The following is a 144179-nucleotide window of genomic DNA, read 5'->3' on the forward strand; positions in this document are numbered from 1 at the left end:
AAAGCATAAGAAAACCATTTAAAATACAAGAATGTGAACTAAGTAGGGAGCATATAGAATATAAGAATGATTTTTTTTGGCTTGGTAATTTTCTATCAAATTTATAGCATTTTAAAGTGATATTTAAGTTCTAAGAGCTGATATAACATAGATTTAAATTGACAGCAATTACCTGAAATGTGTTTGTGCCCAAACAACAAAGATTTTCTAAATGTAAGAGGAAAATAGAAATAGGCACATTAGTATATTCTTGAATATTTCATATTTAGTTGAATATCTTTAATCTTTGTTCAAACAGTACAGAGTAAACCAAGTCACTAATAATGTCAATTTATTTTGCCAGATAACAAACACACTTAAGGACAGAGGAAAATAAATAAAAGCCAGAGAAGATGCATTATTCTTGTCATGTCAGTAAAACAATCCTATGTTCATATCATGTCAATAAAACAATACTAGTTGTTAAGTTGTATCTCTTTAAGTAATGATGCTGATCTAATCCATGACTTGTGTATGACTGTATTAATACTGTTAGGCTTTGCAAAGGAATAGTTACTAATCAAACTATCTAATTGGAATTATAGAAATAAATATCAAATTGGATAAATATTAGCTACTTTATTTGGTCATCTTTAAATTTTGTCCTAGATTGAAAACTTGGTTAAAAACAAACAGAAAGGGGCACCTGAGTGGCTCAGTTGGTTAAGCGTCTGACTTTGGCTCAGGTCATGATGTCGTGGTTTGTGTGTTCCAGCCCTGCATCAGGCTCTGAGCTGTCGGAGCCTGCTTTGGATTCTGTGTCTCCCTCTCTCTCTGCCCCTCTCCCACTCTCATGCTCTCTCTCTATCTCTTTTTCTCACTCAAAAATAAACATACATTAAAAAATTATCAAAACCCTAGAAAAACAGTAATAGTATATAATATTCTAATAGCAAATCTCACATATCATTCTGTATGCTTCAGTTCTATAGTAATTTTGAAGAATGATCAGTGTAAGGCATAAGATACAAAATGCACGTATTTTCATAGTATAAAGTAGATTTAAATTGATGATAATGATCATTACAAATGGTTGAAAATCAGAAACACAGAATTTTCAAAAGGAAGAAAAAAAGGAAGGAAGGCAGTAGGAAGGAATGGGGAAGGATTGGAGGGAAGGAAGAGAGAAAAAAACAAAAGAGAAGAAGGAAGAAAGTAAAAGGAGGTAGAGAAAACATAAAGGAAGAAAAGAAAAAGAAGGATAGAAAGGAAAAGAGATGGAAAGAAAAATGCCTTCACTGCTTGAACACAGATTAAAAATTTTAAGAGCTGGGATGAAATCTTGCCATTTGCAACAATGTAGATAGAACTAGAGTCTATCATGCTGAGTGAAATCAGAGAAAGATAAATATATGTTTTCACTCATAGGTGGAATTTAAGAAACAAAACAGATGAACATAGGGGAAGGGTAGGAAGTATAAGATTAAAAACAGAGAGGCAAACCTTAAGAGACTGAAAAACAGAGAATAAACTGAGGGTTGCTGGAGGGGTGTTCGGTGGGGGGATGGACTAAATGGGGGATGGGCATTAAGGAGGACAGTTTTGGGGTGAGCATTGAGTGTTACATGTAAGTGATGAATCAGTAAATTCTCCTGAAATCATTATTACACTCTATGTTAACTAGCTTGGATTTAAATAAAATTAAAAAAAAATATTTGGGTGTATATCAGGCTTTATGTCTATAGTGTGAGGTGGGAGCTTAATTTTATTCAATGGATTATCTAGTTAATACAGGCATATTTGTAAAAGAGCTTTACATTTCCACATTGAATTGTTTTGGGGTCTTTGTCAAAAGTCAATTAACTTGATAAGTGTCATTCTATTTCTGAACCCTCTGTTGTATTCTATTGATTATATTTTTCAACCTAAACCAAGAACACATTCTCTATCAAGAGAATCAATGTTAATATTAGAATAAAGTATAAAATTAGGTAGTAAGATCTTTGAATTTGTCTGCAAGATTGTTTTGCTATCGTTTGTATTTCCATATCAGTTTTAGAACCAGCATGTCATTTTCCAAATATATTTGAAAAAAAAACAACATTGGTTATTTTGTGGGATTTTCTTGATTCTGAAGATAAATATGTGGATAATGCACTTTTCAAACAATGTCAATTCTACCAATCCAAGAAAATTACATATCTCTTTGTTTATTCATATCTTCTTTCCGTCAGCAATATTTCATACTTTTAAATATAGATTTCTTATGTCTTTTAAATGCATTTCTAATTTCTCATCCTATTGTAAATGATATCCCTATTGTAGTTTTCCAATTGTTCATTGCTAGCTTAGATATAAATGCATCTTAATTTTTGTATTGAACTTGGTGCAACCAATTTACAAATGTACTTATTGGTGTTCATTTTTTTTCTCTGATAATTTTTTTTTTGGGATTTTCAACACAAAAACCTGGGTGGCTCAGTTGGTTGAATGTCCAGCATTGGCTCAGGTCATAATCTCATGCTTTGTGAGTCAAGCCTCCCCTGCATTGGGATTGCTGCTGTCAGCTCAGAGCCTGCTTCAGATCTCCTGTTCCCCTCTCTCTGTCCCTCCCCTGCTTGCACTCTTACTCTCAAAAATAAAACACTTAAAAAAACATTTCATAAAGCTCTGTATCTTTACATTAAACTGTATCTTACATAGGATGTATGGTTGGGTCTTACTTGTTCACCCAATTTGACAATCTCTGCCTTATAAAAGGCATGTTTAGCCTATATTATTTATTTGATGACTTACTTTCTCTCATCTGTTTGTATACATCTGTTTGTATATCTTCTTTTCTTTCCATCCTGTTTAAGTTAAATGAGAATTTTTAAGTATGACATGTTATCTTTTTTACCTGTTTCTCTTTGTTTCATTTCTACTTATTGCTTTTGTATTACTTTAAGCATTCCTAATTTATCACAGTATACTTTGAATTAATATCACTTCACATATAATAAAAGGAATATAGCAGTATGGTCATTTTACCACCCTTTATCGTTCTTGTGATTTTCTTCAAATATTTTATTTCTGATGTATATAAACAAGAATATTATTTTTGTTTTATGTAGTTGTGCTATCATAACTGATTGAATTGTCAAATCACTCAAGCTAAGTAAAGAACTATGCCAGTACCAAGCTTTACTAATAATTTCAAGGATAGTCAATCCTTGACTTATACCACAGTTCAGAGACTGTCTTACACGGCCCAGTGCATTCTTCCTCCTCATGTTGGACATGTGTTCAAATCATGTGTCAGGTTCTAAAGTGCAGTTTCAGCAAGGACAGTTAATTGATGCGATTTTCAGTCATAACTCAGAGGCTTGTATATTTTATGCAATGTTCCCTAGAAATACATTCCTCTATTTCTCCCTTCCTTTTTTTCTTCCTTCTTTCTTTACTCCTTCCTTCCCACCCCCATATTTTCTTTCTTAACAAAAGTAATCCTTACCTAGGGACATCTTCCTAAGGTCATCTGATAAGTAAGGAGTCTCCTAACAAATATCTTTAGTCTAACATGTCAAGCAATGACAAGATTATATTAAGTCACCTGATTTCTGTCATTTGCTGCTGGATGCACCCCCCCCCAATTAAAGTGAAAAAATGAAAAAAAAATGAATAAGTAGATTGCAGACCAGATGCTTTAACTTATTCCCCAAGAGTCATTTGTCTTCTATAGAAATTAAGAGAAACAATACCTTGTATTTGCATACATATTTACCATTAATTGCATTCTCTAAAGAGCTGAGTTTTTAATTTGTAATATTTATCTTTGACCTGCAGTACATCCTTATGCATTTTTCTTAGAAAGTATTTGTCATTCACGGAACCACAAATCTTTTATTTTTCTGAAAATGTTTTCACTGTCCTTCATTTTGAAAGGAAGATTTTGCTGGACATAGACTCCTAAATTGACGTGTTTGTTTATTGTTTCTTTTTTTTTAATGTTTATTTATTTTTGAGACAGAGAGAGACAGAGAATGAATGGGGGAGGGTCAGAGAGAGAGGGAGACACAGAATCCGAAGCAGGCTCTGGGCTCTGAGCTGTCGGCACAGAGCCCGACGCAGGGCTCGAACTCACGGACGGACCATGAGATCATGACCTGAGCTGAAGTCAGATGCTCAGCTGACTGAGCCACCCAGGCGCCCCTTGTTTATTGTTTCTATCAGTACATTATTGATGTCTGTCCATCATCTTCTGCGTCTTATCTGTTTCATTAAGAAGAGAGCTGTCATTAGTATTTTTCTCTATAGTGGTCACCTGGGTTGCTCAGCCAGTTAAGCATCACTCTTTGGCTCAGGTCATGATCTCATGGTTCAGGAGACTGAGCTACCTGTTGCACTTTGTCAGGCTCTGTTTAAGGTTCTGTTTCTCCTTTTTTCTCTCTGTTTGACACTTCTTCACTCGTGCTCTCTCTCAAAATAAATAAACTTAAAAAATATTGTCTCCCTATAGGTTATATCTGATGTTTCCCCCCCTAGGATCACATTAAAGATTTATCTTTGTTATTGTTTATCAGAAATTTCTCTTTGATGTAGTACTGAAGCATGGGTTCTCTCTCACTGTCTAGCTATTTCTTGATCTTGCTCTCACTCATGAAAATCTTATTTATCTTTTTTTTTCCAGCTTGGGGATTGTTGATATTTTTCAGTCTGTAAGTTAAGAGTTTTTTTATCATATTTGAAAACTATTGGCCATAATCCTCTATGTATTTTTCTTCATTCTCATTCTCTTTTCCATCTGCTTCCACAATAACATGTATTTCAGAACATATGGTATTTATCTCAGAGTCACTTAGGCTGTATTTATATTTTTCTCCAAAGTATTTATGTCTGCTTCACTTTAAATAATTTCTACTGACCTATGTTTCAGTTCACTTTTTCTTTGTAACTTTATAATATTCAATCTGCTGTTAATGTTTAGTGCTAATTACTGCTGTAAATATATTCTATGGAGTCTGATATGTAGTATTTTTATGGTCATTATGTTTCTGAGAATCTGATATAACTTCTTTAACTCAAGAGTGGTTTCATTGAAGAGTTTTTAATTTCCAGGTGGAAGGGCTTTTCTGCCTTTTCTTTTTATTAGTAATTTCCAGTTTATTTGTAAATGTTTTGTTATGGAAATGTTTTTCACTCTTTTCTTTGTTATGGAAGAATTTTTTATTTAAATACCAGTTAGTTAACATACAGTGCAGTATTAGTTTCAGTGTAGAATTTAGTGATTCATCACTTATAAACAATATCCAGTGCTCATTTCAATCCCCTCCTTAATCCCCATCACCTATTTAACCCACCCCCGTCCCTACTTCCCCTTTAGTAACCATCAGTTTGTTCTCTATAGTTAAGACTCTGTTTCTTGGTTTTTCTCTCCTTTTCCCACCCCCCTCCCCCAACATGTCCATTTGTTTTGTTTCTTAAATTCCACATATGAGTGAAATCATATGGCATTTGTCTTTCTCTGTTATGGAAATTCTTGATGTTTTATTTGTTGCCTAAAATACAATCAATTGTTGTAAGTGTGCCTGGGCACTTGAGAAGAATGAGTGATCTCTATAATCAGCGTATAGAGTTGTGATGATATCAATAAGATTTATTATATATATTTTCTACCTTTTTTATTACCTTTTATTCTCCATCTGATCTGTCTTGGAGTTAGAGTGTTGTATTAAAATGTTCTATTGTTAATGTGGTTCTGTGTCTACTTACACATCCTATAGATTTTTCTCACAAAAGTAGTGGGTTATTGGGTGTGTGAATATTCATAAATGTTATAGATTCATTTTGACTTGTGGCTTTTAGTATTGAAAAGTGTTCTTTGTCACATTTCTTGTTTGTGGACTGGTCTTCTGTTTTGTCTGAAATGAGCATTACTCGCTGCTCTGTGTTCCTGTTTTCATGTAATATTTTTGTTCTTCCTTTTATTTTTAGTCATTCCAAATTACTCAATGTGTTTTAAATATGTCTCTTACATACATCATATAGAGGATACTTGCTTTCTAAGACAAATTGAAAACAATTTCTTTTAATGGATGTGTAAGTGAATTTAATATGTTGATTTGATTCATATGTTTGATCTCAGGTCTGCTATAATATTTTATAATTATACGTATTTTAGTTTTTGCTCTGCTTTATTTTCTATGAGATATGCATTATTTCACATAAGTATATGAAGATATGAGTACATATATGAATATCTATCTGTCTATATACAGTTAAATTTTTAGATTATCTCAGACCCCTGTTTTCTTATTTAACATTTTACTATCTAGCTTATCAGTTTTTATCAGTGTCTTTTGACACCCCTTTTTTCCAATATAATGAACTTTATTTTCTATGGTCTACTCCTCTGTCTTTTTTTTTTTTTTTTTTTTTTTTTTTTTTTTTTACTTGAGAGAGAGCAAGGGAGAGGCAGAGGGAGGGAGAGAGAATGAGAATCTTAAACAGGCTCCATGGTCAGCATGGTGGAGCCCAATGCAGGGCTCTATCCCACGACCCTGGGATCATGACCTGATCCGCAATCAAGAGTCAGACACAACCAACTGAGCCACTCAGGCTCCCCTGTCCTTATTTTTTTAGTTATATTATTTCTAACTTTGTTACTACACATAACATTTGTGCATTAGTCTTCCTTTCTCTTTTCCACCCTTCTTTTAGTATTACATGCACATTTGATGGTATTTTTAAAAGCTCACCCTCAGTTCATTTGCTAAGGTCTTCTCAGCTGTTACTTTGGTAGATAAAGCTCTCCCTCTAGCAGATTACTCAAGAAATGCTTATGGGTATGGATGTACCTCTTTCTGTCTCTCTTTCTCTTTTTACTTGTAGTCTATTTTTTTAGAGGAAAATGGATAGTCTTATAAACATGTTCATAGTTGGATTTCAAAGATTTCACCCCAATGGTGGAGTTCAACAAGTCCTCCTGTCTTTTGTATTTCCTGTAAATTGAGAGTTGATAGAGAGTTGGTCAGATTCATATTCTCTTTGAAATATTGGCCTCTGCTTTATGTTCACTGGCCAACCACTAGTGATGCCATACTTGAACATGGACCTTCTGGAGTAGTTTTATGGCAATTTGTATTTAAAAAATATAATTATTCATTGAGTAATGCATGAATTAATAAATATGACATGTCTGTGATATTATGAGTATTATTGAGTATTGTGCTCTAGGCTCTGTTCTTCTATTTAATTTAGTATGAACTTGGGGACAGAGACATTAAATAGGTGACCTTAGGTGGTGTGACTGATAGAAAAGAACTCAGAGTGTAAACCCAGATGGCTTTGTGCTTAAGACCAAATATTGAATCACGAGGCTCTACTGCTTTTCACATTTCACAGGCATTGATACGTTATTCATATCACACTTTGTAGGCTTCATATTCTATCAACTGTTTACCCAATTTACAGTATATAAAATATAGAACAATAGAGAAAATGTATGCATCAGATAAGAAGGATTTTTTTTTTATTTTCTAAAGCTAAGATATTAGCACCTGCCTCCCTCCAAAATGAGAGCCATGTCCCCCAACTTAACACCAAGTGCATGAAGAAAATGCCACAATGTATACCTTCTGGAAGGGTACTAGGGTTAGTGGATGAGGGTGAGGATACAAGTTGGACTTTAGGTAGGGGATCACAAATTTGAAGCCAAGTCTTAAGAGAAAAACATATTTAATTTATACCTTTGTAGGTCAAGAAATTGCCTATCCTTGAATCAAGGTAGAAATACGGATGTTATGCAAGAATAAATAAGGAAAGGTTTCTTTGAGGTCTAGAAATTAGTAATATATAAATGAGAATGTAGGTTTCAATAATATGACTGGAGAATGAGGCAGGATCCATTTTCCTTTTACAAAGCTCTGTTGATTGAAAGACCTGGATATACATAAAGTCAGAGGAGAAAGTTACCCAGGGATTCTCACAGAGAAACTCATGAGAAATGGCAGACCCAAAAGCAGTTTGCATGCAACAGACATTTCTATGTTTACACATGGTCAGTTCAGATCATTGTGAATCTACTACCCATTTAGTGGCTACAGAAGAGGTGATTTCTTTTGATACCTAGAAAAGTGGCATGTTATGAAAACTGGCTCATGTCAGTCTGATATTAATTTTATAAGATCAAATAAATGTTTTTAGAGATTTGTAATAAGTGACATTAATTCCTATGAGCACCCTACCCATTGATGAAGGCTGTCTTATTTAGTCTTTACAAGGAAGTGATCCAGAGTCTTCTAGGATACAGGATTGAGAGGTTCTACTTATTAGATCACAGGAGTTCAATGTTGGGCTTTGAGTTATATATTTAACACACCAAGTGAATGTATGAGAATTCTTTTTTGTTTGTTTGTTTTCATTACAACCCCCAAAATGAAAACCAAAACCAAACATCCTTCCTGAATTCAGCCAGTGTTTAAAAATATCCTGAAAGTGATTTGGGTTCCTATTTTGGATAAGTCATTTAAAAAGAAAAAAAAAATGGCCAGGCAAGGTTGAGTTTTCATCTTGGAAAGGAGGCAATTTTCTTTGATGCTTTTAGGTATTTCTTTTCTGAAACTAATATGCATATTAAAGTGAGAAGAGGAAAGGAAATGTGTCCTTGTTCCTGATAAAATTTGAAGTAAATTGGTGGGCCTTCTAAAAATTTATTGTCCATATCTACCAAGAGTTCTGTTGAGTCACACTAAAAAAGTCGACAACCATAGAATAAAAGAACTGTATTCTGGGGTATTACTGCTGCTTATTTTTTTCTGTCTCTTGAAGAAGCCATGATAAGAAATTCTTTCTATTCTTCCCTTGTGGAACAAATTATTATCTTTTCACAGCAAATAAGTGGAAATTGAACTGAGGATCCGGGGGATCTAACAAAATTCTCAGTCTTGTGGCATAGAAGAAGTGGTTTCAAATTTAATCTATACAGCTCTAAAAATACAAGATCTTGAGATTTTATGATCACATGACAAAAGAATAATAAATAATGACCAGTTACTGAAAGGGATAAAGAATGGATAAAACATGAAAATACCAAAACAAATGTTAGTTAACTTAAACTATAATGCTGCTGTCTCTGGCATAGTCAAAAATGCAACAAAAATTTTAAAACCACTAAAAATGGAAAAACGTTTCAGAAATATTTTTTAGCAGTAAATTGTTCTGTTTTTTTTACTACCATTTCATTCCATTACTGTTCAATCATTCAACTTTGTGATTTGAATCTTATATACTGCTTATTCAAACAAGGTCTTGAAGTTCCTCAATTTTGAATTTCAGTTAAATTATACTTAATTATGATTGCATTTTGGCTGCTAAGAAGACAGCAGATACACATGTGACACACAAACAGGTTCCAATTATGAAATTCATGTATTTCTTGGCTAGTGAGAGAGTTTTTATCTGTAGGTGCTGTTGTTGAAATTAAATCCAGTTTTAGGCCTTCCTCAGTGCTTCTGTTATAAGTGTTCATACGTGTTCTCTCCTGTTTAAGTCTACAGTGTCCAGCTCTATTATTGATATAAAAATGCTACAATTCATGGATATTGATCACAGTTCTTTTAATTTTATATTTTTATTTTTGAGCTACTTTCAAATTTCATTCACCTTTTATTGGTTAGATATTCTTAAAGCTTAACAGGCTTTTCTCCTTGTAGATTTACACATGTGAAGTCTTGATGGGCTTCATGCCTAGAACATAGGAGCCTGCCAGTAAATACTGGCTTACATTTTATCTGAAGTCTGTGATGAACGAAAAGTCTTGCAACCAATTTGGTGTTGGATTTCATCCTGTATATTTGTTTTTGTTAGATCAGGTCTTCTGGCTCTCCAAAGTGTCTAATTTTGTGTCATTAAAGGAATTGTTTGATATAGTAATGTGTACCTACCATTAGCATGGTAGAAATAATCTAATTTACTCTTTTTGTATTAAAGTAAAAATGCAACTGCCACTTAACATGCATATCACATTCTGAAAATTGCTTTCTCTATCTATATACCATATTATCTCATTTCAGCTTCAAAGAATGCTGTGAAGCAAGAAGGGTAGCTATTGTTAACCATTTTTTACCTCATTTTATTGTAAGAATATTGAAACTCAGAGATGTAAATTGATTTGTTCAAGGTCAGTCAGCCAAGAAGCAGCAGAGATAAAACTCCAGCTCAAGAGTTTTAGCCTCTGGCCTAGTGCTCTTTTTACTACAACATGCATCCTCCTGGATCACCAGCACTATGATCTTAAAAAAAAAAAAACCTGGTCTCTGTTACATCCACCTTCTGCCCATCTTACTCTGGCTTATATTTCTACAATTGAGAAATATGAAGAATTAAAAAATATGATGATTGATACCAGCATAAGTTCATAGACTGGGATTTTGGCATTTCTGAATAAATCAAAGCTCTTTGTCAGGAGATAAGAAAATCATTTAAGGCAAAAAAAAAAAAAAAAGAAAAGAAACAAACAAACAAACAAACAAACCCAAACCTATTTGCTTCAAGCTTCTCAGGGAAAAGAGAACAAACAAATTAAACACACAGTATCATAATGCAAATTACCCTTTGATAACAATCCACATGCTTTTTATGAACACTTACTCTTTGCCATGTAATTTGGAAGGTAGGCCTGGAAGTAACATTAGAGGTCAAATAAATTAATTAAAAATTATACATGGTGAGGCAATTTCTAAATTCTAATTAATACTAACTATGACTGTTTAAAATATATTAATGACAGCATTACCTGGAAATAACTGCAGATAAACTAGAAAACTGTATGAGAGATTGAGAGAGAGAGAGAGATTGAGAGAGAGCGAGAGAGAGCGAGAGAAGAGGCTTAAATTAAGAAATCAAGGGAAAGTTATACTTGCAACTGGCACCAGTTGGATCACTGGAATGATCCTTTAAGATTGCTCATTCTAATGTTCTCAATGAAGAATGTACTCATATGAATGTACTCATAATGAAGCCAAAGACCACAGAAGGAAAGGACAACAAAGAGAAATTGAAGACATGCCATGGGCAGAAATAGGACTGGAATTCAAATCTTCTGATTTCTGTTCCTTTTCTTTTTCTGTGCTGCCCCTAGATGCCATTCCTTCAGAGAATCCTCCAAAATCATTAGAACAAATAATACTGCCAACCTATGGCATTCAATGGGTGAATTAATTGATTAATTAACTCAGAAATAATTTATTGTGGAAATGAATGAAGAGTACATAAATGAGAAGCAAAAGCTATTTATTCAGAGCTTACTATAGCAAAGAAGTCAGTCACCATCTCACATTTTAGCAGAGACTCAAAATTAGAGGAAGGAGAAAGCTTTGTAGTGGAAAAAAAGGAAGATTTTAGGTATGGATGGAGATTATTAACATGGGGAAGCCAAAGGCAGGCTATTTAGAAGTAGGGCATTCTATGTGATTAGTTAGGAGTGTACATTTGCCTTTCTCCAGTTGGTTCTAAATTAGAAATGGGACAAATATTAGGAAAGCTGTCAGTTATTAATCAAGTCCCGGACATTTGGGGCTGATTGATGTACTTATGGGTTATTGTTTGGCTTCATGAACTGGTTGCTGCAGATAGTAGGTTGGCATCCTGGGCTGATTCCTGCAGTTTATGCACAAAGTTCTGTTTTTTATGTTAAGTGTTTTTATATTAAGTCTTTTAGTCCTCCCTTTTTATCTCTTTCTTGGAAGAGTTTGGCCACTATAGGGAGAGCTGGAGATATATCTTTACATCTTAGAGGTTACTCAGTCATCTTTATAGTCAACTGTATTAGAAGATCTTCTTGACCCTTTTCTAGCTATCACAACATCATGATGATCATCTAATGAGAGAGTAACTATGTGGTAACATTTGAGACATTGGATAGAATTCCACAGACCAGTATTATGACTCTATGACAGAAAGAAGAGCAATGAATAGTCTCTGTAAGGTTCTTCAAATGCCATTCGCCCAACCCAGATCAAAAGAACAAATCTCATAGGCTGTGAGGATTAGCTTTGTAAAGCCAAGTAGCTTTTCCTTAAGCCTTTCTCATCTTGCCTGTCTAATTGATCCACGTACAACAGAAGTATTAGCAAAGGCACAGACACCACCTTGAATAGTCAACAAGAAACATAGAGGAATGTGATGGTTCATTACTACTTGTGCCTGTGAGTTGAGATTGATCTATATTCCATTCATGTCAGAATTGGTGTCATTAGTATCTACTGCCAGAGTTAGTGATAGGTATTTTAAACTTTTTCTGTTTGTATGATTCTTCCCAATGCAAATACTGCTCTGATTGTTTGCATAAACAATGTCAGTAATTCCTCTTGGTAGTGTCTGTGAATAACGAAGAGTAGCCTCATTTTGCAGCTCATGTATAAATTTGACTTTCCAGTGTTTGTGATTTATAGAATTAGAATTAAGATCTTTTCTATGAACAAGTCACAGAATATTGTTATTAAAATATATGACATGGGGCACCTAGGTGGCTCAGTCAGTTAAGTGTCTGACTCTTGATTTCAGCTCAGGTCATGATCTCACAGTTCATTGGATCATGCCCTGTATTGGACTTTGCACTGACAATGTGGAGCCTGCTTAGAATTCTTTCTCTCTGCCTCTCCTCCACTGGTGCTCTGTTGTCCCTCTCTTTCTCTTTTTCTCTCTCTCAGAATAAATAAATAAATATTAAAGAAAAACACATATGACATGTTAGTCTGAGGTAAACATGACCAGACATCTGGGCACAAAATAAGTTATATCCAGTAGGGGTTGATGGAGAGCCAGGAAAAAAAAAAAAAAAAAAAAAAAAAGTTGTTGACAACACAGGATAAGACCCTTGGTTAGCTGGGTTACGTAGTTGGTTCCCTATCAGACTCTTCCAGGCAGTATTTGGCCCATCCTGCTGTGAAGGTTGTTGAATTCAAATTTAGAATTATCTAGAGTCTGATTAATAGATTGTAAAAATTGGTTCTTTTCCTAGGAGAGAGAGACAATTCTTTGTCATAAGTTGATTTACTTGAGATCAATCATCCATGTAGGTAAAAATGGAAATACCATCAATTATGACTCACTGTGATCTCATTTGATGAAACTGAAATTGTCCAGTTTTCTATCATATGGATCTGGTGAAAAATGTCATATCCAAAAGTTGGTAAGATTGAGAACTGTAGGTACTTTTGGAATAATTTAATGATGGTATTAGAATAAGTATGTTCTGACCTAATGGTTACTGTAAGAAGGGAATAAAAAATAAAAAGAGCAATTGTGGATGAACAACAACAAGGCATCTGTAGAGAATGAGAAGAATGATTGTAAGCAAACATATTTTAATTTTTAAAAATAATTTAATGTTTGAGAGAGAGAGCGAGAGAGAGAAAGCGAGAGAGACAGCCTGAGCAGGGGAAGGGGCAGAGACAGAGGGAGACCCAGAATCTGAAGCAGGCTCCAGGCTCTGAGCTGTCAGCACAGAGCCCAACATGGGGATCGAACCCATAAACTGTGAGATTCTGAGCCAAAGTCAGACACTTAACTGACTGAGATACCCAGGCACCCCCATATTTTAATTTTTTTTAAAAAAGGAAATAAAGGGGCACTTGGGTGGCTCAGTGGTTAAGCATCCAACTTCAGTTCAGGTCATGATCTCATGGTCCTTGGGTTTGAGCCCTGCATCAGACTCTGTGCTAACAACTCAGGGCCAGGAGCCTACTTTGGATTCTGTGTCTCCCTCTCTCTCAGCCCTTCCCCTGTTTGCACACTCTCTCTCTCTCTCTCTCTCTCTCTCTCTCTCTCTCTCTCCCCTCTGTCTTTCTCTCAAAATAAATAAACATTAAAAAAATTAAAAAGGGAAATAGGTAGGGATGTTGGTCTGATGTCATGGATGGAAGCCATCTACTGTTCATTATCATCTGCTTTTTCCAAAGGTCTTGGGTCAGCTGTATGCTTTTGGAGATCATATGTTTCTGGAGAATTTCTGAGAATCTTCAGTTTGGGGTTCCCTAGTGGGGTGGCTTTTTGATTGTGTGGAATTCTGAATTTCTTCTTTGTTGTGAAATAAGAATACAAGGATTGAGTCTCTGAAGTTTCTCTGCAGTGTTAGTTATTAACAATACCTGATATTTATCCCTTCCAATGAATTTCAGAACAGTTTATTTTTTATCTGATGTCTTTTCCAATAGACAAAATCTTTTGATGGAAGATCATGAAGAGACTGTTATGAGGATATTTGGGAAGGTGGTCTTAACTTCTTAGTGATAGGAATGGATATAGAACATGAATCCCTTGCAATATTTTGCTATGTCTGCATAAAGTAAGTCAAGGTCTAAGATCAGAGGTGATATCCCAAGATACAGAGGCCTTCCTGTTACCAATTCATAGTGGAAGCAGGACTTTCCTGTATTTACAAAGGAGTGGACTATATGGCCATAAGAGCTAGCCTGGAGTACCTTTGGCCAAAGGAGCTCAAGGGTTTCTGAAACTTTTGCTAATTTTAATTAAGATGCTATTGGTCTTTACATTATTTCCAGAAGATTATGAATGTAAGGCCAATGCAGTTTATGACTAAGGGGTAATGCCTTACAAAGTCCCTTTATAATGGTTCCCATAAAGTGTGAGCCTCAATACTTGATATCAAAGTTGGGATGCCCCAGGTTGCAAACAAAAATTAAGCAGCTAAAAGTGATTGCAGGAACTGTAGCCCTTTCTCAAGGAAGTTGTCTCACCTCATCCTGAAAATATATATGTTAACTAAACCATATTCAAATCCAATGTGGAGTAGATGTTGGATAGATAAATGTTTTAGATAAATGTTGTTTTAAGAGGAAACTAATCTCCAATACAGGCCTTTCATGTATTAAAAAGAAGACAGTGATAATATAATGTGAATAGTAGAGAACTATTCCAATGACCACTATTTGTTGTGGCAAATTGGCAGCCGCTGATAATTATGAGAGTATCTTACTGCGGTTATGGGACAAGATCTAAGTTTACAATAAGTCATATTATAGTATATTATATATGTTGTTGTATTTCTAACTTGTATGCTTCCTTTTCTCCCCCTCTCCCTTCTCCCCCCCTCCCGCCCCTCCCGCCCCTCCCGCCTCTCCCGCCTGAATCCTGTTCATCCATCCCTTCTTATGGACTAGATTCACCCTTGGGTTGAGATATAACATAAAGGCTAGTACCATAACATATTTTAATTCTGCAAGAGTACACAGTTCTGTTTGAAAGAAAACTTAAAGCACACTGAAATATTTCCTAGCTCCATAAAGAGTAGGTAAAATACCTCACCTGAGAGTGCTTCCCACTAGGTTCCTAGTGAAGGAATATCTTTACTAATCTTTGAGAAAGATGAGGAGTTAAAGTAAATACACCCATGATATGCCCAACATATTGTCCAGCAATTGCGTTTCTCCATAAAAAAATTGAAATTGATCAGACAGACTAAAAAGAAAAATAAGTTGCAAACCAAACCAAAATGAAAGAACCCATTATGAAACTAATCTGAAATAAGAGAAACCTCTCCCTGATTGTGTTGGTTATAGCTGTATGTACAAGTAGTCTAACATTTAGATATTTGAGAATATGATAATGTTTTTCCATCAGAATATTCCACATAAAAACAAAATTTAAAATTAATGTTAAAAATACATGGTCTTACTAGTTATTACAATAAGTTAGAATATTCCTCAATAACTGCATTTATGGATCCATACGGAGCCATAAATCTCATCCAGTCTTCAACAATGATTACAATTTGGTGCCACTGGATGCAAAGGGAAGTTGACCCAGTACTGAGGTGTACACTGTACCATATTTTCTTTTTTTAAATTTTTTAAATATTTTATTTATTTTTGAGAGAGAGAGAGAGCAAGAGAGACAGTGCAAGCGGGGGATAGGCAGAGAGAGGGAGACACAGAATTGGAAGCAGGCTTCAGGCTCTGAGCTGTCAGCACAGAGCCCAACACAGGGCTCGAACTCAGGCACCACAAGGTCATGACCTGAGCTAAAGTCCAAAGCTTAACGGATTGAGCCACCTAGGTGCCCCTGTACCACATTTTCATAAACAACAGCCAAAAACCATCTCTACTATGAAATCTTTCTTAACTTCCCTCCTCTGTTACTAATGCTGAGTTTATGCTGCTTTTGTGAATGTTTATTTAGTATGTTTATATTTATTTATTTATTTCATTATCTGCTAAAAATTCCATTGTCTGTAGGTGAGTACAATTTTATTTATTTCTGAACCTAATATTGCTACTATATTTGAGATATGTTAAGCAATCAGAATCCAATGAGGGGGTTTTCCTACCACAATTACAATCTTCAATCACAGTTTCATGTTATAGTTTCATACAGTGAAACACTTCCATTAGTTCATTTGATATTCAGAGCTGTTGCATGAGGTAGATCAAAGTTCATTTGTCCTATTTAATATGTTAGAAGACAGAACCAAGAGTTAAGTTGCCTCCTCAAGTTATCATTACAAATAAGTGGGTTTCTAAGCCAAGATAAATATGTGATTCCTAATACAGTGGGCTCTTTCTACCACTTTACTGTGCATAAAATGGGCAGCACAAAATTAAGACTATTGTTTATCTTACTGTCTTAGACAGTAAATAATGCTGAACTATGAGTTCAGCATTGAGTCTACTAAGAGTAAATACTAACCTAAGTCTTTTTTCCTTATGAGTTTATGGTGTTTGTGATATTATCACAGATGTTTGCCCCCTATAATTATATAATCCTTAATAATGCACTTGAATGTACTATTACCATGAACCATATGCATCTCTGAGGGAGGAGGCCATCTAATCTCCACATCATCTCATCGAACGAGTAGAGGTAGAAAACTAAGAATATGCCTTCCTGCAACAGGGCCCTCAGAGAGAAGAGTATGCATTTGTCACCAAGCTAATTGAGGGTACCACATCTTAGGACCTGACATTTTTGTTTCATATTCTGCCATGGAATAAAAACTTAACATTTTTTTTCAGTGTTTTTTTTTAGGATCCAAAATATGTTTTGTCATATATTTTCTCTGCTTAAAATTCTCTGGTCTTTATCTTCCCAGCATATAGCATCCTCTTATTATCTTGTCCTAATTTTCCCACCTGGTTTCATACCTCAAATTTCTTCCACCCACAAGTTCCAATATTCATTGGGGATAGTCCATTTACTCTCCTTATGACTTTCCAATCCCACTCATCTCCAGTATATTCATTCATCTTTTCCTTTGTGTAGATGATCTATTTCATATGGAATTTCTCCTTTCCCAATTCTCTGAACAGTAAGCTGCTACAGTTTTGCTCAGTGGTCACTTGGGATACTTCACAATCCCCCCAGATAGCTAAAATTTCCTCTTAGTATTCCCTGAATCCTACCTCAGTAAGACTAAAACCTTGGGGGACAAATTTATGTCTTTTGCCTTTTTCTCTCAAGGAACTTAAATATGGCCTGAAATTAGAAAACATGAATATATATTTCTTCATTAATCAGTTCAATGCCCCAGTTCCCAATAGACAGCAATGGAGCCACTTAAAGTGAAAGGGCTGTCATGCATGGCTGACATACTGTGTGGCACAAAGTTTAGGACATGGGCTTTAGGGCCACATTCCCTAAGTTTAAATTCTGGCTCCACTGCAACCTGATGTGTTTTGAGTTAATTATCTCTTCATGCCTCAGTTTCCTCACTTATAAATTATATACTAGCAATACCAGTTGGTTAGGGTAATTGTAAAAATAAAATTAATTAATACATCACAAAAGTTGAACATGTATTTGGTATTGTGGCCGATTTTTTTTAACGAATGAATGCATAAAAATATAAATGAGAATACTCTTCTATTTTTCTGGAAAATATCTCACCCCTGTCAAATCATTCTGCTTGGGAAACCCCTCACTCATTCATCAAGGCTCAAATCAAATATGCTCTGGTATTTCAAAGCATTATCTATTTTCTTTGATGTTCAGTGCTGTGGCTGCTAAGCAGATTTGGCTATTTAAATTTAAATTAATCAAAATTAAACTTAAGTAACACTCTAGTTCTTCAGCCATGCTAGCCACATTTCAAGTAGCTCATAGCCACATGACGATAGTGGCTATCACACTGTATAGGACTAATTATAGGACATTTCCATCATTACAGAAAGCTATATTCAACAGTGTTTTATCTAAGACAGACTAGAAAATTGTTTCAGTAATTTAATAAGACTCTGCAATATCATATATTATTTTCATTGTATATATATACAAATTGCATGTATATTTATAGACATAAATGTGTTTAGAGAATATATACATATCCTTTACATATACATAAACATGTTTTACATATATATATTATATATATAATATGTATATATTACACATATCTATGTAACTGATATACCTATATCTGTATTCTTTATAGTAGGTTTTATATTCTTCATGGTAAGCAAAGTATCTTGTTAATTTTGTATAAAGTATCTTATTAGTTTTATCTCAATATCCAGTAGGGTTTATCATGCATACAGAAAACATCTCAAAATAATTGTGAAGTAACTAAATGAGTTGGGTCAATGAATAATCAATATTTTAAACTAAAATAACAAGGTTTTCTTTGGATTCCTAATAATATATACATAAGCCAATGAATAAAAAAAATGCATAATATGATAGGAGCAGTTGATACCATGACATGACATTGGAGTGTTACTTTATTGACATATCCTGAAGAGTATATAAAAAGTTTTAAACTTTTTCTCGGGTATTATCTCAGTGGCATACTAAATACTGTATTGGATCTTAATGATTTACATACAGCTGAGTAGAACTCATCTCATAGAACAATCTCTTCCTATATGATTCGTTTCTTGCCACTATAATTCCTTTTAAAGCTTGTGACTGTATGTTCCATATTCATAGACCCTGAGAGAGTCTAAGGTAGTCTTAATGTTTGGATAGTGGCATCTCGATACTTGATCTACCCTGAAGTAGCTAATCAGTCAGTGAAATGCTGGCTCACAAGGGAGAACCAGAAAGGGATTAATTTTTGCAGACAGACCTAGTATGTATGGCAGGATACAATTATAGGGGGAAGTGTCAATGAACATTTGAGAGCCTTTATTAAGCATGTAACTTTCCTCTCTGCATAGAAACAAAGGCATTCTACCTAAGCCAGTCATTTGATAGCCTCTCACAGCCTATGTCTCCAAAGACCCAAGCTATTTGCAGGACAGTATTTCCCCCCTTTTAAAAAAATGGCTCAATTTCAAAGAGATAAAAGCAGTAATTCACTTAGCAAGTTATAAGTACACATCAACTACTAATAATTATTTAAGGAGGAATTATCTTGGAAAAAGTAAACACAGTTGAAAAATATGATATCTTTGAACATCACTTAGAATAGAAGCACATTGAAAAGGATGGGTCTGCTAAACACATCTCTTCAGTGTATGGTTACATATGTTCAGATAATATGCTATACTCCAGTTTCCAAAATCTAAATTTCTAAAACAGAACACTTTAGTGTGTGTGTGTGTGTGTGTGTGTGTGTGTGTGTGTTAGGTTTCAAACATCATTTGTAATTGTGGATGTATAGAAATTACATTCAAGTGTAACTGGTAAACCCAAAAGCATATTTGTATTTCATGCACTGAGGTATGTTCAAATCATACTCTAAATGGTACTAATATTAATCTTTTTCAATTTCCTTAACCTCTCTATCTCCTCTTTGTTGAAAATATATCTATCAAAATCCTTCACCAGGAATTGGGGGGGAGGGCGGGTGCAGTCAGGGAGTGCTGTTAAAAATTTTATGTTCCAGGAGCTCCTGGGTGGCTCGGTCAGTTGAGCGTCCAACACTCGATTCCGGCTTAGGTGTTGATCCCAAGGTCGTGAGATCAGGTCCCACATAGGACTCCATGCTGAGTGTGCAGCCTGCTTGAGATTCTCTCTCTCTCTCTCTCTCTCTCTCTCTGTCTCCCTCCCTCCCTCCATCCCTCCCTCTGCCCCTCTCCCCGACTCATGTACTCTTTCTCTAACTCAAATAAAATAAATAAATAAATTAAATTATGTTCTAATTATAATCCCTTCAAAGAATATTGAACGAATAGAATTCTGTTTTAGAGTAATCTAGATATTATTTAATCATTTATTTTAGAGGTCGAAAATCATCAATGCAGCATTTATCAGACTCAGACTTGAGAATCAGAATAAAATGGAAAATCTCTGTTTACAAAATAAATACGTGCATTCGCTGTGGGTCAAAGCTTCTTTCTTTTGAGCATACAGATGGTGTATCAGTATAAGCCAATTAGCAAGTGGGAAGTGATTCATATTGAACTTCCTCCTTTTATCATATGATGGTCTGAAATGAATCTTTCCTTTAACTCATCCATGTATAAATGCCCCTTTTCCATAGACCAACATTATTCAAGTACCTCAAGCTGTAATATGGACTGTTTTGGTATCTACCAGGCAGCCTTTTTTTTTTTTTTTTTTCTGGTAGGTCCTTACTACCTGGACTTAGTTCCTATCTTCTTATGTCAAATAATAGTAACATGTATGTATCTGGCAAACAATCATATTGGGGCCTGTTCTTTGATTTTACTTTGTATTGACATGATTCAATGCATCTCAGTGCATTAATTTATTATTCAAATTTCTCTGAGAATACAATTAATACCAACAGGTAAAAGCAAGGCAATGACTCATGCAGATTTTAAGAGGCTTCAAATATAAAAATAAAATGAATAAATCTCCAGATTAGAGAAGTAAGATAATAAATATTTTAGGGCAAAGAAAAAGAGCTTGTGAAAGAGTGTACTAGTTAAACTATATAACTCTTAATTATCATAATCTACCTACACTTTCTAGAACTTAGTTTTGTTCTGAAGTCACTTCTGATTAATGGAGTGTTAACCTAGAAATCTTATTTCTGTCTGGTTTCTGGTTACCTTAGAGATTATTTTTCTCTCTTGCCATTACCGTAGAGACTGAGATAGGCAGCAGCTCTTCTAACAACATGCCATGTGAGGTAGCATTTCATATGCTTGGGTTCTAGGGAACAGGGGACTAGATGAAGCTCTTCTCTTTCATTCCTTATCCCATTTTCAAACTTGGCAAAACCCAAACCAGACTCTAGGGACACAGGGAGACAAATACCTTTGGACTGGTCTCTTTCCAAATTTTTGGGAAGGTCTGTTGGGAGGGAAGCTAAACATAATTTGACTTTGGGATCTGTTAGTTCCTACTCCTTAAGCACCACAGGCTTTACCAATTATGAAGGGGAAAACCCCTCCACAAAACATATACTTAGGCAAAAAATAAATGGATGAAACCTTTTTTCCCCTCCCTATACTTCAACTGTCCCTTATAAATTTGTATCTATTACTGTTTTTGAGACTCTAATTGGTATATTTGCATATTGACAGTTTAACTCAGTATTACAGTTTCCTTGTAACAGAAGGTTACTTGTTCTATTTTCATTGATCTAATTAGAAAATTTACATATTGACAAACCTTAGAAGACTCCACCTGGAACGTTTCCTTTGCATTTATTTGAATATCATTCTAAACCTCCAGGCTTGTCCTTTTGATGGGATTTTGGGATGATGGTGGGGTGGTCTGGAGCCCACTGCCAAGAAAGAATTCTTGAAGATGTCTTTGGTGTAAAATTTAGGTGATTTTATTAAAGCACCGGGACAGTCTTGTTGGCAGAAATTGCTGCACTAGGGTTTTGATAGGAAACTCATTATATACCCTCAGGTTGGGAAGGGGTTAGGGGTAAATTCTCTAAGGTATTTTGGAAGCAAGTTTTCCAGGACCATGAGAGGCTAGGTATTATGTTAGGAAAACAAGCCATTTATGACTATTTAGTAAAACCTCAGTCATGGGACCTTTTAGATGTATATCAGAGGGCCATAAGCTTGGAGTATGACTGCCAGCATATATCTTGGGGGAGTTCAGATAAAGGAAGTTTCCAAAGAAATGTTTATATGTTAAAGTAGACTTACAGGATCCTGGAGGGTGTGGATAATGTTAAGCCAAGATTCCCTCTTGCCCCTAGCAAAGTGTGTTCAAGGAGGCAGCTGAGCTCCTAGAGAAAGGTTACCCTGCCTGTTTCAAGGACTTGTCAATGGGCTGTAGGCAGTAAGGGGATTTAATTTTTCATTTTCTTTAGTTTCCCACATCACCATGGCAAGCACTTAAAGCCCCGTACCTCTTGATGAGGGTGATATTAGGGCTCCAGGAAACAGAGTCTATAGGTTTCTGGAGATTAGGCTATAGATAAGATTGCCTTTTTCTTGCAGTTTACTAAATTATCTGTAAACCGAAGGAGACTCCTCTCCTGCATGAGTATGATCTCTGTCAGTCAACCATTTGCTTCCTTTCCTTTCCCCTTGTTCTTGGTAGCCAGGTGTGTCTGAGGAATATCACATATATCCCACCTGGGAGGGGGTGCTGTTAGCCTGTACTTTGCCCTCAGCTTGACCCACATTCCCTCCTTCCTTTTGCATATGAGCTAGTTTTGGAATAGTTAGCAGTCCCTGGCACTCTCTGGAGGTGTTTCAAGTCCTCTGTTTTCAGGGATTCGGTACTTGATTTATCTCTCTTTGTGAGTAGTCTGTCATGTATAATATAGTGCTGATGTTTGGTTTGTTTAATGAACTGGTGCACAATTGATGCTGCTTTCACAAACCACTTAAACAAAGAAAATGATACCCTCTGTGTGCGGGAGGCCCATTTGAAACAATATGTTTTTAGGGCGCAGTTTTATGGAAAATTGCATGAAACATAAGAATACTAAGTAAAAACGAGTAAGATATTTTCATTAAATTTTCACCTTTAAGTTTTATCCTTAAAGTTCCAGCTGTACAAAATCTAGAAAGCAACTTACATTTATATTAGTATTTCTTTTGTATGAGCCAAAATATAGTTAGGACAGAAGCTTACAAGATGTTTTCTTTAAAAAACAGATAGGGGCTCCTGGGTGGCTCAGTCGGTTAAGCGTCTGACTTTGGCTCATGTCATGATCTCGCGGTTTGTGAGTTTGAGCCCCATGTTGGGCTCTGTGCTGACAGCTCGGAATCTGCTTTGGATTCTGTCTCCCTCTCCCTCTGCCCCTCCCCTGCTCACACTCTGACTCTTTCTGTCTTTCAATAATAAATAAATGTTAAAAAAAAACAGATAAAATATTTTGTTATGTGTTAGTGCTCCTGAGCTAAGAAAGTTTGACAATCTTGTATATGAAGAATTTTCTTTATAATGGGGTTTTGGAGTGATGGGGATTCAGAGCTGATGGCCAAGAGAGAATTCATGAGAAGTCTTTGGTGCAAAAAAAGGTAGTTTTGTTATTATTATTATTATTATTATTATATTGGTAATCTGAATTTTATTTTTTTATTTTTTAATATGAAATTTATTGTCAAATTGGCTTCCATACAACACCCAATGCTCATCCCAACAGGTACCCACCTCAATGCCCATCACCCACTTTCCCCTCCCTCCCACCCCCCATCAACCCTCAGTTTGTTCTCAGTTTCTAAGAGTCTCTTTGGCTCCCTCCCTCTCTAACCTTTCTTTTTTTTTTCTCCCCCTCCCCCATGGTCTTCTGGTAAGTTTCTCAGGATCCACATAAGAGTGAAAATATATGGTATCTGTCTTTCTCTGTATGACTTATTTCACTTAGCATAACACTCTCCAGTTCCATCCCCGTTGCTACAAAAGGCCATATTTCATTATTTCTCATTGCCATATAGTATTCCATTGTGTATATAAACTACAATTTCTTTATCCATTCATCAGTTGATGGACACTTAGGCTCTTCCTATAATTTGGCTATTGTTGAAAGTGCTGCTATAAACATTGGGGTACAAGTGCCCCTATGCATCAGCAATCCTGTATCCCTTGGGTAAATTCCTAGCAGTGCTATCGCTGGGTCATAGGGTAGATCTATTTTTAATTTTTTGAGGAACCTCCACACTGTTTTCTAGAGTGGCTGCACCAGTTTGCATTCCCACCAACAGTGCAAGAGGGTTCCCATTTCTCCACATCCTCTCCAGCATCTACAGTCTCCTGATTTGTTCATTTTAGTCACTCTGACTGGCGTGAGGTGATATCTAGTGTGGTTTTGATTTGTATTTCCCTGATGAGGAGTGACGTTGAACATCTTTTCACATGCCTGTTGGCCATCTGAGTGTCTTCTTTAGAAAAGCGTCCATTCATGTTTTCTGCCCATTTCTTCACTGGATTTTTTTTTCAGGTGTGGAGTTTGGTGATTTCTTTATAGATTTTGGAGAGTAGCCCTTTGTCTGATATGTCATTTGCAAATATCTTTTCCCATTCCATTGGTTGCCTTTTAGTTTTGTTGATTGTTTCCTTTACAGTGCAGAAGCTTTTTATCTTCATGAGGTCCCAATAGTTCATTTTTGCTTTTAATTCCCTTGCCTTTGGAGATGTGTCAAGTAAAAAATTGCTGTGGCTGAGGTCAGAGAAGTTTTTTCCTGCTTTTTCCTCTAGGGTTTTGATGGTTTCCTGTCTCATATTCAGGTCCTTTATCCATTTTGAGTTTATTTTTGTGAATGGTGTAAGAAAGTGGTCTAGTTTAATTCTTCTGCATGTTGCTGTCCAGTTCTCTTAACCATTTGTTAAAGAGACTGTCTTTTTTCCATTGGATATTCTTTCCTGCTTTGTCAAAGATTAGTTGGCCATACTTTTGTGGGTCTAGTTCTGGGGTTTCTATTCTATTCCATTGGTCTGTGTGTCTGCTTTTGTGCCAATACCATGCTGTCTTGATGATGACAGCTTTGTAGTAGAGGCTAAAGTCTGGGATTGTGATGCCTCCTGCTCTGGTCTTCTTCTTCAATATTACTTTGGCTATTTGGGGCATTTGACAAAATTCAGCATCCTTTCTTAATAAAAAACCTCGAGAAAGTTGGGACAGAAGGAACATACTTAAACATCATAAAAGCCATTTATGAAAAGCACACAGCTAATATCATCCTCAATGGGGAAAAACTGAGAGCTTTCCCCCTGAGATTAGGAACACGACAAGGATGTCCACTCTCACCGCTATTGTATAACATAGTGTTGGAAGTTCTAGCATCAGCAATCAGACAACAAAAGGAGATCAAAGGCATCAAAATTAGCAAAGATGAAGTCAAGCTTTCACTTTTTGCAGATGACATGATGATATACATGGACAACCCAATAGAGTTCACCAAACGTCTGCTAGAACTGATACATGAATTCATCAAAGTCACAGGATACAAAATTAATGTACAGAAATCAGTTGCATTCTTATACACTAATAATGAAGCAACAGAAAGACAAATAAAGAAACTGATCCCATTCACAATTGCACAAAGAATCATAAAATACCTAGGAATAAACCTAACCAAAAATGTAAAAGATCTGTATGCTGAAAACTATAGAAAGCTTATGAAGGAAATAGAAGAAGATACAAAGAAATGGAAAAACATTCTGTGCTCATGGATTGGAAGAATAAATATTGTTAAAATATCAATACTACCCAAAGCAATCTACACATTCAATTCAATCCCAATCAAAATTGCACCAGCATCCTTCTCGAAGCTAGAACAAGCAATCCTAAAATTTGTATGGAACCACAGAAGACCCCGAATAGCCAAAGGTAGTTTTATTAAAGCAGGTTGGCATGACCCATGGGCAGAAAGCTGCATTGGGGTTGTGAAGAGTGATGGGTTAGACACTATTTTTGTTGGGGGAGGTAAAGGTACAATGAAGGCCTCCAGAAGGACTTTCATATGCTAAAGTGGACTCCCAAGATACCAGAGGCCTAGCTGTTGTGAAGGAAGGTTGTTTTTCCCGCTAGCAAAACGTTAACATTCAGACAGTAAGGAGTTCCTGGAGAATGGTTACACTCTGTCTGCCTTAAGTATTTGTCAATGAGCTGCAGGTTATGAGGAAATTTAACTTTACTTGCCATTTCCTTTTTGCCTTTGTTCCCTATGGGATGTTGGGACTCCAGGAAACTGAGTCTATGGTTTTCTGGAGATTAGGCTGTTGATAAGATCTCTTTTTCTTGTAATTTACTGATATTTGTAAACGGATGGAGACTCATGTCCTGCATAACTGTGATCTGTATCAATTAATCATTTGTTTTCTTTCCTTTCCTTTGTTCTTGGGCAGCCAGGAGTATCCAAGGAATATTACACATATCCCACCTGAGGGGGAGGGAGTGTGTCTGCAGGGCATCAGCTTGCCTTATTATTATATAACAAACAGAATAAGTGACCAGATGCATATTTGAAGTTTCAAAAGAGCTAGATGAATAACCAACAGAAAGAAAACAGGAAGAAAGAAAGGAAGAAAGAAAAACAAAGAAAGGAAGGATGGAAAGAAAAAAAAGCAATAATAAGGAATTCCTTCTTAGATCATGGCCATGATTTTACAAGTATGTAAGTCAGTCTCCAACACGGGATGGAATTATCAATCTCCATTGACTAGGAAGGAGTCCACCACTTCCTCCTTCTATCAAATTGATTGATAAAGTTAAGGATATTTTAATAGGCCATGATCACAGTAGCTTGGCCTTTTTGCAAGTACAGCAAAGGAATTAAAGGGAGACCATAGTGGATAATGTATTTAGACCTGCTGCCTTTCATGTGGACCACCCAGGTAGTGAGAAGGAGGTTCTAATTTACCTCACAGAAAGGGCTGCTTTCCATACTTGCCCTTGTTCTCTTATTTGCTAGAGGTTTTTGTTTTTTGCCTTTGCTCTCTCATCTTTACTAAATATATCTGGGAGGGATCTCTTCTCATTTAGGAGGAATTTTTTTCTTGTTTTTTTGTTTGTTTGTTTGTTTGTTTGTTTGTTTGTTTTTTCCTTTTCCCCTTCTCTGTCAGTCTTGAATATCGAACCACAGCAAGAGGGAAGCACAGAGAAAGAAGACCTAAGGTCTTTCCTATTTGCTAGTCCCACACATTTTGGAAAGCTTACTTGCTTTAGAATTTGAAAGCCCTTCTTAGTTTAGGATTTCAGTTTGATTCAGTAATTGAACATGTATTAATGTCAAACATTTCATCCAGAATATAACAGAATTATTAGCGGAAGCTAGAAAACTGGATTGGATTTTTTCTACATCTTGCTTATCCGAATCCCTTATTTCAAAATCTTTGCAACTCCATAAATCAAAATGTTCCACTGAACTTTCAGGCCCACATTATTAAATTTAGAGAAATAGTTTACCTAATAGTTAACAATTTCAATATAAGCCTTTGTTCTTCCATGATGGACAACATTAGAAAATCATTTTTATAAAGAGGTAACTCAATTATTTGTTAATTTATCTCACACCTGTCTCCTATTTTAATATCATTTTAGTGGTTCAGAGATCAGATACAAGAGGTGTTCCATATTTTGCCCAAAGACAAAATAATACTTCAGTATGTAAATGGCATATTGGTCATCTGCAATATGTGCTTATTTAGGAAGATATAGTTAACATGATCTCATTTTGACTAGAGACATATAAACATGGCCTGATATCATCTTTGTAAAATTTTAAATTTTTTGCTAGTTCATATCTTTGTGTATGCCTTTTCAATAATATTTTGAAGCTATTTTTCAAACCATGCTGTGATTGATAACTTTCTTGTTGAATAGCAGTTCATTTAGGAGGTGATTTTTTTTTCTTATTTCAAGCATTCTGCTTTTATAGAAGGAACCACTCCCAAAGCTTTAAATGTAACTGAATCATAAAGTGAGAAAGCAAATGCCCCCACTCAATATGCAGGGTTTTGTTTGTTTTTTAGTTTGTTTCAAAGGGTTGATATTTAATTTTTGTAATGTTTATATATATATATATATATATATATATATATATATTTTTTTTTTTTTTTGAGAGAGAGAGAGAGAAAGAGAGAGAGAGAGACAGAGCACAGGGGAGGAGCAGAGCAGAAGAGGAAGACACAGAATCTGAATCAGGCTCCACGTTCCTAGCTGTCAGCACAGAGGCCTACATGGGGGCTCAAACTCACATACTGTGAGATTATGACCTGGGCCAAAGTCAGATGCTTAACTGACTGAGCTAACCAGGTGCCCCAAGGAATTTTTGTATGTTAAAGTAGACTTGTAGGATCCTGGGGTGTCAGGATAATGTTAAGCCAAGAATCCCTTTTGCCCCTAGCAAAATGTCATCATCCAGGGAACTGAGCTCCTAGAGGGAGGTCACTCTGCCTGTTTCAAAGACTTGTCAAGGGGCTGTAGGCAGTAAGGGAATTTAATTTTTAACTTGCCTTTGTTTTCCACATCACCATGACAAGCACTTAAACCCCTTTCCTTTGTTCTTGGGTAGCCAGGAGTATCAGAGAAATATCATACATATCCCATTGGCGTTGGGGTGGTGGGGATGGAGTGTGCTGTTAGCCTGTACTTTTGCCCTCAGCTTGCCCCACTCTCCCTCATCATTAATTATATATATGTACATGTAAGAAAGAATAAATAATCTAGATAATTTATTTTACCTACAATAAGATATTTCAAAAGTATTGGTGTCACCTAACCACCTCTGCAGGTTCATTCCACTGACGCATTTCAGAGCAAGGGATTTTCACCATTACTCTAATTCTCCTTTACAAATCATTTATCACTTATGCAAAAACAGTTAAAGTACTCAGGTAGTTGAGAAAATGAAGAGTAATCCTAGCTCAATTCCAGAAATCCCTTCTCTTATCTTCCCTCTATTTGATGAAACCTTTAAGAAGAATTTATTGAATCTCAGTGCATGCAAACTGTCTTTTTTCTTTCAACTAAGCAACACATAATGCCACAGAAGCATGGACCCAAAAAAGTATTTCTGAGTGGATATATGAATCAGACTCTTTCATGAAGTTGAAAGGATCTAGGTTCTAAATTATGAATGCTGGCTTTGTTGAAAGAAAAAGTATATGTTTAGACAGATGATAAAAATACAAAAGCATACTCCACAGGGATTTATTAGAACTATTTAGTTTCTAAACTTGACATCTTTGTGAATGTGGATGATATGTTCTCTTCCTCTCAACAAAAGTCCTCTTTCCATGCACTGACAAAAGCTGAATGACTGACTATTCTCTGGCAATTTAGACGCCACCTATTGAGAGCTGGAGAAATGTATTACTTTGGATATGTGACATCCTACTTTGCAGGATTCTGAAAATCATCCTTTACCCTCTCCTATCAAAACCAATAAAAACTCCCCACCAGTACCATTGCCACAGCTAACACCATCACAGCACCGTAAACATGGCAACAGGCTATTCTCAGACTATATGCTAAGCTAGTGACTTTGAGCATAACAGCGACTAATTTATTTCAATCAATATGCACTAAATTGGATCCACATATATAATATATAGGAAATTCCTCTCCATTTCCAATACCTTGCTAAGATTTTCCATACCTAGGGTATACTATTCTACCAAGAAACTGGATAGTGAAAAATTAGAAAAACAATCTATAGGATTATGATGGCTTCACTTGAAGGAAAAGAAGTATGACTCAGGAGAAAATTGAAAATACTTTGGTTTGCAATGTATAGTATTGAGTAAAAAAGAAGAGATCCACTTGTGTGAGAACTGAAACTTAGATTCCTTCCTGTCCCTAAGTTTAAGAATTCTGTGACTGGGTATATTTTCTGTTCCTATGTTAAATAATATAGAGAAACAGCAAAAAGAACTTAGATACTTCATCCAAGGAATACTTGCTAATGGAAGATAAGACTGCAAACCAAATAAATTGACTAATTATCAATAATAATAGCTGTTCTTCAAGGCTTTCCATAAGACACTCCCCTCACTGTGCCCCAAAACTCTAAATTCATATGTAATAAAATTTGCCCAATCTCAACCAATTCCCCACCACACAAGACCTACCTTAAACCCATCTGACTCAGTGCCTAAAAATACTATGAACTTCCCTGACTTTCTTCTTCTGAGATCTGTTCAGGTTATGTAAATGCCTAATAAACTTATATTTGCTTGACCAAATGGGCTTTTCTGATAATCTTTTGGTGAATTGATACTTGATAAATCTAATCCTAATTGAGAACCATATCCTCAGTCATCTCATTCATTCATGAAGGTCTTTGAAACAGAGATCTACCACAAACTTCCCTTCTATTAAAAATTGCAGATTTTATGGGTCTGCAGTGGTAGAAGGTTGACTTATCTTAGGGGTCTAAATAGGAAAAGCAAAACTTCAACAAACTATTACCCGACAGTCTTAGATTTATCTTGGTCTAGGTCCATGCTCAAATTGGGCCAGACTCCTCTGACTTAAATACTTTTGTACTTTTTGTACTAATTTTGTACTAAAATTATGATTCATATGCTTACATTTAATGTCATAATAGAAGAATAATTTAGTATTAGTCATTTGGGGAAATTTTGATATGCACATAATTATTCATTTATGAAGATCATTATAATGAAAAAGGAGTAACATTAAAAAAAAACTTCAAATATCTAACCGTCTATATTTATTGGAATAAAGATGCTTCCAAAATAATTTAGATTCAAAATTTATTCTTCAATAAATCCCTTACACAAAGCATATAAGTAATTTTATTTTTATTTTTATTTTTTTATGATTTTTTAAGTTTATTTATTTTTCGGAGACATAGAGACAAAGTGCAAGTGGAGGAGAGGCAGAGAAAGAGGAAGACAGAGAATCTGAGGCAGGTTCCAGGCTCTGAGTTGTCAGCATAGAGCCTGATGTGGGGCTTGAACCCACAAAATGTGAGATCATGACCTGAGCCGAAATTGGAAGCTCAACCAACTGAGCCTCCCAAGCGCCACTATTTATTTATTTTTAAATGTTTACTTATTTTAAGAGAGAGACAGACAGACAGACAGACCAGGGGAGGGACAGAGAGAGAGGGAGAGAGAGAGAATTCCAATCAGGCTCTGCACTACAACCATGAGATCATGACCTGAGTTGAAATCAAGAGTCAGACGCTCAACTGACTGGGCCACCATGGTGCCCCACAAAGAAACCATTTTAGAATCTAAACCTGTTTCTCTTTTAGATTCTCTAAAACCACAATTTCAGTTTCGTTGACTTTATTTCATGATTCCTCTGCTCCTGTCCTGTTTCCTCCATTGCCTTCTTTTAGCCTCCTTTTCTTGACTTCTGGCTAGTAAGAAACCCCAGTTCTCTACTGCCTCTTAGTGAATAACCCTGTTCTGAAGGGAATAAGGTATTTGAGTTTGATTTTTAACCATAGTTTTGATATAAATTGAGAGCCATTGTTAAAAAGGTTCTAGTGGCTACACAATTTAGACAGAAATTTACAAAGAAGTTTACAATATCTCTAGCAGCACATAATCTAGTAGTCGTAATCAGTGTTATTTGTTTCACATGTTGGAAGGACAGTCATTGGAAATGATTTGATGAAAAAACAAACAAACATAAAATACTTAAGAAATCATGAAGGTGTAGAAACCAAAAGAGCTTCAAAAAATGATAGATGTTAGACCAAGAATTTTAGAGTCTTTCTTTTTTTTTAATTTTTTAATGTTTATTTATTTTTGAGAGATGGAGAAAAACAGAATATAAGCAGGGGAGGGGCAGAGAAAGAGGGAGACACAGATTCCAAAGTAGGCTCCAGGCTCTGAGCTGTCATTGCAGAGCCTGACATGGAACTCAGACCCAGGAACCATGAGATGATGACCTGGGTTGAAGTCGGATGCTTAATCAACTCAGCCACCCAGGTGCCCCAGAGCCTATTTCTAAAGTATTTGTAATTTATTATGAAAATGATTAGAATATAATCCAGTAGTGAGAAAAAAGAAAGTCTGGATTAATTGAAAAAAAAATCATTGATAGACTCCTTAACGCCTTAAGATAGCCTTCAGGAGTGGCAGCTATGATTATAGTTATGTCCCTCACATTTTGTGATTATCTTTAAGCTATAAATAAGTGAATTAATATGCAAAATGAAAAGAAAAATATGAGACATATCTCCATTATCGCGTCACTCATTTGAACATTTCAAAGAGCAATAGAACAAAAATCAACTAAGTCTCAGCATAAACTGATAACCTTAAAGCTGAAAACAGCTAGATATTCTATTATTCAATTATTCTGGGTTCAATTATTAACTCCAGGAAGGGAACATTTTCATAAAGGAACGTGTAAAATTATCAGTGGGTTAATTTCCTGGTACTGCCTTTATGAATTACCACAAACCGGGTAGCTTAAAGCAATGCACATTTTTCTTTCTTTTTTTTTTTTTTTTCCTCACAATTCTGGAGACTACGAGAATTGACTGACACAAGTCAGTGTCAGCAAGGTTAGTTCCTTTTGGGAACATGGTGAGAGATTTTTTTCTATGCCTCTCGCTCAGATTCTCGTATTTTCTGGCAATCCTTGGAGTTCCTTGGCTCGTGGCCATGTCTGTCTCCATCTCCACAAGATCTCTTCCTCTGTATGTCTTCTACCTCTGCTTTCTATTGTATTTTCAGAATCATATTTTTTATTTATTTTTTAACATTTACTCATTGTTGAGAGACAAAGCGTGAGCAGGGGAAGGGCAGAAGGGAGGGAAACACAGAATCTGAAGCAGACTCCAGGCTCTGAGCTGTCAGCACAGAGGTGGATGTGGGGTTCAAACTCATGAACTATTAGATCATGACCTGAGCTGAAGTCGGACGCTTAACTGACTGAGCCACCTAGGTGGCCCTGCAGTATCCTATTTTTATATGAGGTCACATTTTAGGCTCTGGAGACACATGAAATTTTGGTAGATATTATTCAACCCACTATAAGCTGAAAGAACATTATAAACCCAATCGTTCAGCATGTACGTGGTAAGCTCTTTGACATAGTCTAAGCAAAATATATATATACATACATATATATATACGTATGTATATATATATTTAAATCAGTCGCCTCAGGCAAGGGCAACAAAGCCAAAATAAACAAGTGGAATTGCATCAAGTAAAAAAAATGCACCATGTGAGAAGCTATCAAAAACAGAAATAGGCAACCTACTGAATAGGAGAGGCATATATTCAATAAAATGTTAATATTCCAAATATATAAAGCAGTTACACAACTTAGTATCAAAAAACCAACCCACTTAAAAATGGGTAAACGACTTGAAAAGAACTTTTTTGAAAGAAGATATACAATGGCCAACAGGCACAAGAAAAGATGCTCAACATTGTTAATCATTAGGGAAATACAACTGTAAACCACAATGAAATCTTACCTCATACCTGTTAGAATGGCTGTTATCAAAAAGACAGGAAATAGCAACTGTTCGCCAGGATGTGGAGAAAGGGAAATCCTCATACACTGTTGGTGGAAATGTAACTTGGTATAGTCACTATGGAAAACAGTAGGTAGTTCCTCAAAAAGCTAACATAGAACTACCATATGATCCATTAACTCCATTTCTAGGCTTTTATCTGAGGAAAACAAAATCACCAATTTGAGGAGATAGATGAACAATTATTTACAATAGCCAAAATATGGAAGCAATCTAAGTGTTCATCAATAGATGAATGGGTAGAGAAAGGTGGTATATATGTGCAATGAAATATTACTCAACCATAAGAAATAATGAAATCTTGCCACTTACAACAACATGGATAGACTTAAAGGATACAGTGCTAAGTAAATTAAGTCAGGCAGAGAAAGGCAGATAACTGTTTTCAGTTCTATGTGGAATCTAAAAAATAAAACAACAAAACAAGTAAAACAATATAGAAACAGACTCATAGATACCACAAATTGTTAGCTACCAGAAAGGGTAGGTAGGGGTTGTAAGATGGGCAAAATAGGTGAAGAAGATTAGTAGGTACAGACTTCCAGTTATAAAATAAATAAGCCACAGGGACATAATATATAGAATAGGGGATAAAATCAGTAATATTGTAATAACTTTGTATGGTGACAGATGGTAACTAGACTTCTTGTGGGGATTATTTAATAATATTGAATAAAACTAACAAATCACTATGATGTACGTCTGAAAGTAATAGGATATTCTATGCCAATTATACTTAAATGAAAAAAAAGTAGATGCTCAATAAATGTTAAATAACAAAAGAAAAATAAACCCCTTAATAATGAACTAGAAAACTTTATCTGAATTCTCAGAACAAGGTAAATAGGACAGTAGAGAAAGGTTACAGATTTATAAAGTGAAGTTGTCTGGGTGTGTTTAGCCCTACTTATGAAAAGCATCATGGAAGATTGAGGAACCATGAAAGGATAAATAAGATTTAGATACACTGTAGACAGAAGCAGGGCTTTAAGAGTAATTTAGGAAACAAAATTTCCAATGTTTTTTTTGTTTTGTTTTGTGTGTGTGTGTGTGTTTGTGCCTGTGTGTGTGTGTGTGAAATTGTTGCTGTGTAAATTGCTGGAATAATTAGTTTCTCTTCTCACTGAAACATTTGTGGCACACATCTCTTCAGTATCTGGTAAGTGGAATCTTTTGTTCACATGGGCAAGATACATCAATGCCAGGATGAATTTTATTACTTTAGTTAAAAGGAAAAAGCAAAACAAAACTAACCTGGATTAAGTATTCTATATTTGGATCATTGATGTCCTTTTTTTTGACACTTTTTTCAGATGTTTATTTATTTTGGGGGCGCCTGGGTGGATCAGTCAGTTGAGCGTCGGACTTCCGCCCAGGTCATGATCTTGCGGTTTGTGAGTTCAAGCCCCGCGTCAGGCTCTCTGCTTGGAACCTGGAGCCTGTTTCTGATTCTGTGTCTCCCTATCTCTCTGTTCATCCCCTGTTCACACTCTGTCTCTCTCTCTCTCAAAAATAAACATTTAAAAAAACTTAAAAAAAGATGTTTATTTATTTTTGAGAGGGAGTACACACATGTGTGTGAGTGGGGGAGGAGGAGAGAGAGACAGAGAGTGAGAGAGAGAGAGACAGAGAGAATCCCACATAGGCCCCGTGCTGTTGGTGCAGAGCCTGATGCAGGGCTCAATCCTATGAACCAGGAGATCATGACCTGAGCTAAAACCAAGAATCAGACGCCCAACCTACTGAGCCACCCAGGCACCTCTGGATCACTGATGTCATTATGTAATCAGTAGATCACTTGATTAGCCATGATGTTCTTTATTTTCTTTTTAAAAGTATTAGAACTGCAGGTATACATTTGACAGAAGCAAAAAAAAAAAAATCTGTAGTAATGAAAATTGATTTATTTTCTTTAAAATCTGTATCTTGGAGAGCAGTAAGAAAATTTATTTAACCAGTTGAAAGTGTTAACAATAATAAACAACATGTACTTGTGTGTGTGTGTGTGTGTGTGTGCGTGTGTGTATTTGTGTGTGTGTGTGTGTGTGTATTCTATATACTTTAATAGTCATCCGTGTTAATAAAATAGATTACTATATACAAAATAGAAGATCAGCTAAGCAACTTTCAAATGCTTCTTTACCAAGAGATAGTATTATTCTGGTTAAAGACTTAGACTCTATAGAGTTTTGCCACTAAGTAGTTCATGGAGTTTAGCCAAGTTACTTAAATATTTGGGGTCTTAACATCTTGATCTCTCAAACTGGGAGAATGATTATACTTACTTCATTGGGTTGTTTTTGATACTTAAATAGCCTAATGTGTACAAAACATTTTGCATAATGAATAGTGCATAAAACCTTAATATTTCATTTTATTACCATTATTACAATTACCTATTCAATGGAAGAAACTATTTTAGGCATTTTCAATGACATGAATAATGGATTTCTGCTCCCAAGTAATTGAAACGTCACACTGAAAGAATATTGACTTGAGCAAATTTTTTTTTTTTTTTTTTTTTTTTTTTTTTTAAATTTTTTTTTTTTTTTCAACGTTTATTTATTTTTGGGACAGAGAGAGACAGAGCATGAACGGAGGAGGGGCAGAGAGAGAGGGAGACACAGAATCGGAAACAGGCTCCAGGCTCCGAGCCATCAGCCCAGAGCCTGACGCGGGGCTCGAACTCACAGACCGTGAGATCGTGACCTGGCTGAAGTCGGACGCTTAACCGACTGCGCCACCCAGGCGCCCCTTGAGCAAATTTTTTAAAAGATAGCAACGCCTGGGTGGCTCAGTCAAGTGTTCGACTTCGGCTCAGGTCATGATCTTGCGGTTCTTGAGTTCAAGCCCTCATCGGGCTCTGTGCTGACAGTTCAGATCCTGGAGGCTTCTTCGGATTCTGTGTCTCCCTCTCTCTCTGCTCCTCACCTGCTCATACTCTGTCTCTCTCTCCCTCAAAAATAAATGAATGTTAAATTTTTTTTAATTTAAAATATAGTAAAAACCAGTTGTTGATTTTTAGAATATCATTAACACCATTATCATTACCTCTACTACAATCACCATTGCCATTAATTGTCCTTGTTATAATCTTTATTATCATGGTAACAGTGGCATTGACTGAATCTTTACATTGTACCAAGCATTCTTCTTTTTTATTTATTTATTTATTTATTTATTTATTTATTTATTTCCAGAGAGAGAGCACATGTGCACATGCATGGGCAAGCAGGGAAGGGGCAGAGGGAAAGGGAGGGAGAGAATTTCAAACAGGCTCCTTGCTCAGCACACACCTTGATGCAGAGGTCAATCTCAAAACCTTGAGATCATGACCTGAGCTGAAATCAAGATTGGATAATTAACTAACTGAGCCACCTGCACCCCTGTACCAGGCATTCTTCTAAAGGTTTAACGTATGTAAATTCATTTATCTTTTCACAAGTCAATATTGATGATTAAGGACCTTCAAATAATAAAAGGAGAAGTGAGGATTTGAACTCAGAAATTTTGTTTTCAGATCCAATGCTCTTAAAACTGTATGTACATATATAAAGTGTGTGTGTGTATAACATTAATTATATCTTAAAGTTAACTTATATATGTATATATAAAATCTACATATTAAAAAAGATTGTTATACTGGTAAAATGATGTCACATATATGGGAAACAATATATTTAGTATATAAAGCAATTTTGTAAATTAATAAAAATTTACAGCTCAAGATAAAATGAGTAAAGGGTCTGAAGATAAAATTGCCAAGAGATAAATACAAACCATTAATAAGATTAAAAGTTCAGTATCATTAAAAAAAATAGAAGTCTTTTTTGCCTAAGTATTGGCATCACAAAAAATTGTTTATTTCCTTTATATTTTCTCTCTATTTTTTTTGTAAACTAAGAGAATAATAAAAATATTCTGTTTTACTAAAATATACACAGATTCAAAGTTGCAAGCTGTGGTCTGCACACTAAGTTTAGTGATTGGATACTGACTGTGTAAGCTTTTATATTTTATCATAATGGAAATAGGGAGTTAAAGGATAAGGGGCCGATGAATATTTCAAGAAGTCTAATTTCAAAATGGCATGCTAGAATGATAGGAAGGCTGATTTCAAGAGAGAAAAGATCTTATTGTAATGGCTGTGATATTTGTTATTGAGGGTTTGCAGCCATTAAAATGACAATGGAAACTTGGATGGAGCAATGAGAGCAGGTAAGATTTCTGAAGAATGTTGGGCAAAGTTTAGTGATTCGTTCTAGTACCAAGGACAATGACTCAAATATGGTAGTGGTAGTGTAGTGTAGTGTAGTGTAGTGTAGTGATAGTGTAAGGCATTCGGTGAAATTTCTCACACTGCTAAGGAGGTCTTTGGGTGAAGTGTCTCTCATAAAGTACTGTGACCAGTCTCTGTCATTGGAATATCAAAGTCCAATTTCACAATACTTGAAGAATGAGAATTCCATTAACCAACTGACATTATTGTTGTACCGGGCTAATGACAATTTGTTAATCTGAAATTGTAAATAGAACTTCTGAGAGCATTTAACTCTCTTAACATCATAATCTCTTAGTGCTGAGAAATCTGAAAGGAAAAATGCAATGTAATTAAAACTTGCCAGGTGAACACAGAATCTAAGCAAGGGGGGTTAATTATATGATTTGAATGTTTATTGACATGAAGCTAAGATTGAGTGACAAATCTACCTTTACAGTTATCTTTATACTTACGCCAATAGATCTTTGTGGCAGAAAGAAAACATTCTTTGGGGGGCAGGGGAGGAGAACTTTTAGAATAGCAATGCTAATATGTCTCTGTAAGTACTCTTATTCTCTACTTCCATGGTTGTGGATGCCACTGACATCACTTTGGCTGATGGACACAACTTTATATTTCATAATATATTAAAAAATGTTAACAGTTAAGACCATCTGGCCTGTGGATTACTTGGATATTTAATATGATTTTCCATTTCTTGGCTGTGATTCACTATGAGTTGATTTAGTTTCCCTCTCAGGGGACAGTAATGGAGGCTGGCTTATTGACTTATTTGGAGATTAAATGAGTTTATAGATTTAAAATGCTTAGAACATTGCCTGGCAAGTGGTAAGCACTATGTAAATGTTTACTATTCTGTATTATTATTGTCATTTTATTTTATTTTTCTTAAATCTCCAGGGATGTATCATTGTAGAACAGTCGTGCTGATACAGATCCCAGGCTGTTCTCCTCCCTTGCTGACAAGGAGACCAATTCCACCATTCAGAGAAAGCACAGATCTTACAGTCAGATTGATGTTTGGCTTCCAGCTGTGCTGTCTACTAAATGTGAGTACCTGGAGAAAGTATTTAACTTCTCTGAATCTCATTTTGTTTACCTGAAAATGCCGTCGGACTATCTGTTCATGTTGTTTTACAGATTGAACGCACGTATAATAGCTACTTGCCCATTTCTGGATACAGTAGTTACTTATGTTTGTTTGTTTTGTTTGTTTTTAACTTCAGTGTTATTTATTAAGTGTGAGGCTGTCACAATAATTAAAGTGCTTACACATTTACAATACTGATTATGAATTGTGTATGTTTCCAAGGTTCTAATGAGCAGATCCACGATTAGTGGAGAGCGATACCCATAATCGATATTTAAGCCATTACTCTTTTCTGTAATGACGGCATAATATACTAGACATGCTAGTGATTTTTCACATGCTAGTAAAATTCCATATGTAGAGAATTTTCCTACTTTATCAGCAAAAACAACAAATGGATGCCTTAGCCCAGCTGGCCAAAACAGATTTTGTCTTTTTGAGTTGGGACCCAGAGAGACCTAAAAAGTTAATAGCAGAGCCTCTATGTCATTGTAGGCCCAGGAGCTATTGACAATATGATGGGCTTTTTGAAATCAGAAAAAAGAACAGAAAAAAAAAATGACAGGCACAGTAAAAAAAAAAGAGAAATAAGCTTTGATGAATTTCAGTTAGACTTTTTCCTCCCCCTCAGGTTTGTGAAACACTACTACATCCTAAAATAAATCATCCATATCTGAAATCACCTTGAGTGAGCTTTTGATCCATTTGTTTCATTTATTTACAAAAAAATTGTTTCTGATGAAGGTAACTTATTCTACAACATCATATTTCAATAGTTGCACATATATGGAAAGTCAGTGGTGTTGTAGGTAAAGGAAATGGCTTGAGATAAAACACTGAGATATGAAACGTTTACTACTCTGTTCAATATTATTAGAGCAAACAGTGCAAAGCAGGAAGCCATGGGAACTAATGGGAGGTAAGGAATAGCTCATAGATGGTCTTATTACTCTGCTAAGTTTGATTTTTTTTTTTAGATAGATTATTCTGGTAACACTAGAGACACTAGTGAAGAGATTGACAAATATAAAGGGGAACAGGGTAGGTCAAGGTATAAAATAAGCTCAAATAAGAACAGTGATTTACATATTCCAGGAAATAAATATATATATTCTGTTTTATACATGATGAAAGCCTATGATAGTTGTGGTGGCAGACTAAATTTGCGTAGCTAGTCTGTGGCCAAGACTGACTTTGAATCCAAAATCCTCACACATTAAGACTTGTTTTTAATAAAACGTTTTCCTCATTTCCCACGTGGTGTCCCAGGGGCCCTTTCAGCAGCTGAAAAGGACACCGAGTGAGTGGGGACTTTTTAATTTTTCAGCACTTCTGTAGAGCCTCTTCAAAGTCCCACTTTTATCTGATTTTTTACATACTGGATTTCCACTTAAAATTCCAGTTGGGAAGAAAAGAATTAGGGACAGGATGGATTCTACTGCTGTTAAAGGAATAAATGTATAAATATACTCCAAATAAATGGAGGTGTTTTTTTTTTAAATCACACTTTTGAATGTCTCACTAGACACTGTGATCTTTAACCTCCTGCCTAAATTGAATGCCTTAAAGTGGACATTACTGAGAAGTGATCTTTGAGATACTGGATACCTTAAAAGGGAGGTAGGTTGGCTTCCAGAGGGAGGGAACTAATACAGAAGGAAGATACCAGCACCCAATTTTTCATCATATTGAATCTCAACAATAATTAAAGTCTGCTCCTAAAATATCAAGGTTCTGAATGAAAAATATACCTGATGTGCCTGCCTTTGGTTGTTTTAAGTAAACTGGCTATTTCAGCCACTCGTTGGGTATGATGTCATAAGGCTTTTGTGGACAAATTATTTGCTTTGGAAAACCAAGGAAAATTTATCTCTAGTAGAAAAACCCCAGCAAGAAGGGTAAAAAGAGAAACTAGCACATCCTATTTGCAATTATGTTGCATCATATTTAGGGAAACACCACCCGATAGAAATGCTACGTGAGCCACACAGATCGTTCTGATAACAACATTTAAAAAGGCAAAAATAAACAGGCCATTTTATTATAATATAAGATAATAAAACAAGATATTTAAACATGTTTTAAGTTTAAAACAAGGTATTCAAAATATTATTCTAATATACAATTAAATAACAATTATGAATGACATTTTACATATCATAAATACTAAACTAGACATTAAATTTTATGATCCGTATTTGACTCCATGAAATTTATCATTGCAAACATAGATTCACTTCTCAAGGTCACAGGAGCCACTTGAAATGTTAGAATGTTTGTAACTATTTCTTGAGTGAAAATGATCAAGGAATGGGGAGTTCTAGCTAATTAAATATTTTGATACCAAAGGACATCTATAATTTTCATGCTTAAAAATATTTTACATTTTCTGAGCTCATTTTTATGCCTTGATCTAGCCAAAATATTAGGAATTTCGAGGTCACAATTTCACTCAAATATTTTCTTGGTAATAAAGATTGTAGCTGGAAATGCAGGAGATATAAAAGATTCAAAAGAATGAAACTTGAAACTAGAAAATGATGCAGATATTTTTATCTGCATCATTTACTCTTCTTAACTGGTTTATCTTTTCCCCTTTTCTCCAAAAACAGATAATGGCTGAATCGTTCTACCCAATGGAGGTGTATGATATTTTGAGGATTCTATTTTAAGAGACTTGCTCCAGACTTTGCTCTAAATCCATATAGTCATCCAGTTTCTTTTTCTATTAAGTTTGGTTTTTAGAGCAATTTCAGGTTTTTAGAAAAATGAGAAAAGTATAGATATCATATATATCATATATATATATATATATATATATATATACATATATATATATCATGTATCTCCCCTGTGACCACACATATATAACCTCCCCCATCCTCCACCAGAGTGGTACATTTGCCACAACTGATGAACCGACACTGATCCTACACTGATATACATCATAATCACCTCCAGTCCCAGTTTACATTATGGTTTACTGTTAGTATTGTATTTTCTGATGGTTTAGACAAATGTTTAATAGGATGCATCCATTATTATGGTATCAAACAGAGTACTTTTACTGCCCTAAAATCCCTTGTGCTCTAATTATTCATTCTTCCTCTTCCTCAACCCCTGGCAACCACTGCTATTTTATTGTCTCCATAGTTTTACTTTTTCCAGAATGTCACATAGTTGGAACCATGTAGTATGTAGCTTTTTTAGATTGGTTTTGATCACTTAATAATGTGCATTTATGGTGCTTCCATCTCTTTTCAAGACTTGATTACTCATTTCTTTTTAGCAATGAATAATATTCCTTTGTCTGGATACATTACACTTTATTTGCATGTTCACTTTCTGCAGGACATCTTAGCTTCTTCCAAGTTTTAGCAGTTACAAATAAAGCCACTATAAATATCCGTGTGCAGGTTTCTGTATGGACATAAATTTTCCATTCCTTTGAGTAAATACAAAGAAGAATATTTGTTTGATCATATAAGAGTATCTTTAATTTTGTAAGAAAATGCCAAACCATCTTCCAAAGTGGCTCTACCATTCTACATTCCCACTAGTAATAAATAAGGATTTCTGTTGCTCTACATCCTTGCTAACATTTGATGTATTCAGTGTTCTGGATTTTAGCTATTCTGTTAAGTATGTAGTAATATCTCATTGCTGTTTTAATTTGCATTTGCTTGATGACATTTGATGTGGAACATCTTTTCATATCCTTATTTTCCATCTGTTTATCTTCTTTGGGTTGCACCTATAAGGTCTTTGGCCCTTTTTTTACCCAGGTTGTAGTCCTCTAATTTTTAATGTACTATTATCTAGCACTTTCCATGATGGGTATTATTTCACAGACAAAAAAGCTAAACAGAAGTTAAACATGAGTTCAATTTGGTAGATGGGAGTTATTGTACTATTCCATCTACTTCTGTGTATTACTGAAATTCTCCACAGGTTGCTTCTCTGGGCAAAAAGTCATTAACAAAGCTGATACTTGAGCCCATTCTGTCTGATCTCCTCTTTACACTACAAACTTCTTTGTACTGTTAACAAATGTAAAAAGTAAGCCACACTTTCCTTTCCAGAATTTGCGATTCTTTAGGTTGTCCCTTCAGTTATGTAAGTTCTTGCACAGCATGTATTTTTCCCTCTGTGTGCAATGACAGCAGTTAACTTTGTTTATAGGTAAAATAATATATGCAAAATCAATATTTAATAAGAATAGCTAACATTTAGACCTTTCTTACTATATGCCAAGCATCGTTTAAATGTTTATCTGGAATAACTTATGCAATATTTGCAGAAACCTACAAGTAAGGTAACATTATCTTCACTGTGCAGATGAGGTGCAGAAAGAATAAAACCCTGTCCAGCTTCATATTGCAGGCTAGCATTTCATGGATCCAGGGTTCAACAAGGACAATTTAATGTAGGTTTTGCACTCTATCTGAAGCATTATGGAGCACTGACTTGCCACATGAGCTCTGTGATAGCAAAACCATTCTCTAGGTTATCTGAAGGCCTAACTGGAGAGAAACATGGAACCTGTTCAAAATGAACAATTCAAAGACCAATGCAATTAAATAGAATATTCTTGAAACAATAATGAATAAGGGTTGATGATTATAAGCTGAAAAAGATTTTAAAGGAAAGCTTGTTATAAAGTTCAGGCTGGAGCTGAGCCTGAAGTATGAATGACATTTGATTATAGGAAGGGACAGAGATGAGATTCCAAAGAAAAGTGAAAATTAATAAAAGTGTAGAAATATGTGCTTTTTATGGGAAGTAGGGGAGAACAGCTGACTAGAACAGAGGTTCAACTTGGGAAAATAGTCATTTTAAATCAAAAGTCTGGTTTTCCACAGAGTCTGGTCTTCCTATGGGTAGAGGGGCAGAATCCACCGTGGTTTCCTTACATTTTGTTTCTACCTTAGAACACTGAAACTCAGCTTTCAGCAAACAGCAATTGCCTTTGAGCATTTGTATGTTCTCACGCTCTTGAACAACTGCTTTCTGATCTCACAAGATGTTTGCTATCTTCTTCATTTCTCAAGACAGTTGCACTCTGTCAAACTTTACTGTGGTTATTTCACCCCTGAAGTAACACACAACAACAACAAATTCTGTTGCTGATCAGTATAAGCAAATAGCTCCTAGAAACACCTGGAATCTGTGAATGAAACACTTTTTAGCTTAAAGCCTGGACCACACCTAGACTTTCTTTATATAAGGCTTGCTTTTGGCCATTGTATTGAAGAACATAAATACTAAGGAACCTGCTATTTACTAGAGAAGATACTCATTCAGACCTAACTAATGCAGTGTATATTCTGTGGTTTAAAATTGTAGAAAAAGGAAAGATACAGAATGTTGTGAGTGTTCAGAGCAAGACTGGTCTGTTTGGTATAAATTAAGATGGGAGTTATGTTTATAAAGGTAAGTTGCAAAAAATTTGGAGCTAATTACTTATAAGGGTTAGTTAGGCAGCAAGTCGTTCCCTAGGAATTTAAACATGATCCAGGTTGCATTTTAGTAAATTTTACTTGTGCCAGTGGAAAATAATAATAATGATAATAATTGAATGGTGAGGAAGAAACATTAAGTAATTGGGATAGTTTATCCCAATAATGATCGAAATTTATCATGTCTTTGCATATAAAATTATCTGTGTGATGCTGCATAGACTTGAAAGTTGAGCACAGGGGAACTGGTTCGTTTAAGTACTCAAAGTCAATGGTTCAAGTTCAGGCTTAACAAGTTTAATTTTTGCAATAGTAATTTTGTCATGCTTTTGTGTAAGAGAAACGTTGGAGTAATTATCTCAATTATCACGTTTATTTTGTCTCTGGAGTTTACCATATGTCATGATATAGGTATTTGACTGGCAGGTGGTGGACCAGACTGCCATAATTTCAAGGGATCATATAATACTTCAAAATCTACAAGGTTTATGATTATTGCTATCCAGTACATTGAGCTGTCCTTTAATTTGGGGAAGACATATGCCCTATGACATAATTTATTTTTCTCAAGTCAGTCTGATGAACAAAATGATATGTATTTGCAAAGCTGTTTCAGATTTAAGAAACATTCCATATACTTGGGCCAGTGATCTGACACAACTTTTTGGTGAGCAGTATTAATGAGTTTCATCGTGTAACATTGAGTGATGCCATTCTGGCATACTTTCATTATAAGTACAATCAAAAACAAGGAAAAACACTTACTGTAATATTTTTAATATGTTAACATATTTCCCTTTACATAAGTTTACCATTGTAAAGACATCTATGACAAGCCTGTATCAACAGATTATCTGACTTTAGTGAGTAAATATATCTTACTGTGAAGAAGGAATTCACACATATGGAACAATGAAGACACTAAATCCTATTTTGGAATCAAGATTTAGGCAGAGCATGAGTTTCAGCAAGCACTTTTCAGATGGTTTGGGTTATCAAGGTAGACTATATAGAAGGAGTGATCTTGAGAAAATTCTCAGAAGTTGAAAACGTGGTAGGGAAAGGAAAGGAAGAGCCAAATGAGGTCAAGGAGTAAGGATGGATAAGAAAGCATGCAACGGAAACTAAGTTGTCAGCACCAGGTGCCCTACAACCTCAAGTCTTCAATGTAGATATTATGATTTTGAGCTTTGTTGGATTAAGTAAACTGTCAAAAGTTATATGGCTCGTCAATGATTAAGGCAGGAACTGAGGTAGGACCACAAAGCTCTTTTTACTACTCATTACACTAAGGTGCAAAGAGGAAAGTTAGTTCGGGTGAGTATGAATACAGTGTACTTTCAAGCTCACATAGCACTATGTCTCAAAGTTATTTATATAAACCAACTTATTATTGATGGTTGCAGTAGGAATTCAGTAAACTTGTGCCCGCTTTATAACAAAATACATAAATACAGAGATAGATGATAGATTGAGATATGAATTTAGTATGATAAAAATAACAATCATTGCATATATCAACTTTATAAATATGTACACAGAGAAAACAATAAAGGACATAACTAAAACCACTGTGCCATAAAATTTTAGCCTAAGAAAAGCAAGTAGCGAGACAATAACTATATACTGGTGAAAGAATTTTATGAAGAAGAAAAGTTCTTTATGATCAGAAGTTATAATCATAAGATTATGAAACTAACAAGAGCAAGAAACAAACAAGAAAACAAATGCCTCCTTGTAGTAAGATGGCTCTAATATATTGTTATATAAAATGACTGAACTTGATTTTCAGATTCTTAGAGGACCTTTTCTAGGGATTCTATACACTAAGGCCAATTCATTTGACTATTTTTTAATTAAATTTTTTTAATGTTTATTTTATTTTTGAGAGATAGAGCACAAGTTAGGGAGGGAGGGAGGGAGGGAGGGAGGGAGAGAGAGAGAGAGAATCCAAAGCAGGCTCCAGGCTCTGAGCTATCAGCACAGTGTCTGATATAGGGTTGAACTCACAAACCATGAGATCATGACCTGAGCCAAAGTCAGACACTTAACCAACAGAGCCACTCAGGCACTCCTCTTTGACTAACTCTTAAAGGGCATTCATTATTATCCTAGGAGGTGACTTTGAATATTGAAAATATTCAGAGGAGATGAACTGGATATAGATAAAACAACATGATTAATATTTTATTTCTCAAGAATTAACAAATTTGTGAAGAGTAAAGAACAAGGATCAAAGCAAGTATTATCAGTCTTGTACATAAAACACATGATTAATAATTTTAAGTAGCAAAGTTAAATAAAGGATATTTATACTCACAAATAACTAAAGTACCATTAGCTCAAGTAATTCATATACATATTTCCTGGTGCAGTCTTGTTGGTGGTGATGGTGCCAGTTTCAATGGTAAATATGAGATCCTAAGGCATGGTTCAGTGGTAAACATGAGATGCTAAGGCATGAGATCCTAAGACATTTCTTTTTCTCTTGAAGGGAGATGTAAGGGAATCAAGCCACATGCTAGAGTGGTGGTAGGTTAAGAGTTGTTAGAGAAAAATTTGCTCAAAGAGAAATTACCATCCTAGCAATAGCTGAAAGATTTTGAAGAACACATATATCCAATGTTAAAATTTTAAAGTAGATTTTAAATGCAGCCCAATTTCAGTCAAACACTACACACTACTCACTCCTTGCTGAGTTGGTGCTTTTGAGGTGCTTTTGGATCAATGGTCCAAACTTGGTCTGGGTGCTGGAAGTAAAACTCAAATGTGAATGGCAGGTCAGCAAAAAGAGTTAAATGAAAATCAGGGAATGCAAGTCTCTGGGGTTTTCTGGAAAGCCACTAGCTATGGAAAGAGGGTTAAAGAAAATTATATGCAAATCTTAAAGCCAGTTTTTAAGCTATTATATACTTATATTTGAATTGAGAAAAACATAAATATACACACACATCTGTCTATATATCTATCTTGAGTAATTCAAGAAGAAGCTTATTCCAGATATTGTAAAAAAAGAGTAATGGCCCTTTTCTTAAATTATTCAGGCAAATATGATTATAATCAACATTTGCATTTGCTCTAAGGAACTAGCATCAGTTACATGAACTTTTCATGTGTACTGTTCAACTTAATCTTCATTCTCACCTTATGAGTGAGACTTTACCATCTCTCTGTTTCTTTTGAAGAAGGGAAGCTCAGAATGGCCAAGTGTCATGAGTAATATATATGGTAAATTTGGGAGTCAAAGTTAGATCCTCATATTAAAATCTGCGTTTTTTTTGCACCCATATCACTGCCTCTCCTGATGTTCGGCTTGACTTCCCTTCGCTTTATGCTATGTTAAACAAGCTCTGATCAACCTTACAGAAAATTACATAGTAACCACACTGTCATCCACTTCCAGGTCTCTGTTATTTCCTGGTTGCAGTCCATCTGTCATCTGGCTACCTAGGAATCCCTGAACAATACTCTAACTCAAGCTTACCTTTTCCCAAAATCAGTGTGCTTGATTTTCCTATCCAGGCATTTTGTTTCTGAAAGTAAACCTGCTCACACTGAGAGCTTACTGTCTACTTGTTGAATTTTGAATTAACCTCCAATAAGTTATCTTCTGCATTAATGGGGGGGGTAATAAACTAAGTAAGTGGTGATGAAGTCATTCCAAAACCTACCTCCCATATAATATGTATTTTTTATATATAATTGACATTGTCCTTCAGATGTGTTTGTTTGTTTGTTTGTTTAACCTAAGGGACTGATACATCTAACAAGTGTAGTTTTCCTTCAAGTCCTAAAAAAACTATACACATAGAGAAATCCAACAAATGACAGTGTCTCTTTACCTAGGGCACCTCTGGATGGCCAACAAGTACATCTTCCTTGAATTATTAAAGCAAATGAATCTAAAACAAAAAAAAAACAATGCATTCAAACTGCAATGACAGGTATATTAAGTGTGACCTTTAGATGATCCACTCTTTTCCATTTTAATTTTTATTTATTTATTTTTATTTTTTTAATGTTTATTTATTTTTGAGACAGAGAGAGACAGAGCATGAACGGGGGAGGGTCAGAGAGGGGGAGAAACAGAATCTGAAACAGGCTCCAGGCTCTGAGCTATCAGCACAGAGCCCGACGTGGGGCTCGAACTCACGGACCACGAGATCATGACCTGAGCCGAGGTCGGCCGCTTAACCGACTGAGCCACACAGGCGCCCCCTCTTTTCCATTTCAAATGAAAAAAAAAAAAACATTAGGTGACTTTCCAAATTTACTTGGAAAATTTACATATATTATTAATATCACAGGTAATAGAGTAAATATAAGGTAGATTTTCATAAAACCCCAAGGACATGACATGTTTTGAAATTAGCTTTTAGTATATATGATGTTCTAATATTTGGAAGATAGTAAAATAGAGCCTAGTTAAATGTGTAGCAACAAGCCACATGTCTGTTTTATGCAGAAATCATCATAACCCAGTTTTTCTCAGTAGAAGTCCAAATTAGTAAAGAATTCTAGAACATTTTATATATGTGACCTTTAGTAAACATGTTTCATGAAATTTGATTTCCACAAATTAATTTGAAAGGGCTTATTTGGAACATGTTGTTGAAGCGGGAAAAATAACTTGCCAGGCTACAGAAAAAGACTAGAGGGCAATGAATAAATCAATCACCATGATAAAATGTCAAAGAATATGAGGCGGAATCAGTACTGCTGGGTTTGCTATGAAGTCAGGTGTTATTTAACATCTTCATTAAAGCCTTAGAAAAGAGAACTGATTGACACTGGGAATTGGAGTTGGTTCTTCTGCACAAAACTATTTAGATAACACAAATGCTAGTGTTGAATTATGGTGCACCCATTTATTTTCAAGGAATATTGGCACACCTGTTTCATCTGACATTATCCAAAAGTAGCTGGGTTTAAATTCAGGTTATCACAATTTCCATTATGATATTGTAGGGGAAGCACAATTTTACCTCTTCCCTCTTTGCAGTTTTCATTTGGGTCTGAGAATTAAACTGACATAAGACAGATAAACAGAAAATATACACATTCCTATACGATGTTCATGACACAGGAGCCCTCATAAAGAAAGGAGGACCCCAGGAATGGTGAAACCTATAGGCTTTTTCATTAGATTGAAGAGAGACAGGCAATTATGGAAAAATAACTGAACTATGTGGGGGCATTAACAGAAAATAAGAATCATTTCACAAAGGTCTGTTTGTACAGAATTCTCTCGGTCTTAACTGCTCATACTTGATGATAAGAATGTTACTTTCCTTCTGCTATAGGAAGGATGTTTTTCACATAGGAATTTCATCTGCTTTTAAGAAAAAGAAGGAAGGTCAGAGTGTTTTTCTTGCATTTGCTGTTTTTTAAGTGCCTTTAACTCGAAACAGTTAGTATTCTAGAGTGGCAGATGTGGGAATGGCATGTTCTACTACCCTTTAATATCAAAATTACCATCTGTTTGAACTTCCCAAAGTTATCGAAAATGATTCTATGTCAGGTGTCCACCATATGCCAAATATATCTTATTTGATGGTGGAAAAGAGAACAGTGCTGTGCCTGCCTATTTGTCTCATTCAAATTTCCATATACACTCCATATATTTGCCATGCATATAACCTACCCTGATCCAAACCCAAGGATAGCAAAATGGTGACATTTAACAAAATAATTGGAAACAGATATCCTCGTGTATTTTAAAACAATAGAACCTACAGAAACAAAGGATGAATTCAGCTAAATAATTCCGTATGATAGATGTATATTTAATGTCTACCAAATACCAAATACCTGCCCCAGTATCCGGCACCAAGAATGGGAAGAAATATGACTATTATTGCCTTAGGTGAAAATGACTTCAGACCAATAAGAAAAGAAAAATGCTGAGAAAATCGAAGGGGCTACAATTGCTCTCTGGACATTTTTGCTTACTCCTTCAAATTAATCACTCCTTAGGTTCCATAGGATCCTTTTGGAAAAAATGGACCGGCTTGCCAGACTGTTCTTTCTGTTCTTTAAAAAGGCATTTTCCTTAAGTGCTGCTTTAGACCTGTTTACTATTCTCAGGAATTTGCACTCCAGCCAGGAAGGGAACTAACTTTCAAATGAAAATGAACTAAATTATCTAATTGGGGTTTGGCCAAACTCCTCAGTTTTTGGTCTCAATTAAGCTCAAAGAAAAAAATATATACATAAACTTACAACAAGTCCAAAGTACTACATAGGTATGCATATTGCTCAGAACATCAACCATCAAGTTAAGTAGCTGATCTTTAAGGGAAGAGATGTTAAATGGAAGTGACTTGTTCTTCATTCTGTAGGGCACTCAGCTCTTCACCATCATTTAAAGAAAAAAAAAAAGACAATTATGAGTCAGACTAAGATTTTGGTATAGTTTCTACATCTATATAATTATGTTTGCACATCTAATTGCCGAATGCATCCTTTGTGATCAAATCAAACACAGTTATTCAAAAAGAAGTGTTGCCTTTGAAACAAACAATATTTTCATAAAATTAAAATAGCTATTTTTTAAAGTGTATTTTGAGAATGGGTGGGAGAGAGAGAAAAAGAGAGAGAGAAATAGAGAGAGAATCCCAAGTAGGCTCCATGTTGTCAGTGCAGAGCCCCACGTGGGGCTCCATCTCACTCACAGTTCATGAGATCATGACCTGAGCTGAAATTAATAGTCAGATGCTTAGCCAACTGAGCTACCCAGGCACTCCAATTTTTTTCTCATTATATGAATGATACATGTTAATCATAATAAAAGTTCAAAACAATGCAGAAAATTAAGGAAGAAAGTAAAACTTCACTGGAAATTTCAGTGATCGAGGTAAACGTGGGTATCATTTATCCGCTACTCATTCTTTAATGTGTATGCATATGCACCAGTACATAGTCAAATGTATAACTTCACATGAATAAGGTCACATTACTCATGATCTTTTTATTTCAAGCACTACAATATTTATTAGTTTTTATTTATTAATTCTTACATCTCTCTTCCTTCTGTCCTATCTCTTGAACTTCCACATTCACAACTTCCACATACTCAGAAATAAAACATAATTTTCCATGACAATCTTGTTAGTATTATTCATAACATGTTATAATGCTATTTTTTGGCTCAAACATGATTCTAGAAATCTCTTTCAGTTAACTGCTAAAGTTCTAACTCACTAGTTTTAATGATTATGTGGTAATTCATGGTTGGCTCTAGCACAATTTATTGTTTCCCTTGTTGATGTTTAACATTCAGGTTTTTAGAGTTCTCCCCCTTCGACAATGCTACGGTCTACATGCTTATTACATTCTTTTTTTTTCCTATGGAATTCCCCAAAGTAAAAACTATTCTAATAGTTATGCCCATAATGTAATACAGAGTTTTAAAAATATACTTAATGTGAATTTTACTAGCACTGAATGAAAATATAGTTTTTTCCTCTCTAGTCTCCAGAAACAATGAACCTATTACTGCTTTTATTATTATTTTTGGCCAATAAGATAATGGGTAGTGGCATCTGACTTTTAATTCAGTTTGCATTTCCCTAGCTTCTAGACAATTTGCACAGCTTTTAGTGGTTATTTTTCTCTTTACGTAGTGACTGCCTGTTTATATCTTTTCTGCCTATTTTTCTATTGTGCTTTTTTGGTCTTTTTTTTCCTAATGAATTTCCCAATCTCTTTATTAAACTTACAATCATTCACTAATTATTGGCCATATACATTGCCAATATTTAATTGCAATCTATTATTTATATTTTATTTTCAGAATAGATTAAGTTATATTAAAATTTAAATGTTTATAGTCACATATTATTAGCTTTTTTAAGCATTGCTGTTCTCTGATAGAAATAGGAGTCCTAGCCACAAATTAATCCTCCATATTAATCGAGAAGTTAAGGAGAAATTAATAATATTGAAAAAGCATTAGCTGGCTTATATGCATATAATTTAGTATAAAAGAACTACAAAGTCTGGACAGAATTTCACAAAAGATTATACAGAAAAGTTGAAGAGGAAAAAATTAAAAAAAAAACTTTGATGTACTTTGCAATTGCCTTAATGTTTAGCTTGGAATTTTTTATTAGATCTTTTATATTCTTAAGGAAATCTTCAAATAGGGAAGATAAGTAGGCAGCAGCTCCACTTCTCACCATTTTACCCTAAGAGTTTTGAACTTCTTTTCTGAAAAACTGATTGTTTGATACAATAAATTATCCATCCTTCTCTATCATTCATTCACCCCTAAACCATTGCTTATATGAACATGACTGTATTAAGTAATACGATAACTGCTATTCATTGGTCTCATTTCCTGCTGTGCAACATAAGAAGATAGATACTTTAACAAATATCATCACAGTAAGTTTAAAGGAGCAACTATTATTTGTGAAACAATTATTCCAAATTAAAAAATAATAATTTTCAGTTGATCATAATGAGACATGGTTGTTTGAAAGTTTTTCTGTAATAAGCAAACGTGTGATTTTAATGTAGTCATAGTCACAAATTACCCTCTTAAACATAGACAAGGGATTTGCACATTTAAGGAATTATGAATTATTGAAAAGTGCTCAGGGCTAAATTGGCTAAGAGTGCATGTTAATTGAGCAATCAGGGTCTTCGTACACAAAATAGCTCACAGCCAAAAGTGAATGGTTTTCAAAAGTGAAATTGAAGAGAGTCAGTTGAATTGCAGACCATTGTACATCTTCTGCCAACACATTCTTTTCATGACTAAGAACATTATGTTGGGAAATGAATGAGTTGCTTCAGGACAATATTAGAAACTGTTTCAACATTAAGACTGTAGGTCACAAGATGAACACGATGGGTTTCTTTTTCTGTGATTAAAATTGATCATAAAGTAATTCATCTTATAGGGTTTAAAGCTATTGCAAAAAGTTTTAGTGATTTTGGTCATGAAAGATCATGACTATAAGTCGTATTTCAAATTAACTGTAGCCTATATAATTTAGAATCTTTAGCACTATGAATACTTACAGGCGTAGAAGAAGTACCTAATTAACAATGCAGTGATTTAATATTTTAAATACTCTCTTTAATAGCAGTTTAAATGTGATATACATTCTTGTTGGGGTAGATTGCCAGGAAATAGTGAGGTGGGACTATAACAATGAGATATATTTAGAAAGACATAGAGAAAGCTGAAATGAAGCAGTCATTAGGATAACTTTGTTCCTGAATAGTCTAGGTACCAGGCCAAGCTTGGTCAGTATTATCTATGAGGGCACTAAAAAGTGCACGTGTGCATGTGTATGTGTGTGTATGAGAGACGAAGAGAGAAAATGAGAGAGAGAGATCAACGAGGCTAAAACGGGGGCATTTGGCTATCACTAGGCTAATCCATCACCATAGTGTCAAAGTAATACTGGGTCAGGAGGGAAAACGAATTAATTGAGGTAAGAAGGTTGGAAGCCAGGAAACTAGATCAACCAGTGGGTCAAATTAGGGGAATTAAAGAGAAGATTTATGAAACAAGCCAAAGATGGTGTGAGTGATAGACATGAAAATTGGCAAAATAATTATTCCAATGCCATCCATCATTGGGAATCACTTTTGTGAGTCACAGTTTCTAAAAGTGACTTCATGACCCTAGGACTACTTGACCTATATAATTACACAAACCTTTTTACGGATAGGCACTTTATAAGGCTTATGAATGGCAAGCCCACTGCTTTGCCACAGTTGTCTCCCTTTGACACCTAAGTCTGCATTGTTAAATTTTTACATTAAAATGGGAAGCCCTGATGTCTTCATTAAATCTGAGATGAATCGTTATGTGTACATCTTGAAGCTATAAATAAATAATATAAATTTGGCCATTATTTTTTAAATTTAATTTATGTAATAAAAACCAACTTTGTAATGAAAGTTGCCTTTTACTAGGAACCCTTCATGTTTTAGGAATTTTATATGCTTTTCTGTCTTCTCATAGAAAAACAAATTAAAAGGGGAGAGAACTAAAGTTTTAGTAGGTGGAATCACTTATCTAGAGTCATATTTGAAAATGGCTGTTCCAGGATTCATTCCCAGGTCTGTGTGTCTCCAAAGCATAGACTCTTGATTACTTATTTTGTCCTGTGATATCACATGATCAGCTGAGGTGTACATTAAAAGTACAGATTCAGAAAAGGTTGGTATAAATCCTCAGAGAAAAATTCAGAGCAAGCAACTAGGGATATGAGAAATGATTCCCAAACTTCTGATTTTTTTTTTTTTTTTTTTTTTTGGTGAAGAACAAAATATCCCAATAAAGAAGATCATCAAATAATGCCCTTTGTTGGGGCTGTGTCAGAGAGTAGCCCCAGGCAGAATTGCCTTCATTATTGTTTTCTTCTTTATTACTGTCTTTGTGTGGCCTTTAAAGCTAATAGACTAACCTTGTATTCAGATATATTATTCCAAGCAGAAAATGAGGGTATCTAATTTATCCCAGTTTACCTGGGACTGTCTCCTTTTGCCTGAGACTTTCTGTTTTAACAGTGAGATTCCCATGTTCCTGGAACACCCTAAGAAACCAGAATGATTGGCTACCCTATTTGAGGTATAATATAAGGAGAGATAGTGTGGGGATAAATCAACTTCCAAATGAAAACATCTTAAGAACATTGAAGTTCACATGGTTCAAACTGTGGTAGTTTACAAATAAGATGTAATAACTTTGATTCAGCTTATTTTACAATGAAGTAAACAAATAGACGCATTGGATACAGAACATTTCATTTCTGGATTACCAAAAATCTACAGTTCTCAATCTCTTGTTGATATTAAGAAGCAAAATTCTCAGAACATAAACTTATACTTGGAAGATAGTTTTGTTCCAAAGTAACTGAAATTTCAAGTTTTTCCCCACTTTAGTATTTCTATAACTTCTTTAAAATACAAATATTTCTAAAACATAATAGTATGAGTCCAGTGTTTTAGTGTGTGTGTGTGTGTGTGTGTGTGTGTGTGTGTGTGTGCGCGCGCGCGCGCTCGCATAGCTATTGGATTGCTTTCTCCATGGCAAAACAAAACAAAACACAATAGTGTTTTTAGAATTCAGGGAGTATATAGAGAAAAGGGGGAGAAGAAAGAGAAACATGATCAAAATGGTCATTGCAAATCTTTGATAAAATTTGAAGGAATGTTTCAGGAGAAAATTATGCCTCATTATTAGACATGAACACATTCATAAATCTTGAATTTTTTTCAGAATTTAAAGGTCTAGAGAAGCAGGAAGAAGTCTTTGGGGGCTAATTTAAAGTCATGAGGATAAGATGAGAGCCCATTGTCTGAAAGTCTCTGTTTTATCCTGTTTTAACATTTTCCCTTTGTATTTTTCAGATCAGAGCAACATTAAATGATTTACTGTTTCTGTCAAAACCCCTCTAATCCGAGTAAGCAGTTACAGAGGGTAGAGCTGAGATGCAGGCTGCAGTTAACTGTGGTACTTGTCTAGTAAGCAGAGACACCAGTTGATATTTAGTAAATACCCCCCTGTAGGGTTTGTGTATCTTTTTAATAGGCAAGAGATTTGTAATATTCTTTTGAGATTTTTATTTCTCTCAAGCCATTCAGTTTCTGAGAGTGGTAATCTTTGGGTGATTTTCTTTAGTTCTACATAATTTTATTATCAGTAGTTTGAGATATTTGGTTACTTCTTTTAAAATATATCTCTTTATGTGCATATTATTAACAAATAATTGCTGTATATGTCTTAAACAAAAAGGAAACTCAGGAAAACAGAAGGTAAAATAACTTTATTTCTTACACCAAGGAAAATGACCCCCCCCCCCATCAAATACAATTGCTTATTTAGCTGAGTGGCCTGCTTTCTTCATTTAACAATATATTATGAACTTTTTCTGGGGTTAATTACATATATACATACACACACATATACACATATTCATATATGTGGGAGAGTGAAGGAACTGGATACATATAATATGAACATGTGGTAGCAATAAAGCACCATCTTGCGGCTTATGGTCTTGAATTTGAAGTGAGACCAATCAAGTTGTTTTGTTTTTGTTTTTTCTTCCTCTGCACATGTATCTATCTTGGTACAAGAATGGAGTAAAAACCTCCTGGATTTAATAAAAAATGTGGTTTGGGCAAGAAAGTTGAATTTGTTGCGAGGGGAAAAATGTTCAAGGTACAGGTAATGGAGTTATTAATATGAATTATAATGGATTTTGAGCTAATAAAAGATGAAATTGAGGACATCAAGGACATGAGGGACTATAAAAATCATTCAGATGGAGTCATGGGTTGTTGATATCAGGATCCTAAAGGTAGAAGGTAAAAATAAGAGTGACACTAGTGACAGAATAGAAAGTATAAAATTAAGGTGACAAATCAATGTTTAGTATTGATAATGCCAAGTGCAGGGCTATATCTGAAGCAGCGTGGATGATATGATTATTGAAGATGAGTTCAAGGATCAGAGAAGTGTAAGCATAGGAAGGATCATCTATGTGTGAATTAGTGTTTTGGGAAAGAGAAAGGAGGAAACAAGAATGACCTGAAAACAGAAGTCTTTAAATTTCCTAATTGGGACAGTAGAAAAAAAAACAAAAAAAGACAATGTAAGACTCAATTTCTAGGATAGATTATAGAATGGGTCAGAACAATCAGAGGGAGCAAGGCAAAAATAAATCTTTTCAAAAAAAATTGGACCTAAAATAAGAGAAAAGGCACCAAAGGTCAAAGCAAGGCAAGGATGAAGTCTATTTGAAGAGTGAGTCCCTTAATCTGCAATATGGACCTCTTTAAAATCAGTCTAGCCGTTTAAGGGCATGAACTGTGGAGGCAGACTTTCTGGGTCAGAACACCATTTTCCACATGCACAACCAAGGGCAAAGTTATTTAATTTTTGACTATCAGTTCAGTTCCCTTGTTTATAAAATGTGAATCATAAAAGTATCTACTTCATAGGCTAATTTATTAAGGAGATTTAATTAGTTAATTTGTAAAATCCCTAGTCAAGAACATGGCATATATGTGCTGCATAAATATTGCTAAATAAGTTAAGTAAATAAATAATTAACACGTTTATTGCTGGCCAAGAGCAGAAACTATTTCAGAGCTTAGGCTTATTTTGAAGTTCACAGCACTCTAAATATGAGCTTTCACACAGGCTTAAGTCTTGTGTTTAAGTTGTATTTTATATGTTTTTTGTAACGTTTATTTTTGAGAGACAGAGACAGAGCGCTAGCAGGGGAGAGGTAGAGGGGGAGACACAGAATTGGAAGCAGGTTCCAGGCTCTGAGCTGTCAGCACAGAGCCTAAAGCAGGGCTTGAACGCAGGAGCTGTGAGATCATGACCTGAGCTGAAGTTGGCACCTTAACTGACTGAACCACCCAGGAGCCCCTTTAAGTTGTATTTTACTATCACCAGAACGAGTTCATTGGTTTAAACAACTTTTGATAAAAAAGAAGAGTTTGTAGATATTTAATGTTACTCCAAAATCATTTATGTGATTATGAGCTCCTTCTGGCTTTCAGGCAGCAGTGAAGTGAAATAAGGATATAAAATATTTAATAAAGAGACTCCTTAGAAGAACTCAAGAGGCTAAAAAAAATCAGGGAAAAAGAATTCTTGCTTTGAGCTTAGGGGAGTTGAGGTGGTAAAAGGCAACTCCGTTTACCTATACTCATACTTTTACCTTCATTTAAAACTCTAGACAAGTCATGAATTTGGAGTCTGTGGGGCTGTGCATTAAGTGAAAAGATAAATAGATGTTGTGTCCATGCATAAAGAACTTGGATTATTTGAATAAGAAGGGAGTAATGTAATGTTAATTGTATTAAGAAAGGCAAAATTTAAAGCTGAAACTATTAATTATTAGATGAAGGCATGCTGTGTAAGTGGACAGTAAATGAATAGACTGCAAAATTTTCAATAAGGGAGGAAGAGTAAGTGTCCATTTTAGCACAGGAATTTGTCTGATTACAAGCCTAACCAACCATATCAGAGTAACACCCATGCTTGGAATGAAAGATAACTATGTCAAATTGAACTCTACACAAAAGTCACCGAGAGGGCCTCAAGTACTGCCTTCAAATAGTCTGCATTTCTTGAATTTATATTCTCATTATTGTTGCAAACCTCTTTCTGACCTCATTATTCAGCTCCCAGGCTTGCTATCTGATTCAATGCATATTTATATTCCTTGGTTCAAACTAACTTTATGTCCAAAGTTTAAATTTGTCTTGGAGAAAATATTGCCCCAACCCAGAGGCTGTAACATTTTCTTTCTATACTTTAGGCGTAGGCAGGGAGGTGTCATTTTTGCTATGGTTCACATTTTCTACCCCTTGATATTCAAAGGATTTTGATAAGCTTGACCTGTGCTGCACTATGACCCAGGCTGGAAAGAAATATGTTAATAGGACAGACTGATGCAGAGGAGAAATCAGATGGAGTCCTAATAGTAAAATGAGTAAAAATGGAGTCAGTTCTGAGAAATCATTCCTTTACTTCACACCATTTCCCAAAACCATTTACATGTGGCCTATAGACCTAGAGGTAAAAGAATTACCAATTTTAGAAGGAAAAAAAAAGGGAGGATGTTTCATGATCTTGGGAATTGGCACATAATAGGACACAAATTCAGTAGCCATAAAGGAACAGATGGATAAATCAGAGTTAATTCATTCTTGTACTCATTAAAATTATATCTTTAAGGGAGAGAAAAGGAAAACAATATAATAGAAGATACTTACAATACATATTTCTGTAAAGACTCATATACATAATATGAGTTCTACTCTTCTTACTCAGTAAAACAAAGATTAAACAAAATATGGGTGAAAACATTAAAAATTACCTCAGGATATCTAACTAAAATAAAATGAAAAAGAGAGACAGTTCTAAGTGTCAGCAAGGATACGGATTTTAAAGCAACTAGAACTTTCCTCTGCTGAGGGAGTATAAATTGATACATGCACTTTGGAAAATCATTGAGTAGTATCTGTCCAAGCCGACTATCCTGCCTACTCTAGTTCTAGGCATGATCCTTACCAAAACACATATATGTGTTTACCAGAAAAACCCTCTGTATTACTTATAACTATCAGAGTACCCATCAACAACAAAATGGATAGATATATGGTGGTACAGTCACAAAGAAATACTGCACAAAAACAAAAATGAATAAATTTTATCAAGAAACAACACCATAATTACATTTCACAAAAGCTGAGCAAAGAAGACAGAAACAAAAGAGTTGATGTATCATGATATAATTTATAGCATGTTCAAAGGCAAGCAAAAGTAATTTCAATGAATCAGAGTAGTAGTTTCCTTTGGTGAGAGAGACTGGAGGCTTCTGGGAAGCTGATAGTATTCCTTTGATCTCTAATCTGGGGGTTGATGACATGGGCCATTCACTTAAAGGAAATTAACTGAGATTTACACTTATGATTTATGCACTTTTCTGTGTGTATACTGTATTTTAGTGAAAAAAATCACTCTGTAGAGTATAAATCATGAGTTATAATTACTCAAAAGAATGTTTTTAAATCCTGGCCTTCATCTTAACATAGTTGTGTAGATAGTTAGGTAAACTTCCCATATATTACCTTCTTCATCTCTAGCAAGAGGTTAGCGATTTGTGTGTGGAGGAGTGGTGGTGGTGGTGGTGAGGAAAGTGCAATTACTTCCTGTGACATATATTTAATTCTCAAGCATAATTTTGAACATATAGAATATCTCACTTATTTCATTCTGAGTTCTGTTTCAACAGCTCAGTGGCTTTTTCTTTAATTATTATTTTAAAAATTTCAGCAAAGCTCTACGTGTACTTTTAATAAATAAGTCTTAAGATTTTTATTATTTTTAATTTTTAAAGATTTTTTATTAAATGATTTTTAAATTACAGAAAAGATGCAAGAATAAGAATAGTACAAAGAACACTGATATCCTTTACCCAGTTTCATGTATTCTTAACATTTTGCCCCATTTGCTCTACCATTTCTCTTTTATTCTTCAACTCTCTCATTCAGTCTTTCTGATTCCCTGCATGGTGTGTGTGTGTGTGTGTGTGTGTGTGTGTGTGTGTGTGTGTGTTTGCATGTGTTTACTTAACCTTTTGAGAGTCACTTGCATCTATCACGATCCTTTACCAATAAACACCTTCATGGACATTTCTTATAAGTAAGAATATTCTCTTATGTTAACACAGTGCAGTTATCCCTCAGTAAACTTAAGATTGATGCAATACTTTTATCCAGTTTATCATTCTAATTTATTTTTTTAATTAAAAGTTTCTTTATAATGTTTCTTAATCCTTAGTACAGGAGCCAGTCAAAGGTGAAATACTGAATTAATTGTCCCTCTCTTTAGGCTTTTTCAGTGTAGACAACTAACACTGAAAACTAACGCTATTTTTTGTCTTTATGACATTGACAGTTTTTGCAGGATATAGTAGTTTATTATTATTATTATTATTACTACTACTACTACTACTATTTGAATGCTCCTCATTTTAGTTTTATTTGATGTTTCCTCACAATTACATTTAAGTTGTGAATTCCCAGCTATAATAGCACCTCAGTGACAGTGTATCTTTCTTGGGGTATTTCTTTTAAGAGCACATGAGGAATATCTGTCCCTCACTGGAGATGTTAATTTTGATCACCTGGAAAAATTGTTGCATGCTTCTCGACTGTATAGTTATTATTATTTTTATGACAAATGGTCTGTGAAGAAACACTGAAAGATGTCTCTTTATTTGAAACAGCAAAGAGGCTAAGAAACTCTATTGCTTTGCCACATTAAATGATGCACATTCTTAAATTCTTAGCATAGTCTTGAACTCTGGATCTGAAGACAGATCTCAGGGCCTCTCACTTCACTGGTAAAGCTCTTGGACATTGAGAAAAAAGTACAGACATCTGTATGATTTAAGCTTGAACAATGCTTGGGTGGGTGGGATCAAGATGTGTGCATTTGGCTTATAAATTACAAATGTATTTTAATGTGAGCATATAAGCAGTTTGTGTTATGTTACAACAGAGCAAATTAGAATGAATAATTCTGCAGTGAGGATACCTGGTCAAGAATTAATAACCATTTACAAGATATTTGATTAACAGGCAAAACATTCTGTCCATATATGAAACTCCATATCTGTATTATCTTTCCAACTCAACCTGAAGCTTTGTCAAAAAAAGCTTTGTTTTTCCATTGTCTAACAAATGTTTAATAGTGGATTGGAAGAAGACTAATTGAGTTGGTTAAAGATGATGTTAGAAGCTACACTATTGTCTAATTGAACATATCATAGTATATTAGAAATAAAAGTGGTATACATGTATTAGGCCTCTGATATCTAGTTATAGCTCTTTATTGAAAATAGACCAAAATACACATTAATGCTAAAATCTTTCTATAAATCCTATTAGTTTGGGGAGAGATTCTCTCATCCAGAAATGTTTAATTGGACCTTGCCCAAATATAATGAATCCATTTAGCTTATTAATTTTGACTTAAGATATGTTGATTCAACAAATCTATGCAAATACAGCTTTCAAAAAATCAATTAATGGTTAAAATAGCCAAGTTGGGATATATTAAGGGGGTGTGTTAATAAATGTTTCCTGTTGAGCCATATTTAAATATTTAAAATTCAACATAACTGATGCTACTTCTAAAATGTATGCAAGCATTCAGAAATGAAACCAACTTTTGCTAAACTCACATCTTTGCTCATCAGTCCCCCCTCTTCCTCCCCCCGTTTCCTTTTTCATCCTTCTTTCTTTCCTTCCTTCCTCATATAGGTCATTAAATAGATCATATAGGATGTTGGTATACAGACTTTGCTCTGCTAATCACTTGTATAAATTGAAAGAACCATTTTGTGGGGCCATGAATGCAACAAAATTCATTGACATAAAAATGTCCTTGCAGTTGCTGGAAGATGAAAATAGAGGACAAGGCCATTGACTAGAAACAGCCTGGGGGCACCTGGGTGACTCAGTTGGTTAAATGTCTTGCTCTTGATTTTGGCTCAGGTCATGACTTAATAGCTGTGAAATTGAGCCCAGCTTTGGGCTCTGGGCTAAGCAGAGGCTTGATTGAGATATTCTCTCTCTCTCTCTTTCTCTCTCTCTTTCTCCCTCCCACTCCATCCCTCCCCTGCTTGTGATTCCTTGCTCTTTCAAAGGAAGGAAGGAAGGAAGAAACAGCCTGTTTTAAAACAGTTATCAAAGTTGTCTTGTGGGCAATCAAATGACACATACTCAAATACATCCTAGGGGGTTGTTCAATCCATGGTTTTATATTATTATAGTCATGTCAGTTGCCTAGAATGCTTCAGAAGAGACCAAAAACAAAGCCTGTTACATGGAAAGAGAAGTGCAGGACCTCTCTTTTGTGGATTTAAAGTAGATTCACAAGATACTGAATATTAGAGGAACTGCTGTCACCATTCAAACAAATCTTATTTTTCAGATGCAGAAACCAAGACTTAGTGGGTGACATTAAAATGCTGTGGTAGGATGGTGAATGAAATATAATATAGCTGAGAAGAATTCTGTATAACCACTATCAATAAATCAAAAGTAAAAGTCATTTCAGAGGGATTCTCCCAATTATTCTGTATGGGGTTTTCCACTAGAAAGCACCTTTATGCCTGTATTTTGTCCAAGGTGTAGACACACTGAGAGGCACATATTACCTGAATACACTTAATATGGAAGGAAATTTTTAAGTAATAGTTACAGCTTGTATGGAAGACAGAGGGTTTATTTACACATTCTGTTTTTTTTTTAATTAAAACACCCTGTCTATTCCATGAGATAACAACTCCACATTCTCCCCCCACCCCAAGTTCTATTGAGAAATAATTGACATACATCATTAAATAAGTTTAAAGTGTATAGTGTGATGGTGTGATTTATATATATTGTGAAATGATTACTGCAATAGGGTCAGCAAACATCTATCTTCTCATAAAGATATAATAATAAAAGAATAAAGAAAACAAAAACTCCTTGTTATCAGGGCACATTCTTTAAGACTCATTTCTAGTCCTGGAAACTTATTTCATATCTTGGCTATTGTAAATAAGTCTGAAATAAACATACAGGTGCATATATCTCTTCAAATTAATGTTTTTGCTTTCTTTGTTAAATACCCATTAGTGGGATTATTGGATTGTATGATATTTCTATTTTTAATTTTTTGAAGAACCTCCATACTGTTTTCCACAGTGGCTGTACTAATTTACATTCCCACCAAAGTGCAAGAGAGTTCCCTTTTCTCTACATCTTTGTGTCAAAAATGTTTGAAATCTTAGCTAGGGTAACATAGTGAGAGGCAGTACTTGAGTTATGACCCAGTCATATTAATTTCCAAACCTAGATTTTTCTCCCCCAAGTCAACCATCCATGTGTAACTTACCAGAAAATGATAGCTAATGGATTTATGAAATTGAAATAAGGGTCAAATCTGTTGTGTATTCTTTCTTCTCTGTGTTACACCTCTAATGTTTGAGAGGATCAGCATATCCAAATGACATTAGTATCAAAAATAGTTAACACTATTTCTCCATTAATACCTTTTTCCCTTTGTTTGATTTGTGTATACATACATACATTTATACATACATACATACATACATACATACATAATATGACCACTTTTGTAATAGATCTTTAACTTTGAGAGTTCATCCAACACAAAACAGAAGTTGAAAAGATTGAAGAGCTGCTACTTCCAGTAATTTACTATAATAGTGTAGAGCATATTGCTGTAGTTAGTCTGGGCTGATAAGAGAAATTTGAAATAAAAATATTATTTTCTGATGGGAGCAGAATGTTTTAAAGAGAAAAAAACCTGAATCTTATTTTTTTAGATTTTTTTAATGTTTATTTATTTTTAAAAGAGAGAGAAACAGAGTGTGAGCAGGGGCGGGGCAGAGAGAGAGGGAAACATAGAACCTGAAGCAGGCACCAGGCTCTGAGCTGTCAGCACAGAGCCAGATGCAGGGTTTGCACTCATGAACTGCAAGATCGTGACCTGAGCCAAAGTCAGATGCTTAACCAACTGAGTGGCCCAGGAACCCCATAAAAATCCTGTATTGTAAAACCTTTTTTTTTATCTTACATGTCTAATCTCATAACTATAATTCTAGGAGTGCTTTTATTATTTTATCTTACAAAAAGAAAATATTCATGTTGGGTAATATAATTTTAGTTTTTAAAGCTGGAAGTAAATGCCTATGGATCTCAAGTTATTAAGGAGATATAACATTGATCAATTTTCTAAATTCAAATTTGATCTTAGGGAGCTTTATTGCTGATGCAGATATTGACATTTTATCAATGACTTTGACATTTTAATGTTGGTGTCACAAAATAACTTAGAGGATGCATTCCAAATCTCCTAGAAAATTTCCCTATAGCAATAAAACCTAAAGAATTATTATTTTTAATGGTGAATTAAACTCACATGAGTTTAAGTTAAAAAAATAAATATTGCCAAAATGTCTTAGAAAAACATTTCTACAGCCGTCTCAGACTTTAAAATCAGAAGTAGCACATATGAAGATGTAATTCTACGTAACTATTAGAAACAAACAGTCTAAATTAATTACCTCATATGATTGATTTACAGAAGTCAGTTCAAATTACTCTCTATTCTCATCCTAAATGTTATTCCATGCTTCCAATTTCATTTCGCCCCAACCATATTTACCATAAGGTTGCCAGAAATCAACTATATTTTACTCTTATTTGTATGTGGCTCCTCCAAAAACCCAATGTAACATTTGGGAGCCGAGTGATTTACCACACAAGTAGGGGCAGTGAACCAGCAACCTGAAAACAGAGCAGACTTCCACTGTCATCCGTTCCTATCTGGATGCATGATATGTAACATAGTTTTTCACTATTTTCCATCTGCTATTGCAGTAATTCCTACTGCTTTCTTTGTGACTTATTTTGAATTAAATGTGAACACCATAAAAAGAGAGGCTTGTCTATGAAGCAAGAAGAGTCAGTCTGGAAAATATGATGCCAAAGCTCAATCATTTGGACAAATTTGTTTAGTATTGCTTTATTTATTTCATTAATTTTTTAAAAAAATGTTTTTAGTATTTAGAATAGTGGGTTCCCAAGTATGCCAATGTCTCAATCCCTGGAATCTGTGAATGTTACCTTATATTAAGAAGGACTTTGCAGATGTGTTTAAGTGGAAGATCTTGGGGCGCCTGGGTGGCGCAGTCGGTTAAGCATCCGACTTCAGCCAGGTCACGATCTCGCGGTCTGGGAGTTCGAGCCCCGCGTCAGGCTCTGGGCTGATGGCTCAGAGCCTGGAGCCTGTTTCCGATTCTGTGTCTCCCTCTCTCTCTGCCCCTCCCCCATTCATGCTCTGTCTCTCTCTGTCCCAAAAATAAATAAACGTTGAAAAAAAAAATTAAGTGGAAGATCTTGAGATAGGGGAGATAATCCTCTACTAGCCTAGTGGGTCCAGTGTAATCATAAGTGTCTATATAAAATGGATGCAGGAAAAGTTGGAGTCAGAGAAGAAGGCAACGTGATGACGGAGGCAGAGTTGGAGTGATTCAGCCACAGTGCAAGGAATGAGGGTAGTCTCTAGAAACTAGAGAAGTCAAGAAACAAATTTCTCCTGGAATATCCAGAAGGAATCAGTATTGAAAACACCTTGATTTTATCCCCATAATGAAACACATTTCAGACTTCGACCTCTGGAAATATAAGAGATTAAATAGGTGTGTTTTTTAAAGGAATATTTTTTAAAACCATTTTAGGTATGCAGCAAAATTGAAAAAAAAATTACAGGTATTTTGCAAATACACCCTACCCACCACACATGCATAATCTTCCCCATTATCAACATTACCCACAAGAAGGTACATTTGTAACAGTAATGAACCTACATTGACATGTCATTATCACACACAGTTCATAGTTACATTAAGGTTCATTCTTGATTTTATACATTCTATGGTTTTGTATAAATGTAAGTCCATTGAACATTACAGTATCATGTTTTTCTTTGCCCTAAGAATCCTCTGTACTTCTTCTATTCATGCTGTCTCCTATTCATCTCACCAAACCTTGGTAACCATTGAATTTTTCACTGTTTTTATAGTTTTGCCTTTTACAGAATATCATATACTGGAAATCATACCATATATAGCCTTTTCATAGTGGCTTTTTTCACTTGGTAATATGCATTTAAGGTTCCTTCATGTCTTTTCATGGCTTGATAGCTTATTTACTTTTAATGCTGAATAATATTCTACTGTCTGATATATCACACTTTATCCATTCCCCTACTGAAGGACATCTGGATTTCTTCTAAGTTTTGGCAGTTAAAAATAAAGCTACTATACACATCTTCATCTGGATTTTGTGTTGACATACATTTTCAACTCTTTTGGGTAAAAACCAAAGAGCACAACTGGTAGATAGTATGGTAAGAGTTATGTTCAGTTTTTTTAAGCAAAAAACCTCTGAAGTGTCTTCCAAAGTGGCTGTACCATTTTGCTTTCCAACCAGCAGAATGAGATTTCCTGTTGCTTTGCATCCTTGTCAGCATTTAGTATTGTCAGCTTTCCAGATTTGACCATCCTGATAAGGGCGTAGTAGTATCTAATTGTTGCTATAATTTTTTTAACGTTTATTCATTTTTGAGAGACAGACCATGAGCAGGGAAGGGGCAGAAAAAGAGGGAGACACAGACTCCAAAGCAGGCTCCAGGCTCTGAGCTGTCAGCACAGAGCCAGATGCGGGGCCAGAACTCATGAATATTGAGATCATTACCGAGCCAGCAAAGTTGGACACTTAACCAATTGGGCCACCCAGGCGCCCCTCTAATTGTTGCTTTAATTTGCATTTTCCTGATGACTTTTGATGTCGAGTCTATTTTTGCATGTTTTTTAACATTTGCATATTTTCTTTGGTGAGGTGGCTGTTATGGTCTTTGGCCCAGTTTTAAATCGGGATGTTTGTTTTCTTATTGTTGAGATTTAAGAGCGTGTTTTTCAAAATATATACTTTGGATAACAGTTCTTTATCGGATGTGTGTTTTACAGATATTTTTTCCCAGTGTGTGGCTTGTTTTCACATTCTCTCAACATTGTCTTTCCCAGAGCAAAGTTTTTCATTTTAACAAAGTACAACTTATCAATTATGCCTTTCATGATTTATTCTTTTGGTGTTGTATATAAAAAAAAGTTACATCATATCTAAGGTCATCTACATTTTCTTCTGTTTTATCTTCTAGGAGTTTTATAGTTTTACATTTTACATTTAGATTTTCTGAAAGGTATGAGATCTGTGTCTAGGTTTTTCTTCTTCTCCATCTTCTTCCCCTTTCCCTCCTCCTTATCCTCCTCCTTCTCCTCCCCCTTCTCTTCTTCCTCCTCCTGCTTCCCCTCTCTCCATGACCCCCTCTCCCTTCTTCTCCTTCTACTCCTCCTCCCCCTCCCCCTCCTCCCTCTCCTCCTCCTCTTCCTCCTCCCCCTTCAGTTAAATCAGTGTAGTTTTAAGCTACCAATTTTGTGGTAATTTGTTACACCAGTAAAAGAAAACTTAAAGCATCAGCAGTAGAACTCTTTTGGGTTTGAACCTGAATTTTGAGCCTGTTTGTACATTGGTTGAATCCGGTGTTCCATTAGCCATTCTCAGTGATATCTTCAGATTATCCTGGCTTTTAAGCCTCTTTCCTCCTTCATAACTCTACCCCCCACGTTTATCTAATAGTATACTTTTTTATGTTACAACCTAGCTCAGGCATAAATAGATTGGACTTCCATAAACTGAAAGGTAAAATAGGGACCAAATTTCAGAGCTTCTCTCCTGCTAAGGTGAATAACAATTTACTGTCATCAAAATAGCTTGTACTTTCTCAACCCACACACACACACACACACACACACACACACACACACACACACACCAACTCGTACAGTAACGCTTCAGAGATCTTTGATGAAAAGTTTTCTGATTTTTCCATTTTTCAAAAATGACTTGGTTTCAGAGATATAAACTATTGAGGACCATAAACATAATTACCAGATAGCTTCATCTCCCAAACTCATCCAAATAACAATTCTACTTGCCCACCCTCTGTCACGCCCCCCCCATACACAATGGATTCAGGATTCATGGTTCTAAATGTGAGACATGTACCCTGAAAACTTGTTGCTGCTAAGACTCAAGTGAAATATTTATTGCAACATAATTATGGTCTTTTTCTAATAGTAAACAGAAAAAAAATCAATATAATATTGAAATGTGGAGAAAATTGAAAAATCATTGGAAATAGACTAAAACATATTTAATAGGACTAATGTTGGGGAATTGTCCAGCCCAGAGTTTCCTAAATATATATCTGTGTACCAGCTATATTAGAATAACATGGAAATTGTATATGTAAATTCCCAGAATCACACATACTTTTATGTAAGCTGTTAGAATATATCAGTGTTAAATTTGTGTTGGGATAACTAGAAAGCTCAGAGATGTTTGGAAAATTTAATCCTCTTGATCATAACTTACACTATGAGATAATGTTCATGAAACTTTTCTATAAATACCCTTTATTTCTACTTGGTGTAACAATGACTAGATAAAAATAAGCTCCAAGTTTAAAATCTACACTTAAAGGAAAAGTTGTCATTCACCTCAGTTTATGGATATATATTTTTATAAGTGGACTTTTAATGAATTGTCTATTGAAACAATCATGGAAAATATTTTCTTCCAGAACTTCTAGTAGTTTTGATTATCTTAGATAAATATAATTAATAAGAAGTTAGAGATTATATATACATGATTAATAGGAATATATTCCACATCAATTTTGAAGGTCAGCATGTAAAATCCATTCCCTCTCTATGATTCCATTGATATTATCCCCCTTCCTCTAGACTAGCTTGAGAAACACTGAGGTATATTTGTTTCTCTTAAGGTCATGCATGCCCCTAGCTTTCTTGAGATCCCCACTCTTTGTCCTAGCTTCTTCTGTCCCACCCCCAAAACTTAGCAAATATTTCTCCCTAGGTCTACTCCTAAATCATAATGTATTGACTCTTAGAAGCAAAGATGGAAATTATTAGGCAGAATTAGCATCTTTCTTTTCTTGATTTTTGTTTTCAGTCAGGTCTCAGAGCCTTTTCTCCCAATCAGTCCTTTATCTAAAGCATGTAAAATTATTACATTCAAAGACATTGAGATTTATCTCTTATGTTCCTTCATATAGCAAGATGACACAATTAAAACTATTTGATAACCATGTGAAGAGCTGATATTCATATCATGTTTTTTTTCCTCACAAAATATTCATCTAAACATTTGTCCTTGTTAGTTCTTCATGGAGATCATTTACTGTAACTCCCCAAGATTATAGATAAGAGAAATGGCCTGCCAAAAGTCATGGTTTTTTACAAGTAGGGCCATAATTAAGCCATATACCTCTCAACTCTGGTCAATGCTGTTTTCCTTCCTTTTGCTCCCAGATGGCAATTGCACCTCTCTCCTTACACCATGCCTTAATTCCTTTCCTTTGTATTCAAGGAGATAAATTTCAGCTCTTACTCAGAAAAAAAAATGTGTTCTCTGATTTATATTTTGAATAGTAGTCTTCAGCTTATCAGTGAGAAATCAGAGTTTTAACTCTTGCCTATGTGTCCATCAGTTGTAACTTTTTTACAAAGGGAAGAGAGAATGTGCTAAGAAAATGTTGCTTCGGTTCTCCAGCAATGCTGTCTTCCTTCTCTTCTTTGGCTTTCTCTTTTCTGCTTAGAATGATCGTTCGTGTGGAATTCTGTCCTGAAGTCGCCTCCGGATGTTTCAATATAATGGAATGCATATTATAGTACACCTTTAATAGTTTAGAGGAAATAATACTTCTCAGCAATATTGGTTCTTCATGCGAGGCTGAATATTTGTTCCTGGGAAAATATATCCTGTGATGTTAACACAGCTTTTGGAAGTTCACGTTGCCAGGTGATCCCTTACTGGCCTTTAGTCAAAGCTGTTTTTAATGAAATATCCTTTGTCTTAACTAAGCAGACTTGTGAGACAAGTTGTTAAAAAGTGATTTCTCAAGAATATTTTAAAAGCTTGCATTTTGTTGACTGCTTTTTATCAAGTGGAAACACACAAACTGTTTTCATTTCCAGTGCCAAATTTCTCCTCACCTCCCCAGATTATTGAGAAAATGTTTTCATAAATATTTCTATATGTTTTTCTTTTCTCTCCTATTTTTATCATTCAAAGGCTAAATCATAGAGGTTTCTCTCCAGAGATTTGGAGAAAGTGGCTGACCTTGGACAATGACTAAGGGAATTATATCTTCATATGAGCCAAGCTCTTTTCACTCACATCAGAAATATGTTGAGGAGTTTAGTTTCTGTCAGTCTTTTTTGGGAGCCAGAGAAGACTGACCTAGCTTGAACACAATAACAAGAGGAAGAAAGAAAATGTTCTGTGCTCTTCATCCTCGAATCTGTATGTGCTATATCCAATTAAAAATCAGTATTAGAGAGAAAGAACACCATGCAAAAGCATTGAAGATGTAAACCTCATTGCCTTCACTTCCTATTAGATTCAAATACATACCAAAAGCATCATGCAGAGAGCGTCATCCTAGGAGAGACCACCTCCACCCTATCAGACTTAGGTCAGGCAGCCATACTCTGTGAGCATCACAATTGCGTGTCAAAATTTCATAGTGCTTGCCAAAATCTTAGACAATTAGTGGGACCAGAGATAGGGATTTTTGTTTCCAGAGATCTGGATTTTTAACCATTGTCCACAAGAGGTTCTATTGCAGGAGCCCTGTCTTGCAAAACTCTTCTAAGGAATAAACATTCTGAAGCCTGCAGGGTTCTACACAGTTAAATTTAGATTTATAAAGTTGCCTGTATGAGTTTGGATAATAATATCTAATTTTTATATGCATAGCACTTATTATATGATAGGTGCTGTTATAAGTACATTATATCTTCAATCATGTAATTATAAAAGTGTCATGGGGTTGGGACACCTGGGTGACTCAGTTGGTTAAGCATCTGACTCTTGATTTTGGCTCAGGTCATGATCTCACAGTTTGTGAGACTGAGCCCCACATCGGGCTCCTCCTGACAGTGTCGAGCCTGCTTGGGAGTCTCTGTCTCCCTCTCTTTCTGCCCCTCACCTGCTTGTGCTCTCTCTATCAAAATAAATAAATAAGCTTAATTTTTAAAAAAGGTCATGGGGTTAGTACTATTATTACTATTTCTATAAAAGAGAAAACGTTTCTAAGATATTAAGAATTTAAGTAATTTATTTGAAGTCACATGGTTAGTTCCAGCTGAAATTTGATCGTAGGCAAGATAGCTCTAGAGATGATTCTCTGATTACATTATACTGCCACTTACATGCCAGTCACTGAAACTGGTTATATGAGCCTTGACTGTAATCAGCCTGGATACGTTGGCCCATATGCACTATTTTTTTTTAATCTTTCAACATGTCTTCATAAATATCCTTCATATCCTTGCCACTTTTAACTTTATGTGCCCTGTGATTCAGTATTTCATAGAGACATTGAGGACTCAGAGAACTCCACCTAAGCTGGGATGTGACACCTGAAGTTACATCCGCCTCTGGAAATGATCAGGGTGTTTTCCCAGTTTATAAGGGGTGTCAGTGTTGTGGGAGGTTTATTTAAGATGCATCATCTGTGAGGGACCCTGAAAATAAAAGTTGGTCATATTTTCTGGGCAAGCTGTCAGTTGGAAAGGACACACAGAAAGAATCTATCTAGGATGGAAATCTCATAAAACATTTGAGATTAAAACATAAGTAAAAAAAAAGTTAAACAAAGGTAAATATATGATAGCTGTTGAAATAAACTAAGTGATTTTTTTTTCATGCCCTTAAAAAGTAAAGTTAGAAAAGAAAAGGTCTAGTGCATGCCAACATCAGTCAAAGGGTATGGCAGAAAACCAAAGCAGTCACTTTCCCAATATTACTGCCTTCATATTTATGATAGCACAAGCCATTTATCATCGATTTCAGTGCTGTTCAAGACACTGGATCACATTTATTAAAAAATTTACTATCATATCGTCTCTAGTAAATCTATGGTTCTTAAATAGAGAATATTCCCAAGAAGGGATAGAAATATGTGAGTGATGAGTTACTTTATATCATGGTTGTTTATCAAATCTTAATAAAATTGAGAGAAAGTCACACTGCAAAGAGCATATGGTCTCATCATTTGAGGAATTACATGAGTAAATAATGACATTTCCATGATCATCAATAAATCAGTGACTATGCAATTAAATTAAATATATTTAAACTCTTAGAGGGGCACCTAGGTGGCTCAGTCAGTTAAGTATCTGACTCTTGGTTTTGGCCCAGGTCAATATGCATAGAACTATTGTTAAATAAAATGTCTTTCCTTTGTAATCCTGTATATCTTATTATGTATGTGGAAAAATACTATTCTGAGAAGAGACCCTTAGGCTTCCCTATACTGCTGGATAGTCTATGATACAAGAACTGTGGGGCAGAGACTGTGGCTCCCATTGCTTTGCATCAGTAGTAGCACTGGACCCAGGGGCTGTTAAATTTCAAATTAACATACTTTAATTATGTACAGGAATAGATTTATCTATATTATGTTTTAAGGCAAATAACCTTGCTGAAATTTTGAGTTTATTTACAAATAAATCTTTGTGATCTGACCAAGGCTACTTTATACTTTAATAGATTTCTATTTATTCTTTTCTATTTATTCTGTTTCCAAGTACAATTTAAGCAAAATAATTTCACATTCATTCTTTCAACGTTTATTTATTTTTGGGACAGAGAGAGACAGAGCATGAAAGGGGGAGGGGCAGAGAGAGAGGGAGACACAGAATCGGAAACAGGCTCCAGGCTCTGAGCCATCAGCCCAGAGCCTGACGCGGGGCTCGAACTCACGGACCGCGAGATCGTGACCTGGCTGAAGTCGGACGTTTAACCGACTGCGCCACCCAGGCGCCCCAAATAATTTCACATTCAAAGAGAGGTCACATTCATGGTAAAAAGAAAAAAAATGCTCATAAGGCTGAAGTTCTGGCTTTAGGATCTGTCTCCTTGAACAAAACAGTTAACTCTTTTAAGTCCATTTTTTCTTATAATGGACACAGGAATGCATTTATTTATTCCAACAACAAATATTTATTAATAATTTCTTATTATACAACATGAGCTAGGCTAATGGAACATAATAACGCTTTACCTTTCATGAGGTTTTCATGAGCATCAAATGACAATGTATATGAAAGTACCTTATAAAATTTAATGGGCTACAAATATAAGACACATTTCTAATACCCTGTAAGATTTTAAATTGCTTTCTGAAATAGAGAAGACAAAATTATATTCAGCAGGGCTTTAATATTCAGGGAATTTATTGAATTATAATTCTTGGAAATTGCTTTATATTGTAACTTTCTTTAAAATGTATTATCCATTTTATCAGAATACCAGAATCTGCAACACAATATATAATCGAAAAATTCTTTATTAAAGGTTTTTATAGTGTGTGTGTATGTGTGTATATCTTGGGAAAGGGTTTTCTGGCTATGTCAGCATTTTCAATTCAACTTTTATTTTGAAGCTTGTTGTTTTTGTGTCTAAATATATATGCTTTATTATACTATTGTTATTATTAATATGTCCTTTTGTATCCTTCAATTCAAAATGCTTGCCATTTGTGTAGTTACCTTGTTCCTGGTAATCGTAATTAACCTGTCTGTGGCCTTGCAGCTATTTCTATAGAATATGTTCATGAAACAGATTCTGCTTTATATTATCTATATTTTCTCCTTTCTATCTAATATGAAGATAGAGTGGATTTATATACAGGTTAAGCAACAAACAGGAATTTAAGAGATTTATATAAGGGCACTTAATCTTTTTAGGGAAAAATTCAAAATACTTAATGGAATACTAAATGAGCATTTATTGAGCACTCATTTTATATCCAGAATTGTTTTGAGTGTTGTTGGAATAACAAAATATGAAGAACTTTATTAGATTTAAAAAATACTTAGTAGATTAAAAAGTGGATGGGTCGCCTGGGTGGCTCAGTTGGTTAAGCGTCAGACTTCGGCTCAGGTCATGATCTCACGGTCCGTGAGTTCAAGCCCCGCGTCGGGCTCTGTGCTGACAGCTCAGAGCCTGGAGCCTGTTTCGGATTCTGTGTCCCCCTCTCTCTCTGACCCTCCCCCATTCATGCTGTCTCTCCCTGTCTCAAAAATAAATAAACATTAAAAAAAAATTTAAAAAAAAGTGGAAAACGACATTATGGTTTTACTATCAAGTGTTGATGGGATGACTGATGTAAACTCTCTCCATTGTTCATGCACAGCTGGAGCTGAATTGATCCTTAATGATGTTAGGGATGGATAAGTAGTCTGATGGGTTATATATGTGTTTGGATGTTTTTGTTTGTTTTTTTTGTTTTGTTTTGTTTTTTGTTTTTGTTTTTTTTTTACAAATATTAGCTGCATTTTCTTAGGAGACAGTTTTCATTCCTTGTCCCATTGGCTCAAGGTATAGCCATTAGAATTGCTCTGAATAATCAACTGTGAGAAAAAGCTAAGTGAATTAGGAACAGCTTTTAGAGCTAGTGCATGGGCAATAATTATTTCTTTTGGTCATAGTGGGAGCAAGGCAGTCAATGGGAGCTACTTCATTAGTCTGGATTTTGGATGGCAGAATATGTGGAGTGGAGCCAGAGCTCACCCATGTTGGTCATGTAATATGGGCAAAAAATAAATTTGCTTTGTAAGCCTCTGAGTTTGAGGTCATGTGTAGCTGCAGCATAACCTAGCCTCTTCTAAATGATATTAGTAAGTGAACCTTTTGGGGGCTTTTTTCAATCTCATTTTTTTTAGTACTTCCCCATAGGTGGTACTCACTTACTGTTGGGCAGATTTTAAAATGCAATGATTTTAGGTGAACCAAATACCAAATGTTATAAATACAAATTAAGAAAATGGTGTTGGTTCTTAACTTGCTCATTATCTTACTGCAACCAGACATACCTTTAGTTATAATACATGTGATAAGTGGAATAACAGAGGCATGTGCAAAATATGTAAGTAACTAAAATGGGGATACATAATTCAGACTGGGAAGGTAGGGGGGGGGAAGCCTACTCCTCTGCCCACCCATTTACCAGCACCCCTCTCCACTTCATCACTTCTTTAGGAAAGAACCACTGACAATTTAATTGGTGTGTTAATTTTTATTGATTATATGATAGATTATCATAAGCTTTGTGGCTAGAAATCAAACATATTATAGTAAAGTTCTTTATATTAAAAGTATAACACAGGTCTCAGTGACTAAAATTACATGTGTTGCTAGGGCCATACACCTTTATGCAGGTTCCAGAGGATAATTTTATTTCTTGTCTTTTCCAGCATCTTAAGACTACCACATTCCTTAGATATGGACCCCTTCCTCCATCTTCAAAGCCCATAGGCCAGGTCAAGTCCCTTGCACACTCTATCATGTTACCTTCTCTTTTGCTCTTTCACTTTCTTTTCACTTTCAATAACCCTTGTTATTACATTTGGTTCACCCCAGGTAATTGAGGATAATCTCCCTATTTTAATATCAGCTTATTAGCAAACTTTATGTAAAATTAATTTCCCTTTGCTATATGGGGTAACATATTTACAGGTTTCTAGGGTTAGGACCTGGCCATCTTGGAAAGGAGGGCTATTGTTTTGCCCACCATAATAATTGACAGTCCTATTAGATTCATTGGCCCTGATAAGCTAAGGTTTTATGCCTTAAAATACAAATACACCCTGTCTGATTACTGACTCAGGAGACACACCTCCCTCTAGGGACAACCTGCTCATCTTCCAGACTCCGCTCTATTGCGAGTGTCCATGAAAGACGGTTCATGTCTACCCTTGGAGCCATTGCTTATTTTTCTCTGTAGGCATACAGGTCCAAGCAAGTCTCATGATTTAGAACATGGGAGATACATGAGAACCACAATTCAGGACTAAAACCTAACTTAACATTCTTCTATTATACTTTTATCAGAAGGCCTTGATTCAGATGTGAAATGTAGGCTTAGTTAGGAGTGATAATGTATGCCTCATTATTCTATTTTTCTCAAAACTCCATTTGTTAGGAATTCTGGGTAATGGAACCTTGACAGTAAAGTTAGATTAGAAAGAACAGGAGTCTGTATGTGCTATTTGTCCCTCTCTAGGATGGATCTATCATTTTCTGTTCACCCTAAGATGATACTTGGAAGATAATTGATTTGAGTGCTATGGCTAGCTTTGTGGGAACCCATTTCCAAATTCTTAGTCAGGGTCCAAAATGGATGCCATGGCAGAAACTCAGTGGTTTTATAACCTCAAGTAGAACTAAGTTTGCAGATGGAGCCTCATATAAACTAGTTATAGGCAATGCATTTAGTGTGTACATATGATTGTAATGTGAGTATGCAATCCTGATACATTATATAGATAGTCAAATGTTGGCTGTCCCAAACTTTACAAAATTACTTATTGGTAAGACAAATTTGAGATCAGTGCTTATGCTGCCTTAGAGAGAAGGTCATTTTGCTAAGATCTTTGTATTGGCTCAGAAGGAGAGGGAAAAGTCAGGATATTTACTGAGATTTTAATACTAGTTTAAAGTAATTATTTGGTTATAAATGGGAAAAATCATGATATAATAGTTAAGAATTTGTAAATAGAGTAAGGTGAGGATTTTGAGATCATAAGTTTCTACTGTCTGTCATAAACTATAGTTTGATTTTTTTTTGAAGATTTGATGAGTATTTTAGGAAGTTCCTGGAAGGAGCAATAAAAATGTTTGTAGTTCTTACTTCCTGAGCAAGAAAGAGTGTCCTGGGATAGTAAAGGAATATTGATGAATACAGTGGAATAGGAAATTTATATTAAATAGTAAAGGGAATTTAATGATGAAGTACTACCTTTATGGAAATAGAATTTTTCAATTTACTTGGAATAGTTTTAACCTGAAATGTGAGCAAGTCTGTTCCCCATAATAAAATCAAGTTCAGAAAACAATGTAAAGATCTCTAGAAATCACAGCTTATTTAGCTTTTGGATACCAAAATTAAGAGCTGCATTGAAGCATCTATCAGGGAAATGTTGATGTCCTATGGAAGGATGTTCATAAGGCACTGAGGATCCAGTTGAAGGTAAGAGTCCATTAAGGAGTACAGGGATTTCAGACTTCAATGAATGTTGAATTGGACACCCTGGGATTATGTGCCTAGATGACCCTTTCTTCTAGAAATCACAAGTTGCATCTCCTAACTTATAACAAGTTTGAACACATCATTCTTTTAATTCTTTAATTATAACTTATCATGTCATGCCATTTTAGGCATATCACACAGGTTTTTTTTTTAATTTTTTTTTCAACGTTTATTTATTTTTGGGACAGAGAGAGACAGAGCATGAATGGGGGAGGGGGCAGAGAGAGAGGGAGACACAGAATCGGAAACAGGCTCCAGGCTATCAGCCCAGAGCCTGACGCGGGGCTCGAACTCACGGACCGCGAGATCGTGACCTGGCTGAAGTCGGACGCTTAACCGACTGCGCCACCCAGGCGCCCCTACACAGGTTTTTAATGCAAGCATAAGAAAATGTTTTGGTTGGGTTCCTTCAATATATCAAGGCATAAGAAATGTCCTTGGACTCTCTGGATCTCTGAAGACATAGCTCATATAGCTAGTGTCTGATGATTAAACTTTTCCTACATGTACATGTTCCAGAACAACTGGATCAATAGATCCAAGCAAGCTCCATCCTCTCCCCTAGCTGCTGTACCAATTGTTTGTCCACATGGTGACAAAACAAAGTATTTTTCCCTCCTTCCTCATAACCCACATGAGACTGTCGTAAGAAAAGATATAGTATAATGTAAACCAGTATCCCTTGGCCATGTTAAATGATTCAGGAATAGGAGCATGACACAAATTTTTCCATTTAAAACTTTTCCTTGAGAATTTTAGATTTGGAGTCAAGAAAATCAGGCTAAATGTTATCTGTTTCCTGAAGCATGAAGATTTACATGATAGTACTTTTAAAGCCTTTGAAAGCAACACACACACACACACACACACACACACACACACACACACAAACAAAATGTATCTTGAAGTTAGGAGGGAAGTTGAAGAAATAAATACCAGCAAAAGGATACAGCACTGCTATATGCCTAGAGCAGTGGTTCTCAAATTTTTTAAAACAGATTTCTGGGCCCCACCACTAGATTGTCTTATTTATTAGATCTGTGACAGGGCTGGAGATTTGCATTTGTAACAAGGTCTCATAAGATAGAGATGCAGTTGGTTAAGACATTACACTGATCTAAAACCCCTGGTCTAGAGTAAAGGGAAAGACACAGGTGTCACATGGAAAAAGATGTCTTAGGAATAGAGCAAAAAATGTATTTGTTAACAATAATCCACATTAGTGCAGTTCCCTTCTTAGATACAGGTGCTTTAATAGCTTCATGGTATGTAATAGCCAGAAGAGTGATTTGGGGATAAGGAGATCTCAAGGTGGAAGGCTAGTGTGATTCTTAAAAGACGGTAGAGTTTTTTTTTTTTTTTTCAACGTTTTTATTTATTTTTGGGACAGAGAGAGACAGAGCATGAACAGGGGAGGGGCAGAGAGAGAGGGAGACACAGAATCGGAAACAGGCTCCAGGCTCCGAGCCATCAGCCCAGAGCCTGACGCGGGGCTCGAACTCCCGGACCGCGAGATCGTGACCTGGCTGAAGTCGGACGCTTAACCGACTGCGCCACCCAGGCGCCCCAAAAGACGGTAGAGTTTTAAATGAGTTCAAAATGCAGTCATTTTTCAACCTGAGTAGTGGGAGTTCTGTATATCCAGCCGCCACTAATTAAACCCCTTAGTAAACTGCCAAATCTGTACGTGGCTTGTCACCTTGATTTAAAAGGAAATGTCAATATACTGAATATGGCAAAAGAGACTTGGTTGCTAAGGTTCCCTAATAGCAGTGTGTTTGACAGTTACAGAATAGCTCAACTGCCAGTTTCTAATAATAAAGCTCTGTGTCTCTGAGAATTTGAAGCCAGGCTAACCATGATGTGTATATAACATGTTATGTTTTTGGAAAAGAAATGATGTAATTTAGTACATGTTTAAAAGAAATTATAATCTTCATGTCTTTTCCAAGCTAGAAATAAAAAAAAATCAATATTAAGGGTATTGATGAGACATACAATAATTTTCATAAAAACAACTGGCCCTTATGGTTCAGATACTTAGAATCAAATCCCAGGAATGTCTCCTTTTATTATTTAATTCATTTAAATGCTGGAATTTGAGTTGTTCCATTTGAATCGGTGGGAATAATTGCACAGTGCTGAGGAAAAGCTACATGCCTACACAAATGAATTAAAGTTCTAAGGGTTTGCAGTTTACAGAATAGAAGACACTAAATTTCCTTTAAAGGCTCATTGAAAACAAACAAACAAACAAACAAACAAACAAACAAACTCATTGAAGGTATAGTTAACATTCCATGGTCCCATGCAAAATCTGATGTATCTGAAAACTAGAATAAATTATTCTTTTATATTATATCAATCTTTATTATTGCATTTAGGGCCTTTATTCCCTGGATATTTACTGAAAATAGCATGTATAATTTGGAGACAAGACATAAACACATTAATCTAGACAGTATCAGTTTCTACTTTAAATTTCAAACAGATAAATTGGGAGACTGATAAATCAATCAATTAGACCATTCTAAATGGACCACTGACATATTTTGGCAGTCTATACTATCTTCATGCAATTGTTTAATTATTAACTGATTCTCCACTTTGAACTTAACATGTTATTATGGGATTTGGAATGATTTTCAGCCGCTTGGGGACACTTTTTATGAAACAAAATTAGGAGATAGATTCAAATAATTAACAAGACAAAAGTATTACAAATAAGCTGGAAACATGAAAAAGTATATAGCTTCAGTATCTGTAATAATTTGAAGAATTCAAATTATAACAAAATAACTTCTTTCATTTATCCAACAAATAATCATTTGGGGATATACTTTATGGGAAAAAGCTGTATGGATTTTACTTTACAGTTCAATGAGATGATACATTTTTAACATTCATGTACCTGCATCCTAATTAAGATATGGAACATTCAGAACTCTGAATTTTTTAACTATGAATTATCTTTAATAGTATTTTTGAAATAAGGAAAAGGTTTTTTGTTTACCTGCTTGTTTACCATTTCACTGTTCTGAATTACTTATATAGATCCAGATTTCCATAGCATATTTTTTTTTTCCTCTGAAGGAATGCTTTTACTATTCCTGGAGTGCAGAAGTGATCAATTATTCCAGGTATTGTATTTCAGAGATGGTATTTATTTCCCCTTTACTTTGGAAAGATATTTTCACCAGGCATAAAATTCTAGGTTGACCGTTTTATCTTTCTAACACTTCAAAGATATTGTTCCACTATCTTCTCACTTACATTTCTTTTGAGCAAAAGTTTTTTGTTATTATCTTTGTTCCCCTGGATCTACTGTATCTTTCTGATGTCTTTTAAGATTGTCTCTTTATCATGGGTTGTGAGTCACTTGAATATGACATTTCTTAATGTAGTTGTCTTCATAGTTCTTGTGCTTGGGGTTTGGTTTTATGAACTTATTTGATCTTTGAGTTGATATTTTTCACCAAATTAAAAAAAATTGGCCATTATTTCTTAAAGACCCCTCTTCTTCCTACCCTTCTCCTTTGGGGTCCCTAATTACATGTATATTAAGCTACTTGAAGTTGTCCCATAGTTCACTAATATACTGGTAATTTATTCCAGCTTTTGTTTTTACTCTGTGTGTTTCATTTTGAATAGTTTATTTTGATATAAATACAGCCTCAGTAATCTGTATTCTGCAGTATCTTTTCTGCTGTTAATTGCTTGCAGGATATTTTTAATCTCGGACTTTTTCCTTTTCATTTCTATATGTTCAATATGGGTCCTTTTTATTTTTTTTATTTATCCTCTTAACATGGTCATGCTTTCCTCTATATTCTGGAATATATGTAATATAGTTACAATAACTTTATTAATTCTAACATCTATGTTATTTCTGGACCTGCATTTTCTTGTTGCTTTTCTTTTTATTATGAGTCATATTTTTCTGTTCTTTTGTACACCTGGAATTTGTTTATTAGGTGCCAGATATTGTGATTTTTTTCTTGTTTTGTGCTAGATATTTGTATAATCCTGTAAATATTTCTGAGAGAACAGAGCAGGCTAATTTGTTCAATCTACCCAATCTAAGGCTAATTTGTCCACACTACTGAGGCAAAATCTTTTCTGAGCATTTTACCTGAATATTTAGTCTATTTTGAATGTTCAGTATATTATAAGGTTTTTGCATTTTGGCAGGTAGGGATACCAACTATTTGTAGTGCTGTTTGAGGTCTAAGAATTGTTTTGCTTTGTCTTTTTTGATGTGTCTTTCCCCAGACTTGGGTAGTTTCTTCACATTAAGGCATTGATCTGTGCTCAGCTCCAGACTTGAGGGGAACCCTGTGAAGTTCATCAGAAGACTTCTCTTAGTGACTCACTTCTTTCCATGCAGCTGAATCCTCTCCTGTGTTCTGCCTGAAAATTATACCTGGCCTCTTGAATTATTAATTCTATCTCCTCAAAACAGGCCCTGGAAAGGGTTACTCACTCATACACTATAGCTTAGAAACTCCTGTCAAATAAGAAATTGGGCTAATTTTAGGCTTACCTTCTTTGTTCCTTTTCTCTCCAGGTCAGCCCTCTGGTGTTAGTTGTCATCCAATGTCTGGAAACTGCTGTTTCATATATTTTGTCTGGTTCAGCAGTTGTTTGTGGCAGGTGCACAAATTCAGTCAATTTTACTTCATCTTGGTCAGAAGCTTATGTTCCAAAAGATCAATGTAGAAAATAAAGAAACGAACAGATAATTTAACTTAGAAATTCATAATATTTTCTATATCATTGATGGAAAACTTAAGCAAAAACTACATTATTAAACCCTTTTACATGTGTTTTCTTTGTAGTTGAGATCAAATTGTACAATTTTATCTGTGCTCTATTTCAGTAATATGGGCAGGGTCCATAAAGAAACTGAATTGTCAATAATCTCTGGATGATGAATTTTTATTATACTGATGTTGAAACACTAATGATAAGTTTTTAAAAATACACAGATATACACCTATCACTTTCCATTTTTTAAAAAAACAATGTTTATTAACTTATTTTGAGAGAGAGAGAGAAAGAGAGAGAGAGAGAGAGAGAGACAGAGAGAGACAGAGAGAGAAGAGAGACAGAGAGAGACAGGGAGAGAGAGGAAAGAGAGAATCCCAAGCACAGAGCCCAACATGGAGCTTGATTTCACGAACCGTGAAATCATGACCTGATCATGACCTGAGCCAAAATCAAGAGTTGGGCACTTAACTGACTCTGAGCACCCTATATCACGTTTTATCTTAATGTGCCTTAAATTTTTTTAATGTTTATTTTGAAAGAGAAAGAGAGACAGAGATGAGCAGTGGAGGCAAAGAGAGAGAAGGAGACACAGAATCAGAAGTAGGCTCCAGGCTCCAAGCTGTCAGCACAGAGGCTGACACAGGGCTTGAACCCACAAGCAATGAGATCATTATCTGAGCCAACGTTGGACGCTCAACTGACTGAGCCAGCCAGGCACCCCATGCTTTTTAAAATATAGCAAAAGGAGTGGACAGTAGAGTGCTATTAGATAGTTTATGTTCAGTGAGGAAATGAACTCCAATGTAAAATAAAAGGATTTAGTTTCACTGGACCTAAAACACTGATCTTATTTAGGAATATATTCCAAGAAGAGTATTAAATGGAGAGGTCTATTTAAATAGAATGCATCTTCGAAAATTCAGTGTTTCTGAAATTATTTTACTTTGTAAAGTATCTACTTTCATCCATATCAAAAAGAATTTGTTTCAAAACTTCAAAGAAGCTAGATGGAGGACATTCCTGACCCTGTGGTTGATAAAAGAATAACACACATAATATATGCATATTAATGTGGAACTTGATTCTATGCAGATTTCAAAGTTTTAAAAAGTACATACATGAATCCTTTCTGAGAGACTAAGACGAAATGATTCACTTGATGTTTAATTAGAAAAAGTAGTACAGTATATCTCCCCCATCTGTATTTTGGTATCACCATTTTAAATTTATAAAATTAGTTAGTTTTGAGTCTATTCAAACCTATTTTATTTTTTTAAAGGGATATATTTTGAATACTGACAGTGTGAAAATCACTAACCTGGAATAGCTTTGCTTCAAAACTAAGCTAGTTTTTTAGTCATACCAGCCTGAGGTTAAAAAATGGGGTCTGAATAATTTTATTTTTGACAATTTACTGCTATTCTCTTTCTTTCTATATCACTACCCCCTTTCTTCTTCCTATGCATGACTATTTCTCAGAGAGCTCTGGATCAGCTCATGTGTACCATGTACATAGTCCCCTCTGCTTTTAGAGAACATCTACTATTTTCTCCTTTTCTTGTCCTGCTAATAGTAATTCTATTACTGAGCTCTCTGAAGCCTGTGAAAACTTTGTAAAGCTATTGACAAAACCAATGACTTCTAGAAAAAGTCATCAGTCCTATCCTGCACTAATGCTTACTTAAGCAAATATTTTCTCTTACCTCTTCTCTATCCCCAATGGTTTGACCCTGTTTGAACTTAGAGACCTCTGAACTCCCAACATTCTGTAACAATAACCCAAAAAAAGGAAATATCTTTGAACAATACTGTCTTCCAAAATTATTTAACACTCATTTTAACTGGCAATCCTTTGCTCCAAATATCTTGCAGAAGTTTTAACTTTTATTCAGTGTCCTATTATCAAAGACCTAGGCTTAATTAAACATAAAAATTAATTTCATACTTTAGGACCATTCTTTAAATCTCAGAGGATTGTAACTTTTTTTATATACCTTACTGTATTCTTTCTAAAGTTTAGACTATAACAATAATTTTCTCTATTAATCATACATAATTTTTATACAGCTTACCAATAATATAAAGGACAATACTAGTTAGGAAATTTTAAAAAATCAAATCAGTTAGTTTGTCTACCTATTGTTATTGTTTTAAATGATACAGTTAATCACAGTGCATTACTAGGATGATATCCCAATCAAATTTATTTTCTGTTCTTCAGAACAGCTACGTTTCCTTAGCTTTCCTTATAGTTCTGGTATTTGATTTAGTATATTTTGCTTCCTAATACATTATATTTATTTGGACTGTGGGGTAATAAAGAAAACAGACTAGTAATAAAATTAATTATACCACAACATCAACAGTCTAATCCATGATTTACTTCTAGATGCATGTTTCAAAAACCATCTAAACCAGCTAATGAAGTGGAAGGAAGAAAGGAAAGGGGAGGGAAGGGGAGGAAAAGAGGAAAGAAAGAAAGGGAAAGAAGGAGGAAAGGAAGGAGGGAAGAAGAAGGGAGGGAGAAAGAATCTGGACTGGAAAGCATTCAAGAGCTGGTAATTCCTTCTGACCTCTAATATTTCTTTTCATATCGACTTCAGTATGCTTTCTTACCCAAACAGTTTTCTAAGGCTTCTCTGTCCACATAAAATAACTATCCCAAAACTTCTGAACTTTAAATGTCACTCAGTTTCACCAACAGAAAGATCATTATTTTTGAATCCCAATTTATAATTCTTGTAGCAAATCTGGATCCTGTGCCCATCCCTGGTCCAAGCAACTAGACAGAGATGAAGAAATAGTAGAAATTTAGTTTGTAAACTGAGTTAACAGGCAACAATAAAGAAGAGGAAAGAAATTTTCAGAGAAAAGGGTTGTGATAACCTGGACAGGACTGCCAAAATGTATCTATGGCACAGGAATTTCAATTAGGGTCAGACTGGTCAACTTGAAAAACTTATACAAAACATCCATGAAGAATACTAAGAAGGAAAACTATATCAGCCCAAAGTATCACACTAGATCCTATTTATTGGATATAGTCTTGCTACACACCAATGTGGATCCTCTCTTTAACCCTTTTCCTTGACACTCTGATTCTTGTTTGCTTTAATCTTTTTTATTTGCTTATATCCTCATATACTCTTTTATACAGATTCTCCTTGTCATTCTATATTAATCTAAAGGTACTAATTTCCGATTAAAGTTTCCATAAGTCACAACCCATATTGCACTTGGTTGATTATATATTGTCATATTATTTTTCCCTCTTTTGTAACAGTTCTGTTTCTGTAATTTCCTTGAGAGAAGAGATTCTATTTTATACATTATCTTTATTCCCTAAAAGTGTTGAGATATACTGGAAACTCCTTATAAAATTATTTTGTCCCTAATCCAGACATTTTTCAATGTATATTTATTAAGCCACTCTACATGTAAGAATATGTAATACAATTCATGAAAAGCAGGTATAAGCTGTCAGAAGTGTTTTTTTTCCCTGATGTTATTATTACTCCTCCTACTTTAGACATCTAAATGCATAAGGGCATTACAACATAATTTAAAGTAAAAATCACTTTTCCAAAGTCAATTTCATTAAAAGTTATGCTTAAACAATTAGATTGAAGTCATAATTTGCAAAGAGAGAAGGGTGAATTTCAAATTCTGCCTTGAAATTATTCCTTTCATCCACAAAGTCAGATATCATACTTTGAATTAGGCATGATTTTTTTTCTCTTTGCACCAAGTTCAAATATAAAGTCATTCCTAATTTTAGTTAAAAATTTATACATACATTTACTACAAGAATTTTTAAAAGATGAATTCAATTCCAGGCGAATAAATGAAATTAGAGATTGAAAATGAAACCTTACAGTTCAAACTTTTAAATTAGGGGAGAAAATATGTTAACATTTACTGAGGCTTGGTCTATGTAAAGAAATGCAATATGGGTGCTCAGTGGGTTAAGCGTCCGACTTCGGCTCAGTTCATGATCTCATGGCCCATGAGTTCGAGCCCTGTGTCAGGCTCTGTGCTGTCACCTCAGAGCCTGGAGCCTGGTTTGGATTCTTTCTCTCTTTCTCTCTGCCCCTCCCCCACTCATGCTCTGTCTCTGTCTCTCAAAAATCAATAAACGTTAAAAAAAATGCAATAGACATATTTGTATTGTAAAACAGAAGCAAAGGTTGGTTGTCTGATTCCCTCAGAATTCTGACCTTATTCCTGATTTCTGCTACTGTCAAGGAATCAGTGGTGTTTTTGTGAGTTTCAGTTATAGAGCCAGTTAATAACATTTATCACACTATGAAATCACTGTAACTCTATGCAGTTATCACATAGGTAAAATAGGTTTACATAGGGTCCATCCTATATGGCCTGCCTGATAACTGCTATGGACTGAATCCTTTGCCTTCCCCTGTCCCTCAGTTTATATGTTGACATCCTAACCCCCAAAGTGATTATATTTGGAGATAAAGCTTTTAGGAGGTAATAAAGGTAAAAGGGGGCCATAAGGGTCAGGTCATACTCCTATAGAATTGGTGACCTTAAAAGAAAAGGAAGAGAGAGAAATGTATCTCTCTGCCATATAAGGACACAGCAAGCAGGTGACCTTCTGCTAGCCAGGAAGTAAGCTCTCACCAGAACCCTAACATGTTGGCACCTTGGTCTCAGACTGCCAGCTTCCAGAACTGTGAGAAAATACATTTCCATTGTTTAAGCCAATCAGACTAAGGAATTTTGTTAACAATTACAACAACTGATCATGAAGATTTGAAAATTGAGTACATAGGGGCACTTGTACCCCAATGTTCATAGCAGCACTCTCAACAATAGCCAAATTATGGAAAGAGCCTAAATGTCCATCAACTGATGAATGGATAAAGAAATTGTGGTTCATATACACAATGGAGTACTACATGGCAATGAGAAAGAATGAAATATGGCCCTTTGTAGCAACGTGGATGGAACTGGAGAGTGTTATGCTAAGTGAAATAAGCCATACAGAGAAAGACAGATACCATATGGTTTCACTCTTATGTGGATCCTGAGAAACTTAACAGGAACCCATGGGGGAGGGGAAGGGGAAAAAAAAAAAAAGAGGTTAGAGTGGGAGAGAGCCAAAGCATAAGAGACTCTTAAAAACTGAGAACAAACTGAGGGTTGATGGGGGGTGGGAGGGAGGAGAGGGTGGGTGATGGGTATTGAGGAGGGCACCTTTTGGGATGAGCACTGGGTGTTGTATGGAAACCAATTTGACAATAAATTTCATATATTAAAAAAAAAATCCTGCTCAGAAAATGACTATGGAAGATAAAATACACAATAAATCTAAAGTTTCTAGCTTGATTTCAAACATCTTGATAATGCTGAGTAAGGTCCTAAAGACACCCCTGAAATATAAAATCCCTGAAATATAAATTAAGAATAAGGAATATGCAAGAATATGAAAGAAATAACTTGTACCTTTCTGTAACTTACAGAAAATATATATGAAGGCACTAAAAAATGCTATCATGTAGAAAATAAAGTATATTTAAAAAGAAAAAAAAATTGAGTACACTTTAATAAAATCATGATAATTTCAAGGCACCTGGGTAGCTCACTTGGCTAAGCATCTGACTCGGTTTCGGCTCAGGTCATGATCTCATGGTTCATGGGATCGAGTCCTGTGTTGGGCTCCTAAGTGTGGAAACTGCTTGGGATTCTCTCTCTCTCTCCCTGTCTCTCTCTGCCTCTCTCTCTCTTCCAAAATAAATAAATGAACATTAAAAAGATAAAATCATAGTAATTTTAATGTTATATGTATGTGTATATACAAGTGGTGTGTGCGTGTGTGTGTGTGTGTGTGTGTGTGTTACATGGGATGGCATAAGCACAGCACAGAGAAAAGGTTTCTGTGGAAAATAATGAAGATGGGGAAGAACAAAATAACAATGTAGCAAAACCAAAAATCTTTATAACGAAAAATGAGACTGTGTCATACTCTCTACTGTATTACTGCAAATATGGGTAAATTGAATATGCCTGTGGGCTATTTTTGAAATAACTATAAAAAAAAAAATGAGCCCTAACATAAGATCATTTTGTCCCTGGTGGCTAGTTCAGTCAGTTAAGCTTCCAACTGTTGATTTCAGCTAAAGGTCTTGGTATCATGGTGGTGAGATAGAGTCCTGTCCATCTGGCTCCATGCTTACAGTGTGGAGTCTGCTTGGAATTCTCTCTTGCTCTTGCTCTGACTCTGTCTCTGTATCTCTCTCCAAATAAATAAATAAACATTTAAAATATCATGTTGTCCCTGGTAAAGTTAGGCCTACCTATTGGCCAAAGACTATATAGCTTTCCTCAAAATAGTGCCAAAGGCCAAACTTAAAAAAATCCATTACTAGTCCTGAACTGGTTCAGTCCTCAGCCTTCAAATAATAGCATTACCTAACATGAGCTCCTTCCAAAAAATAAAAAAAATAAAAATAAATAAAACAAAAAACAAACAAACAGGGAAGACAAATATTGTATGATTATACCTAAGCAAACTAACAAAAAATGAAGAAGGTTATCTTGCCAATATCAAGGTATGTCAGTTAATACCTCCAATTATTAGAAGGTCAAGGTCCAGAGATCTATGTGCGGAAGATGGGGGTAATGCTCTGAATGGGCTACAAAAATTAAAAAGTAGGCCCCAGAGTATTCTATTTTAAGGAGATATGAGAATTGAAAAGGAATATAAGGTTTTGATGATAAAGAGATATCCATGACTCAGAACAAGTTTTAGAACAATGAGCTCTGTATTTAATTGTAAAAGTGACTCTATTCTTCAGGCAGAACTCATCTGGTCAAATAATTTTGATCCAGTCCCAATTGTGAGAGTTACAAGAAAAAGTTGGAATAACTTGGTATTAGAAATACTAATATCACATATTCATCATTAGAATCAACTCTTAAATGGGATGTAAGTACATAAAACATTTTTATACTGAAAATAAACATCAGTGATTTATAGAAGAGTTACTCATTGTAGCCATAAGTGATAGAAAAGGACAGAAGTGAACATCTTTCTGGGGCAATTGTGGGTTTTTGTTATGAAAAATCTTATATTCACAACTGTTCAGATATAGTCTGAACTACACAGACTATTGAACTCAGATTGAACTGGGACTTAAATTCAGTGAAGGAATATAATGCTGAATAGATTAGTGGCTGATTGATAATGATTTTACAGAAGTAAGTCAAGATTTTATATAAGATCAAAATACTTTAAAAATCCCATCCTAGAAATTTCTACAATTTAGTCATTTTTAAAACACACTGTTAGACATATATAGGTTTGTCTTTTAGCCTTTACATTAAACACACATGTGCCATAGACTTTTTTTTTTTAGTTTTTTGAATCTTTGTTTTGTATTTCTAAAAAGGAATTATTTACCAGCTTTCCATAGTTTTTGTTAGAACTAATGGTGCATGTGAGTGTCAGAATCCTCAAGATCCTGAATCTAGGAGATTTGCTGGAAGGACTCACAGGACTCAGCATATACAGTTTACATTTGAACAATGCAGGGGTTATGGGTTCTCACCCCCTATGCAGTTGAAAATTTGTGTATAACATTTGACATCCCCAAAACTTAACTACTTATAGCTACCATTGACCAGAACTCTTACCAAACACATAAACAGTCAATTAGCATGTATTTTGTATGTGATATTCATTATATACTGTATTTTTACCAAAAAAAGTATGCTAGACAAAAGAAAACATTATTAAGAAAATTTTTGGGGTGCCTGGGTAGCTCATTCAGTTAAGCGCCTGACTTCAACTCAGGTCATGATCTCATGGTTCATGGGTTTAACCCTGCATCAGGCTCTGTACTGACAGCTCAGAGCCTGGAGCTTGCTTCAGATTCTGTGTCTTCCCATCTATCTGCCCCTCCCCAACTCATGCTCTTTCGCTCTCAAAAGATAAAAATAACATACATTATTATTAAAATAAAATATTATTAAACATAAAATATTGTTTAAAAACAAACTTACCTGTGATGTAGCAAGATACACAGTTTCTCTATTTTCCAGAATAAGAAGCTATGCCTCTAATATAATTCTGGGAAAGCAATGTTATAAAACAGTAAGAAAATTACATGTCATTAGTTTTATATTAAATATCACTCACCTTAACAAACTGAGGGTTGATGGGGGGTGGGAGGGAGGGGAGGGTGGGTGATGGGTATTGAGGAGGGCACCTTTTGGGATGAGCACTGGGTGTTGTATGGAAACCAATTTGTCAATAAATTTCATATATATATATATAAAAAAATATCACTCACCTTATGCTGATGTAAGGAGAGGCTGTGCACTTTGATACTTGTGCCTGGTGTTCTACACAATGAATACTTAGACAATAATGATGATTCCACTAAAATGTCTCATATAGTTTTTGCCATATGTTTATCAGATGTTCACATGAAGACTTTCACATACATACACAAGCAGTATGCTTATTATCTGTACAACATGGTGATTATTTATTATTAATTAAGTGGAATTAAATCATCATAAAGGCCTTCATCCTTATTGTTTCCATATTGAGTCATCTGAGGAGGAAGAGAAAGGGGAGGAGTTGGTCTTGCTGTCTCAAGGATAGCAGAGGTGGAGGAGGTAGAAAGGGAGGCAGGAGAAACACACACACTCTGTGTAAGTTTATGGAAATACATTGTAATTATGGTCTGACTTTTTCACTCTTTCATTTCTCAAACAATGTTTCTATATGGTACCAATCCTTCCAACTTTGGCTTTAGTTGCAGTGTCCATATCATAGTTGCAGTGCCTTGAATAATGAGAACCCTTCTGCCAGGTTGTATGATGTCAGTTTGTTTTCTAGCACTGCTTCTACTGTCTTCTCCCTCATTATTTGGCACTGACTCAGAAGCACCTATCTTCATCAAGTTGCCTTCTTTCAGTTCCTCTGGTATGGTGCCTATTAGCTCTTCAATTTCTCCAAGATCTGTATCTTGAAACCCTTCACCCTTTTTCCTATCCACAGTCTCAGTCATGATTTCCTTGACTCTGTTGTGAATCCTGTGAAATCGTGCACAACAGCTGGACACACTTCTGTCAAGCAGGAATTTATTGTTTGGGGCTTGGTGCCTTTTATGGCTTTTTCTACAACAATGATGGCATTTTCAATGGTGTAATCCTTCCAGACTTTCATGATGTTCCTCATGTCAGGGTTCCCTTCCATAATGGTGACAATCTTTTTCACAGAGTAATGTGTAATGAGCCTTAACAGTCCTATGACCTCTTGATCTAGAGGTCAAATTAAAGACACTGTGTTTGGAGGTAAGCTAACCACTTTGGCATTTCAGCTGTTGAACTCGTGGGGTTCTGGGTGGCCACAGCATTGTTTAACATCAAAAGAACTTTAAAAGGCAGTTCCTTACTGGGAAGGTACATCCTGACGTTAGGGACAAAGCATCAGTGGAATCAATCTAGAAAAAATGTTCTTGGAATCCAGGTCTTTGTTATACAACCAAAAGATTGAAAGCTGGTGTTTTTCTTTTCCCTTCAAGACTTGTGGGTTCACAACGTAATGAATAAGGACAGTCCTGATCATAAACCTGCCTACATTTGCACAAAACAGTAGAGGTAGCCTATCCCTTCCTGCCTTAAATCCTGGATTTTACCTCTTTTCCTGCTAATAAATGCTCTTTGTGGCATTCCCCCACACCTCCCCAAATAAAGGTACTCTTATCTGCAACAAAAACCTGTTCAGGCAGATATCCTTTCTCCTCAATGATTTTGTTAATGGCATCTAGAAACTCATCTGCTGCTGGCCTCTTGGCCAATAGAAGCTGCTTTTCCTGTTATTTTGACACTTTTTTTTAAGTTTTTTTTTAACGTTTATTTATTTTTGGGACAGAGAGAGACAGAGCATGAACGGGGGGGGGGGCGCAGAGAGAGAGGGAGACACAGAATCGGAAACAGGCTCCAGGCTCCGAGCCATCAGCCCAGAGCCTGACGCGGGGCTCGAACTCACAGACCGCGAGATCGTGACCTGGCTGAAGTCGGACGCTTAACTGACTGCGCCACCCAGGCGCCCCATATTTTGACACTTTTTAAGGCAAACCTCTTTCTAAAATTGTCAAACCATCCTTTGCTGCCATTAAACTCTAGATCATTCAACATCCTTTTGCTTTAAGCTGTCATATAATGACTTTGCTTTTTCTCACTTCCTATTAGAGTCTATAGGTGTGCTTTCCTTGTAGCAATCCTACACCCACACAAAAGCTGCGTTTTCAATCAAAGATAAAAAGGTATTTCACAAGGTTTTCACACTTGTTGACATAGCTGCAGTGATGCTATCACAAAAGTCCTTTTCTTTTTTTATAGTGGCCCTTACGCCAAATTCATTTGCCTTGAAATGGCGAGCGCCCACAGCTTCAGACCTCAATCTGTGATACGTATCAAGCAATTTAACTTTTTCTTGTAAAATAATGACTTTTTCTCCTGCTTCTTGGGAGGATTTCCAGCATCATTAGTGGCACTCCCCGTGGGTCCCATGGTGTTATTCAAGGTGTATAGCATTGCACTAAACATGATTTTAAAATATGTGAGAACTAGGAGACATCACCTCTTACTGCAATATGAAATTTACTAGAGAAATGAACTGCTCACACAGAGATGATTAGCATCACATGGCACTGGAACACTTGAGCTCACTGCAATAGCAACGGGAGGTGGCTGCAAGATTATTATAGCTGTACAGTGTGTATTACAGTTACTTTTATGCAGGTGTGATTTAATACTTCCTCTGTACATTTGTTTACAGTTCTCTTGGTTATGGATGTCACCATGTATGGCCTATAAGTGTGTGAATGTATTTTGATAAATTTTAACTTTTCATAATACAGTTATCTATATTCTATGGTAATAAATGATAAAACAGACTAGTACCTACATATATTTTATGCATCAATAGCATACCTAATGTTTTCTTAATTTTTTGATATTTCTAAGCTATGTGATTCATCTGTGAGTTTTTTTTTCAAATTCTCACATCTCTCCAAAAATGTTCTAATAGATTTATTGAAAAAAATGTGCATATAGGTGGGCTTACACAGTTCAAACCGGTGTTGTTCAAGGGCCAACTGCAGTTCCACTAACAGCTAAGATTTATTAAAGCAATTTATAAGGATAGATGCAGTTTACAAGAATTCACGTGTAGGGGCACCTGGGTGGCTCAGTTGGTTAAGTGTCCAACTTCAGCTCAGGTCATGATCTCAGCGTTCATGAGTTTGAGCCCCACATCAGGCTCTGTGCTGACAGCTCAGAGCCTGGAGCCTGCTTCAGATTCTGTGTCTCCCTCTCTCTGGGCCCCTCCCCCACTTACTCTCTGTCTCTCTCTTCTTCAAAAAAATAAACATTAAAAATTTTTTAAAAAATAAAAAAGAAGAATTCACGTGTAGGCTTCCTTATGCTCTGTCCCCATCACGAGCGGTCACACAGTGTATACTTTTCCCCAGCAACAAAAATGCACGAACATTTGTATGGTGTTTCTGCCCAGGGAAGCTCATTTGAGACTCAGCACCCAGAGTTTTGAGGCTGGTCTGTAGGTACCCTCTAACTAGCACATAGTAAAGTTTCAGACTCTCAAAACAAAAGCAGTCATTCAGTAAAAAACAAAACAAAACAAAACAAAAACAAACAAACAAAAACATTGTTTGCACAAGTAGTCTGGGCACAATGTGCTGTCGTGATCAATTAGGAGATGGTGAGAATACTTCTGAAATCCAAGTTCTCAAATGACCACCAATGGCAAACTCTGCAAGAAGGCCTTTTTAGGATAACAGTTTCAGGGATTCTATGTTAATACTTTTGTGCACAGTGTAAAAGGTAGCTCTCAGGATTTTACATGAAAATGTAATAAGAGTAATTTTTTTTACTACCTTCCCACTCCCCATGCATTCATTCTGTATTCGATTAGGACCAAAGGTCAGCCAGCCTTCACTGCCACACATCTCTCCCTGAAAACCCTCACTGCACCTTTACTTGATGTCCTATAACATCAATACTGCTGCCTCTTTTTCTAGAAAAATGATTTTCTTCAAACCTTCTTTATTAGCCCCAAATCAAAATTTCAGGTTTGGTTTCTGTGTGCCCTAATTTCAAGGAAGGCTATAAAAGTAAGTATCTTCCATTTTCTGCTTTTATACAGAAAAGTGGGTAAAGTTTTCTAGCAAGACTAATAAGGTATGGAATTATCACCTAAATATAAACAAATACCTCTAATTTGTATTTGCCTATACAACCCAAAGGCATATTCATTGCCATGAATTTCTGATGGTAGAGTTAAGTACAAGCACCCCTGCTTTATTAGAGTTTGTGAGATAGCAAGGCTAAATGTAGTTGGGTTGAATTCTCATAAGGAATTTTAGTGTAGGTTGCCTTGCAGTCTGTTTTCTTGAAGGCATTATAGGGTCCTGGAAAAATTCAATGTTCTCTTAAAGCTTTTCAAATATAGTGCTTCAAGTTTAGAAAATCTAGTTGAGCCATGCTAGATTCCTAATCCATGGAAACTGTAAGATAGTAAATTTTAGCATTTGCAAAGTTCCCTGTTCAAGATCCCACACTTAAAGGGTTGGTTGACTGCATGCTTGTCTAAAGCTATGGGGAATATTCTGCCTCCGAGCTCATTCAAACTGTTGGAGAAATATTTTCTTGCAGTTGTAACTCACTTTCTTATGAGCTGTTAGCTCGACACCACTGTCAGCTTCTAGAAGCTGCTGGTTTCCTCTCCATAGTCCTCATAAGTCCTCATAAATATTGTAATTTGCCACTTCAAGGCTAGCAGCAGAATGTCTTGTTGAATTGCCCTCACACTTTGAGTCTCTCAGACTTAACTTCTCTAACTAGCCAGTGATAACTCTCAGCTGTTAAGGGCTCAGGTGGTTGGGTTAGCCTCTGCTCCCCCAAACAAGCATCCCAGGTGAAGGCCAACTGATTAGTAATTTAACCCCATCTGCATTTACATTTAAATACATCTGTAGTATACATTTTCCATGTAGCTTACAATTACAGAAGTGACATCTGGGGATAAAAATCATAGGGACCGTCTTAGAATTCTGCCTAACATTTTTTTTTTTTAGCACACCTGTATCTCTAGTAATAGTTCCCATATTGAAGATTCATGGGTTATGTCTTTAGAGACTAAATATGGGCTTGCATATAAACTATAATCTTATTTATTCTTCTTAAAGCCTCTTAAGATTTTTATTCTCTATATCTCTGGATTATATGATTGCAAAATAATAGATTGAATGAAGAGTGATTTACTGGAAATAATTCACAAAGCATGCTCAAGAGAAATGACATGAGGTGAGACATCAAGAGATGTCTATTTTCAACCACAATCTAAATCAATCATAAAATGTGGTAAATGTATCTATCTAAATAACTACATATTCTAAATTATGATTTATTTCCCAGTTCTATAGATTGCATTCTATTATACACAAAATGCACACACACACACACACACAATACCTGTATATAGTATATATACATACACACATATATTTTAAAATCAATATTTAACTTTTTCATGTAATGAACTAATTTCATTGTATCTTTTAGAACAACATATTCAGAAAAGGACTTGCTAGGACAAATGGTACCAACTAATTGGATAAGAATTGACTCAGAGCATATGAAGGATGTGAATAATCAAGAGAATTTTACATTTTCAGGATAGAAAATGAATAATTAAGACAATTAATAAAAAGCATATCTATTCTTATATCAGCAAGCCATTTGCAGATGCTGACATATATTAGAAGGCTGGATTGTTTCTCAAAAGGAAATAGCTGAACATATTTTTCTTAATTCTCTTAAAACAAGATAGGGAAATATACAATAGGGAATCAGCCTTTAATGTATGGGCAACTTTGAACTGTCTACATGAAGAATATCTGCATTGAAACCTCTAAAAGACAGTTTTGATTGATGATAGATTTTGATCGATGATTTTCCTGTTTAGCCTTTTACAGATGATCCCTGTTATTTGTGTTTGAGGAAAGCTGGAGCGAAAGCTTTTTCAAAGCAACATATTAGTTTTACCTTCTCTTTACTTTTCCATATAGCAATTTGGGTAAGATAGTAAAAACAATTTTGCTTTGACTTTAGTTACAAGGTAATATTGTCTATGAGCAATAAGCCCACAATATGCTGAGATTTTGGTCTCTAAGTACCATTCTCTAATAAAAATAAGCATAGCTTTTTGTAAAAATGACTGATTACAGATCTGGGGGCAGGGAAAGTAAAAGAAGAGTTTAGGATGGAACTTGTGCCAGAAAGAAAGTAATTCTTAAAAAAAACTAATAGTGAAAAGATAGGAACATGTTTAAATGACATAGAAGAAGGTTTGAATGAGCCTCCACCATCCAAGTCTAGATTAGTTCAGGTATCAAAATAAATGATAACAATGGATTATAAACCGTTGAATAAAATAAGAATCCATGAAGTCATATTAGAAAGAAAGAAAGAAAGAAAGAAAGAAAGAAAGAAAGAAAGAAAGAAAGAAGAGGGAGGGAGGGAAAAAGAGAAGGAAGGAGGGGGAAAGGAGAGAAGGGAAGGATGGGGAAGGGAGAAAGCAAGCAGGCATGTAAACAGTGTTCATTTACAACTCATTGGTCAAAGTTCATGGGAAAGTGTTATTCTACAATGTGTATCTTTTCAAAGATATTTATTTGACTATCTATCTATCTATCTATCTATCTATCTAAATTGTGCTTAGTGTTATAAGACTAGAGAGCAAAATGACCAGATAGAATTAATACATATATTAGGCTTAAGTTTTATTTGTATAAAATTAGAAAAATAGCTGTTAAATGTCTGGAAAAGTCCAGTGAAATAAATGTCTTGTCAGTATTTTAGCTGATTGGATATTTACACAAAAGAGGTTTTCAATTTGAATTATTTCAAAATTATTTTTCTCTACTTTTATAGTTATTTTTTTTTTTATTTTTGGGACAGAGAGAGACAGAGCATGAACGGGGGAGGGGCCGAGAGAGAGAGAGACACAGAATCGGAAACAGGCTCCAGGCTCTGAGCCATCAGCCCAGAGCCTGACGCGGGGCTCGAACCCACGGACTGCGAGATCGTGACCTGGCTGAAGTCGGACGCTTAACCGACTGCGCCACCCAGGCGCCCCTATAGTTATTTTTAAATTATCCAAATGATTAGTTAACATGCTTTCTAAAAGTGTTAATGATGAATTTTCAAATCTCAACTGGATCTACATTTTAAAACAGTCACCAATAATGAGTTCCACAGGAGTAAACATTAAAGTCCTTAAAACATGGATGCTAGAATCCCAAGTTCACATCTAAGTTACATCATTCAGTAACTTTAGTCCTTGGTTTAGTTCAACTATCTTTGCCTATTTCACTATTTGTTAGTATTTATATTAAATGACAATGGTTATTGTACTTTCCTCATAGGTTTATTATGAGTACAAAATGATTTAACATTTCTAACAAGTCTTAGAAGAGTGCTTGGCACATGGCAAGCTCTATATAAATATTTATTGAATAAAATTAGATATTCCAAAGCCTTTATGACATTAAGTAATATATTAAAATAGTGTTTGTCTCGTGATGTCCTGGTGTGGGCTCAAAATTCAGAAGTCTTCATTGTAAGATGTATAAGAATAATGAACATGTCTTTGTCTTGGCCTTACTTATCCGTGTTTTGGAGAGAATAATGACTGATCTTCTATTTCATACAATAATTATGAACTTAAATGAGACAATGGTAGTGAAAGTGCTTTAAATTTAAATAAAAAGTAAAGGCACTAAAAATTATCTTCTCAATATAATATTTGGGAAAATTAAACATTCCATTGGTAGAACAAGTTGGTAAATGAATCCATGCTTCAGATGGTTAGATTAAATAATTAGACCATAAATAAGCACAGTAGTTTAGAGTAGGCATCAACAAACTGTTTTTTTCCAAACGAAATATGTGGTAAATTTTTATCCATATTCAGTGGGCTTAACTCTGCCATTATAGTTAGGAAAGAATTGTGAACAGTATGTAAACAAGCAGGTATCCCTGTGTGTTACAAAAGATAATTTCATGTGCAATCTTTCTTTCTTTCTTCTTTCTTTTTTTTCTCTACTCTTTTCTTTTTTTTTTAATTTAAATTCCAGTTACTTACCATACAGTGTAATAATAGTTTCAGGTGTACAATTTAGTGATTCAGCATTTCCATACAACACCCGGTGCTCATCACAGCAAGTGCACTCCTTAATCCCCATCATCTATTTTACACATCCCCCCACCCACCTCCCCTCTGGATATCATCAGTTTGTTCTCTACAGTTAAGAAACAGTTTCTTGTTTGCCTCCCTCTCTCTTTTGTTTTTCCCTTTGCTCATTTGTTTTGTTTCTTAAATTCCATATATAAATGATATGATATGCTATTTGTCTTTCTTTAGCATAATACTCTTTTGTTCCATCCATGTCATTGGAAAGGCAAGATTTTATTCCTTTTTATAGATGGCTTATATTCTGTTGTGTTTGTATGTGTGTGTGTGTGTGTGTGTATATATATATATATATATACACACACACATACACAATATGTACATATGCATATATGTATATATATGTATATATATGTATGTGTATATATATACATATACACACACACATCTTACATATTATTTTTCCATATATCAGTTGTGTGTGTGTGTGTGTGTGTGTGTGTATATATATATCAGGTGTGTGTGTGTGTGTGTATATACACACACACACATGTGTGTGTGTGAAGGCTTCTCAAACTATAAAGATTATTAATATTATTGCTGTTAGTGAAATGAAAGAGCACACATATTGATGGACATTTGGGCTTTTTCCATAATTTGCCTGTTGTTGATAATACAAAATTGGGGTGTGGGTATACCTTCTAGTTAGTATTTTTGTATTCTTTGGGTGAATACCTAGTAGTGCAATTGCTGCATGATAGGGTAGTTCTATTTTTAATTTTTTGAGGAATTTCCATACATTTTTCCATAGTGGCTGCACCAGTTTGTATTCCCATCAATAATATAAAAGGGTTCCCCTTTCGTCTCATCCTTAACAACACATGTTGTTTCTTGGGTTGTTGATTTTAGCCATTCTGACAGGTGTGAGGTGGTATCTCATTGTAGTTTTTATTTGCATATCCCTAATGATCAGTGTTGTTAAGCATCTTTTCATGTGTCTGCCGGCCATCTGGATGTCTTTGGAGAAATGTCTATTCATGCCTTTTCCCCTTTTTAAAGATAGATTATTTGTATTTTGGATGTTGGGTTTTAGAAGTTCTTTATATGCTTTTGATACTAACCCTTTACCAAATATGTCATTTGCAAAAGCTTCTCCCATTCCATAGGCTATCTTTCAGTTTTGTTGATTGTTTCCTTTGCTGCGCAGAAGATTTTTATTTTGATGAAGTCCCAATAGTTTATTTTTGCTTTTGTTTCCCTTGCCTCGGGAGTCATATGCAATCTTTCAACCACTGCTCAACTACATAAGAATGGACCTTGGGCCAGGAACAAGAGAGTAAAAGTCCATACAGCCTGTGATTGGCTTATCACCTTCTGTGAGATTATCTTCCCTTGTTTCAAACTCAGTGTGTGCTCCTTTGTTCTGTTTAAGCTTATGCATCAATAGCCCCATCAAAAGTTGTCTCACCCCAAGTTACTTCCAACTCCTCAAGGGAGGACATGTCCTTCTACAAGAGGGTGCACATAGACCAGTTGGGGGAACCCACTAGCCATAAAGGGATGACACACTATTGGAGCTGAGCTTGCTCCATTTCTTTTCTGTGTGAGTAAAACTGTTGTTTTATCCAATGCTTGACTGTATTGTGTTTTTGTTATTGACTCTCATACCAAGATGCAGTGGAAAGAAGTGTTTGGACTTCTATTTCTGGTGGCTAGCTTTGTAATGCCTTTGTCATCTACATTGAGTTGGAGTCTGACCCTCACGTTGGTAACCAGTTCAACATGTGCTGCTAACTACTGCATTTAATAAAATTTTACAAAATTATGTCCACCCCTCATTTAGAGAATAAATTCTGGAGATAGACTGGGTTTTAATCATTGCTTTGCCACTTAATTAATCAATGGCCTTGGAAAAATTACTGAACAGGTCACATTTCTCTTCTGGGGGGAGAATGGGATTTAAGTAGTATTATCGATTTAGGACTTTTGTGAGCATTAAAAATGAGTTAAAGAGCCAAAACACTGAATTTTAATCCTGGAGCCTATTAATACTTACAAAAGTATATGTTATTTGTAGTAGATAATGCAAGGATAAAGAAGAGTTAGAATTTTGGAACATTGTATATTTCATTCGACATTCTCATCCATGTTTTAAATATCATATTGTTTCATAACTTAGGCCTTTGAGATTCTGGCATAACTATATGTGCCTATTCTAATGTCCAAATTGATTAACTCAAGTGAATTATTTGGCCAAAGCTGTATATCAAATTAATTATAGGTTATTGCCATTCTTAAATGAGTCAATGTGCATATAATTCTCTAGTTGCTAAGGAATATAAAGTATACCCAGTATTGTTTGTTTCATTATATTATATAAAGAGGATGATGGGTAGTGAGAAGTTCAGACACACACACACACACACACACACACACACACACACACACACACACACAGTGTTTTGAGTCAAAGAACCACTGTTTATCTTGACTCTAACAGTTATTGCCCATGTTAAACTTAAAAACTACCTCTTTTCTCCATTTACTTATATATATGTTGAAAAGTACTTAGTCTAAAAGATTGCTGTGACCATAAAAGTAAGAGTGTGTCAAAGCACTTTCTAAACTGTTTTTCAAATAATAGTGACTACTAATTGATTGAGAAATTTGCTTTTTGTTAATATGAACCCAATATGTTTAAATAATAATGGCACACTATATGTTTACTGCAGAGGTAAAAGAGCTTGTGCATTCACAGAAAGAATGTTTTGTTGGACACACAAGGCTAACACATTGAAATATGTAGTAGATTAACAGAAGTAAAAATTAATCTTGTCACTTTGGCGAGACGATGCTTCAGATGATCAGGAAAGTGGATAAAAAGTGAAGAATGAAATCAGTAGGGAACTCTTATCAATGAGAGATGTATGGAAGTGGAGACCTAATCTGGGTTTGGGAGAATGATTGAAATTCCAATACCAGTGATTTCCAACCCTACAAAAAATTCCAAAGCTTGGGACTCACCCTAGATTCTAATTGGTATTTTTTAGAATGTTTCCCATTATTGCAAACATGTAGCTGGCTTGAAAACCGTTGTGTTAAATTAGCTTCTAGTTGCTGTAGAAGAACATGAGAGCTTGTTAAAAATGCGGAGTCTCAGGCCCAAACCAATACTCACTGATCTGGGCCCTGCCTATTAAAATTATACAAGTAATAGAAATAAGAGCACAGCTTAAAATAAAATTCCAAGTTGCCATCGGACAGAAATGTGCCCTTGCACTTCAAACCTTCTGCTCACCTTGGACATTCCAATAGGACTTGCCTCTTTCTTGTTCTACATTCTAATACTTGGAATCATCTTCTAATTAAAATTACATAGATTCATTAGTACTTCATAGTCAAATATACCATATATTTTTAAACTTTGGACAATATTCCCAAAGACCCATTTAGAAGCCAGAGTTGTTAGATCTCAAGCACCACCTCCATGAGCTGAGAGGACTGTTCACCTTCTTCACTTATGCTCAAAGTCGTACTATAATAATTCTTTTTTCCTCAAAGTGTTAAGGAACTCATAATATATAAACAGATCATCAGAGTATCATGGAATGAGGACACACTTTTGTAAACAGTAACAAGTTTGGAATCTTGAAGATAAAAACAAGAGTTCCTTACAGTAAGAAGTTATGATTTTTTTTAAGAGGAAGTACTTTTCATTGGTGAACATGGGATAGTAATTCATGCTCTTAGGGTTCTTAAATTGGACTTCCTGAATGACTTACCCCATGCCACTCGACATACCAATTAACCTCTCATGCCATTACAAAAATAAAATAGCTTGAAGAAGCAGGTATTGATTTCTGAGAAGTTAGACATCAAAATTTATTGATCAGGCAAGGCAATATTGACAAAAAAACCCCCAAGAATAATATGTACTACAATAGAGGATGCATTTCTCTGTACATGATTTTGCAGTCTTATGCTAGAAATAGGGCTATTTAAAACAGTGAAGAGAAAGAAGTCCTCTGAAGATTTCCTTTATATCCTTTGCACTACATATCTCTGAGTAAAAGTGGATATGTTCTTCTTGTAAAATGCCAAAGAGCCCATTGTCATTTTCAGTGGAGGGAAACAGGGAGGCTTGCATTAAATTCAGATTAAAACTCTGCCTCTGTAAACATAACACAGGAGATACTCCACATGTGCAAACCAAGGGGGCAGCATAGAAAGACACTGAACTCACCTCCACCTTTGGACACAACAAATTTACAGCTACATGTGGAGTCATTTTCTTCTGAGAAGGACCTGACAACTAGGTGAAGAGTGCCTCCAACATGAAAGACAAAAGACACATCAAGGAGAGGCAGAGACATGACCTTGCTTGGGGCCCTCTGCTAGTCCCTTGATTCCAGAACACAGGCAGTGCCATGGACAAAATAGTTTCAGAGAGGGAGGAAAACCATAAGAGACTCTTGAATACAGAGAAAAAACTGAAGGTTGATGGCGGGGGCGGGGGGGTGGGCACAGAGGGGAAAATGGGTGATGGCCATTGAGGAGGGCACTTGTTGGGATGAGTGATGTTGTATGTATGTAAGTGATGAATTACAGGGATCTACCCCCAAACCCTATATATATATATTTTTTATATATTTTATATATATATGTATATATATATACATATATATATATATATATATATATATATGAAACAATTCAGGAGGAATGAATACATAATATATATAAATAATATATATAATATATATTTTTATATTATATATATATATTTTATATATTTTATATATATTTTTTATATGTATAAAAGAAACAATTCAGGAGGAATGAATGAATGAATGAATGAATGAATAAATAAATAAATAGACTGGCAGCTTTCTTCACTGAATCTCATTTGAGATCAGACAGTTCAGACAGTTCGGGTGAAATCCTACAGTATACTGCAAGCACATTTACATTAAAAGTTAGAAGTAAGGTTTTGTTTAAACACAAAGTATGAACTGTGAGTGATAAAGTTGACTCTGCCCAGAAAGTCAGGGAGATATATTGGAAGATACAAAAAGTATTTCCTGATGCCCTTATCAAGCCACAAAAAAATGACATAATTTGTGTGCATATAACATCTACCCTGCTTCCTGGAGGAGTTCTGCTCTATGAATTTGAAAAATAAATTATGTTTTATTTTAGGTTATATTTCATTTTCATGGTCAGTGATGAAATGATCTTTGAAGTTCCTTTGTGGCAGCAGAGAAACTCCTAAGTGTTGAATGTCTGTGTGAATTTGGGGTCAGTTTTGATTGTTTTGTTTTTATTCTCAGTATGGTTATATTTTCCTGTTTATTGGCACACATGGTATTAATTGATTAGATGTTGAGCATTGTGAATTTTACCTTGATGGATTCTGCATGTCTCTGAATTCCTATAAATATTCCTGGGTTGTGTTGTGGCACACAGTTAAATTGTTTTAAACAGTTTGATCCCTTCAGAGATTGCTTTAAAAAAAAAAAGTATGATTCACATACGAGAAAATGCACACTTTAAAAAAAATTTTTTTAATGCTTATTTTTGAGGGAGAGACAGAGCCTGAGTGGGAGAAGGGAAGAGAGAGAGGGAGACACAGCATCTCAAGCAGGCCCCAGGCTCTGAGCTTTTCTCCCAGCGCCCGTTGCGTGACTCGAACCGGGAGATCGTGACCCCAAGCGAAATCGGCCGCTCAACTGACTGAGCCACCCAGGAGCCCTGTAAAATGCAGAATTTTAAAGTGTATATAATCCACTAGATATTTCCATATTCAAAAGTTATGCAAACGTTACTGATAACTAAATCCAGAACATTTATATCTTTCACAAAAAATAGCCCTGTACTCATTTGGAGCAGTAATGCCTGATTCCTTTACTCTCCACAGAAATTGGAACCGCTAATCTACTTTCTGCCTCTATAGATTTGCCGATTTGGACTCTTTTATATAAATGTAATCATACAGTGTATGGCTTTCTGTGACTGGCTTTTTTCACTTAACATAATGTTTTCAAGATTCATCAACATTGAACTATATATCTGTACTTTATTTCTTTTTTATGATTGACTAATATTAAGTTTATGGATTATACCATATTATGCATATTGATTTTTAACTGATGGACTTCTGGGTTGTTTCTAATTTTGGCTACTATGAATAATCCTACTATGAACACTGGTACACAAGATTTTGTGTGAACATATATCACTAGTCCTTTTTGGTATATACCTGGGGGTAGAATTTCTGGATCATATGCAATTGCCAAACTGTGGTTCAAAAGTTGTTGAACCATTTTATATTTCCGTCAGTGATTTATGATGGGAATTGCGACCCCAGCAGGTATAAAGTATCATCTCATTATATTTTTGGTTTCCATTTCCCTTAAAACTAATAAAACTGAGCATCTTTTTATGTGGTGATTGGTTGTTTGTATATCTTCCTGGGAAAAATATCTAGTCGAATTATTTATCTATTATTAAAAAAATGGACCATTTATTGTTGAATTGTAGTAATTATTTATATATTATGTATACTAGAAACAGATATATGATTTGCAAATATTTTTCTTCATTCTGTGTATTGCCTTTTGCTGTCTTGATTGTGTACTTTAAATCATGAAAGATTTTAAATTTTGTGAGATAGAATTTATCGTTTTAGGTTTGTAATGCATTTAGATTTAATTTTTGTATGTAGTGGGAGGTAAGTTTCCTATTCAACCTATCTATCTTTCTTTCTTCTTTCTTTCTTTCTTTCTTTCTTTCTTTCTTTCTTTCTTTCTTTCTTTCTTTCTTTCTTTCTTTCACCTGTTGATATCTAGGTGGCTCAGCAACATCTGTAGAAAATACTATTCACTATTTTCTTCCAAATTATATTGTCCTGGCAACAGGGACAAAGAATCAGCTGACCATAAATGTACCCGTTTTTTTCAGAAACTCAATTCTATTACATAGAGCTATAGATCTATCCATATGCAAGTACAGCACTGCCTTGATTATTGTAGCTTTGTTGTAAGCTTTGTAATAGAAAATGTGATTTCCAGTAGTTTTCATCTTTCTAAAAAATTATTGTGGCTATTATGTGTTCCTGCTTACATTTTGGGAATCAGTTTTTTTTTATTTTTTTCCAAAAAATTAGGCAGCTGGGATTTGGGTGAGGATTGAAGAATATTAGATCAATTTGGGAAGTATTCTCATCCTAACAATATTAATTCTTCTGACCCATGGACATGGGATGCAATTCCATTTATTTTAGTTTTATTTAATTTATTTTATAAAGTTTTGTAGTAGTTACTATACATGTATTTTACATTTTTTGTTATATGCATACCTAAGTATTTTGTTCTTTTTGATTGCTGTAGAATTGTTTTTTTTTAATTTTTATTTTAGATAGTTCATTGATAATAAGTAGAAACACAATGTTATATTTATTTTTTACACTTCAGTCTTGTTGAACTATTTATTAGCTGTAACATTTTCATGTGAATTCCATAGGATATTTTTACATACAAGATTAGGCCATCTGTAGAAGGAGACTTTTACTTCTTCCTTTCCAATTAGGATGACATTAATTTATTTTTCTTGCCTAACTTCCCTGGATAGAAGTTCTAATACAATAGAAGTAAAAGTGAAGAAATCCTTTCATGGTCCTGACCTTAGATGTAAAACTTTGAAGTTTTAATCATTAAGTATGCTGTTGAAGGTGGGTTTTATTAGTTTGAAGAAATTTCTTTATATTTCTAGTTTGTTAGTGTTAATCCATGAAAGGATGTTAGATTTTAAGTGCTTTTTGTATATTTATTGAAATGATCATGTGACTTTTGTCCTCTCTTAACACGGCATATTACATTGTTGTATGTTGAACTCACAATCTTGTATTCCCAGGATGAATTCCATTCGGTCATGTTGTATAATCATTTCTATACATTGCACAATTTTGCTTGCTAGTATTTTGTTGATGATTTTTGCATCTTTATTCATAAGATATATTGATCTATAGTTTTTCTTTCTTGTAAAATGTTTGTTTTGTTTAGTTCTTCACACAATACTGACCTAATACAATGGGTTGAGAATTATTCCTTTCTGTTCTAACTTTTGGAAGAGTTTATAAAGAATTAATAGTAATCCCTCTTTAAATGTTTGGAAGAATTCAGCACTGAACCCATCTGGCACTGAGCTTTTCTTTGTGAGTAGTTATTATTTTTATTGTTATTACAAATTCAATCGCATTACATGTTATACATTTATTTATAATTTCTATTTTTCTTAAGTCATCTTAGTAAAATATGTCTTTCTCAGAATTTATCGATTTTATTTAGCTTATCTAATTTGTAGTTATGAAATTCTTCATACTATTCTCTTATAATCCACTTTATTTCTATAAAATCAGTAGTAATGCACACACTTATATTCATGATTTTAGTAATTTGGCTATTTTCTCTTTTTGTTCTGTTATTCTAGTTAAAGGCTTATCAATTTTGTTGATATTTTTAGAAAAACAAACTTTTGCTTGATTTTATTTTTTTATTCTCTAATTTGTTTCAAAGAATTATTAGCACCTAATAATTATTATATCTGTCCTCCTTGGTTTGGGTTAAATTTGCATTTTTTCCATTTTTTTCAAGTTGGAAGAAAATTAACCTATTGGTTTGAAATCTTTCTTCATAATGATTTCTAATTTCATTCTATTTTGATCATGCTAAGTCTCTTAAACTTGGCATGTGTTTTATAGTTGCTGGACATTTCAGTTCAAACTAGCCATGTTTCAGGTGCTCAATAAACTAATGTGGCTAGTGGACTCTACTGGATACCAACATTGTAGCAGCTTCAGTTCCTTATTGAATCATCCATACTTAATTAATTTCACCTCAACAGTAAGTTTTGTTATCCTAATAAAAGCTACCCATTTTTGCTAAAGGACTCTCCCCTTTCTGACGGGAGAGAAAAAGAAAGGGACTCGGTAATTGACAGGAGAATAAAAGGAATGAATTCAGTCCTCTGGTTTTTATTTTTTATTTATTTATTTTTTTAGTGTTTATTTTGCAAGAGAGAGAGAGAGAGAGAGAGAGAGAGCGAGCGCATGAGTCGGGGAGGGGCAGAGAGAGAAATTCCCAAGCAGGCTCCATGTTGTCAGCCCAGAGCTAGATGAGGGCTCTATCCCAGGAACCATAAGATCAAGACCTGAGAGTCAAAGTCAAGACTTGTATGCTTAACCAACTGAGCCACCCAGAGGCCCCAGTCCTCTGATTTTTATACTCAATTCTACCTTCTGCTGAAGTTATAGTGCAAGGTTAAAGTAGGGCCAGCACCAATTTTAGCTCCTTGAACCCTGCCAACAGCCTTGTGTTGAGCCACCAAGAAAGAGTTGGTCTTGGAGCTTGTAAGAATGTCTCAGGCACAACCCCATATGTACTAAATCAGAAACTATAGTTTAACAAGATTCCCAAGGTATATATATGCACATCGAGTTTAAAAACAGTGTTTTAGGGGCACATGGGTGACTCAGTTGAGTGCTGGCTCTTAATTTCAGCTAAAGTCATGGGTTCATGGTTCCTAAGAATAAGCCCTGCATCAGGCTCTGTGTTGCTTGGGATTCTCCCTCTCCCTCTCTCTGCCCATCCCCTGCTTGCACACCTGTGCACGTTCTCTCACAAAATAAATAAATGAACTTTTTTTTTAAAGAATCACCTAGAGAGATTTTAATAATCCTAGTACTCAGCACCACAGATCCATTAAATCAAAATCTCTGATATGTGACCCAAATGTCATCATTTCTTAAACTCCTATGTGATTCTAAAATTCAACCAATGTTGGAAACCACTCTAAGGATGGAAATTATTTTCCAAATGTGGAAATATAGTTCTTTTCTTCTTCAGTTTCATTGTATAACATCCTTTCAAGGTAGGTAAGTCTTGTTAAAATTTCAAGAGATTCTGACATTAGGTGGTTCAAGGACCACATTTGAGGAAAGACTGATTATTTACCCTGTGTAGCTCATGGCATTGGATTTGGGAGACTCCCTTAATGGAAAGACTAAGAGAAAGAAGCACATATATTTCTCTCCTATATTTCAAATAAAAATCTGAGATTAAGACTTTTCCATGACATACAAAGTCAGTCTACAGTTCCTGTGGGAGAGATAGTACGAGATCTTTTTAGTTAGTGCAGTAGAATGCCCTAGATATGATATTGTTCTGACATTTTCTGTTTTGTTTCTTTAGACATAACTCTGACTTTTTACAATTATATCATTTGTCTAATAGATTAAGTATTTTATTCAAATATCCCATTCTGAAGTTGTATCACAATTATTTCTTAGAAAAGGTACTATAATACAGATTACATTCTTTTTTTTCCTTGTAAGAGGTTATTAATGCCTGAGGTGCTTATTATTGAATAGTGAATGGTTTGTACCTAAAGGGTGCCATGTTTCATGTTTTTAGAACAATCTAAACAATAGTGAGGAAACTGAAATTTTCAGTTGTTACTCTGAAACTCTAGATGAACTGTGCAAATCTGAGCCTGTAGGAAATATTCTATCTCGCATAAAACATTTAAAAGCTACCGTTTACTGAGAGCATAATGTGTGTCAGATGCTTTACATGCATTATCTCATGTAATCATAACACAGTTGGTGCAGATAGTCTCATTGACTTCTCTATTATCTTACAATTAATAAGAGGTTAAGCTGGGATTTCAATCTAGTATACATAATTCCAAAGCCTATGCAATTTCAACTAGATATTACAGCCACCAAATGTTTAATATGGCTTTCAATTATGAAAATATAGACTCTGAGTCCTAATCCTAAAATAAATGAGCTAAGATGAAACTTGGAGATAATTCTTAGATGTGGGCAAAAGGTGTGGAACATGGGAGTTGACTGATAAGACCACCTAGCTAAATTTATGGTAAGAGTAGGGGTGTTTCCTAATTAGTTTTCTAAAAACTGTAGACCTGGTGATTTATTGCCATTATCTTCACATTTAGATTCTCATGCTTTCTGAATGATGAGCATGATTGCTGTGGAGTTGGTATTTGTGGGAAGAAGGGGCTTCAAAAGCAAAGCAAAGCATATAATTCAAAGAAACACTGTTTTTCCCAACTAAAATTATCATCCTAAAAATTTGAAAGAATTTTACAGAGATCACTGATAATCATATCATCTAGATTACTATTTTACTATACTTGCTTTATGACATATCCATCCCTCTACACAGCCATTAATATATTTTTATACATTTCAAAATAATGTTTTACTAAATACCTAAACATGTATATCATTAATTAGAGTTCAATGTCTGCATATTACTTTAAATGCAAAATTTGTGTACAGTGAAATGTATAATTCATAAGTGTACATTCAGTGAGTCTAGAAAGATACATGCACCTGTTTAAGCCCAAACACTAGCTAACTACATAATTTTACCATTGGTCAGAAAACTTCTTGTGCACTCCCTCAGTCACTTTCCACTCCAGTCCCTGAAAGCAATAATTTGTCTTCATTCTTTTTCCCATAGAATTGTTTTCCTTCTTTTAGAATCATATTAATGACATCATATATTATTTACTTCAGGAAGATTTTATTTCATAATAAGTAATAATATTTTTTGAGATTCATGCATGCTGATTAGTCTGTCATCTATATGTTTAATTTTAATTTTATTTTTTTTTAAATTTACATCCAAATTAGCATATAGTGAAACAATGATTTCAGGAGTATATGTTTATTTAAAAATTGTATACTATTTGTTTTTTTAGTATTTTTTCACAATGCCCTAGATTATGCTGGATGTTCTATGTCCTTTGCATTTCCATTTAAAATTTTAGGTTCAGCATGTAAATTTGTATGAGATAAAAGACTACTTCAATTACAGTTGTGATTGTATTGAATCTATAAATTAATTGAGACAATAAGGATCTTAACAGTATTGAGCATACCATTATATGAATACGACTTCTTTTCCCATTTATTTGTTTTTTCTAATATACTTTAGAATATTTTGTAATTTTCCGTGTAGAAGTCTTGAAAAACTTTCAGTAAATGTATTTCCAGCTTTTTTATATTTTTAACACTACTGTTAATGGAATTTATTTTTATTATTTCCAATTGTTTGCGACTAACATCTGATATGTAGTTTTTAATAATATTTAGCCTTGAATACTGTGACCTTACTAAATTTTAGGTCCAAAAGTAATCTTGTATATTTGTTAGGATTTCTATTAACCAATCATATAATATTCAAATAGAAATAATTTTTCCTTATATATGTATATATATGATTATATGAATTATATATATATTATATGAATATATATACATATATATGTATATATAATCTTGCACTGGCAAATGCCTCCATAAAATGTTGAATTTATATATTAAAAGTTGATTTATAGAGGGAAAGTATTTTAAGTTTACCAAGATAATTATGAATTTTAATGTTATTTATTCCTTCCTGAAACCTGAGTATCATATTTCTTCTCTTGGAAGAATTGTCTTTAGAATTATTTTGTAGGGAAGTTCTGTTGACTACAAATTCTGTTAGTTTTCTTTTTTTCTCAAAATGTATTTCACCTTAATTCTCAAAGGATATTTAAACTGGATTTTAGGTGTGCCTGGGTGGCTCAGTTGGTTGAGCATCTGACCTCGGCTCAGGTCATGATCTCACAGTTCGTGGGTTCAAGCCCCGCATTGGGCTCTGTGCTGACAGCTCAGAGCCTGGAGCCTGCTTGGGATCCTGTGTCTCCCTCTCTCTCTGCACACCCCCACCCCCAACTCACACTCTGTCTCTCTGGATAAACATTAAAAAAATTTAAACTGAATTTCAAATTTTGATTTGACCTTTTTATTTCTTCTTGGTTCACTTAATGAATCTACTATATTCTAGTTTCCAGTTTCAGATGAGGAATCAGTGGTTATCTGAGTCATTTTTCCCTTACATGAAGTTTGTTATTTTATCTTAGCTGCTTTCAAGATTTTCTCTTCACCTTTGGTTGTGAGCAGATTTAATATTTGGTGTGTGGATTATTTTGTTTGTATTTATTCTTCTTTTATTTGCTGAGCTACTTACATCTATTGGGCATATTAGGGAAATTTTGCCCATTATTTCTTCAAATATTTTGTTCTGCCCTATTTTCTCCCTCCTTTCATGTTAGGTGTATAATTAAACATCTGTTTTCACATTTGATATTGCCCAGGTTCCTGAGACTCTGACACAAAAAAAGTTTTTTTTCAATAATTGATCTGGATTCTCATGGAGACTATGATTTAGCTAAGAAGAAACCAACATATAAGGAACTAATGATATTCATAACTGCTATACACATAAAGATATAATGTATTCATATTATCCAATGTCTATACTGTCAACAATGTTTATTTTGTTTTTGTCTTGTTTTTAGTGTGTTGTTTCATTGTTGAGTTACCATGCTGATAGTGATGCTACCTTTTGAGGGCAGCATACATAAACACTGTATTATTTTCAGACAGACATACTTTAAGTACAATGTTTGTTTGTTTGTTTGTTTGTTTTTCCATTTTCAGATGGTATTTACCCACACTATGCAAAAAATGTTAGAAAGTAATTTAACTTAATTCAAACAATTATAAGTTACAATATATATCAATTTTGAAGATGAAATTATTAAATAATCTGTTATTTTGATCTTAAACTGTCATGCTAGTAGACTTTCCATCCATTTGCTTGCAGTCAGCTCATAGTATCTCATTCAAATCAAAATGTTTTGTTTTTGTTTTTGTTTTTTGTAGTAACTCTTAGGGCTTTCTCAGGATATTATATTTTCTAGAAATAGTATTTTCCCACTGCATTTTAGCTTGTGCATGGCTAACAGCAAGCTTTTCTCATTTAAAATTATGCTGTACATGAACAAAACTATTAATGGGGTTGGTGTCATAAGTAGTCTGATAGCATGAAGAGGTGTTTGCTGTTTTTGAGGAAAAAAGCCATACCCAGTTGGTAGAAGTGTACACAGCTGTGTTTGGGTTCATCAAACATCTCACAATAAACGTCTGAGGTTTGCTTATTTTCCAAGTATGTTTTGCCACATGCATTTCCCCTTATTTTTAAGCATGGAGAGACTTTCAAAAGCCCCATGTGCTGCAAGTTGCCATTTCATCATTTATCAAAATAGATACATAAATAGGCTTTGCTGTCAATAAATTATGTTGACTGGGTTTATGGCTTGTTTTTTTTTTTCCAGATAACAAAATAGCTCAGAAATAAACATTCCAAAGCCAGAGGGTTCTGGTATCATTGCCAGGATTTTTATATATCCTGGAATATGTGCTTCAACTCACTAAATATTGGCAACTTTTCTTGGTCACTGAATCAGATCCGTTTCCTAGTTGTGTCATGTCTGCAAGCTCTAGGCTGTTTAGATTAGTTAACATTCTTTTTGAACAAGAATTTCAAGAGAGAAGCAGACTGATTCTAGAATCCTATCTTACAAAATTCCAAGTTGAAATACTATGAGTCATTGATACAATCAAGATCTTCCCTAATCTTCAGTCATAACCACAATTGGTCCTACTTAGAATCAAAAGTTTGTGATGTTAGACACATTGCTTAGGTCGATTGTGCTCCTTCATCAGTCCCCTACTTTACTTTTATCTCCTGGTTAAAGCTTGAAATTTGGCTAATTATTCAGAAGTTGTTCCTTTTTGGGTTCGTTTCAGTTTAAATATTTGTTTAACTTGTTGATGCTATACTATAAGTGGCTTAGCTTTGTTGACAATTAAGACCTTTATTAACAGTTTGTTGACTTTTTGGAAAAAAATAAGTTGTAAACCTCTATACAAATTAAAAATTAAGTTCTTAAAATTCTCAATTTGACCAAATGAAACAATTTAAAGACCTTTAAAGGTTTATTGAGAGGGAAAAAAAAAAACAGGCTTAAAAAACAAACAAATAAATACAACATATTTGTCATTACCAAAAAGAGGCAGATTTAGGTAGAATAATTAGAAAACAACCAGGCTACGTAGATAATGCAGACAGACAGTCCCAGTTATCTGTTCAGTGGGCAAAAAGCAAGCACTTATGATCTACAGCCCCTACACTTCTGGGGTTATTCTTTATGGCAATCTGGTGTTCAAATACATCTTCTTTGGTGTATTTTTTTTTTTTTTTTTTAATTTTTTTTTTCAACGTTTATTTATTTTGAGACAGAGAGAGACAGAGCATGAACGGGGGAGGGGCAGAGAGAGAGGGAGACACAGAATCGGAAACAGGCTCCAGGCTCTGAGCCATCAGCCCAGAGCCCGACGCGGGGCTCGAACTCACGGACCGCGAGATCGTGACCTGGCTGAAGTCGGACGCTTAACCGACTGCGCCACCCAGGCGCCCCTGGTGTATTTTTTTTATAAAAATTTTTTTAACGTTTATTTATTTTTGAGACAGAGCATGAACGGGGGAGGGGCAGAGGGAGAGGAAGACACAGAATCAGAAGCAGGCTCCAGGCTCTGAGCCATCAGCCCAGAGCCCGGCGCGGGGCTAGAACTCACGGAGTGTGAGATCGTGACCTGAGCTGAAGTCGGACGCTTAACCGACTGAGCCACCCAGGCGCCCCTGGTGTAATTTTTATTTATCAAACCATGTCTGTTTTTTTTTTTTCATTGAACCATTTTACTGCTCCCAGAACCTTAGTTCCAGTGATCTTCTTGTCCCCACCTGTAGGTGTTCTCCGTGTGAGGTCCCCTGGGCTGCTGCTTACTGTGGTGCCAGGCTTGGTGTCTGCACCTGCTACTGGCAGCTGCTGGGTCTTCCCTTGGCTTTTCATGATGGTGACTGGGGTCCCCTGTAGTAACTGTGGCTCTTCTGAAGTGTAGTGGAAACTAGGCAAATGGCATGGTTGGGGCTGCTCTGGGCTCTCTGGGGTCTACCCACTCTCCACTCCCACTGCCTAGCTAACTGAACGGCTTAGCTTTTAAAGTTAGTCACTTATGGATTTAAACTGCACTTCCTTGTTTCTTATATGCCTAACTACTCTTCTGTAAAAAAGAGAAAATAGCTATCTTTTAGTAATATGATTAAACCTAAATGAGAAAATTGATATAAAAGTCACTACAGTTGCCATGAATTTGAAATGAGATAGCAGATAATAAATATTAGTTTCCCTAAACTTTCTATGAAACCTTAAAGAAATTCAATGGGAAAATAACTTTAACTTTCAGTTATTAGCATCATCAGCTCTTTATCTGGACATTAAGAGAAAAAAGTGAAAGAGAAGGGGCATAAATGAGGATGTTGAGGTGCTAATATGAAATATCAAGTCAGTGTTATAGAAATACATTGCAGAAAAAGGAAAAAATTCAGTGGCTCAACTCAGTTTTGTGGGTCTCCCTATCACACAACCAGCACATCTTTCATTGACAGAGGAAGAGATCCTCAGATTTCCAGAGCTGCTTCTAATTTCATCATAAAATGAACTGCATTGTTCTTTCCATTTCTGATTTAACTTCAACATTAAATAAAAAGAAAAATAAAAAATGAGAGAATGCAGCCAAATCTTGAGTCATGGGGAAATTCACAGCATGATTTTTCTAATTAACAATAATATGTGGAACAAAGATAAAAATCTACCAAATATAAATATAGATACTTCATAGACATCCAAAGTAGGTCCAAAAATAGGAATTATTACATTTTAAACAAAAATGTGTTTTTGGACATATTAGTAAATATTATTTTTTCCATCTTATCTAATTTATTAAGTTAGATGAAAACACGATGGAAAAAATAATATTTACTAATATGTCCAAAAACGCTGTCTTTGAAAGATTAATAAATGTAAAATGTCAGAAGGAACAGGCATTAGAAAAGCTCTTAAGCTATTTGCCCCTGAAAAAAGGATTGGCATATACTGTTTGTATGCATATTTTTTTCAAATCTTGGTGAAAGTGATTACTGCAAAACATATAAACTTCTTCAGAATTTAAGGGGATAAAAGCTTGATTTGCCACCTCATTCCATTCGGCTGAAACTGAAATCAGACAACATAATGTACAAGAATATACTCAGAACAGGGGCACCTGGGTGGCTCAGTCATTTGAGCATGTGTCTCTTGATTTGCACTCAAGTCATGATCTCATGGTTCCTGGATTTGAGCCGGGAGTCGGGCTGGGCACTGAGCGCGCTGGGGCCTACTTGGTATTCTCTCTCCCTCTCTTTCTGTCCCTTCTTCTCTTCTCAAAACTAAATTTAAAAACATTACAGGGAAACAATAAACTCAGAAAAACTTAGTTTTCAGTTTAGATCCCACAATTTTAAACAGAATATTAGAAAGGCATGTGGCAGGATAACTGTTCATTCAAAACAGGCAGGACCCTAAAAATGAGGACCCAGTATACTATTAGAAAAGATATTGCTATAGTTTAGTCCATCAACAGGTTGAGGGAAAATAACAGTACCTTAAGGCTCATAATGATTCTGACAGAACTATTCACTAATTCTCAATTAAGAAGTACTTGATAAAAATATAAAGGAAAATAGTGGTGTTTCTGTTAGTAGTAAGATAAAATTTCAGTAATCATTTACTTACCTTAGAGTTGCTAGCCAATGCAGTATAATTAAAATACAATGTGTATATATATATTTCATAAAAGATGAATTATTAGAATCTTCCTATAATAGAGGTTTTTCTTAGAATAGAAAACCTAACACAATCAACACAAAAATACTAGAACCATAAAAAGATCCACATGTGGGAATATTTCGTTTTTATTTTTTTTTAAGTTTATTTGGAGATAGAGAAAGTGCAAGTTGGGGAGGGGTAGAGAGAAAGGGGGAGAGAGAATCTGAAGCAGGCTCTGCACTCTCTCTGGCGCAGGACTCAACCACACAAACCATGAGATCACGACCTGAGCCTAAGTGGGCTTAACAGACTGAGCCACCCAGCTGCCCCTGCATGTGGGAAAATTTCTTAAAATGCATGTGTAAAATGCCATAGATTATCTATATCAGTAAATAGACTGAGAAGACCAGGAAATACATATGTCCAATACAAATAAATGGTAAAGTCAAACCACTTAGAAATAAACATTTTAAAAATACGTAGCAATCAGATTCCGAGAATTACATAAATGCAAGAAGGCTCCAAAATATAAAAAAAATAAGTTAATAGTGTATTACTGGCAAGAAAGCATTAAAAACAAAAATATATCTGGTATTTTCAACTAAGTTTAAGATTAGTACAATTCTGATAAAAATTTTAATAAGATCAGGGCAAATAAAATATTATCTAAAGTTTGTTTAACAAAGTGCTAAAAATTAAAATTAATGAAAATTAAAGAAATGTGAAGGGGAACAGTAGTCTTACAACTTTTGATTGAGACATTACTAAAGTAACTTCAAAAACCTGTGTCCTTTCTGTAGTTTGAATAATACCTAAATTATTTCCTCAGACAGGATACTTCGTGAAATATTATGAATATCATATTTCACAATAGAATTATGAAGTCACTATATTAAACACAGCTAAATTAATCTCAATTCCGTAGAGATTTGAAGCTCACTCTACTATTGGGAAAAATAAAAGAATTTATAAAATTTCATTATGTAGTGCACTTTTTCTTTCTTACTCTTGTATTTTTTCTTCTACCTGTCCCACAAATATGCTAATTTAACATATTCCCATGTATGAAAGTATTTTCAATTATCTAATGTACTAGGCAACAGAAATATGTACATTTATAGATGTGTGTATGTATGTATAAGTTATATTTATATATGAATCATGTATACTATTATATAAAATATATAATATATAAATTATATGTATGACATATTATAGATATAATTTCCTATAATCATATGGCCAAATATTTCAAAACATTTTATGCATTTAGTTAGGATATTTAAAAATTACACATTATGAAAAAATATTAAATATAAAATGTTAGATTTTTTTAAGTTATCTCTTTTAATGATGTATACTTAGGTGAAAATTATGTCATACTACAATAAGACCAACCTGAACATCAATTTGTTTTTTTTAAGCTACAGAAAAGCCTTGTTTACATAATTTTAAAAAAGAGAATAGAACTTCTGTAACAGCAAAACACTCAATATTGAACTTCTTCCAAAGACATGACACATAGGTCATTAAACCTAATTTGGATAATGAATAACTAGCTTAAAGCTTGATTAGGAGCCTTCAGTTTTATTGCAAGGAAAAAATCATACATGTAAAATGATTTTTCATGTCTTAGAATCTCACACTATAAAGTTTTAAGAAGAATCATCATGATAATGCTTCACCAAGTTTTAACCCAAGGTCTATTAATTTCAAATATTAATCTTTTTGGGTGCAATGCTTCTGCATCTTAGCTACACAATGAAATCACCTAGAGAGCTTATAATACACTGTATCTGAGTCACATCCCCAGAGTTTCTGATTAGTTTTTCTAGTAAACAACATAGGAGTTGCAATTTTTAAAAATGTGCCCAGTTATTCTAACAAGAAGTCAAAGCTGAGAATTATTGCTACACCACCTGTTTTTAGCCAATGCACACAGAAGGGTTGAGAAAATCAGAATATTGATTAATTCAATATGCCTTTGCAAATATAGCTGAACAAAATTTTTATTTTAATATATTTATAAATACTCTGATATAGAGAAATATTAAAGCATATTGTCCATTCATATAGTATATTGTACAAAATTGCAAATGAGAAAGTATGATCAAACCACAATAAATGAAAACTAAAAAGTACAAGTGAAAAGATTAAAAAATATTTGGGACATAGGAATTTGAATAACTTTGAAGGGAGAGTGTATTACACACACGCACAAAATCCCTACTTTCCAATTTTTTTAACCATTAAGAAGCCTTCTAATCTGACTAAATTAAAAACCATAAGAGACTCTTAAATACTGAGAACAAATGGAGGGTTGATGGGGAGTGGGGGAGAGGGAAAGTGGGTGATGGGCATTGAGGAGAGCATGTGTTGGGTGGAGTACTGGGTGTTATATGAAAACCAATTTGACAATGAATTAAAAAAAGAAAAAGCTATATGTTATAAGGAATGTGAAGATTTGCTCTCTATGGGCACAGATAATCAAGAAAAAAAAATAGAATGAATATCATTAAGAGTAAATAAACATTGGGAGCTTACCTATCGAAGTAAACAGTTTTTAACCTGTCAAAACACATTTCCTAATTAGCTTGCCAGTCCCAAAATACCTTAAACAAAGGAACCTACCCTTTACCCAAATTTTATGCATTGTTTTTTCCTAAAACATTATATGAAAATCTGATCTCAGTAAAACATCACTATTTCAAGTTGTTTTTTTTTTTTCAATTTTTTTTTCAACGTTTATTTATTTTTGGGACAGAGAGAGACAGAGCATGAACGGGGGAGGGGCAGAGAGAGAGGGAGACACAGAATCGGAAACAGGCTCCAGGCTCCGAGCCATCAGCCCAGAGCCCGACGCGGGGCTCGAACTCACGGACCGCGAGATCGTGACCTGACTGAAGTCGGACGCTTAACCAACTGCGCCACCCAGGCGCCCCTCAAGTTGTTTTTAAAATTCTTCCAAAGTACAAAATATAGGAGAAAATTAAAATGAATAAATAAGTTATTAGGGATTTATATCTAATTTTTCATTTAGTTCCAAATTTTATAGATAAAACTCTTATAGTTAAAAGGATACAACATGTTTCTGTAGAAACTAAGGAACCAAAACTTTCTATTATAAATCTTTCAAAATAATTTTGTTCACATTTTATTTATTTTTGAGAGAGTACAAGCAGGGGAGGGGCAAAGAGAGAGGGAGACAGAGGATCCAGAGTTCAGACAGTGGTGAGCCCGATGTGGGACTCCAGCTCACGTACCATGAGATCATGACATGAACTGAAGTTGGATGCTCAACTGACTGAGCCACCCAGGTGCCCCTGTATTATGAATCTTATGTTTAGCTCTGGTTGATATTTCTCAACCAGACACAAATAGCAAAAGATAAGCCTCATTATAAATTGATTAAAAATACATGTATAACGCAAGATTTACTACATATCTGGCCTATAGCCTGTACCTGCATCCTCAACTCTATTTTACGGCACTGGAAACTTAATAAACATTCTTCCATCATAAATAAAATAAATAAAAAGTAGAAAAGTAAAAATAAATAGATAAATAAAAAGTTTATTAGATAATACAAATTACAGAAGCATGGCTTACTGAAGTATTACATCCTTTTGTGAATGTTTTTTGTTTTTTATTTTGTTTTAGAGAATGCTCACAAGTGGTAGGGGGGAGGGGGAAAGAGAGAGAGAGAAAGAGAGAGAGAGAGAGAGAGAGAGAGAGAGAGAATGAATCTCAAGCAGCTCCAAGCTCAGTGCAGAGCCCAATGCAGGACTCAATCTCACAATCCTGGGGTCACGACCTGAGCCATAATCAAGAGTAGGATGCTCAACCAACTGAGCCACTCAGGCACCCCGTGAGTGATTTTTAAACTGTAGGTCAGACAACACATTAGTGGACTGTAAAACAACAACACCAACTTTATAGACGCGAACATTATAAAAAATGAAATAGTTTAAAATACCGTAGAACATATGTGTACTATATAACATTGGTAAAGAGGAATTTAGTGATTTTTTTTTCAGATTTTGCTTGTTTTTCTTAGGCTCTGATATACAATGTATATCTTACAGTGTTTTTGCACCACACAAGTTTATAAGCCATTGACTATACCTGGAATATATTCCCCAGTTAACTTTGTAGTCAAGCAGAATATTTCATCAGAAATGGATTTGATGTGCTTCAGTTTGCCTTTGATTTTTATCTAATGACAACTTGCTAACAAGAGAGACAGAGACAGAAAAAGAAAGAAGATGGTGGAAGAGGAAAAAAGAAGGAAAAATAGGTAGCCTTGGGAAATAAGAGCATATACAATTCAGTCTGAATCACTAATTCCCAAATTGTGGACCCCACTGTGTAGCCATTTTCTTTGTTCTTTTCAGTTGTAACATCTTACACTAATAACTCACTTACTTGGAAACAAAGTGAAATGAAAACTATATAGCTCTCAGTTAGTTTATCATAAACAGGAGTCACTTACTTGTTTCACCCCCTTCCCCAGGAGGGAAAAGTATCATATTCCTGATTTTAAAGTGAGGAATCAGTGACAGGTCATTTGCACACTTTCATGTATTTTAAGATTGAAGAGGTGGAAGAGGATGAACTTATCCGGTAGAGGTACCCAATAGATGACACATCTTCCTGGATTACTGTACAATCGTGGAGGTTCTCATAACAGGAATGTCTGCAATATGAAGTTTCCATTGCAAATTAACTATCAAATTAAGATTGATATAGTTTTTATATACCTTGTCTGTGTATGTGCATGCATGTGTGTGTGTGTTTGCATTGAAGAAAGAGAAACAAGTATGTGCTTTGTCATGTGAGAATCCTCAACTGGAAGTCTGGGCCCAAGTTATACAATCCTCCTGATTATTCACACGTCACACAGTTGTAGGCAGATCAGTCTACTAAAAAAGCAATTTATTGGGTCCATAAATATTCACAATTGTGATATCTCCTAGTTGGATTGTTCTTTTATGATTGCATAATGCCCTTCTTTGTCTCTTTTTACAGTCTTTATTTTAAAATCTAGTTTGTCCAATATAAGTATTGCTACTCCAACTATCATTGATATTCATTAGCATAAATGTTTGACCATCCCTTGCTTTCAATCTGCAGGTTAGTCTTTAGGTCTAAAGTAACAGAATAGACAACCCAGAAATCAACCTGCAAACATATGGTCAATTAATCTTCAACAAAGCAGGAAAGAATATCCAACAAGGAAAAAGCAGTCTCTTCAATGAATGGTGTTGGGAAAATTGGATAGGAACAGGAAACAGAATGAAACTGGATTACTTTCTTACACCATATACAAAAATACATTCAAAATGAATGAAAGGCCTAAATGTGAGATAGGAAACTATCAAATTCCTAGAGGAGAACACAGGCAGTAACCTCTTTGACATCAGCCATAGTGACTTCTTTCTAGATATGTCTTCCGAGGAAAGGGAAAAAAAAATAGAAATAAACTATCAGGACTCCATCAAAATAAAAAGCTTCTGCACAGCAAAGGAAATAATCAACACATTTAAAAGGCAACCAAATGAATGGGAGAAGACATTTACAAATGACATATCTAATAAAAGGTTAGTATCCAAATAGGTAATGAACTTGTAAAATTCAACACCCCAAAAATGAATAATCCAATTAATAAATGGTTAGAAGACATTAGACATTTCTCCAAAGAAGACATGCAGATGGCCGACAGACACATGAAAAGATGCTCAACCTCACTGATCATCAGGGAAATCCAAATCAAAACCGCCATGACCTATCACCTCACACTTGTCAGAATGGCTAAAACCAACAACACAAGAAATAGATAGATACAGATATAGATATAGACACACAAAAGCACCTACAATGGAATATTACTCAGCCATAAAAAAGAATCAAAAATTGCCACTTGCAACAATGTGGATGGAACTAGAAGGTATTATGCTAAGCAAAATAAGTCTGTAAGAGAAATACAAATACCACATAATTTCACTCATATGTGGAATTTAATAAACAAGGCAGATTAACATAGTTCAGGGGTGGGGGAAGAGAGAGGTAAACCATAAAACAGACTTTTAACTAACTATAGAAAACAAATAGCATTGCTGGAGGGGAGGTGGACAGGCGGACACGTTAAATGGGTGATGGGGATTAAGGAGTGCACTTGTGATGAGAACCAGCTGGTATATGTAAGTGATGAATCACTAAATTCTACTCCTGAAACTAATATTACACTATATGTTAACTGGAATTTAAAATACAAACTTTAAACAAAAATAAGTAAATAAAAAGAAAAAAAGTGTTTACATTTTATCTTAAAAATTAAATTAATGCAGAATTAAAAAAAAGAATAGAATCGAGATTTCTTGGTTGTCTATTTTTTTAATCATTAAAATAATATAACAAAGAACAGGTAGGGTATTATATGAAGGACAATATATTCTAAGAGTCTCTAAATTCACACCACTTAAACCTCCTGTTTTTCTCACCTTTAAGGATTTTTCACCTTTTCCTAATTTCACAATCATATTTACTTGAAATGTCCACAGTAGTTAAGACACATTGTAAGTTAGAAAGAGAGATGTTTATCTCCAGTGGCTATCTCACTTTGTTCATCTATACCTAGAGTCACAGCCTTAAAATATTTTACAACTCTTGTATCATAATAACTCTAAATGATAATTTCCAAATAATTATCAACAGGAGAAATGTCTTAACGGGGAAAATGCATCACGATGCTTCAAAGCCCTGTTTCAACATCGTATAAATCACTGATATAGCTAATTGATGTGTTTTCATACTGGTTCCCATTTTCATTTATATTAAGAAAAAATAATGAATAAATGGCTAACACTAATCACCAAATTAATCTTTTAATTATGGTAGGTACTGTAAGAAACACAAGCAAAAATTTACAAAAAAGTTATCTCGGGGCGCCTGGGTGGCGCAGTCGGTTAAGCGTCCGACTTCAGCCAGGTCACGATCTCGCGGTCCGTGAGTTCGAGCCCCGCGTCAGGCTCTGGGCTGATGGCTCGGAGCCTGGAGCCTGTTTCCGATTCTGTGTCTCCCTCTCTCTCTGCCCCTCCCCCGTTCATGCTCTGTCTCTCTCTGTCCCAAAAATGAAATAAACGTTGAAAAAAAAATTAAAAAAAAAAAAAGTTATCTCTTTCCTCAAACTACTTAGATTCTAGTAACTTTCTCTAAAATACAATCAAACAATAATAGTGTTACATAGAAAGGTGTGAAGACTTGCATTTCCACTAATTCTGTGGGCTACAAACCAAGATCAATTTTTTTCACAGATTACATTTCCAAAAGGAATGGGATTGTGTACCAGAGAAAATATTTAAGTGGGTAAAACTGAGGCTAGGTAGAACTGATGACAGACTAATGAAAGCACTTAGGAAAGATCAGGAAGTCCAGAGACTCACAAGAATTACCAAGCAGGATAAATAAGATGAAATTTACATTGTGGTGCTAATGAAGAACACTAAAAATAAGATGTAGATTTTATAAGACTGCCAGAACTAAAAATTTACCTTAATAGGAGTAACAGTTTGACAGATGACTTCTCTTCTGCCACAATGGATGTAGGAAGACACAAGTTTGACAGTGCCCATGTGCTGGGAGAGCAATGACTGTCAGCCTAGATCATTATAACCAAGGAAGGCGTCTTTCAAAATGAAATATAACATAAAGACATTTTCTGACAGAAATCGCCATGGCATGCCACCCCAAGATACTTTATGAAGAAATGTCTAAGTTTGTGCTAATGGGGGATTTGAGTTAAAGGAACAAGGAAAATCACACAACATGTTAAATACACGTAGATAATGCTAAATGTATATTAGTTGCATAAGATGGCGTTAGCGTTTTGTGGAATTTACATGAAAAACAAAAGAATTAAAACACACACAAATTAGCATGCAGTTGTTGATGTGGAAGAAAGAAGTTAAGGTGTTCTAAAATCTTCAAATTCACCTGGGCAAAGTAAAATGTTTTGATGAATCTTAGAGATTGATCGAGTGTGCATTTTGTATGTCCAGAGAAAATAATACAAGATAGAAACAAAAATTATAACTTAACAAACTAGTAGAGGGATATAAACAGAAAGAATCGATAATAAATTCAAATGGAAGCTAAAATATAAAAGGGAAAACAAAAAATATATACAAAATAGGTGAAATGTAAAGTGAAAACAAGTCCACTTATACCTTTAGTTTTTATAACTAAAGTTGATTAATTTCTTCAGAAAAAAAACTTGTCATCATGGATTATAAATGTAATCCAAACTGTGATGTTTATAAGAGACACAACTAAAGTATCAAATGATTCATAGTAAAAGTTGAAAAGGAACAACTAAGAAGATTCAAACCAGAAAAGCTGATACAGCTACCTTGATAACAGACAAAATAGAATGTAAGCAAACAAACAACAAACAAACAAAAAAGGCAGGCACTTGGGATGAGCACTGGGGGTTATATGTAAGTGATGAATAACGAAATTCTATTCCTGAAATCATTATTTCACTGTATGTTAACTAACTTGTATTAAAAAAAAAGTCCGATTACTATGGTTACATAAATGTTCTAAGAGGCCATTCACTAAAACAGTTTATCCTCAAAACATAGAAAGCAAAAGACAGAAATCCCAGGCATTTCACTTTAACATACTTTTCTTTGCAATTTATAGGGCAGTTTGACTAAGGTTAAATAAAAGTTATATAAGATTTGAACACATTTTAAAAATTATCCTAATATTTATATATAGAACAACAAACCCAGAAACTGCAGAATTTAATCTTTCCAAATACAAGGATATTGATAAAACTGACTGTATATATAGACTTCAAGACTCTATGACACCAATCGGTGTTCTATTGCTAATGCAAAGATTCAGCATAATTGCATAATTGACGTGTTTGAAAATTAATAAGCCTATTGCAAAATAATGTTTGGGTAGAAATAGATATCATAGTGGGAATTAGAAAGCATTTATAACTAACTGCATGATGATTAGAATATTGCATATCAAAACATTTGGGAGAGAACTAAACTGAGGCTGAGAAGGATATGCAGAGCCTTAAAAGATATGTCTTAAAAGAAAAACGTGATGAAAATTAATGAGATAATTCAGACTAAATTAATTTTTTAAAAAAGAGAAATGAAATGAAAAAGTTCAATTTATTCATTTTTATTTTTATATTTTTAGTTTAAATTCAAGTTAGTTAACATATAGTTTAATAATATTTTCAGGAATAGAACTTAGTGATTCATCACTTACACATCACACCCAATGCTCATCCCAACAGGTGTCCTCCTCAACACCCCTTGCACATATAGCCCATCCTCACACCCAACACCCCTCCAGCAACCCACAGTTTGTTCTATGTATTTAAGAGTCTCTTACGGTTTGTCACCCTCTCTGTTTTATATTATTTTTACTTCCCTTCCCTTATGTTCATCTGTTTTGTATCTTGCATTCCACATGTGAGTGAAGTCATATGATATTTGTCTTTCTCTTACTTATTTTGCTTAGCATAATACATTCTAGTTCCATCCATGTTGTTCCAAATGGCAAGATTTAATTCCTTTTGATTGCTGAGTAATACTCCATTATGTGTGTGTGTATACATATATATATATATATTCAGTCTTTATCCATTCATCAGTCGATGGATATTTGGGCTCCTTCCATACTTTGGCTATTGTCAATAGTGCTGCTATAAACATTGGGGTGCATGTGCCCCTTTGAAACAGCATACCTGTATCCTTTGGATAATTACTTAGTAGTGGAATTGCTGGGTCATAGGATACTCCTATTTTTAATTTTTTGAGGAACCTCCATACTATTTTCCAGAGTGGCTGCACCAGTTTGCATTCCCAGCAGCAGTGCAAAAGAGATCCTCTTTCTCCACATTCTTGCCAATATCTGTGATTGCCTGAGTTGTTAATTTTAGCCATTCTGACAAGTGTGAGGTGGTATCTCATTGTGGTTTTGATTTGTATGTCCCTGATGATGAGTGATGTTGAGCATCTTTTCATGTGTCTGTGTGAATTCTGGATGTCTTCTTTGGACAAATGTCTATTCATATCCTTTGCCCATTTCTTCACTGGATTATTTATTTTTTGGGTGCTGAGTTTGATAAGTTTGATAAATTTGGGTACTGAGTTTATATTTTGGATACCAACCCTTCATCTGATATGTCATTTGCAAATATCTTCTCCCATTCCGTTGATTGTCTTTTAGTTTTGCTGATTCTTTCATTCACTGTTCAGAAGATTTTACCTTGATGAGGTCCCAATAGTACATTTTTGCTTTTGTTTCCCTTGCTTCTGGAGACATGTCAAGTAAGAATTTGCTGTGGCTGAGGTCAAAGATGTTGCCTGTTTTCTCCTCTATGATTTTGATGGCTTCCTCTCTCATGCTTAGGTCTTTCATCCATTTTGAGTTTATTTTTGTGTATGGTGTAAGAAAGTGGCCCAGGTTCATTTTTCAGCATGTCGCTGTCCAGTTTTCCCGAAACCATTTGCTGAAGAGACTATCTTTTTTCCATTGGATATTCTTACCTGCTTTGTCAAAGATTAGTTGGCCATACGTTTGTGGATCCATTTCTGGATTCTCTATTCTGTTCCATTGATCTGAGTGTCTGTTCTTGTGCCAGTACCATACTGTCTTGATGATTATAGTTTTGAAATACATCTTGAAGTCTGGGATTGTTATGCCTACAGCTTTGGTTTTTGTTTTTAACATTGCTTTGGCTATTTGGAGTCTTTTCTGGTTCCATACAAATTTTAAGATTGTTTATCTAGCTCTATGAAGAATGCTGGTGTTAATTTTTTAATGTTTATTTTTGAGAAAAAGAGAGAGCACAGTGGGTGGAGGGACAGAGACAGTCAGAGGCACAGAATCAGAAGCAAGCTCCACACTCCAAGCTGTCAGCACAGAGCCCTACATGGGCTCTTTGGTTAGGTTTATTCCTAGGTACTTCATGGTTTTTGGTACAATTGTAAATGAGGTTGATTCCAGGATTTCTCCTTCTGCTGCTTCATTGTTGGTATAGAAATGCATTGTTGGGGCGCCTGGGTGGCTTGGTTGGTTGAGCGTCCGACTTCAACTCAGGTCATGATCTCACGGTCTGTGAGTTTGAGCCCCGCACTGGGCTCTGTGCTGACAGCTCAGAGCCTGGAGCCTGCTTTGGATTCTGTGTCTCCCTCTCTCTCTGCACCTCCCTCGCTCATGCTCTGTCTCTCTCTCTGTCACAAATAAATAAACAGTAAAAAAAATAATAAAAAAAGAAATGCCTAGTTGGTATATAGAAATGATTTCTATACATTGATTTTATATTCTGCCACTTTGCCAAATTCATGTATCAGTCCTAGCAGTATATAGTGGAGTATTTTGGGTTTTCCGCATAGAGTGTCATGTCATCCACGAAGAGTGAAAATTTGACTTCCTCCTTGACAATTTGGATGCCTTTTATTTTTTTTGTGTTGTCTGATTGCTGAGGCTAGGACTTCCAACACTGTGTTGAGTAACAGTGGTGAGAGTGGACATCCTTGTTGTGTTCCTGACCTTAGGGGGAAAGCTCTGTTATTCTCCATGGAGGACGATATTAGCAGTGGGTCTTTCATATATGATTTTTATGATCATGAGGTATGATCCTTCTATCCCTACTTTCTTGAGGGTTTTTATAAGGAGGCTGTATTTTATCAAATGCTTTCTCTGCATCTATTGAGGGGATCATGTGGTTCTTATCCTTATTTTTGTTAATGTGATGTATCACATTGATTGATTTTCAGATATTGAACTAGCCCTGCATCTCAGGAATAAATCCCACTTGATCGTGGTAAATAATTCTTTTAATGTATTGTTGGATACTGATTGGCTAGTATCTTGTTGACAGTTTTTTGCATCCATGTTCCTTAGGGAAATTGGTTTGTAGTTCTCCTTTTTAGTGGGGTCTTTGTCTTATTTTGGAGTCAAGGTAATGCTGGCCTTGTAGAATGATTTTGGAAGTTTTCCTTCTATTTCCATTTTTTGGAATAGCTTCAAAAAAATAGGTGTTAACTCTTATTTAAATGTTTGGTAGAATCCCCCCCGAAAGCAGTCCAGCCCTGAAGTCCTATTTGTTGGGAGATTTTTGATTACTGATTCAATTTCTTTACTGGTTATGGGTGTGTTCAATTTTTCTATTTCTTCCTGTTTCAGGTTGGGTAGTTTATATGTTTCTAGGAATTTGTCTGTTTCTTCCAGATTGCCCGACTTATTGGCATATAATTACTCATAATATTCTCTTATTATTGTTTATATTTCTTCTGTGTTGGTTGTGATCTCTTTCATTCTTGATTTTCTTTATTTGGGTTCTTTCCTTTTTCTTTTTGATCAATCTGGCTAGGGGTTTATCAATTTTGTTAATTCTTTCAAAGAACTAGCTCCTGGTTTCATTGATCTATTGTACTGTTTTTTGGGTTTTTTTAATACATATCATTGATTTCTGCTCTAATCTTTATTATTTCCCTTATTCTGCTGTTTTGGAGCTTTGTTTGCTGTTCTTTTTCCAGCTCTTTTAGGTGTAAGGTTAGGTTGTGTATTTGAGACCTTTGTTGCTTCCTTAGGAAGCCCTGGATTGCTATATCCTTCCCTTTTATGACCACTTTTGCTGCATCCCAGAGATTTGGGGCTGTCATGTCTTCATTTTCATTGACTTCCATGTACTTTTTAATTTCCTCTTTAATTTCTTGGTTAACCCATTCATTCTTTAGTAGGATGTTCTTTAGTCTCCAAATATTCATGGTCTTTCCAAAATTTTCTTGTGTTGGATTTAGAGTTTCATAGCACTGTGCAAGATATGATCTCGATCTTTTTGCACTTTATGAAGTCTCATTTATGTTTCAGTATGTGATCTATTCTGGAGAATGTTCCATGTGCACTTGAGACGAGGGTGTATTCTGCTGTTTTAGTATGAAATGTTCTGAATATACCTGTTATGTCCATCTGGTCCAGTGTGTCATTCAAAGCCATTGTTTCCTTGTTGACTTTCTGCTTAGATGATCTGTCCATTGCTATAAGTGGGGTGTTGAAGTCCCCTATCATTATGGTATTATTATTAATGAGTTTCTTTATGTTTGTTATTAATTAGTTTATATATTTAGGTGTCCCCATATTGGGGGTTTGGGGCATAAATATGTACAGTTGTTAGATCTTGGTGGATAGATCCCTTAATTTTGATATAATGCCCTTCTTCACCTCTTGTGACAATCTTATTTTAAAACCTAGTTTTTCTGATATAAATATGGCTATTCCAGCTTTATTTTGATGACCATTAACATGATAGATGGTTCTCCATCCCCTTACTTTCAATATACATGTATCTTTAAGTCTCAAATGGGTCTCTTGTAAGCAGCATATAGATGGATCTTCTTTTCTTATCAATTCTGATACCATATCTTTCAACTGGAGCTTTTAGTCCATTGACATTTAGAGTGAGTACTGAAAGATATGAATTTAGTGTCACTGTGTAGCCTGTGGAGTTGAACTTTCTGGCAATGTTTTCTGGTCCTTTCTAGTCTTTGTTGCTTTTGATCTTTTTTGTTTTGTTTCATCTTTTCTTCACTCAAAGAGTCCCCCTTCAAATTTCTTGGGGGGCTGGTTTAGTGGTCATGAACTACTTTAGTTTTTGTTTGTCTGGGAAACTCTTTATCTCGCCTTCTATTTTGAGTGACAGCCTTGCTGGATAAAGAATTCTTGGCTACATGTTTTTCTGACTCAGCACGTTGAATATATCCTGCCATTCCATTCTGGCCTGCCAAGTTTCTGTGGATAGGTCTGCTGCAAACATATCTGCCTTCCCTTATATGTTAAGGACGTTTTTTTCTCTTCTTTCATAATTCTTTCCGTGTCTGTGTGTTTTGTGAATTTGACTATGATATACCTTGATGATGGTCGGTTTTGTTGAATATAAATAATGAAGCAGAGTTTCCTCCCCCACCAGCTTTACTGAAGCATAGTTAACAAATAAAAAGTTATATATATTTAAAGTGTGCAAGTTGATATTTTTATATATGCATTAATTGTGAAATAATCACTGCAATCAAGCTCATTTTTCATCATCTCACATAGTATTCATCACCTCACATAATTACTATTTAAAAATTATTGAAATATAACTGACATATAATGTTGTCTAATTTTCAGGTGTACAATATGATTCAATATTTGTATACATTGTTAAATTATTACAGTGAGTCTAGTTGATATCTACTACCACATTTACTAACAAATTTTTTCTTGTGATAAGAACTGTTAAGATTTACTCTCTTAGTAACTTTCTAATACAGTACAGTCACCATGCTGTACATTACATCCCTATGACTTATTTATTTTATAACTGGAAATTTGTACCTTTTGATCCCCTTCACCCATCTCATCCATCCCCTATCCCCCCAAATCTGACAACCACTAATCTGTTCTCAGTTTATACAGTTTGGTATTTTTGTCACATATAAGTGAGATTATACAGTATTTGTCTTCTGTCTCTGACTTATTTCACTTAGCATAATGCCCCCAGGGTCCATCTATGGGCTTTGCTAATGGCAAGATTTCCTTCTTTATGGATGAATAATGTTCTATTTTAGGTATATGCCACAACTTATTTATCCATTCATCCATTGATGAGCACTTAGGTTACTTCCATGTCTTGGCTACTGGAAACAATACTGCTTTGAACATTAGGATGTATATATCTTTTTGAGTTAGTGTTTTCATTTCCTTCAGATAAACACCCAGAAGTGGAAATATTGTATCATATGTTAGTTCAATTTTTAATTTTTTGAGGACTCTCCATACTGTTTTCCATAGTGGCTGCAGCAATTTGCATTCCTACCAAAAGTGTGTAAGCGTTCCCTTTTCTCTATACCTGACCAACACTTGTTATTTCTCTTTAATAATGGCCATTTCAAACAAGTGTAAGATGATTTCTCATTATGGTTTTGGTTTGCATTTACCTGATAATTAGTAATGTTGAGCAATTTTTCATATACTTTGTGGATATTTGTATATCTTTCTCCAAGATATGTCTAGTCCAGTCCTTGGCCTATTTTTGAAAATTGGGTTATTTGTTTTGTTTTCTGTTGAGGTGGATGAGTCCCTTATATATCTTGGGATAAATTAATTGTCAGATATATGGTTTGCAAATATTTTCTCTCTTTTCACAGATTGTCTTTTCATTCTGTTGATTGTTTTACCTGTACTGAAGCTTTTTAATGACTATCTTTACTTTAGTTCCTTGTGTTTTGCTTTCATACCCAAAATGTTAATGGCAAGACCATGTCAAGAAGGTTTTCCTTTCATTTCTTCTAGTAGTTTTGTGGTTTCAGGTCTTACATTTAAATCTTCAATCCAGTTTTTTAGTTTATTGATGTATATGGTATGAGGTAAGTGTATGATTTCCTTCTCCATGTAAAATTAGGAAAGACATAACTGTACTCAACAACAATATCAATTAACTGGACATAATTGGCATCTAGAGACTAATACCAAAACAGCAGAATATATATTCTTCTCAAGTTCACATGGAATATTGAACAGGATAGAACATGTTCTGGGCCAGAAAACACACCCTGACAAATTTCAAAAATTGAAATCATACAATGTCTGCTCTCAGACCCTAATGAAATTACAATAGAAGCCAACAACAGACAGATAACTGGAAAGTAACAAAATACATGGAGATCAGACAACACAATTGTAAATAACACATGGGTCAAGTATAAACACTGAGAGAACTTTTTAAATATTTAGAACTATATGAAAATTAAAAAAAAGAGTTAATTCAAACTTTGTGGGATGCAACAAAATCATGCTTAGAGTGAAGTATATGCATTGAATGCATATATTAAAAAGAAGAAAAATCTAAAATCAGTAATCTACACATTTGCCCCCAAGGAAACTAGCAAAAGATGGGAGATGAAATCCAAAGTAAGCAGAAGAAAAATTAAACAATAGAAATCAGTGAGATCAAAATCATGAATCAATACAAAAAAATCAACAAAAGCAAAGTTAGTTCTTTGAAAAGGTCAATAAAATTGATAAATCATTGAAAGGTTAATTAAGAAAAAAGGATAAAGGACACAAATTACTAATATCAGAAATAAAAATGGGGGCATAAACACAGATTCATCAACATTAAAAGGATAAATGTGATATAGTGAATAATTATATGCCCATAAATTTGAGAACCTAGATGAAATGAACCAATTCCTCAAATAACAGAATCTTCCAATATTCAAAATAATCAATAAGCAATGTTAATATGCTTATGTCTGTTGAAGAAATTGAATTGATGATTTATAACTTTTCAAAAATAGGATGCACTGGGCCCAGAGTGTTGACTGGTGAATTCTTCCCGTTGAGGACAGAAATTAAATGAATACTCTACAATACCTTTCATAAGAAAGAAGCAGATAAAATACTATTTAATTCATCCTATGAGGTCAGAAATGCCTTAATGCCAAATCCAGACTAAAATATCACCAGAAAACTACAGACTGATATCTCTTGTGAACATAGATACAAACAGCTTCAATAAAATAGTAAATCAAATCCAGCAATGTATAAAAAGAATTATATAACCATGTGAGATTTACCCCAGCTATAGAATGCTGGTTCAACATTCAAATTTCAGTTGTATATGGATTTTAAGAAACAAAACAAATGAACATGGAGGGGCAAAGAGAGTCAAACCAAGAAACAGACTCTTAAAAGTCTGATGGTTACTGGAGGGAGATGTGCCAGGGAATGGATTAAATAGGTGATGGGTATCAAGGAGGGCACTTGTTGTGATGAGCACCAGGTGTTAAATGTAAGTGATGAATATAAATTCTACACCTGAAAATAATACTGCACTGTATGTTAACTAACTGGAATTTAAATAAAAACTTAGAGAGGAAAAACAATGTCCAGTTGATGAGCAAACTTTAAAACAATCAATTAGTGTGATCTACTACATCTACAGGCTAAAACAGAAAAAAAAAAAAGAAAAAACATGATTATATCAATAGATAAGGAAAAAGCACTTGACAAACTCCAATATCCAATAATGATAGAACGTTTTAGTAAGCTTAGAATGGACTTTCCTTAACTTGATTAAAAATATCTACAAAAACCCTCAGCCAATGGTACTTCTGCTAAGATCTAGAATAAGATGCAAATGTCTGCTCTCATTACTCCTTTTTAACAGTATACTGGAGTTCCTTGCCTAACAAAATAAACAAGAAAAATAAATAAAAGATATACAGATTTGGAAGGAAGAAATAAAACTGTCTTTATTTACAGATGACATGATCATCTATGTAAAAATATGAAAGAATCAGCATAAAACTTGTGGCACTAAAAAGCAAAATACCAAGGTTGTAGGATAGGTCAACACTTCCATGTATACATGGCATGAACAGTGGCATATGAGATTAGAAACACAATATGCATTTACATTAGCAACCAAAAAAGTGAAATACTTATGCATAAATATAACAAAATATGTAAAAGATCTACATGGGGAAAACTGTAGTTTTGTAGATATTGACAAACTGATTCTAAAATTATAGACAGGCAAAGACCTAGAAGAGCCAATACAGTATTGAACAAGAAGAGACTGGAAGACTGACACCACCTGACTTCAAGGCTTACTATAAAGATATAGTAATCAAGACAGTATGGTAGTGATAAAATAAGAGACAAGTAAATCAATGGAACAGGATAGAGACTAGAAATTGACTTTCATAAATACAGTCAACTGGCCTTTGACAAAGGAGAAAGGCAATACTATGAAGGGAAGATGTTCTTTTCAACAAATAGTGGCATCCACATTAAATTTTTTTAATTAAAATCTGCACACAGACAATTCATCTTTCCCTAAAATTAACTTAAAATGCCTTAGAAACCTAAATTTAAGATGCCAAACTGTAAAACTCCCTGAAGATAACATAAGAAAAATCCTAAATGAACTGGATATGGTGACAAGTGTTTAAATACAACACCAAAGGCACAGCCTTTAAAAGAAATAATTGATAAGCTGGATATCATTAAAATAATATGAAAGATAATGTAAAGAGAATGAGAAGATAGCACAGACTTGGAGGACAGATTTGCAGAAGATACATCTGATTAAGGACTGTTAATCAAAATATACAAAGAACTCTTAAAACTCAACAATATAAATAACCTGATTAAAAATGTGTCAAAGACTTTAACAGACACTCTGCAAAGAAAATACACAAGTAGCAAGCAAGTATATGAAAAGATGCTCCATATCATATGTTATCAGGGAAATGCAAACTACAATAGCACCGAGATACCACTACCTACCAATTTGAAAAGTCAGAATCTGTAACCCGGACAACTCCAAATGCTGACAAGGATGTGGAGCAAATGAGAAATGCAAAATGGTACAGATACTTTGCAAGACAGTTTGAAAGTTTCTTACAAAACCAAATTTAATTTTACCTTATGATCCATCAATAATTCTCTTTGTTATTTTCTGAAAGATGTTGAACACTTATGTTCACGCAAAACATGCACACAGTGTTATGGAAGATTTATTCCAACTTGCTGAAACACTGAATTAATCAATATTAACCTCATTAGATGATGAAATTTAAAATGTGGTACATGTAGACAATGGACTGTTATTCAGCACTATACAAAAATGATCTATCAGCCATGAAAAGATATGGGAGATTTTTAAATGTATATTAGTAACTTAAACCAATCTGAATAGGTTATACACTATATTCTAAGGATATGAAATTCTGGAAAAGACAAAACTGTGCAGATGGTTAAAAGATCAGTATTTTCCAGGGGTTGAGATGGCAGAGGGGGATAAATTAATGGAGCAAAGTGGATTTTAGGGTAGCGAGAGTACTCTGTATTATAATGATGGATACATGTCATTTTACACTTGACCAAACCTATACAATGTATAGGTGAGTATAACAGTAAGAGTGTAAGGTGAGTGGGTTATGGGAAATCTCTGTACCTTCATCTTAATTTTGCTGTGAACCTAAAACTGTTTAAAATACATAAAGTATTCATAAAAAAATAAAGAGTCATGCCTTGTTACTGAAAGATGAGAGGATGGTTTATCAACTGTTGTCCACACCATAGAAAGCTTAGTCATCTCCCAGTACCTGTCACATGTGTGAAATATGTTGGGTTCTCATATCTGATGACTGATTGTTACATCTAATTACTTAATCTTAGAATAAATAAAATAGCTTCCTTTATATCCAGAGAGGTGAGGAAACTTGAGATTTATTTTTTCTGTTTGGACAAAATTTGTCAAAACTTAAACTGTACTAAATTTCAATTTGGATTTTTTTCCCCAGAAAGATGAATTTGTTAGCTTATCCCAAGGTGACTGTAGTCCAGGATCCAACACTCCAAAAGAGCTTTTCAAGTGCTTCAAAAATTGGTGGGATAAAAATGAGATCCATAGACAAAATTAGAAGTATTTAATAGTTGTGTGAATTTTGAAGAAATGGGTATTGGGTATAATAATCACTAAACAATTTGACTTTAGTTGCAAGAGCTTCATATAAAGTGGCATTAAATTTTAAGTAGAGCAATTGGATGTTATGCATATTTATGAGTGGTTAATAAAGTGAATTTAGGTACAACAACTTGGTCCTTGTACAAATGGATTGATGGATTGCAATGCTACGATGTGAATTTATGTTTACTTGTATTAGTGACTTGGATGAAAACAATAAAAACGCTCATGATAACGATGGCTATTTGTCATTAGATGAGAAATTGTGCTAAATACTTTACATATTTAATTAATTTTAATCTTTATATGAATTTCATAACCCATGTGACCCCATTTTACAGAGAAAGACATTATATCCCAAAGGCTCAGGTCACAAAATTAGTGAGTGAGGAAGATTTAATTCAGTTTCTACTCTGTCTGAACCAAATTCTGAACCAGCTCTTTAAGTTTGTCAAGTATTTGGATAAGAGAGAGATGAAAGTTTTTGAATAACTTGCATGGCAAGTAGAGTGGGCAGAAGGAGTGGGAAGATGGAAATAATGGAGTGAAATGTCTAAGTGTAAATTTAATGGAAAGAGATAGTGAGTTCTGTATTTATTAAATAAAACAATTGTATAATAGGACTTTATTAAATTTAATAACATAAAATACATCAAGTTGTAGATATCTGGAAATACAATTTGATAAATAACGTGATGTTACAACTTTGGACTCTGATGTAATCAGACTGCCTGAAAGGAAGTAATGTATGTATCTCATGTAAGGAAGATAAAAATACTAAACTGTTTTTTTCCCTATCATTCCATACCTCTTATTGTTGAATTCAGTTCTGGGCATTGCAATTTTAAATAGTGACCTTGATAAACTAGAATGTGTCCAGGGAGAGTAATCAGAAAAGAAAAGAAATCAATACCATATATATGATTTTTTTTCACTGATTAAATAAAATTCATGAGGAAATTTATTTTTATTTTCTCTTAGTTTTATTATTTGGAAGAGATTATATTTCATCTAAATGACCTCAGAGTTTTTGGACCAATAGATTAAATATAAAGGAAAAGAGGTCAGTTTATTCTAACAAATAAATTTCTAATAGTCAAAATTTCCAAATAACTAGACCACCCTTGGATATTGGGGCTTTTCCTCACTTAATGCTTTTAATCAGAGAAAAGATATTATTCCTTAAGGAAATGTTTTTAGGGATTTGTACACAAGAAGTCTTGCAACTATGTTTTTGCATGATCTTCATTTTTAAGATTTACCAATGACCATAATTATATGATATAGAATCCTCTAGAAACAAATATGAAACAAATGACCTTAATGTCCAACTCTTCCACTATCATTTATTTTAAAAGCTGGTAAATCCAAGAGCATGTAACTGAGGGTTTCATTATCTGCTCCATCTTATAAAAAAATAGGGGTAAATAAAGGGTATTTAAGGGTAAATACCCTTAAGAGTATTTTAGGGGTAAATAAAGGGTATTTAAAGTAGATAACAATGAGTGGCATATTACATCAGCTGTTATATTGATCAATATCACTCAGTGCCTCTTTAGCCTTTATTCCGATATTCTCTACTTATTTTCCAGTTTTCCTTATCTTCAGACATCCTGAACATCTTCTGATCATTCTCATCACTACTGAAATCAGATCTTAGTTGCCCAATGCCTATTGTCTTCATATTCTCTTTATAGCTTCTAGAATCTAAACGTGTTAGCAAATCTGATTAATTTAAGAATGCCAACATGTTAATGAATCATAATTGATTAATATCACTTATATGCACATTCTTGTGTCTTTAAAAGAAAACTTTTGGTCATTGAGTTTCTATACTGAAAGAAGAGTTACAATGGAAATTTAGAGCCAGTGTCAGGTCTTGGCTAATTGTTAGACAAAATCTTTTGTGTTTTTAAAATCCCATCTTGAAATTACCTATTTTAACCTTCTGACAAGCATGATTCAAATGGCTATACAGTTGATATTGCCTTCTATTAAGCAAAGGAAAAAGATGAATATTTTCAGTTCAGTAGTCAATCTCCCCCTTTCCTATAATTTTATAGGAATGCCTATAAATGCTTGTCATGTGTCTTAGTATGCAAGCAACCTCAAGCACCTAGTAGTAACCAAAAGTTAAAGTCCTAATTGAGGTCATTAATGCTGGACAGAAGAATGTTTCCTCAGTTAGCAGTCCAGAACTTGTCCCCCATCTATTTAATCCCAATAAATTATATTTACGGAAGATTATCTGACTTTTTGATTTAGACTTTTTCCTGATTCACAATTTTCCACCCTTTCAAGCTTGGCCCTAACTTGGACAGAGCTAACAATGGGGAGACTTTGAAAGAAGCAATGAAACAAGGAAGGAGAGATTTAGCTCTCTTTGCTGTACACTTATGAAAGGTACTGTCTGCAGATTTTCAGGAGCCCAGTCTCTGAATACTCAGCTGGAAATGTCTGTTCCTTGTCTTCTTTGAAAACCAAGGTCTGTTTTAGCACTGTGACCCTGTCATTGTAAGAACTTTAATTAGTATTGAATGTAGCCTGGTAGAATCCTAAGTATCTGTGAGGATACATTAGTTCTATGATTCCTGTGCTCCAGTGACTATGAATTAAGGACAATATCAGCTTCAAGGTTCTTCTTTCTACTTTTAACTTTTCAGTATAGCTATTACCTAGATTAATACTTTGTTCTTAACTGTTATAACTGTCTTTCCCCCTCCAAATTATGTCTTGCAGATGACAAGTATTTTATCTTGAACTAAATAGGGACATAGTGCTTCTTTTTCCAAAAATGTTTATTATTTGTCTAAGCCTAATTTAACCTACCTTTAAAATGTGGTTCTTCATGGTCTTTATTAGTACTACACCATAACTCTGCTTCATTATTATGTTTGTGCCCCTTTAACAATGCTTTTATCTTAGCAAAAGATCACTTTGAAATCCAGATGATGGGACACAAAGCATTGAGTAAATTTAATATTAATATTGCTGGAGAGCTCCTCTATAGCCAGACAACATTTCACTCCCATAACAATGTTTATGGGAATGATTTGCAATACTATATATGATATAATTCTTTAACAATAGTTCAATAAAAAGGATATCATTATATGGTTGCACAAATGTCTTTCCTTTCAATAAAATTTTTAGTTATGTGAACACTCTATCTTTCAGAATGACTTACAAATAAAATTTCTACCTTGACTTGTGCATTAAAATACAGGGAGGGGGAGCAAACTTTATTTTTCAAAACATGACCTGACCACCTAATGACTTGTTTAACTGGGCATCAATCTTTGTAGCTGCCAGATCTTTTCTCCTTCCTTCAAATGAACTGGCATAATGCTGATTTGGCTCATATGTAGACACAAAATACCCTCTATCCTAGGGGAATAATTATTAGTTTTTCCTCAGAGTAGTTTAAAGGATACTTCTTCTCTTAGAGACAGTCCTTTTCTCCTGGGCAGGGTGGTGGGAGGGGGTGGGGGAGCTCTTCTATTCCTTGCAAAATTCCTGCCCCATTTGAGGAGTGATGAAAAGAAAGCAAATTATTTTCAGGAAAAATGAGGCATACAAAAGTGTTCTTATATGTTTCAATGAAAAAGCTTAGATTCTATCTAAGGGGCAATTTTAAGTAAATTTGTTATGGCATAGGTTATTTCTTGGTGCTATGCATCACTATTTTCTGAATCCTTATCCTAGAAAACTCATGAGCTTAACCGTGCATTATATGGTCTTGAACAGAAAAACTTTCTTTGTTCCTTAGCTTCAACATGCCATATAAATATACTTCATTACTGCCCACCACAACAAATTTTATGCTTGCCATGTGTCTTAGTATATTTAGGCTGCTCTAACAGAATACTGTGCACTCGGTGGCTTATAAACAGCAGAATTTTAATTCTTACCATTCAGGAGTCTGGGAAGTCCAAAATCTAATTATGGCAGATTTGGTGTCTAGTGAGAGCCCCCTTCCTGGTTCCTACATCATGATCTTTTTGTTTTATCATCAAATGGAAGTAGGTAAGGAAGCTCCCTGCAGTCCCCTTTCTAAGGGCACTAATCCCATTTGTGATATCTCCCACCTCATGACCTATTCACCTCTCAAAGTTCCCATCTCCAAATACCATCACACTTGGCATTATGATTTAACATGAATTTTGGGGAGATATAAATAGTCTATAGCACCATGTTTCTTAATGATGTACACTGCCTGTGTACCTGGCCATGGGAAGAGTTTCACCAAGACTTCCAGCATTGCTAGACTAGATTCAAAATGTTATAAACTTTCTTTTTGTGAAACTGCACATGTTTTATTTCCAACTCATTAGTGTCATTGGACACTTTCAACAGACACTGTTGATAACTAGTGATTATTTTTAGGATCAGTGCATAGCTTTACTTTAGCTCTTTCAAATCAAGCATGTCAGCTAATTTCCAATTGCATTGCCCTTCTAAAGATATGTGTAATTTGGCAAAACTACTTTCAATGAGAAACAACAGAATAAAATTACCTCAGATTCAATTTTCTAATCCTACGGTCCCAATAAATATCACTAAAATTGTTACTTTAACTTTTTATGTTTAATTATTTTGAGAGAGAGCATACACACAAGCAATGAAAGAGCAGAGAGAAAGAGAGACAGAATCCCAAGCAGGCTCTGTGCCATCAGCACAGAGCCCAATGCAGGGCTTGAACTCAGAACTGTGAACTCATGACCTGAGCCCAGATCAAGAGTCCACCTCTTAACTGACTGCACTACCCAGGCACCCCTAAAATGATTGCTTTAGAATGAATAGTACTTATTAACTTCCTTAGAGTTAGAACAAATACAAATATACATTTATATATATGCATTTATATATTATATATAAATTATATATATTTATATATTATTATATACTATATATAATTATATATATTATTTATATATTATATATACATATATATACACACACATATAGTTGTGTGTGTGTGTGTGTGTGTTTCAATATGTGAGTAGATGAGTTTCATATCTTGCATGATGAGACTCTTTCACACAGGTTTCAAGTAAAAAGTAAAGTTGCAGGGGAAAAGAGTATGCTTACTTTAATCAGTGCTCATACAGGTATTTATTCAGATCTGCTAAAGTAAGCCAATGCAATCTGTATAGGTAACTAACTACCTTTACCTCCTTCTGAAAAGGACACACACACACACACACATACACACACACACACACACACACACACACACACACACACACATCCCCAGTAAAGAATAAATGTAAGTCTTCTGCTAGAATTTATTGGATGCAAAGGTGTACATATACATGCACACACATACACTGTATTTTTGCAATACATGATTTTTTTTGGTAATTACAAAAGAAGCAACCTGAATCATGTTATAAATACTAGTGGTCTCATTTTCTAGTTATATTCTTTACAATAAATCTGATAAATTCTCTAATTGTTTTCTTCATTTATAAATGACAAAATTTAAAATTTCTCCTTTTATTCATAATGTTATTATCAGGATCAAATAATAACATATATTTGTCAGTTCTTCATAGACTGAAATTTACTATATTACATAATACATTTGTTAATAATGATACATTTATTAAAATTCCCATATGAAAGATTTATCCCATTGATTGCTAATGGCACTCTGAATATAAATTGATTGGGCATTTATGCTTCTCCTCCTCCTCTTCTTCTTGCTCCTTCTCCTTCTCATTTTCCTTAGTGCTTTCATACTGTTACTTAGCAAAAATAAAATGACACACTTCATGTTTGCAATTCAACCTTATACTTGCAAGATCTGGCTGCCTTTGAGTCAGCCTTGGATGATTAATGGATATATTGATTGCTTGGTGTTTCCAAAATCTGGTGGCTTAATGTTAGTTGTCCTTCTTAATGTAAGCAGTAAGAGTTATATCCCTTTTAATTGAGGAGACATCTCAAATCTGGGTTAACTACCACCTCATGGTAGAGACCTCAGGTCTTGACCTTTCACATTTGCTTCTCTCTTTGTCTCTTCCTTATGGAGTTTTGACCACCTGACAGGAAGTGTTACACAGCTACTGATGGAATGCAATTACACATATCAGAACTACCATCCTGGGGTAACTGTCAGCTGAGTACATTAGCTAAGTCTACAATTACATTGTGACATTTAGCTAATTGTCATTCAAGTCCCAAATTCAAAGATGCTGACTCTCAGTTCCAAAGCTGACCTTTTTAGAGGGAGCTAATTGGAAGGGTTCTTTTCCTTCCCAGGAACCTTCTATTTAGCAACTTTAAATAACCTACAGAAGCATTTACCAGCATTAAGATACATAATGCAGTCACTTCCTACTTACTCTGATCCCTGGATCATATTACATTTATCATTTGATTTGAAGCATTAAAACCCTACCCTTCTCTTCTAATCAATGGTAATTATTTCAATCAGATTTTAATGGATAATGCAATTATAAGACCTTCAGAAACCTGCCACTTTTAAAGGAAATGAAAACAAACAATTAAAAAAAATCATAAAATAAGAAGGGACAACGAAGAGCTGAAACAAAACTATGAAGAACCCTTAAGGCTAAATTTGAAAATTTTTCTTATCATTTGACATGAGAATTTGAATAATAGAAATGTAAATGTTAACTTAATAGGTACATTCCCTTAGAACTCAGAACCACAAGTTGCTTTGTTATATCATCAATGCAAGAAATATTTCATAGACATTTTTATTCAGACTGAAAACTCGGATTTAAAATTTTTCAAAGTGTTTATTTCTTTTGAGAGAGAAAGAGATAGAGCATGAGTGGAACATGGCAGAGAGGGAGACAGAAAATCCCAAGCAGGCTCCACACTGTCAGCACAGAGCCCTATTCAGAGCTCAAAGTCACAAACTGAGATCATGACCTGAGCCAAAGTCTGATGCTTAACCAACTGAGCCCCACAGGGGCCCCCATACTTAAATTTTGATTTATTAATATTTCAGGGTTTGTTTGCGGTGACTTCATGAAGTCATAATGTGTGTGTGTGTGTGTGATATGGATATCGAAGCCTACTTATTCTCTGTTGCCATCACCTAGCGGTCTTAATTTTTTAGACCCTTAAGATAAGTAAGAAAGGTCATAGTTTAATATACAAAACTATAATATAGTTTTATCCATGAGAAGTCAGTATAGCAGTAGGAATTAGTTATCTATTGCTGTATAGTAAATTATGACAAAACTTAGCTGCTCAAACATTTATTTTCTCACAGTCTTTGTGGTTTGGGAATTTTGGCATGGCTTATCTGGATTGTCTGGCTCAGTGTCTCTCACAAGTCAGCAGGGCTTCAGTTTCATTTGAAGGCTAGACCAGGGAAGGATCCAATTCCAAGTGTAAATGGTGTTTGGCATGTTTCCATTCCTTGTGGGGTATCCAATTAGAGTTTCAATTCTTTAGTGACTTTTGGCCAAACAATGCCCTCAATTTCTTGTAACAGGGATCTCTCCATTGGGTGACTCACAGTTTGCTTAATCAGAGCAAGCAAGGAAGATGACTAGGAGGAGGAGTGTAGAGAATATCAAGAAAAGAGAGACCAAGAAAGAAGTCAGTGTTGTCTGTCTAAACTTGAAAGTGACAGAATCAAATCACTGTGTCCTTCCCACGCTCAAGGATGTGGATCATTGGTGTTATTTTAAAAGCCTGCCTATCATAAGAACAATTAGAGTTTGTTTCTTTATTCTCCAAGGTGATGTGAGAGGTTTCAGGTTTGAGTGGAGGTCCATACCACTAACTATACTTCTGACTGTCTTTTACAAGGAGAAAAAGGAGATAAACAGATGGTAGGTAGACAGACACAGATAGATACAGATATAAATAGAGATACAGATATAAATAGAGATACAGTTACAGATACAGATACTGATATAGGTATACTATGGGACTGTCAAGCCTTATATTGGATAAAGCAGCAAAATTGTATGTGGCTGTTTTAAGTTGACTGACACATTAACTCTCATCAACAAATATACTCCATGTTACAAGTAGAGACAATAGAAATGATATTTTACATATTTTATAAATTTGTAATATAAATTTAAAAACCATTTCAAATACTTTATTCATTTGAATACTCCCTCTGGTGAACATATATATAGCAAACTCAATAGTTGTAGCTGTTGCATTATTTCATAAGAAATATTTTCTAATAATAAATTAATTGAATATTCGATTAAAGACATACTGAACATGGTAAGTCTAGCATATCATGTCTCTGAAAGCCCCCTTCCAATATTTACTCACCTGTGAAAACATCCATTCCATAGTTCCTTAGTAGGACAGAAAGATGTGATTTGTTATTTTCAGCTAGCAAAACATATCTGGATTAGAGTGCAGGAATCTCATTTATTAAAAGTAAGCACCCTAGCAGTATATTTTTAAGACTTCTCATCCCCATATTTTATGTTTACTTCCCATTTTTAGCAAAGATAATGAAATAAAGCCTAGAGAGAATAAGTAAATCTACCTTTTCAAGTTCTTGAACTAATTAGTTATAAACCTTGGCCTAA

This window comes from Lynx rufus, unplaced genomic scaffold (assembly GCF_022079265.1).
Source record: "Lynx rufus isolate CCGP_SWC_20201006 ecotype Redwood Valley unplaced genomic scaffold, mLynRuf1.p SCAF_8, whole genome shotgun sequence".
Classification (NCBI taxonomy): Eukaryota; Metazoa; Chordata; class Mammalia; order Carnivora; family Felidae; genus Lynx; species Lynx rufus.